This window comes from Cygnus atratus, chromosome 2 (assembly GCF_013377495.2).
Source record: "Cygnus atratus isolate AKBS03 ecotype Queensland, Australia chromosome 2, CAtr_DNAZoo_HiC_assembly, whole genome shotgun sequence".
Taxonomy (NCBI): domain Eukaryota; kingdom Metazoa; phylum Chordata; class Aves; order Anseriformes; family Anatidae; genus Cygnus; species Cygnus atratus.
Genome location: NC_066363.1, coordinates 35300078 through 35444256, shown reverse-complemented (window position 1 = coordinate 35444256; position 144179 = coordinate 35300078). Strand labels below are relative to the sequence as shown.

General features: G+C 41.6%; 3 protein-coding genes and 2 long non-coding RNA genes across 19 annotated transcripts; 2 read left to right on the top strand and 3 right to left on the bottom strand.

Annotated features, from left to right (window-relative positions):
• Positions 1-31071: 31071 nt before the first annotated feature.
• LOC126913207 (uncharacterized) lies at positions 31072-36018 on the bottom strand. Its single transcript, XR_007707912.1, has 3 exons — positions 35879-36018; positions 32741-32892; positions 31072-31122 (listed from the first exon to the last, which is right to left on the bottom strand). It is a non-coding gene; the product is annotated as an uncharacterized LOC126913207 (long non-coding RNA).
• Positions 36019-50204: 14186 nt separating this feature from the next.
• On the bottom strand, positions 50205-86559 carry SNX10 (sorting nexin 10). The gene is given in 8 exon segments (XM_035556495.2): positions 50205-50645; positions 51092-51117; positions 51120-51306; positions 59118-59216; positions 59893-59993; positions 62002-62088; positions 70378-70433; positions 86430-86559. Coding segments are annotated over 7 exon segments (603 nt in total). The 5' UTR covers positions 70402-70433; positions 86430-86559; the 3' UTR covers positions 50205-50566.
• A 37-nt stretch (positions 86560-86596) lies between these two features.
• On the top strand, positions 86597-100050 carry LOC118252820 (uncharacterized). The gene is made up of 5 exons (XR_004780275.2): positions 86597-86732; positions 87339-90847; positions 93198-93274; positions 96621-96924; positions 97194-100050. It is a non-coding gene; the product is annotated as an uncharacterized LOC118252820 (long non-coding RNA).
• A 2881-nt stretch (positions 100051-102931) lies between these two features.
• Positions 102932-114564, bottom strand: CBX3 (chromobox 3). Of its 3 annotated transcripts, none has more exons than XM_050709246.1 (6): positions 113765-113876; positions 112344-112394; positions 108331-108473; positions 106742-106835; positions 105253-105347; positions 102932-103575 (listed from the first exon to the last, which is right to left on the bottom strand). In XM_050709246.1, the coding sequence occupies exons 2-6, from the start codon at positions 112365-112367 to the stop codon at positions 103449-103451; spliced, it is 483 nt and encodes a 160-aa protein (XP_050565203.1). In that variant the 5' UTR covers positions 112368-112394; positions 113765-113876; the 3' UTR covers positions 102932-103448. The 3 variants fall into 3 exon arrangements, with proteins under 3 accessions (XP_050565203.1, XP_050565202.1, XP_050565201.1); XM_050709245.1 differs by lacking the exons at positions 102932-103575; positions 113765-113876 and adding exons at positions 111771-111839; positions 114385-114564 and having other exon boundaries at positions 105249-105347; positions 106742-106908; XM_050709244.1 differs by lacking the exon at positions 102932-103575 and adding an exon at positions 111771-111839 and having other exon boundaries at positions 105249-105347; positions 106742-106908.
• On the top strand, positions 113930-128375 carry HNRNPA2B1 (heterogeneous nuclear ribonucleoprotein A2/B1). 13 transcript variants are annotated; one of them, XR_004780269.2, is made up of 12 exons: positions 113964-114205; positions 118691-118801; positions 119621-119767; positions 121268-121478; positions 121788-121889; positions 121980-122060; positions 122629-122691; positions 123170-123289; positions 123567-123689; positions 124415-124497; positions 125818-125948; positions 126796-127136. XR_004780269.2 is itself a non-coding variant. In XM_035556500.2 (11 exons), exons 1-10 carry the CDS (start codon positions 114176-114178, stop codon positions 124474-124476), a joined length of 1050 nt encoding a protein of 349 aa, XP_035412393.1. In that variant the 5' UTR covers positions 113930-114175; the 3' UTR covers positions 124477-124497; positions 124650-125134. The 13 variants fall into 13 exon arrangements, 8 of the variants coding, with proteins under 8 accessions (XP_035412393.1, XP_035412389.1, XP_035412394.1 ...); XR_004780265.2 differs by having other exon boundaries at positions 113984-114205; positions 121980-122069; positions 126796-127139; XR_004780274.2 differs by lacking the exon at positions 113964-114205 and adding an exon at positions 114835-115159.
• Positions 128376-144179: the final 15804 nt, after the last annotated feature.

Here is a 144179-nt window from a genome sequence, read left to right as displayed (position 1 = left end):
ATCACTCCATGAAGCAGCATGATGTGGTGGAAGTTCAGGTAGTTCACCTTCTAAATTCATCCACAGGAGATGAGAGTGAAATGAATGCAAAGACAGCAGGTCCACTTACACCGTCATCTTTTGGGGTATCCCAGCACAACCCAAATGGACAAGCAGTCCCTGTGCCTGGCTGTCACCTCTCAGCACTGCTCCTTCTGCTGCAGCCTTGGCTTTTGGTATGGTTGTCACCTTCTTCCTGCCAGCCTGGGGAGGCCTCTCTCAGCATCCAAGTCTTTCAGCATCCAGCTTCTCCAAACGGAGGACCTCCAGAAGGTGGTTGTTCTCTCCGGAGTCCATAGTTCACTCCCTGATACTTGCCTTTCAGATCTTTGTGGGAGGAGATAGAAAAATTCCTACAGGCTGCAGGGGCCCTTGGATAAAATTAGTGCTCCCAGGAGTGAGAAAGGTGAGGTTCCTGGTCCCATCTTTAAACGTGGGAGCAGAGGAAAACAGTTTTAAAGTCTCATCTCTCATTTTTCTTCTAGTCTTTGCCTTCTAGGTCCAGGTCTCGAACATCATATCCCTCTGATGTGGTGTCCTCCCTCACTGCCCTCCTCACTTCTACCTCTGGCAAGGTCACCATCATCTCTGTCGACTACCCTATCACTTGCTGCCAACATCCCTAACCTTCACCATCACATCTCTTGTGATCCCACCTCTTGGTGTATCAAGATATGCCCAGAAATGTCCTACTGCCAGGGCTGTTTGGGCTCGCCTCGGCACACTTATTTCTCCTTAGCAAAAATACGTGTCCTCTGATTTTTTGGCTTCAAGCAGAAACACTCTCCTGCCCTGTATAGACCTGGTCAGTCGCCTAATATGTTCAACTTTGTGCTAGGCTGCCTCTGTGAAAATGAGATCGGATGATATACCACGGGCAGAGAGAGGGTGATTGAGTACCAGCACCCTTCTTCCTCCTCCTCTTTTTTTTTTTCAGTACATATTAAAAGAAAAAAAGAAAAAAGAAAAAAAAAAAAGTGTTTGTGCCAGTGTTTGAACAAAAACAAAATTCCAGGGAAAAAAAAATATTTTTATCTTCTATAAAATCAACAGCACAGGTCCTGCTGATCGGCCTTCCCATTTCTCCCTCCCCAAGGGCCTTCCAGGCCACCTTCCAGTGTTTACAGACTTGTGGCTGTTAAATCTTACAACAGAGGGCTCTTGGGATTCAATGGCACTATTACTGCTGTCCCTTATTTCTACAAGCTTAGACCGAAGCCTTCACACTACTATGAGCAAAGGGTAAGAGCCAGCCTGTAACTCTGGGAGCCATGCATTGATCCCTGTTTTAACAGGTGTTTCGAAGAAGATATAGTGTGCCCCTGGTCTTTCCTGGCACAAATCACTCCTTAGCCTTCCCCTTCCCCTTCTCCTCCCTGGCAGAGCAGTGGCAGTGCAGGAGGGAGGGCAATACAGAGGGTGGTACTCCGTTCCCTTTCCAGTCCTCTGTGGGGAAAGGGGGGAAGCTGGTGACCCTCACGGTGACACTAGGGCAGCCTGGGCATCCCATGTAGAAGGGGGTACCTAATTTCCTGCAAAAACACACAGTAGAGCCACGGCTCTGTGCCAGGAGACCTAAAGCTTGAGCTTAGAAATTCCTGTCCCATGTCTGCGCTGCATGTCTGTCTCTCTGCACCCTGCCCCTTGTCACCCAGCTGAAGTGCCACCACCAAAGAGATGTCTCCCTGAGGAGACAGAGTGCTGAGAGCACCTTCTGCTGGCCCTTCTCTCTTTTCCCCTCTTTCACTAGGCAGCTTTTGTCCATTAAACTTCCAGCTGTTGAAGATCGTCTCCGCTGCAGGGATGTGAAGCTCAATCCTACAAAAAATTTCACTCCCTATTCAGTCCCCAGTAAGTTCAACAAGTCTCCCATTTTACTTGGGTATACATCCATGTTACCCCTTTATGATGTTACTTTCTCAGCTCCTGCCTATATCTTGTTTTACTTTTTTTGTTTTGTTTTATTTTTTCCTCTAGCTCGGCTAGAAGATGATGCAAGAGGATGACGGACTAGCCATCAGTCATTTTGGAGTGGGAGCTGAATGGCACAAGGTCACTCAGACATCCTCCTGGCCCTCCAAGGGATCTGTTGTGGCTCAGGGCCAGGCAAAATGGAGACACCAGCCCTTGTGGGTCTTGGCCAGGAGGCAGCACTGGGAATCAAAGCTCAGTTCTTCAAGGGCTGGCAGGTTTAAAAGGTAGTCCCCTGGAGTGCTGAGCCATGGTGCTGGCTAGCATCAAATCTTTCTTAAAGTTGGAAATATGATCCAGTTGGGAATGATTGTGATTTAATGTCATCCAAGTACTACAGGGCACACTTCTTAAAGAAACTGCTGTAAATTATTTGTGGTTAATTCTGCTGTGGATGGAGGGCATGATATGTGCACAAGTACAAGAGCCCTGCTTGTATCTAATAATTGTTATATCTTCTCTGAAATTTACTGCCGATGTCTCAATTTTAACAATTTAAATAACAAGCTTAACCAAGCGGAACTAGGCAAAGGCAGGCTGGCTCCCTTGATGAAAGCAGGACAACTCTTATGTCTGAGTACATTTATACTTTGACATGAGCAGTGACACACAAAGATGAAATCTGGTTAAAGCTGCAGCTTCCTCAGCGCTGTGACAGCTTCTTAGTCTAAGTAAAACTGTTTCTGAAGTGGGCATACCTGGTAACTTTACTCAGAAGAAAGATGAGAAAAAAATAAAGAGACGAGATGAAGGAAGGTGCACTGCTGAACACGGGGCAGCCATGGGATCTGCAATGCAGCGGGATGGCCGTGTGTTTTGGTGGCACCGATGCGGCCGCATGGCCCTGGCTGAGCTCCATGCATCACCACAGGGCTCGGGAATGATTTAAGCCCCAGTGCAAATCAGGGGGGCTTGACAAAAGCATATGTTGCAGATGTCGGAGGCCGACATTGTGCGTGTTTCAACACTAGGAAACATAACTGTTGATTGTGGGGGCTGGACTGGGGAAGATGACAGTCATTTAACAGGGCCTTATTGGGACTGCAGTGAGGGAGACTTGGAGAACAAGTTCTTCATTTTTCCTGAAAAGAAATAACCCATAAAGGGAGGAAAATATCCTAAACCTATCATCAGCTTTTACTTGCAGAGTTTCCAATTAATTCTGATCAAAAGGGGAAAAGAGAAAGAATCTCATTCTTCCTCGGTACAAGACAGCAACTCTCTTTTAATTCAAAAATCATACATGAATCAATAAAAGGTTCCTCTACACCCCTATTGCAATCCCACGGATAGCTAAATAATACAAATAAATATAGCTGGACTAGAGATAACTTGAGCCTGATCACCCCTAATATTTAGTAGGAGAAATTTCCTTCTTCATGTGAACAGCAGGGCCTGAACCTGAGAGGAGCCTTGCTTTCCATGCATGCTAGATCTCCTCTACTTTATAACTAAGCGTGGGGGGAGGCACTGTGTGATCTAAAACCATTGCCTGGGGCTAGGAATAATTATTTATTGTTATTTATTGATCACGTACTACATATCTTCCCAGAGATATATCAGGGTTTCTTTAAATTAACTATCCCCCTACATACTCAGGGTTTCTTGGCTGGGAGACACTTTGTCCTTGTCTACATATTCAGTGAAATTATGTTAATACAGGGCCAGCAACATTTGTTGTTATCAGTGGGTGATTCTTATAGCAAAACCAAGGGAAAAGAAAAGCACAGTCTGAGCTGAAGGAGAATAAGGGTTTTTCTCCCATAAATGGTTTGATGTTAAAGCCATCTTTAAATACCTCCAGAAAACAGCAAAAATACCTCCTACCAGTAAAGCTGACAGGGGTCCTGTTGTCACTATAGCTTATGTGAAGTTCTACCAGCTCCCAGCATAAAATAAGTCACTGAAGCAAAATGATCTTGTTGCCAGTAAAATTATGTCCGTACCAGAAGTTTTACTGGCACAGGTTTGTGAGTTGCCTGGGTAGTTTTTTTCCATGGCTCTTACCAAGAGCAGCTAAGCTTTATAGTGCAGTCCAAGCCAAAAACATCAACGATGAGAAGGAATATACAGGAGAATAATGAAAGGGTTAGTGAAAGGGGAAAGGAATAAGTCTGTAATGGAAACAGAAGGTACCAAATGAAGTAGAATGGCAGCTATTGTATTATTTATATGATTTATTGGCATAATTATTCATTATTTATTCTAGGCTTGAAGAGTCACAGGTATCAGTCAATCTCAAATCCTTCATGATGCCAATCCTATCATGGGAAGGTAGGATTTCCTTCAGGTCAGCAGGTTTCAGCAGTGAAACTAGCAGAAGTGAAAGACAGTCCATCAGGTTTGCAAGCTGTCTGGGGATCTCCCCTAGCCTCCTAACACATCCCTGAAGGCATGTTTACTAAGCCTCAGGTATCTAATGGAATTATAACAAGCCAAACAATTACATGTGGCTGATTACAATCTTTGAGTGCATCCCTCCTGTTCTCCGGGAACCTTCCCTTCACATACTTCATGTTTTAGAAAGGGAACAACAGGAAGCAAATCCTTCCCTTCCCTTCCCTTCCCTTCCCTTCCCTTCCCTTCCCTTCCCTTCCCTTCCCTTCCCTTCCCTTCCCTTCCCTTCCCTTCCCTTCCCTTCCCTTCCCTTCCCTTCCCTTCCCTTCCCTTCGAGAAGGGAAAAAAACTGAAGAAAACAGACTGGATTTCCTGGAAGAACACCAGACACCTTTTGTGCCTGGCTAGCACCCTATTTCTTTAGGTGAGCTGCCTCACCAAGGGGTTGGACAGTCACCAAAGCCCACTCAGAATTGGGGAGGGCACAACACAGCATGGCACGGCCAGGAGCAGCGTTGGCAGGATCAGGACCACTCATTTCTGCAGCAAAAACACATTTGATTGCTGTATATTTGCTGACTGATACAGCTAACAAGTTCAAAACAATTCGAGCAGGACCCGATGCCTGTACAGGGGGTGTAGAAACACAGTTAAAAGCATGCACATCTGAACTTAGGAACACTCCAACACCATAGATATGAGCATCTTCATATGCATACTTTCAGCTACGACATTGCTCTGCAGGTTAACTTCCACATAAGTCTGTAAGAGTTATAAAGTCTTTGGTTTGTTTTCCTTTTTTTTTTTTTTTTTTTTTAAGCTTCACTGAAGTATAACACCAAAATATTTGTTGTGGTAAATTTAAATGATAGTCTCTGCGTAAGCAGGCAACATTGGTGAATGCGTATGGTGTTTTTTTATTTACTTGTTTCTGACACTAACATTTTTATTTGGGGTAATTTTCTTTTAAGATCTTTCATTTTTATTCTCCTTTTTGATCTGCGTTTATGAGATCCCATCAGTCACAGTAAATTTCAATCTGCTAGCAGACAGCACTCAACTCAGACAACTGTGACAAACAATCAATAAGATTATTTTGCTTTTAATGATCCACCTGCACAAAAAATAAAATAAAATAAAAAGGCAAAACTTGCTCTCTTCATTACACCTTTCTATAAGCATGTTCTTCTCTCCTCTCTTGGTATTTTCACAGCGGACAAGATATGTGCCAGGGTCTTGAATGACCATATAACGGAGCGAGCCAGACTGCTGTGCAAGCAGCGGGATAGACATGAAGGTGTGGAGGTGTGGGAGAAGTCAGCCTTTCCCTGGAGCCCCCCACACAATCAGGGAGCCCAGGGTGAGAAGGACAGCAATAATAGGTGGGCTGCAAATCACCGCTGTAGGCTGAGCTCCTGGGAGCAAGGAGGCAGCCCTTGTGCCACATGGACACGTGTGGACACCAACAGGAGAGACTCCTGGAGAGAGCTAACCCACGGGACACGGACACAAGTGGGAAGGGGCTCCATGGTGCATCTCTCCCCCTGCAGGGTTGCTGACAGGCTGTCCTGTAGGAAGCATGGAAAATGCATCTGCTTATCAGCACGGCATGCCCATTAAGGCCTTCTCCATCCTTTAAATTCCCCTGAAGTACGTTATTGTCCAAGGTGCTTACAGATGCATGGAAGGAGAAACAGCACTTTGTACTTAGGCTGGCTTTCCATTTTGTTTTCAAATTAGTGTACAAATCTCCTGAGTTTTCATCTCACTTAGCTGGACCAGGCTGCAGCCCTCAAATTCCTCATGAATGTGAGCAGAAGGCCTGGCCTCAGATGGAGCCACTTAGAGAGCTTTACTGATCAGCTGCTGGGAAGATGTTAGCTGTTGCTCCTCATTATATTGTGTTACTTAATGCAAATCTTTAAATAAGAGTGGTGATAATTTAGGTAGGCACTTTCCAAAATGTTCTGGAAGGTTAATAATGGCAAAAGGCCAACATTTCTTCTCCACCATGTAGTCCTCAGCTCAGAATAATGTTGTGCCAATAACTGCAGTAGTGGAATAACTTCAAAGAAGAACCTGGCACAAGGCATAGATGAAATCCTGGTGGTCCCAAAAGTTGGCAGCAAAGCACTTGCTTTCTTTATGGGAACAGACTTTCAGACAAAAAGCCATTTCTGTTACAAGCTAAGGAATAGTTGACCTTGAATCAGAGATGAACTCCAGCCAGAAATCAGAGGTAAAAGGTTTTCTTCAGAAGTTTACTGCAAGTTTGGTTAACAGAGATGATAATTCAGAGCATAAACATTTCCCAGACATCAAACAAAATGAAAAAAAAAAAAAGAAAAAAAACAAGACATGCAAAACCAAAACAGAACACAACCAGAAGATAACTATCTTCTAAATCAGGCATGCCTGCTGCAGTCACTGCTTGAATGAGACTGGGGTCTAAATGGCTGCAGCAGAGGTGGGCGATGTAAGCCAGGTCTGAGCTTGCTTTTGAAGGGTGACAGTCAGGTTCAGAACTGCAAAACGATAACTAAAAGAGTAGCTGCTAACCATTTCTAATTTAGTCAACTTTCTTTTCCCCCCTCACTGTTCTGGCACTCAATGACATTCAAGTTTGGTATGTCATCTTTGTCAGTCCACAAAAATAAGTCTTTATAAACACACTAAATAGTAATCGCCAGTGTTGTAACTTTCCTGACTACTGTGTGTGGCTGTTTGCATGAGGGGTAATTTGACCTACTTAGCCCCACTCTGAATTATTGGAAACAAATTAAATTTATAGTTCTTTTATAGTGTAAATACACACATAAAATTCTGAGATGTTTACAAAAACTTAATAGCGGAGCTTTATGTAGCAACTTGCCTAGACAGCACAAAAAGAAACCACTTCTCATGTTCCTTCAGAGTTTACACAGAATACAAAGATGCCTTTGTCTCTTCATGCCTTTGTCTCTGCATCTGATAGCAAAGTTTGTTGGTACAATCTTAAAAAGAAATAAAAAGGGTTCCTTTTCGAGCCTCTGTCAGAATTGCTGCACGAACACATTTTGCACTGCAACCTTAAAAGTAGTTGTGCTTCTCGCTTTTGTTCTTTCATTATGGGAGACTCACAGTTATTCAGTATTTTATTCTCATTAGAACACTGCTTGTCACATGTTTTCACCAGAAACATTCATCACCAAGGTCAAAGGGTGAATATTGTGATCTATTATGCTTAGAGGAATCTAATGAAAAGCCACATAATTATCCAATTTTAAGAGAAGCATGTAAAAAAAGAAGGGGGGGCACTTGCTATAATTTAAATTGTTTTGTTTCCCTGAAGCAAAATCCAGCACCTGATTGACAGGACATAATGATAATTCTTATTGATATGGTGATGTTAATTGTGTAGAGATATTTAATAAGTCTCATATTCCTGAGGTAAATGCATGCTCTTAACCTGCACCTGAACCTGATTTTTGATGCACTCTGAGGATGAGGCAAAGATACAGATAACTGAGCACAAGTGGATTTTCAGTCTTGTGTGGCAGAATGGAAATTGGAATCTTCAGAATCTATTAGGAGAACAATTCTGCAGTTGCTCACACTTTTATAAATTATGCTGTATATGATGCTAAGACACAAAGTCAGGGAGTTTCAATTGGGGAAAATTACCATGACTTCACTGCATCTGCAAAAGTAGGCTTTTTTTTTTTCTTTTTTCCCTAAAAGAGGATAGAAAGCAGTTTACATGTTAATAGAGACATACTTAAAAAAGATGAAAAACACTCTGTCACTTAACCCACTGACTAGCTTGTCCTCTAAAATGTGGGACAAATTGCAGAAACGACAGACATAACAAAAATATGTAAGGCAGAAAGCTGCAAACAGCAAAGTCATTTAAATGTGTTTTGCTTTCAGATTCCAGCTTGGAGATAGTCACCAGCCGTAACGAGAACAGTGAGAAAAAAAACAGTGAAGGGCTATAGAAGTGGCTGGAAACATGAGTGGGTTTCAGAAACAAGCAGGTTATATTTCTGGATTTCCCCCAAAGACATGTGCCTTGACATTGACTAAGTTCTTCAGCCTTTCTGTTTACCTTAATTCTTCTGTCTTTGCAATAGAGATAATGATTCTTTTTTCTTTTTCTTTTTCTTTTTCTTTTTCTTTTTCTTTTTCTTTTTCTTTTTCTTTTTCTTTTTCTTTTTCTTTTTCTTTTTCTTTTTCTTTTCCTTTTCCTTTTCCTTTTCCTTTTCCTTTTCCTTTTCCTTTTCCTTTTCCTTTTTCTTTTTTCTTAGCACATGGTATTGGAAACCCACAATTGGAATAATGTCTTGGGATTGATCCATGTGTGGAGCTTGATAGCCCCAAGACACCAAGCATTTCAAACCCTCATCCATATTTCAGCACATGCCTGAAGCTGACTGGGACCATCCACGCATTAAGAACTAAGCACATGCTTACATGCTCTGCTGGAAAATGCCCTGAATGTGCTGCAAGGCTTGAGTTTGCCTGGAGGAATATGTCAGAGGGCTGCCTGTGTCAAGCACACTGAAATTACAGAAAGTGCAGTCCTTTGCTGCTGAGGCTCTTCTTTCAGCTCCAGGAGCCCTACCATGATGCCTCGGGTAGCCCTTGCTTCACACTGCCCACCCGGGCGCACCCGTAGATGGTTCAACAGCATGCTGATGCATAAAGCAAGACATAAAGCAAGCAACCTTCCTGTTTCCTGGATCTGAGAAACTCAGCCTTGCATACGCAGACTGTATTGGACTGCCTGCAAAGCTGGTCATGCTGTCCAAGCAAGGAGCCAGGTCCCACGGACCCGCTCGGATTCGTGCCCCAGCAGCTGCAGGACACAGCCCTGTAGCAGATGCCAGTCCAACTCGCTGAACAGGGCTGTGCTTTGTGCTCGCACCCATCAAAGGCAAAGAGGAGGGCATAGATAACACAGAGACCCAGAAGAGCTGAAGGGTGTAAGGAGACCTCCCAGCACAGCTCTCCACCAGCTGCCGCTACTATAAACTAGCGTGTGTGCTGCCCTCTGTGTGTTTATTTCTCTCCGGAGGAGGAGGTGGGTCAAGAAGCCTGGAGCTCGCTCCAGGCCACCCACAGAACAAAGGAGGGGTTGTCCTTCCCCTGAAACCCAGGACAGAAGCAAAATTGCTTCCTCCAGAGCAAGGTGGGAACAGGGGAGGGCCTGTGGCTTGGAGGGGTGCCGTGGGGTTAGAATGGCTCCCTGGGGTGCTCTGGGTTTTGGTGCAGTGTGTGTCCCATCCTGTGCTGGGGCACTGCCCGAGCACATGCTTTTTGCAGCTTCTTTATTCTGGAGATTGATCCTGTCGATGTCTTTAACTCCCAAAGACTTACACTTTAGGACATAGACTGTTCCACTAGGATAGCAGACGTGACTTAAGGAGCAAGCAAGATTAATGGGGAAAAAAAACACAACACCACAAAACAAAACAGCAACCAAACAACAACTAGGGACAAACCCCAAATGAGGCAAGCAACTCCCAAAGTTATATACATGCAGACTGAATATTGGGAGGGAGGATAAGAGATAAAGAGAGAGGGTTTAAAACAAGTCAAACACCCATAAAGTAAACCCCGAATCACATTTCTAAACATTAATAACACTTCAAATAAGCTGTTATAAAAATGTCAAAAATGATATATTAACTTTGAAAATAGCATTTACAGCACTTACACATAAAACTGAAATCCACTTCTGGTCCACAGTGTAGTTTGCTCATTAGATGAACAGCCAAGGATCAATAACTCTGTAGGACAACTGCTAGGCATGGCTTAGATAAGATAATTTCAGCTTCTATTTTATGAACATGAGCAACGGCTTTCTTAAGTAATTCAAAGATACCACACCTAACAGCCTCCCAGCTTTGGTCTGGTTTTCTTCTTTTGTTATGACATGCTGGCAAGAAATTATGATGTTTTAAATGTGAATCTTGCAGTAAAATATTTCCATGTTAAGTGAAGCTATCATCAAAAGATACTGGCCGTCTAGCTTAAAAGGCAGTCTCTGGATAACAGGACAAGGAGTGGGCATTTTGTAGTGAAAAAAAGGAATTAGCTAAGTGCCACAGAGGTCAGTGGATATATGCAGAGTAATTGCACCAGCCCGCACCACTTTACTGACAAATGAAAGCAGAGTATGGAGTATATTATTCTCATGATCAGCCGGCCTCTAACATACTCTCCCTCCAGGAAAGTGTAGGGGGAAAAAATGTTATTTTGGTCACAGAGTCATCAAGGCATGGACCTTGGATAGTGCTTCTGAGACTGTGTTATAAATAATGTTCATATACGCTCCAATGGGGAAAACAAAATAATAAAAAGCTTTTTTTCGCCTTCATTTTCTTTCACTGATTTCTTAGCAGACCTGTGCTTCTTTCCATCAGAACTTCCATATCCATCTAAACAGCCCTTCAGGTCAAATCTGTGTAACATCTTAGTACCTGCTGAGCATATCCAGAAATGTAACGAAAATATCTAAGGGACAAGAGGGATTGATGTGTAAGGAAAAGTAATCAAATAAATAGGGCTTGATCTTGAGCTGATGAACTGGAAGTAACATATTGAAGCCAGTAGGATTTTACTATTTTAGATCTATTGTAAGTGGATAAAGGCCCTCTATTATCTGACTTGAACGTAAATGGGAGGAAGTTACTATCATGAGAGATGGCCTATTACGTCAGATTGGCAAAGAGACCAGCTAGAGACTAGAATATAAGAGTTTGCAGGGTGGTAAATCTATAAATGATATACTTCTTGGTATGACACCAGAGGTCCTATGAAAGGGTCTGTCTGAAATCCAGCTATTCAGGCAATACCTAGATTTAGCAGATAGGGGTAAGGATAAACCCATCTTTTTGTCGCCCACATACTAAACTTTTCTTTCCATGAAAACCAGTGTGGAAGCAGAAGAGAAACCAACATGCAGCCCATTTTCACGTATATGTGAAACACATATCCAGACTCATGAACTTCAATATGTTCCTGGATGCAGTAATATAGACCTAGTCCTAATCACCACCTAAAAAGAGTCTGGGTACTGAAGAGGCAAGAGGATCATGGAGCAGGCATTAGGGATTTGCCCAGTAACAAAACCTGACAACCTTTGGAAGGGCAACTATCCACTGTGGGAAGAGTGTGAAAAACAGAAACAGTCAAGGAAATGTATATGGAGAGCCATATGCTCCTTGACAGGGCAAGCAAGATCATTTTTCTACGCATGGTTTGTTGAACAGAAGCTGAATACAAACAGATGGAGAGACTTCATGCCAGTGTCTATCTCTGGTCAAGGTCTCCAAGAACTGGAGTGGCTGACTTAACCTAGCTCCACAAATATGACCACATCTGCATCATTGTTTGCTTACCACCAAACAAGACAGTCAAAATTCAGAGTACAAATCCTCATACATGCTATCTTGTGTAAGTCGTGTGAAATGGCCCTAACGTTCATGGATAAAGTCAGTGAAGAAATTGCACTCTGCAGGGACAGTGTCACACAGGTAGCAGAGATGGTATGACAACTTCCTGCACAAGTTTTGCTTGTGTTTGTTGTCCCATGGCTAATGGGAAGGGACAGGTCATTTGAGTGTTTTTTTTTCTCCTGGCAGAAAGAACATGACCTAGGAGCAACCTGTCTCAACAGGCCGTTACAAGCAGATTGAAAATGGAGCTTGTGTACCTTGTAGACCATCCTTCTGTGTCAAGAGAATGGATTAGATAATAGATAAAAAGAAAGAGAATAGATTAGATAACAGATTAGAAGCAAATCCTGAGAGGTGCTGGACATGCCTAAAAAATAAAAAATAAAAAAAGGGCAAAACCTGCTCAGAAATGCTCCTGGGCTGAGAAAACCACACAACTCAAAGACAAGTACAAGAGTACAAGGAAAGGCTGATAACACTGGAGCTGACTACTCTAAAGAATCAAGTACCTAACTCCAAACCCCAGCCAATGCCCTCTGAATCATATTTTATTTTAGGAATCCCTTTGCTCTGGGGATTAGTCCAGTCACCTCACACGTCACAGCCCAAATCCATAGGGAACAACTATCAAAATAATTGTTTTGACCAGGTGTCATAGACTGTAAGCTTTTATCACAGTAGCCTGTGTATTTGTGGCATAATAGGAGATTAGGACTCACTTGAGAAAGAAATAGCTTGTCATTCCATCTATCAGAAGGTCGTACAAGAGACCAGCATTGCCATCATCATGGAATAGGAGAGAGTTTGAGAAGGGACAAGGAAATTACTGGAGCTATTGAAGAGACATAGATCACTCCCCTACTCACACCTGGCCAGCTACTTTGACCATCAAGTTAAGGCAGAAAACAGCATGACAGATTGAGGATATGTCTATGTCAAACTGTGAACTCCATTTGGTTCTATGAAACGTGTTTTGTGTCAGTGCCTCTATACAACGCTGTGACCTTCACTGAAGAATGTCACCCCATGTTGGACTGCAAACTCATTTGTAGATTACAGCATACATTTTACTGCAGACACAAACAAGCTGTCAGCCACGAAAAAAAATCTTTCCTGTGGGAACAAAAGTATTTTACTGGATTTTGTCTTTGAATTTTGTCTTTGAATACCTCTCCCAACAACACCTTAGGAGGAGTTTGATGGGAAAGCCTCAAAGAAGGAGCATATGGACAGAATAAAACAGAGCTCAAATGTAGAAAGGCTGGAAGAAAACTCGCTGAATCTTGGGTTTGTGCTCGCCTCAGGATCAGACTGCAGGAGAGCCATGTTCAGGATTTTTACTGTTTCTGGAGTGATTTGTTAACACTGAAGTGTTTCAGATTAAGGACTTCATTCCCTCCTGATGCACAGCTCCTGGAAAGCTGCTAGAGTTTCACTGCACATAGAGTCTAGGAAAAAGGATCCAAACATCTGGGGAATCAGGAAAGCAGAGTAGTTAGTTTAGAGGTGAAAAGATCATGATGGTGAATGTGCTGCACTTAGAGGATCATACCCACAAGACACAATACTAGGAAAAGATCCCAGTTTCTAGACATGTATCTTAGATCACAAGATATATCCCAAAAGTGTAAGTAGCCCTTCAGCCACTGTAGATGACTCTGACCATTGCCCCTCTACCTGTCTGCTGCTCATTTCTCAGGCAGTGCATCCAAAGGTGAAAGCTATGGCTTGAAAGTTGAACCAAGAACCTCACCTTGTCTTCACCTGAGGAGGGAAAGGGCATTTACATACTGTTCAAATAAATAAGATGGATGTATGTCTAATTCATGGGGACTATTTGTAGAGTGCTCTGCTGGCCATAACAAGTCATGACTATCAGGAGACCTTTCCATGAAATGCTGTAGCACAATCAGTAAGCACTGCTCCTCAGGATTTTCTTCTGCTGCTTGTTCTGCCCAAGAACCAGTGAGGTTTGTGAGCAAAATGTATGAGGAACAACTGAAGAACTGTTGCATTACATTAAAATGAAGTGAAACAGTCCCTTCTGCAGTAGGTTTCCTCTCCCTGGTGTCCCTGCTGGGGCTCCAAGCCATTACCTGCAAGTTTGAGTTCAGATTAGAGAGTCAGCATTTCCCTGTTTTAAAAGTCCATTTTTGTCCTTTATTTCTCCTTTATGGAGGAAGATGACAGAAAACTGCCTCCAAGCCAGAAGTGTACAGTACTGAGGCAGCTTACCCAGCACAGACAGCACACCAGGAATCCTTCTGTTCTTGTATCGTGTCTGATTTTGGTCTGAAGGATTTGCAGAAAAAAATCCTGGGAAGAAATAGCATAGTCATGGCAATTTATTTCCCCAATTTTAAAGACCCACTTCGTAAACATAGAGATGGTAAAATCTAGCCCTTTATTTAGTCTCTCCCTGGACAGACATGTCTGTATGATGAAGGGAGGCATTCAGTGTCCACATCAGAAAGCTGCATGCGTCTTCTTCTCAGATGCCATGAGAGAGAAATGCCTTTCATTACCAGTCTAGTGCAAGGAGCAAGAGGAATAAGATAGGGAGAGAAATATAAACAGATAAACTCACTGTGAGTCTGGATGTGTATTTTTTTTGAAAAAATTCTTGGGTGGACTAGAGTATCCAGCAATGGGATGAAACAGACAGATTTATTTATTTTATTTTTTTGAAATCCACAACCACATTTCCAAACCAACACTGCCTTACCAGTAAGAAGGATGTGAGCTAGGACAAGTATTTACTGTCAGATGTAATACAGTGAAACACATCACATTTTATCCTCCTTCACCTGATTATTTCCCCATTGTGTTGTTTATCCTTGTGCAATGCAGAGTTTAGGACTCTGAGCTGGTATTCTTTAGAATAGGAGAAATTTATTTGAGTCTATCTAGGTAATTTGAGGGTTTTGCTTCTTCCACTTGCACCCAAGGGCATGTTGCTGCTGAATGCATCCCGGGTAAGAGACAGTGAAGCATGACTTATGATGCCTGTTGTCAGGACAATCAGGTTTAGCCTAAAGGAATGGAAGGGCATAGGTTGAATAAAGGTAAAAGACGCTTATGGAAGTTCACTGGAGCAGAGTAGTTGTAACTGAGCAAAACTTCTCAGTGGAGCATAACAGCAGCCACCAGATTGCAGTTACTTTTAGGTCGAAATAGTGTGTAACAAACAGCACACATTTTTCAGTGCAGAAGAAATGATGGCATCAGTATGAACGCTGTGTGAACAGCACGTGTTTTACAAAATGGATATATGGAAAGGTACTTGAACTTACATATGACTTGTCACAGAAGGATGTGTTTGACAATTAATACGCACTTGTGACAACACTGACATGCTCCTGGTGTTGCATGTATGTTCTTCCCAAACAGGTTAAATCAACATTTATCAGAGGCATGTTCCAAACTTAATCAGGCACCTGAAAATATGGTGAGCCTAAATTATCTTTAAAACAAACAAACAAACAAAACACTAAACATACTTAAACATACGAGATGTGGGATTTATTACAAATAACAATGGTTATAGGCAATGTATATTAAAGCTTTTTAACTTTTTTTATGCTGAGCATATATTATTTATGTATGTGCTGCTGCTGCCTCTTTAATACTAAGGTATACTGGGAGCCGCATAATGCCAAACTGTGAATGGACAGGACTAAAATGAAAACCGTCCTTCTCCCTCTTAGCATATTTGCTGAACAGCTGAACCTCACTGGACTGAATCCAGCCCTCACTGAAGGGAATGGAAAAGAACAGCGCAGCCAGCTGGACCGCTTATCCCAAACCAGGCAGGGTTCGGCAGCCTGTGGATGGCCCCACAGGGCAGGACTCTGCAGCTGGGGAGCTGTGATCGGAGGACATACAGTGGTCTTTGTAGTACATGCATGTAATGCTGCTTCTGAATTTATTCCTCATGTCTCTGGAAGAACCAGCCTTTTATGTCTTTAAAATGCTACACTCCCACTTCTCCTCCCTTGCCACTGGGCCACAGGTTTTAACAGTATAATTTGTCTGATAATACAGTAGCATTTGGTCCTCTTTTTCTTTAAGTGAAAAGTTTCTTTACAAAAGGGAAGAGAAAAGCACAGACTTATCCTTAAAGAATCCCAAGAACTTGTCAAAAACAACTACAAAGTTAGGGCATGGATTTAAACTTTACTTGTTTTTCTACAGCTTTTTGCAGAAAAGGTGAAGTGTCAACATTTGCTTTGAATATCCAGACTGTGAGTATTAAATGCTAACAATAAAACAGTCAGATGCTTCATGCTATTCAAACTAGGCTTGATTCTTCAGAGCTTTATTTTATGGAAGGTTTTATGTGGATATATAGAGAGATGTATACATGCATGCGGATGCTAAAAGACAGACACACATTCACACAGGCAGCATTCATCCTGCAAAGACTGCACCTCATCAGGGCTATACGGACGTCAGTGGGCTGCCGACCACCCCTGGGCACGCAGCCAGTGCTGTCCCTCAGCAAGACCTCCAGGCTCACAAGCATCTTGTCAGCCAAGTTTCTCCCCAGAAAGATGGGTGATTGGCACAAGGTGTTGGATGCAGGTTTGGGATCCTGGACCCCAGCCCAGGAAAGCCATCAAGCTGGGAGTGTGGATGTGCCAGTTATGGGGGCTCATTTTTGGCGATGCAAGTGGTGAATGCGAACGACCCAAGGAGGCCAGGCTGCACACAGGCGGTGCTAGGGCACCGCTTCCTTTGAGCACTGCCGTAGCAGTGGTCTGACACAATACATCTTAAGGAACATTTATGCTGTGTTCACTGCGCATTCAACTGTGGCCACTTCAAAGGTTTAGCCAAGTATTTTATGGCCATGGTAAAGGCTTCTTATTGATTTAAATTGCAAGCCTGGCTCCCGTCAGCTTCACTTGAGGGCAAAAATGCAATAAAATATCCCACAGCAGAGAGACAGACGTATTGCATTGAAAATCTTGAGAGATCCTTTTTACTATAATCACCTTCAGCGGCATGCTGCTTTCCTTTTTTTTTTTTTCCTTTCTCCTATAAGGACAAGGTTATCTTAGAGATGTGTCCATCTCTATAGATTTGGGAGGGGCCACACTTACAATCTGCCGGCAGGTCTGTCCAGTGGCAGGCATGAACCAAATCCCGTGGGGTTTAGGTTTTTCCCTATTTGTCAGACACAGGCATGACATTGCCGGGATGACATTGATAGATTGGCAAATGCTACCGCGGAGTTACACAGTTTGGTCGTACGGACGTTTGCATATGCAGCGATCAAACCCCAAACAACTAGGAGATGTGCGAGGCAGGGGGGACCCTGAGTGTGGGGGACCCATGCCCCCCATTTGGGGACCCACTGTTGGGACTGGGGGACTCCATCCCTGCTGCAGTGCCTGGGGAAGGAGAGATGTCCATATGAAGCATTGCTTGTCATGTTCTTGCCGTGGTGACGCTCTGGTGCAGCTGTAAAGGAGGTCTCCTTGTCGGGGGGCCGTGAGGAGACAGGCAATACTTTCTGTGTACTTCACAGGCAGTTTCTTTATAATAATTTACCTGAAATGCACCCGAGGTGAAGATAACCTCCGGACACATCCGGAAAATAGCAAATGACTGCTACGTATCTGACATTTGAAATAACATGTTTCTGGAGGGTTGACATTACAAGAGTCATTTCACTTCAAAATGTTATTCCTAATGTAATTTTTTCAAATTCATACAAGGCACTCACTAGGATTCTAGCGCAGCGCCAGAGTCGCTCGAAAGACAGAGGTCAAATTCATTTCATTTCTTTTATGTTTTCCTCTCCCCGCTAGATGAAACAAATGATTGAGCCGGGGACGCTTGGCAGGTCGGCGGCCGCGCTCGGCGGCGCCGTCGCGAGATCGATTTTTCCCCGTCCGGGGGGCGAGCTGCTTGGCTGACATCTGTCGCCGTTGTCATGGCAGCCCACGGCGCGGCCGGGGTCAGGCCTGACAGGGAGGCCTCCCCGCCTCCGCCCGCCGCGCTTCAAGGTTAACAGCCAATGGACCAAAGAAATAGGCAATTATAGCGCAGTCAATTCTGGTTAGGGAAATACCCGAGAAGTAAATATATCTGATAAGCGGATGGAAATGAAGCGGCCCGGCGTGGGTTATGGGGGCTGGCGGGGGCCTCACTGCCTCGTCCTGCCTCTGGCCCAGTGGCCTCCTTCGCCTGCTTCCAGCTCTGCCCCTCACAAAGGGTGGCTTTCCTTGCTTGCCCAAGGACAAGGACGGGCTCCATTTGCCGAGGGAGACAGGCAAAGGGGCGTCTCTCCCACCGCCCAGTCCTGGGGAGAGAAGCCAGCTGAGGGGCCGCTACCATTTTGCACCGTGCACTGAGGGCAAGGAGAGAGCTTTCATGCTGAGCACAGGGCATCCTAAAAACCTCCTGCGGCCAGCCCGCAACCTCACACTGGCTTTGATGAAACACCATTGCTGCTTATGATGGAGAGTGCTGTATAATTTTTAATTGATTTTCTTGAAGCAAGACCGGAAAGGTGAAATGCACTGGAATAGGTTGCACAGAGAGGTTGTGGAATCTCCCTCTTTCGAGATCTTCAAAAGCCATCTGGACGTGGTCCTGGGCAACCTGCTGTAGGTGTCCCTGCTTGAGCAGGATGACCTCCAGACGTCCCTTCCAACCTCAGCCATTCTGTGATTCTGTGTGGAAATAAAGCATGGAAATTTCCAATTACAACAAGCATATCTCAGGAGTGCAGCTCCTGGCAATGTCTCCTCACAACACATTGAAGTTCATTATAGCAGTTATATTTCTGTCACCTGCCCTTGATGGCATCCTCTCGCTGCTAACCCCTTCCCAGCAAGCTGCAGCCAGGTTGTCTCACCCTTGGGCACTTTTAGTCACGAGGCAACCCACTCAGGTAGCCCCAGTGCAGGAAGGGATGGCACTGGATGGACTGGGGATTTAGACTGGCATGACAGTCCCCAAATGTGGGATTGCATAAAGACTGCAATCCCACAAAGAGGGAGAGCCATGATTCATATCTACATGGTGCAATTATACCTAAATACCATTAAATTATAGCTCCACGTGACTATATAAATGTATAGCTGTACATATGTGTATGTCATAATGTGGGTGTCTGTTCTGTTGATGGCCTAGCTGTCACAGATAGGCTGGAAACACTTCCCTCCACCTCTCCATGCCTGGGGAAAGCACCAACCCCCCCATCCCCAAGAGCTGCGGGGGCTGCACTGTCAGAAATGCTTGCATTGGTTCTCGTACTGTGGGTGTAAGCCTGCCCAAGCCAGAGCCCCCTGTCAATCACCCCCAGCTCCCAGGGGGACCGGCGCAGCAGAATGGGGGCTTGTTTGTCTCGGCAGCTGCAGCTACTCCAGGAAGACCGTCTCCGAATCAATGAAAACATTCAGTTTTAATGACCGCAGAAAATAAATCCCGCAAGATCATGAGTTTGTTTCAAATGGTGCATCAAAAGCAACGCTGGCATTTCCTTCTGAAGAATTTTTCCCAGCATCTTGGTGTGGTAACCATCTTTCTCCCTAACCTTCTGACTTTAATCCAGAGCTGTAACTGGAACAAGATGAAACTTTCCATTTCTGACAAGAGTACAGCAAACAAGAGCTAATGTGAAATTTTCAGAATCAGACCCAGTTCTGAATGGCTTCCCTTTCTGTATGCATAGGCCAGGATCCCTTGTGTCTGCAGCTCAGGTTGATTCATCATTTCTTCTGCGCATGTATGTTTCTTGCTCTGTCACCTACAGGGCTCCTGTGTCGCCCCTCCTGTGCTCAGCCATGTGTGAACACAGGGGTCAGGGCAGGGAGCTGAGGTACAGATCACTCCTCTGGCCTCAGTGCAAAGGTCCAGCTGCCAGTGCTCTGCAGAAATGGTGTACTCAGGGCCAGAAAGCTTCTTGCTGGCATTTATGAAACTAAATTCCTAATCTCTTTCCTATCACTTTTTGGATTTGCCTTGCACACAAAATAAATTACTTTTGTGTATGTTGTGTTTCTAAAGACATTAAAGTTTGGGGAGCCAAGCATTGCTCCTTTTTTCTTTTTTTTTTTTTTTTTTCCTTTCCTGAGACTTTCTTCAGATTTGCCCTAAGCAGTCTTTTCCACCGAAAAATAGCTTACGGAGAACAAAATGCTGTTCACCAGACTTGTTATTGATGACAAAGGGAAGTACCAAATCCTGAAGATTTTTTATTTTAGTTATTAGTGTCTCAGCTGTCATCCTGGTCTGAGATTCTGCTGATCTTCTGTTGCCTTACTAGCTTTCTGTCAGTCTCCTCAGCATACTGCCTGGGTACCCAATTATTTGACATTGCCCCTCAGATGCCCTCTGGACTCATTACATGGCCATTAATGTCTCTATGTTACTGTCTCCATCTGCTAAGGAATTACTTTCAAAGTATACTGTGTTTTCCCTAAGATCTCCCTGTGGTACACTAAAAAAGAAATATTTATACCTAAGAAGGTCACCACCTCTATTTAGTCACCTGTTGAATGGATTCAAGATGCTTTGATTGCAAGCTTTCTGGGGCAGGGCTTGCCTTTGTGTCACTTGTAGATATTCAGTGCCTAGTGAAATGATCCTGTGCTTCAGAGGGAGTCTTCATCTACTGCTGCAGCAGAAATAATAAACACACAAAAAAAAAATGCTTCCCAGATCTGGGGTCAGAGTGATACCATTTTTCCCCATTTTGGTCACATTTGTTGTCCCACAAAAAATGATTCATGAAGTCATTTAATTTCTCAATCCTTTATGTGATCAACACAGCGAAATTTATAATGCCCATATACTCCGTGGAAGGCACCAGCATGTTGCAGCATTTTAACCTTTTAAATATTCTGTATTTCAGCTGGCTAGCCATCCTACCTCTTCTGCACAGTTCACTGCAGCTGTAAATAGTGGAGGAAAAAGAACAGACACCCAATCAAATTACAGAAAGCTGAAAAGGTCAAAACTGTACAATTTACTACTACCTTTTCCAAAATACATGAGGCTTTAAGATCCCATTATTTTCTCTTCAAATGCTTAATTAAAAGAACCAAAAATTGTTTAACAGAAGTACATTTGTGGAAAAATTAGTAAGGCAGTCCTCGTATGAGAAGTGTCACCAGCGTAACTGTTTCTTTACAGTCTTAATGTCAACTACTCCTGGTCTTCCTCTGTTATTAAGAGACGGCTTGATGCGTGCCAGGTCCTGCAGCTGCCTTCCCTGATTTTCGGTAGAGCATCACAGCAAGTGGCCAGACCTCAGCCCCCTACCCTTCCTCTGCCTATCTTTTCTTACATGTGATTTGGTGATAAACTGGCACCTTTCTTCAGGAAGAGAAATTTTGCAAACATGCAAAGTTTGCTGCACAGCTTGCATCATACTGGAGGAAAGTAATAAGTAGGAAATGAAGAAAACAAGAAACTGCCTTGAGCTTTTGGGACACCTAGACAACACTACCAGCTGCATTCACTTGAGTAATATGCGTGGAGCCTTCTTTTAGCCTCTGTAAGTGACATTGGAAAATAGCCTTCCATCCACGACTGCAACACGGCCATTTGTTTTGCAAGTCTGTTTGCTCTTTTTCCTGTCAGGATCAATGTCTATAGAATTGCAAGAGCCTCCTCATCCTCTCCCCCTAGCTGTCCTTCCATCCATTGTAAATAATTCAAATGATTCCTGTCGCAGACAGAAGGCAGCATCGCTGCTCTTCTCCTCCGTGCATAAGGAAATAGCTCAAAGATGACAAGCTGCCACAGCTCTGTCGCCCCCAGGTGTGGGCTGCTGTCCTGGGACTCCGTGAATTGCAGGCAGAAAAGTCATTTTTGCTCTGTGTAGCTTATTCAGCCATTTCAGCATGTGGAAAAGAGACTTCTGCTACTTTGCCATTTTAGCTGACTGTTCTTTTCTGTGAAAACATTGGCAAATAATCGTTAGGATGTATTTGCTCTGAGACCTCGCACTTTTTTCTTTCTGTTGAAATCACATTTATGTCATGTTATGAATTTTCACATGGATAAATTGACAGTAAGTTAAAGCAAAAATAGCAGAAAATGAACAGAAGATAGACACTGTATTTTTTACACCACATGTGAAATAGGGAAAGAGGACAAAAATAAATGTAAAAGGCGTAATGGAAATAACTTCTCTCCTATTTTTCCACACACCTATCTAATGGAAAAGTAAGTTTAAAGAGTACAAGAATAGTATTCTTTCTGTCAGGCTCTAGGTATATTTTCCTACTAAGAAAAAAGAAGTAAAAGCATGTGGAAGTTTCCTCATTTGTTTTTTGGATTTTTTTTTCTTTTCCTTTTCCTTTTCCTTTTCCTTTTCCTTTTTTTTCTTTTTCTTTTTTTTTCTTTTTCTTTTTCTTTTTCTTTTTCTTTTTCTTTTTCTTTTTCTTTTTCTTTTTCTTTTTCTTTTTCTTTTTCTTTTTCTTTTTCTTTTTCTTTTTCTTTTTTTTTTCTTTTTCTTTTTCTTTTTCTTTTTCTTTTTCTTTTTCTTTTTCTTTTTCTTTTTCTTTTTCTTTTTCTTTTTCTTTTTTTTTCCTTTTCCTTTTCTTTTTCTTTTTCTTTTTTTTCTTTCTTTTTTTTCTTTTTCTTTTTCTTTTTTCTTTCTTTTTCTTTTTCTTTTTCCTTTTCTTTTTCTTTTTCCTTTTCTTTTTCTTTTTCTTTTTCTTTTTCTTTTTCTTTTTCTTTTTCTTTTTCTTTTTCTTTTTCTTTTTCTTTTTCTTTTTTCTTTTTCTTTTTCTTTTTTCTTTTCCTTTTCCTTTTCCTTTTCCTTTTCTTTTTCCTTTTCCTTTTCCTTTTTCTTTTTCTTTTCCTTTTTCTTTCTTTTTTTTTTCTATTTGGCCCCAGACACATACATGGGGAGGATATAACCGTAATGGGGCTTGGATGGAGGGGGTCCTGCTTACATCAAGTTGACTGAAGCATTGTGGGGCTCTGTTTAGCCAAGAGGGGCTGAACCCAGCACTGGTATGCATTTGTGCTGTCACAAGACAGACATTGGTCATACATGCCAGGGAGCAGACAGCAATGTGTGCAGTAGGCCAGTGGGCAGGGATTTTCCTGAGGTTACCTTCAGGCTGTGCACTGTGTGAGGATTCACAAATATGACACGTAGAATAATAGCATTAATATAACGATACCGCTGCCAGATTTCTTGACATGAAAGCATACCAGCTTTCTATTCACTGAGCTCAAATCATTGCAGACACAATTCTCAGGTATGCTATTTTGTTTGAAAAACATCTAAACCTGGATTTAACATGCCTGGTAATGGAGAAGCATCCCCAGCTTCCATTAAACCATTCTCATGGTCAATTACTGTCTGTGCAAACACTGAAGTATTTACTTGATAAAAAAAAGGTTTTGTCCTCAACTTTAACTTGTACCCATTTCTTCCTACTTCCTACTTCACTTCTTTGTGTCTCTTTTTGCTTCCTCATCTCCTTTTACTCTCAGCTATTGTTTTTCTTCTTCATCTCTGTCAGCTTCACTTCCTACCCAAATTTGATCGTGTCTGTCTTCTCAGCCTTTTTCTCCTTCCCCATTTCCTCTCACAACATCCCCACTTCTGAATTGATCTGCTTTGCAGAATTTCGTTGTGTCTGAGTACAACTGTGGCACACAGCCAGCTGTGATTTAGTCACCAGCAATTTGTTGCTTTACCATGATGAAATCCTGCCACAAACAGAATTCCATCATATGAGAAGAATTTCCTGTATGGAAATTATAGATTTGGATGGGAAGGATATTTCCACTGTGGTAACCCCTCCATCTCCACCCCATTCTTTGCAGAGACAAAAATTGCATTTACTTCAGTGTACGAGAATGCCAAACTGGTCCTTTTGGAGAGGGGAAGAAGTAGTGCAAATTACTGGTAATCAAGATAAATCAAGCCGTGACGTAGAACATAAGCACTATGCTCCATCCAATTCAGCTAGGGAGCTCAACTTCTTCAGCACTGTAGGTTATTTTCCATTTGTAATTAGAGCAACAAAGAAACAGCCTTTCCCTGTTCTGCTCCATCAGCACAGCCCCAGCAAACATCCTCATTTTCAATAACTCTTCCCCTTTATCTCACTCTGCCTGATGCCTAATAAGCTGATTGCTATTTACTTTGGACCAACAGCTAATCTGTTAATGATTGATTTTAAATTTTTACAGCCATTTGTCTTTGGCAGGACTCGAGAGTGTGAGCAGCAGTCTTTCCTACCTGATGAATTGGCTTTTCTTTAAAAAAAAAGAAAAATAAGATTTAAGTCAAAAGTCTTCACTGTTACGTTTTGCTGACAAACAGCTGATATGCACTGAGCAAAGCTTAGAAAAAACAGCAAATCTTCATACAAAATTCATCAGCCTTTGAAACCATCAGCAAATAATATAAGTGGACATTTTGTTAATAGTTGTAGAGGGGTAAAGACCTACTTATGAAGTAAAACATAATTGTACTATAAATTCACAGGGTTTAAAATTCTTAATTAACAAAATTGATGCTCATAACCAGGACTAGGTAGGGGAATATGAACTAATACAGCTACTGTCCTCCAAAATGATCTAAATTGTATACCATATGATATATGTATTACCATGATATATGCCTAAAAGTGAATTTCATTTCCCATTAAAGGACTGCCAAATAGACAGTAGTTATTTTAATTGGTACAACACAGCAGTGCTGTGCAATTTAATCGTTGATTCTAAAAATGGAAAAGTGAATAATAACGGCTTAGCCTGTATATTCTGAAAAGAATAGGAAAAATTCTATACCAGGAAGCTATGCATATTTATAAATGTTGTTCCTTCAATGAGCCACTTAGGGATAGGCCCTGCAAGGAAATAAATCATGTTTAGAATGACTATAGCACATCTCACCCGTAGATCTCAAAGCACTTTACAAAGCCAGGCAAGTTGCATGATTATAGTTTTGCAAAGGGGAGAAGCCAAATATCAAACGGGCGATTTCCCTAACATCCAGAAAGACCCAGATCCTGATTTTGGTTCAAGACCCACACTGGAACATAAACCTAATCCAGAACACCTGTGAAGCCACTTTATGCTAAACTATCAGTAAGTTTTAACAGTAAATGCCTATTAATCAGTGAATGACCATTCTCTGTGTGTGTGCGCATATATATATATATATATATATGCCTATTTTTAAAGCTTTACATGTGTGTATGTATACGTGCCCAGGATACAAGTACCTAATCAAGGATAATCTGCCAGAAACAAGAAGGCGAGGATCCAAGTACATAATGAAGGATAACCTGACAGAAACAAGGAGGCAAACTAACAGGTTGTGCAGCAGGTCTGATTCCTCACTGACGATGAGATAGCAAAGGAAAAGAAGGTAGTTCGATTTTCTTCAGTCCCACAACGCAGCTGTGGTACCACAGGTAGCCCCAGACAGGCCAGAGTTAGGGAAGTCTAAGGACTACTCCCAGCTATCCCCAAAAACAGGCCAGTGCAGATGGAAGTTGTGAGCCACTATTTCCATATATACATTTTGCATAATTTGGCTGGAATAGATGAGCTGTATCCAAACACAAACATCCCAAACCTCTCAGCTCCCGGGCTCAAAGCTTAATATCTAACACAGAAACTTTGAATCTATGGCTGGCTTAAAATGAAAAGTAGCATTTTCTTGAAGAAAATAAACACCATTGTAATTAATACAACATTTTGGTAACACCAGCACAGGGCACTGACCATCAGTATGAAGGTTTTGTGTTCCAGTGACTGGCTGCATAATTGCAAAGCACCAAAAAGGACACACTGAACTGCTTGAAGGATGGAAGTTCTAATCTTATTAGTATTTTAGATGCCACAAGACGTGGAAGCTCCATCTGCCTCCAGCAATGTCATGGAGAGAATCAGGACGGCTTGGGAACAGGACTCATGGGCTTCCACAATGGTCTATTGACCTTCTGGTGAAGCAGATACCATGTGACAGAGATTGCCTATCTCAGCAGACAGGATGGAAACAGGAGAAAGTGTTAAATATAACCAGGTAGACAGTGATGAATTGACATGCTGAAAAATCGAACGCTTCAGTAATCAGCCTAAGGATCTGATATCAACAACATTTTTCAGTTTTGTCCGAATTCATTGAAAGGTGTAGTTTAGCAAGCTCAGTTCTTGTTGGTAAGACCTTTCATCTTTATGCAGGTTTTCTGATTGGATTCTGAGACGTCACCACTGGGCTCCATGTCATTGCTGTTCTCTGCATAGAAAACAGACAAAACATTTGCATGGGAGTACAATGGCCTACACAAATCCAGAAATGGCTTGACTTACAACATCCATTAAAAATTTATGACCTTTCCCTAGTTCCAGTGAGAAGTTAGGGCCAAATTTCATCCCAACATTTACAAATATGGTTGTGCAAAGCTTCCAAGTGATTTCCAAAACACATCTGTGGTCCTGATCTGACATCAAGTACACATCTCACCAAGAAAGAAGGAATCTGTCTTCAGGCTTTGCTGCAAGTTGCAGACGACATTTATTGAAGCAGGCTGCATGGCAGTTCCCCAAGAGAGGATTTCAGCAAACTGCAGGTGGCCTGGGGGAGCAATTTATCCATAAATGTACTTTCACAGGTTTTTTGCCCAGTTTGAGGTGAGGTGATGTTGGGTACCCTCTTGCCAAGTTGGAGATGAGTTTCATCCTCACAGCTCTGAGTTCTTCCCTGGATGAAAGCTGTTTACTGAAAACTTGAAACAATGAAATATTGCAGGTATATTTAGCACACTGAAGGTTTTGTAACTATAACTCTAATTACAGAAGTCTAATGAATGTCTTTATGGCTTCATTAAATCTCTGGGATATTTATATTATCCAAAGAAATAATCTCCGTCCATTAAGAGTGCATAAATCCTGAAGCAGAACTTTAAAAATTGCTATGGATATGCTTATTTCATTGCAAAACACGTATAGAGAATTTAAAGAAATCCATTAATAGGATTATATACCTTTCTTCTAAAATATATTTTGAGCATAATATTTTACTACAGAGGTCTGACTGCTAGCAAAGAAATGCAGGAAAAGACATTCTAAAGTAATTACTCAGATGGTCAAATGGACAAAAATTGTTCAAATAATGTTTGAAAGATCTTTCATAAGGGAGAATTTTAGTGTACTTTCTGTCTGTGTAAAGAAGCCAGGTTCCCTTCACCTCAAAATTAAATGCTAGGAGTGCAAATGTCAGAAATCTGGAAGTGTAAAAAAAGGAAAAGAAGGATTTTTTTTTTTCTCAGAGTATATTTATCTCAAGCATGTGCACAGGCATTAAAGGTTCTTAGAACAGCTATAAATTGCATATGCAAAGCACCAGGTTTGCAGCAAGATGTGCAGTTTTTATGGAATTGATTCTGTCACCCAGACAAAGGGGCTGATGCCACCTGAGATGCCCTTGGGCAGCTATGCTAGCCTTCATCTACCACTCCAGAAAGGCCTGGGTCCCCCAGGCAGCCAGAACAGCCCCCTCGAGTGGCCAAGGACATCTCCAATGGTACTAGACACCCCTGTGTGGATAACTGAACTTCACCCCACCTATCTTCAGACACATCTCGTGCAGTGTTAGCCTGGAAGACATCACATAACTCAGTCCATTGGAGCTCTTCAGGGCTCCGCTCTTCTTCAGATACCCACCAAAAAGTGGGTCTCACCAGCTGAAAAAAGCACTTCTGAGGTAGCTATAGATTTCATGCTTTCCTTTCCTTCCCCACTTCTGAGGAAAAGTAAGCCTCAGATCCTTTCCTGCCCTGATTCTCTCTCAGATACAGTTAGATCCTGACTGCCAAAATGAAATGATACTTTTCCTTTTCTCTTCATTTCTCAGGAAGGGGAGATCATATATATGTATCCTGCTTCTCAAATCCTATATGGGCCACATCAGATCCATGTTAGGTTTTATACTATTGCATCATTTCCTACTAACATGGCAAAAAAAACCCACAGTATTCTCCCCAAACTGACTGGTGTAGCTAGGAACCTCCTCAGGAATTCATTGTAAAATTATATTTATATGCTAATCTCAAGTACAACCCAAAAGTGCATGAAGAGTACATGTCAGGTCCTCAGCACTGACTATTTTACTCTGCACATCTGCTTCTATTGGGCAGCACTGTGTGCTTATGTAGGCATAGCGCAGATAACTCTGCACAGCTCAACAAATAAACAAACAAACAAATAAATAAATAAACATTTAAAAAACCTCAGATGTCTGGGGAGAAGGTAGAAATTTAGAGCTGTGTCTTCATGCTAACCATTCTCTTCATCTTCCTTAACAGAAAAAAAAAAAAAAAAAAAGATTTTTTTTGTGCCTCACCGCAGCCTTACTGAACTTAATAATAGTGACTCCTTGGATTTCAGGCAGCTTGGGTCAGATCTTTAGTACATTTCTATATACACTAGGGACTGGCAAAAATGCCTTAGAGCAAGACATGTAAGTGGCTTGATCTGGTTAGCTTATCAAAATGATTGCATAATTACTTTTTAAGATGTAAACACTGTGGGCAGTGGAGGAGTTCTTGCCTATTTTTGTCTTCAAAATGAGCCTAGATACCTTCCTGGAGCATCCATTTTAACTAACTGTGGCTTAACACTTGGGGATACTTCCCTTCCTCTTAGCAGTGGTGAAAGGCCGCAAAGCTTTTCAGTGTTTGGTGTATATGTGCTTTTTCTTTCATATTTCAATTTCATGATGCACATGCTTATGAGTGAAGGAGTGAAAAGGGCTGTGGGCTAAAAATGGTGCTAAGATTTGTGGGAGGGAAGTTCTTGAGCAGTAACAGTCTTCAAAATTATCAAGATAGGGTGAACTCATAGTATATATGCGTACGGAATGTGCTGGGGATGTTTGCAGTAGTAATAAAGATTGTCTCATACGGAGTTGGGTTGAGTAATTTCTACCTAAATGCAACAAGGACATCAGTTCTGATATTTGGGATCCCTGAACACCAGCATCATCTTTAATAGTCAGCTGAGATGGTCTGACCTAAACATTTGTTTGGAGGCATATTGTGAAGCAGCCAAAGACAGATTTTGTGAAGAGCTTTTCCAATGATTTTTTCCCATTTTGGAACACTTCCCACTTCATAGAGTCATAGAATGGCTAGGGTTGGAAGGGACCTTAAAGACCATCTAACTCCAACCCCCTGCCATGGTCAGGGATGCCACCCACTAGATCAGGTTGCCCAGGGCCCCATCCAACCTGGCCTTGAACACCTCCAGGGATGGGGCATCCACAGCTTCTCTGGGCAACCTGTTCCAGAGCCTTACCACCCTCTGAGTGAAGAATTTCCTCCTAAAGTCTAATCTAAATCTATCCTCTTTTAGTTTAAGACCATTCCCCCTTGTCCTATCACTATCTACCCTAGTAAAGAGTCCCTCTCTATCCTTTTTATAAGACCCTTCTAAGTATTGAAAGGCCACAATGAGGTCTTCCCGGAGCCTTCTGTTCTCCAGGCTGAACATCCCCAGCTCTCTTCTAGGAATGGGCAGGCTGGATCAGATCACTCTTGAAAATCAATTAGTGAAATCCTGGGAAGGGAATACTCTTACCTCATGCATTAAGAAATATGGCAATTGATTAGACATTACTGATCCTTTTGAACGTGATTAAAGTAGTGTTATGTGCACTATAAATAAGGTGATATCCTCCAATAAAATTGCAAACTTTATGAATTTTGTCATTCCAGGAATATAAGTAGAAATGGCTATTTTGGATTTAAGTTCCTGAATATTGTTGATGATCTCTGGATCTTCCTTAGTTTTCTTTGGATCTCAGTAGCACGCATTTTACCTCCAAAGATAAAATGAGGTCAGACTTTTCTGCCTATGAAGGTAAAACTACGCAGAAAATGAAAATGCTCCTAATATTCTTAATACGCATCTTTTCTCTTGACTGTCAGAAGTCAAGGAGTTTAAACTTTTTAGAAAATAGTATATTCTAATGGAATTTTTATAATGAACTTCAGTGGACCTGAGAAGCCAATATATTGCAACTTTAAACAGCCTTTCACCATAGGGTCCAATTGTCAATGTGTAATGTATTAATATAAGTTGTAATTGCAGTCAAAGACTTTCTCTCCTTTTCAATTAAACATACTCAGAGTATTATGAGTGTCTTCTGAGACAGCTCTGAGGAGGCTGATGGGCCTCCAATTTTAAATCTCTATTTAAAATTTTATGTTTTCTTTTCCACTCATCTCTTGGAACCTTCGGTATCATCTTTATTTATTAAAAAAAATCAAGCTCCCAACATATTTTCCCACTCTAAAGACAAATCTACCTGCAATGATAAAAATGATCTGGCCCACTCTAAATGCATTAACATTTACTAGTGCTCTGCACTTAGCAGTTGTTGTTACACTATTACTTTCCATAGGTCCTCCTCTTACAGGAAAAGTGAGAAGTGAATGACCACAGCTGGAAAAAAAGATGGTGTTGCACACATATGGGTAATTTTCTTTGGCAGTTGTTAGCTGAGGCTCAATTTTAGAAATTTATGTTGAACCTGGTATGTTCTAGTGACTTCAGACACAGCTTCAGGCCACTTCAGTGGCCAGGCCAACTGAAACATTAAAAAGCTTGATCCACAAGTTGTGTTTCTAGATGTGCAGACATCTCATGAGTGTTTGTTTGAAGATCATTCAAATTTTATTACTCAGAGCAAACATCAGTAGCGCTTATTTCTCCTTCGTCCACAAAACACCCTTACTTTATTCTCTGTAAACAGCTCATCAACCTGCTCACTCTAATCCTAGATGCATTCGCTGATGTTTATAATCCTGTCCTGTGCCCACTTCAACCCATTTAATTTTGTACTATACCCCCTCTAATTTCATCCTAATATAGAAATCAGCTTAACTCTTGCAGAAACTCAGGAAAATTAAGAGAAATTATATAACACAGAAGTAATGTTCCACTAGGACATAAAGGTTGTCTTTCTTGCAGTTCACTAAAGCTACTCCTCTACAGTGAAATTGGACCCCTATTTCTTTCTACAGAAACAACATTCACTGTAACTGCAGCAGCTGCCATCTTCCAGACTTGCTCCTTTTTCATTTTCTGCTCCTGCTTCCATCTTGTGCACTGTGTTTCTCCTGGCCTTTTTCTGTCAGTCTTCTGCATCATTCCTTCTTTCAGAAAAGAAACAAGTCCATGATTTAAGATGCAACGCCAACTCAGAAATCTTCTCTGAAACATCTGCTTTAGCAGTCAGAAGGGAAATTTCTAACGAAGTGTGGTTTAAGCATCAGACTCCTTTTACCTGTCTGTGCAGGGGTTCTGCTGTCTGGATGGGATCAGGTAGAACCTGCCAAGCAGAGTAAATAGATAGCATGGCCCTGAAAGGACCTTTTTCTACCTTCAGACTATTGATTTTTTCTTTGACTGTGCCTCTCCTGGAGTTGCATTTACAACATGTTTTTTTTGTCATCTTTTCTCCAGTCCTTGCAATTCTAAAGCCTGTGTAAGGACCAAGGCTGCTGCAAGCAAGAGACCCTTTCTGGAGGATAAACACCAACACTGACTTCTTACCTGTTTCTGAAGGCATTCCAGTCTTCTTCTGCATGGTCTTCATGGCTGTGGCACAGGAACTACTTATCCTAAACCTGTTAAACCATTGCTGTAAGGGTTGAGACATATTAGAAAAGTATGTGTTCTGTCCTAGCTGCACATTGGTCATGGGTTTACCAAATCATTTCAGCTCTTTTTGTCCCAGTTTCCTCACCTGTTCAAGAGGAGGTTTACAAATATTGGAGAGGTATTTTTGGAGATGGAAGTCACAGAATAAATAGGCATTATTATGGCTTGGGTCTGCATCCCTTCTCATCCCGCTCTTCATCCCTTCCTATCCTGCTCTGTACGACAGAGAGTTTTTCTCTCTTGCATAAGAAGTTGATCTCTATCTGGAATGACTTTTCCTCACTTTGACTCTTGGCACCCTAGATGACAGTGGCAAAACTTTGGTGTGACATCCTGCTGTTTTGTGAACATTGTATGGAGAAATATAAATGTGTATTTATCCAGTTTCTTTATACAGATCTGTATATGCATGTGCATACACAAATATAAGCTGTCCATTCTACAGAAGGGCACTGTTGAAGACATTCCTCAATTGGTAGAAAGGATGAGAAGAGTGTCCATGTTCCTGCAGCACCCAGAAAGGTAAATATGCCTGAAGTGGACCAATTTGGGTTCTTCCACTAGGAACCACAACAACTCCGGTCTCAGTGGATCTGCACAAGACACCGTCATTATCCCCGGATCATTGACACAATAGACCAAAACAGCTCCAGTCTATCGTGTCAATGTGCACTTAGGGAGTCCTTAATCCATGGATCATTGGCATACAGTGCAGTAAAATCTCTGTAGGAGATGTTATGGTGTAGCGAGTCAATGCACACTTAGGGACTCCTCCATTTGTGAATCATTTACAGTGCATCGTGCCAATTTATACTCGGGAAGCCTTTAATCTGCAGGTTGGTGCATTTAGAGTGGCCCTGTATACTAAAAATAGTTGTAGACTTGTTGTAGTGTAGACACAAATTTCACTTTCTTAAATAAATTTCAGTTTGCTCAAAAAGGACCTCCTGAAGGCATATAGATTCCAGTGGCACAATGATGCATCATGTCATAAAAATCCATAGCTTGCTGGGTTCTAGGGGATCTTTCAAAATCTCATTGTAAGAACAAAGGCCAAAAAAAGCTGCGGCTGTAACCTGTGTGTTTCTGACCCTCCTGCAAGTTTTTAAAAAATGCTTGAGCCAGTCTTTTTAACATGCTGCTTACAAAATAAATTAATCCCGCGGGCCTTCTGTGCTAAAGGATCATTGATCATTTTCATAAAAGCACAGAAGGTATCCTTTTCTGCAAATAATGAATGAGTCGGTGATCCAAAAATGTGAAAATTGTGGCGGCTAAATACTTACCCAGGTGATGATTTTTATTTTTAAGTGGCCATCAGTTTCACTGCACACATTGGAGAACTTGCAGACGCCCAGCTACCTAATGACATCTGCTCTTCCAGTCGAAAAGCCATCATTTGCTCCTATGGTGTTGCAACCACAAGTGGATCCAGTTACTGAAAGCAGAAAAAAGACAGCTCTCCTTTTAAATATCCACCCTCCAGTCTTCAGCCTGGTATAAATCACTGTCATTCCATTGACTTCAGTGGGTTTATGCCAATTAACACCAGCTGACAGCCTAGCCCCATATTTAGTAAAAACTAGTTTCCAAGGCTAATGGGGTTGAATCAGATCTTTTGCTTACCAGGCAGCTTTGCCACAGGGAATTTTTCTTTTTTTCTTTTTTCTTTTTTTCTTTTCAAAAATTGACTTAAAAATTACTGAAGGCCAGTCTGACCTGCCTTGTTATTTATGATCCTGCGGTTTCTTTTATGAGGATGGAGTATGTCAGTGATGCCCCTTGCCACCGGTGAGCACCACTCAGCTGCTGCCTCCCTCCCAGCCGTGCGCTCAGCAGCAGGGCACAGCACATGCAAAACACGAACCTTCCTCACCTAGTAAATCTACCTAAAGCCAAAGCCCTCCTCTTCCTTAAGACTATGACAAAATGCTGTGGGCTCTCAGCCTGGGCTGAGAATGATGTTTTGGGGGGCTTTCCTTGCAAATCCAGTGTGGGCAAAGCATGGCCACCCGGGTTGCTCACTGCTCACGACTCCTGTGATACCTGTGTATATGTGGGCACGGGTGGGCGTGCAGCAGCCTCAGCTGCATGCTCCCCGGCTTGGAAACAAAAGCACTTGACAGGGGCAAGAGTGCAAGCGCAGCAGGAGCTGGGGAGCCAGCCAAGCAGTAATCCAGGGAGTCAGTAGATCAGCTGCGGGGCTGGGGGAGCGAGGGGGGCGGCGGGGAGGGAGGGGGAGAGCTGGCAGGTCTATTTGAATATCAGGCTCTGCCACACTCGGGGCTCCGCTGACAACTTCATTACCTCCGCGTATAAAAATGACTGCAGGGTAATGCAAATGGCTCGTGCAGCGTGCGCTCGCCCGCATCCTGCGTGCCGGCTGCAGGCCGAGGAGAGCTGGCAATGACGGGGCCTGGAGGCAGACGAGCTTTTGTCCAATTTAATAGGATATCTCTTGGAGGCATGATCCTCCCCTCCCGCTCCCCATGCATTATGGAGTCCGGTGACCCGGCTTTTCAGGCTCAGGGAGGGAGGGGGCTGTCTCCAGCTTGACCTCCTCTGTCAATCAGGGGAGAAAGAAAGCGGGGGGAGAGGGAGGGAGGGATGCCCATCTATCTATAAGAAATTTCTAATGAATGTTAAGCAAATTTCCTACAGCCTGACATGGTGATCTAATTAATATTATAGAAATGTCGACGGAATATCATTCCGCAGATAGGATTTATCACCTTGAACTGCTGCATAACTGATGGTGAAGGAATGGGCACCCCCGTCCCCCCTGATGCTGATTAAATTAGACATAAGCATCAATATGTTACTTATTGGAGACTAGAATTTCATGCTATTACTCTTCAGTTAATCAGAGAGCTGTATCTTTTTTTAAAAGATATCAGACTCCCAGTTCTGCTTGTCTGATAAAACAGATGAAGGGTTTGGCTATATGACACTCACTGTGGGGGGGGAAAAAATCCGAAAGAAATGTGACCTCAAGCAGGCTGAGAGGTCCTGCGATGACCTTGAGGAAGCTCATCCTGAACACATGGGACCCAAAATGCAGGGTGGCATTGATTCAGATGAAAGGAGCAGCAGCATCACCTTGCTGCCCTTTTGCTGAGCGTGAAAAGACTGGTGAGGAGGAGACCTGCCGTTCCTCTGCCCAAGATGTTTGGAGACAAGTACCCTCCTGCTGCACAGCATGTGGCCAGGTCCAATTCCCTTGCGCAAGGGTACCTAAGAGCTGCCTCTTGCTGCCTCTTGCCCCTGCCAGACACAGCCCTCCAGGCTCCATCATTTACCTGCCTGCCAAAGCCTACAGACCAAGCCGTAAGCTTTTCCCATGAGCAGTTTCATCCTAATTATTCATTATTAGTGAATGTGAGTAGCAGATTCCTCTTTCCATGGTGGTATGTAACACCTTGGGTTGATTGTTTTCTTTCTCAACCTCCCTTTGTTTAGCCTCTGTCATCCTTCCTCAAAGGATGTGCGCAGGCAGCAGTTCCTCTCCCAGAAGCTTTGTTTGGTGCTGGGTGATCAGGGCACCTCAGTGCTGGAACAGCATCAACGCTGATACCAGCAGTGGAGATGACTGACTTTTCCTGTGTCTAATGCCTAACAGAATGATTATGCAAAAAAATAGAATAAAATAAAATAGAATGCGTTAGCTGTCATTATATTTTGCAGCACCGTGGCCATCAAAGAAGTCAGAGCTGCTCAAGAATGTGTAACTAGACAAAATGGGATGAGGCTGAGCATAGGAAAATTGTGACAGAATATCAGGAAACATTTCCTCACCGTGAGGCCTTCAATTGTGTAATGGTCACCCCAGGGAAGCGATAGAAGTCTTGGCACTTGAGTAATTTAAAATTAGACTGGGGAAAGCACAGGGGAATATCCTGTTGGGAGCAATCCTGTATTGATAGTTGAATAGGCAGAGTCACCTAATTGGTCTTTTCAGGCAGAAGTGGGAGGCTGTGATGACTGATCTGTCCCCTAGGCATTAGGTTGCAGAATGACCATTTTGCATCGCTAAATGCCTGTTCCCGATTTTCTGGTTGGGCAGTTTAATGCATTTCTAAGCTTGACTAGCAGAGATGAATATTGTTGCGTCTTACATGGGGCATAAAAATGTTCAGCTCAAAAGAAGCTCTTACGGCAGATAAGAGGATTTGTGATTCTGATCCCAAACGTTGTGATTAAAATCTAACAGTGTGATGCAAACTGTAATGAAGGGCTGTCAGTATCCTCTCGTTCATGGCTCGATTTCACAACCCACTTAATTTTGCAGGGCTACCAACAGCAGCGACCCTCCCAGCCCGCGACGCTGGCAAGCCCTACCTTCCCTTACCACCTTCTCCCTTGGGCCAGCACTAAGTGGTGGCGGGGCTGCATGGTCAGCTAGAGCTCTAAAAATGCGAACTTACCCTGTGACACCCCCTGAAGACGTGCGCTCAGCCAAATCAGCTCTCAGAGCAGCTGCCTGCAGAGCTGCATGGATGCTGAGGCCAGCAGAAGAAGGGAGGGATATAGGAGAGCAGCTTCGGGTTGGGGGCTTTCGTTGACAGTCCAGACTGAGGCCAGCTTCTGCTGATCAGCAAGCCTTGTCCTCCTTATTTTAATGCTTTGGGAAAAAAAATAAATAAAATGAGGCACAGCAAGCATAAGCACTTTGCTGTGGCTGTGTGGTCGGTCCCCAAGAGCTCCGGCTAACTCAGGGCCACAGTATGACGCCCTCCCCTCTCATCTCCCCATGGAATTTGGGTCCAGCACAGATTTGCAGCGTGGCATTCAGCTCCTCTCCTGGAGCAGCCCAAGAGCTGGGCTTCCGGCCTGAGCTTTCTGCAGCCCAAGGAGATCCTGGGTGTCTCTGGAGGGTGATTCACCTCCCGTGTCTTAGGCTTAGCCTCAAGCACAAGCTTTAGCACAGCATGGGTCTCAATGGCTGTGCAGGGAGCCCAGATGACTAATTCAGATGAGATACCTAATTTTCAACAGCTAAAGCAAGATGGGGTGAATGCCTGTCTTTGGATGTAGGGAATTAGCCTGTGAAGAGCTCGTGCTAATGATAAGCTTCAAAATGATCTTGAAATATTGTTTTAAATATGCATTTAGCAATCGAATCTTCTTTTGGAGTGGGAGCTCTCAAAAATACCTTTTGGGACTGAGGAATGTTCTTCATGGTCCCACAATGGCAGTTCTCTCTCTCAAACAGGTGTTTCATCTATCTCACGCATCCCCCCGAGGTCCCAGAGGCACAAACTCACAGATTAATTTTGCTTTGTTTTTTATTAACAAGGACTTTTTTTTTTTTTTTCCTCCTTAATCTGCAGAAACCAGGAACAACTTGATGGCAAGCGAGGAGCGGGGAGGGCAACGTGGGCCACTGCCCGGTTGCCAAATCCAGCGGTTTGGCTTGTGCAGTCCTGACTCCAGGCAGCTCCTGGCTGTGGCCACCCACCTTGGGCAGCTCAGGAGGGTTCATGATCACACCAAAAGAGCTCCCGTGTCCCAAGGGAAGCGAGAGCTGGGCCATGCATTGGCTTGAAATGACATGCAGCTGCTGAAGAGCTCCATGCTGAGAGCCGTCTGTTTGCAGCCTGACACCCAGCACACCTTCCCAGAGCAACTTAAAGACTCCTCTTATTACAGATAAAGTGGTGACGAGGAGAACGGGTAGCGATTTACTAACACCCTTAAGTGATGAAATGCAGAGAGGGAGCAATGGTAACTTTCCTTCTCGGCGACTGCTCTAACCTACACTAATGAGTAGACTGTTAGGGATTTTCTTCACTTAGCATTTCTCATTATTAATAAATTTTGCACTGACAACTATAAAGTGAACACTTTGGATTTATGCACCTAACCTAATTACATATGCTGCATGTACGCATTTCATTATTTACTTGACAGATTCATTCCTTGATATCATAAATAATTAAAGAAGGATCAAATATTAACAATCAGATACACGTTAATTCTACTCAAATCTGGGGAAACAAACACATTTTATTTTCTGTTCAATAAAAACAAAATAAAATGCTTTCATTAGAAGGATTTAAAAAATAGGTAAAGTTCTCTACTGTCAGTTTTATTTTGCATAGAGTGAAAATTAAAATGTCCAGCTGCTATCCAGTCCCTTTCCAGGAAAGCACACAGCAATTTTAATAAGCATAAAAGGTTAGTAATTCCTTTTTGACGGTTCCTAAATGAAACATTTTGCATTAGTGTTTGTCAGGAAACCTCAGAGGGATGTGACTTCAAATGTAAAGTCTGATCCCGTCCCCAGGAATGTCAACAGCAAATTCATACCGACTTCAGGCAGGACAGCATCCAGCCCATTATTTCCCACACGTTAGCAGTTCATTTTTCCAGCCTAAAACCCCAAATTCTCCCCCACCCACAGGGCTGCATCAGTTGCACGAGGGCCTGATCCTGCCCTGCACTGAGTGCCTGGGGGTGGAGAGGAGCCCTGTGTGCACAGCACCCCTGGGGTTCAGCCCCGCTGCAAACGCCAGGCGAAATTCAGCTCCTGCCCCTTCTGGTGCATCCCCCGTGCAGGAGCAGATGCCCAGGGCCTCCAGAGTCAGGTCCCTTCTCGGGATTGCTCCCAATTCAGCCCCAAATTCTTCAGGCGAATTATTTGTGACGGAAAGCTGCTCCCAGCCACAAACCCATATGAACCGTCTTGCTTGCTGCGCAATTTAAATTGGTGCTTAAATATTTTTATACACGTTATTCAATATCTCCATTTGATCAAGAATATTCTCCAATTTGAACAAATTTACTTTTGGATATCACATCCCACGATTCCATCATTTTAAAGGTGTTAAAAATTCATAGATTGCCACATTATTCATCATGCAAGATTAATGCCAGCCTGACAGGTTTTGCAAAGATCCGTGTTTTTTCTGTTTTTTTTTTTTTTCTTCTTTTTTTTTTCCTAAGTGCATATAGCATATCTGCATGAGATGTACCTCAGTTGCTGAATATTGATTATTCACATCTCCTTTCTTATTTCTGATGCTAAAGAGAGAATATTAGGGTGTGATTGTCAGGGTTAGTGTCGCTCTGACCTACACGTGTAGTATTAATAATTTATGAGTTGATTTGAAATAGATCTTGGTGAAATGAGCTGGCAATAAGCAGGGCTGTCTAAGATGACAAAGATTCAGAACAGGCCAACTCATGTACACCAGCGTCTCAGTTTCAATCCGAAAACAAAATGAAACAAAAACTCCCTGTGCCTTATGTGGTTGTCGGGGATTTATTGCTCGAAAACACAAAAACAAAGCACTCTTCCATATTAAAAGTTACGTCTGGATGATGCAATAGACACATTAGTCAAACTTCTTAAAGTGCTGAGCTTATTCAGCTACATAAATGCGTACAGGATGGATGGACGGGCAATAAAAGGCATGGCAAGCTGCTGGCCACCCCCACGTTGCCCAGCGAGCACCTGCTGACAGAGCCAGCTCGCAGCCTCCTGCCTCTGATCAAGGGTTGTCTCCCTGAACATGGAGATAAGAGCAGCAAAGGCCAGGTTCTGCACAGGCAGCTGCTGGGCTGGGACGAGGATCCCTGGCAGCTCACGGGATCAGCCCCACAAGCAGCATGGCGCCAGCTCGCCTGGGAGCAATGAGCCCCATCGGCTGCATTGGGTTTTTCTGTCTCTGCCTTCTCCTCTTCTCAGCTGCAGGGCTCAAAGTGTCCATGACTCAATGAGGTGCATTTCTGGGTTCCTTGTCACAGCCACATCCCCTTAGCTGGGGTGGAAATATGCCACAGAAGATTTTATTTTTTTATTTTTTTACATGTTGTGATACAAAAACAAACACGGAAAGCAAGCATATAACTGACCTTAACATTAAGGAGACTGCCACCTAAACCACAATCAGGGAACTGTTAGGCACAGGCAAACTAGTCACTACCTCATTCCAAACCTGAAATAAAGATGTTCAGCCACGGAAATTACATCCAGCAGCACAAGCTGCAGCGGCAGAGAGCGGCGCATCAGCCCCACGCGGTGACACGTGGACAATGCGATGGGATGACACCGCTCCTCTCGGTGGGAGTGCTTTCTCTGCCAGTCTCCTGGGAGTTTTGTAGGAAACCTTCCCTCTGAAGGCAGCAGTGAGCCCTTTGGAGGCCTGATTAATATTCCCCCTCGGTGCTGCAGCCCGCAGGTGGCTGTTGTCTCGCAGCCAGCGCTGCGCGCAGTAGCAGGAGGAGCAGGGGCTCAAGGAAAGAAAAATCCTTTATCTGCCTGTGGGGTTTCTGCACGTGCACTGTGTCAATACCTGCCTCTGCAAGAGGGGAGCTTGAACTCCCCAGGGAACTCGCCCAGGAAAACTGCAAAGCACCACACGATCCAGCAGTGGAAACAGGCAAGTGGCTCCCAGGATGGTGCCGCCTCTCAGCACTGCTCCCCGAGGAACTGCTGCTCGAAAAAAACCATCAAAGCAGTGCAAGGAGGGGACAAGCAGGAGCAGGTGACCCAGCCACAGGTCACATCCCCAACACAACCCACAACTGTGGAGGTGTCCAGGGATGTGGAGGACAGCGACACCCTGGGCTCCTCCTTGCTGTCTGGGAAGGACACAGAAGCGGAAAGCTGTGGAGGATATCCTCTAGGATCTACATTTCACTTTGGGAATCCATATCTTTGGGGCCTCCTTCTCACATTATCACCCCACACTGCAGCTGGGAAGTAGGGCAATGCCTCCAAAGAGATTCCAGGTGCTGTGAAGGGTGATGGCCACAAGTGCAAGCACATCACCACCGATGCCATGCACTGACTGCCCAAACCATTTTTCACTAAGTTTAGCAGCCAGGCCTACACTTTCTTGGGTTTCACCCAGGGAAATCCCAAGTACTCGGTTCACAGCCCAGCAAAACGCTTTGTAGGCTCATAAGCGCAGAAATCTCATCTGCTAGCAGGATGCAGCACATCAGCGCACATCCAACTCATCAATCCCACATGTCAATGAATTTGCCATCCTCAGAAGGAAATGCAAGCCTCGCCTTTTCACAATGGCTCCAACATCATCCAGGAACAAGGAGGGACAAACTAAACCAAGGCATTTCCTAACGTGTCTCTTCTGTGGGAAAGAGGAAAGATAACATTGTACTTGGGGCTTTTGGAAAGGACGAGAGCTTGCTTATTTACAGGCAGTGGCCCGGGCTGATAAATGCATTGTAGGAAGCCGTGGTGATTAGCAAGAAGCGGGGCAGGAGGGAAGAGCCCCTAAAGCTCCAGGCACAGCACAATGCTCTGGCCTTGGCACGGTCTTCGCCTCCTGCTCAGAAGTCACCGTCACTTGGTACAAACAACACAGAACTGGGCGCAAGCTCGCAGGGCCTTCTGGTGAAGCATCTCTGTCACCACCCAGAGAAAATAAAAAGAAAAATATGAAAGCAAAATATGAACCTTATAAGATTCATCTTGGTTTTAATTAAATGGGTTGTTGCAATCTAGAAAAAAAATATATGTATTTCTAAATGTTTGGAGTCAATTTCTGAGACTTGCTTTTACAGTGGGATGGGAGGCCATGTTGTGCTTCCCATCGGCAAAACAAATCCCCCAGGTGTGAGATCTGCACCAGCAGAACAGGGAACACAGCTTTTATATGGTGAGGTTAAAGCCCAGGTTTGCAGCTTTAGTTCACACAAACAGTCTTACCCCTGCCAGCAGTCCCAAATTATTTTAATAAGTTCTCATGGATGGATGAGTAAAGACTGAAAGAGCAGGCCAAAATCAATCTGTCCTGTAGTTTTACTGAAAAGTTTTACTGTAGTTTTACAGACAGTGTCAGCCCTTCTTCCTTCAGTCCAGTTCCAACGATAACACCAACATTAACAGGACTGCGGCACTGCTGTATGGGTCCCTCTGAGAAAATTCTGTCAGTGCAGCTTATTTAACCACCATAAACAAGGTGCCCTAATTGCCTCTTTCTTCTCACCTCTGTTTTTTATTTTATTTTTTTAATTGCGAGCAGTACAAGTAACCCCCTTTTTTTCCAAACTGGGCATAAATCTCTGTCCCGAATGCTGCAACCTGAGGGATAATTAGGCCCAAGTTTCCAGATGCAACAGATGTCTGGGGGAGTTTGGTTTCCCAGCGCCGGAGTTCAGAGTGAAGCAAATTCCTTTCAGGTGTTTCAAGTCAAACATCAAAAACCAGGGCCCCGCCACTACCTCCTCCAAATGCTTCGTGCTGGTGGTGAGGGCGAGATTTTTTGGGAGGAGCTCAGCACTTGGTCCCTGCCGTCAGGGGAGAGGAAGGGTCCCGGCTCCTCCCTTGTCTGCAGCAGATCCCCCGGACATCCCCACACGTCACCTCACCATTCCTCAGTTTCCCCAGCTGTAAAATAGCAGATCCTGTTTATGGCACGCAAGGCTGAATTAATCCCTCATTGCAAGGGACTTTGAGAATTCAGGCAGGAAAGCTTTATCATAAACACAGAAGAATTAGTGACTTCCTATATCCAGCCATTGATATGCAGGCTGTGATGCCAAGGGGTTGCTTTGACTTCCTAACAAAATTCAAACCATCCAAAAGTCAAACTTGCTTCAGAAGTCCCTTTTCTTGTGTGATTGTGTTTGCAGCATTTTGATGGATGGACAGACAGCCACACCCCACCTCCCCTCCCAGTGCCCTCGGCCTGTACAAACAGCAAGAGCTGTGGATCTTCTACAGAGGGGAAAAAAATAAAGGAGAAGATTCATATAAACAGCACATATAAGGATTTTTTTTTTGCCTTATAATAGGAAGCCATCCTATTGCTATGTACAGTTTACTCTTCCACCAAAGAACTCTCTTGGGGCTAAGTACTGCTGTCCAAGGTGGACATGCATAGATTTGTTTTCCTGTTGGGGCACCCAAGGGGAGACATGTCAAGGGAGTGATGGTCTCCTTCAGAGGATGAGCCGAAGCAACAATATCTGGATAGACAGCCTCCCTATGCGAAATTCAGCCTTGGAGAATAGCTCTCCCGACACCTTGGGTACCTCAGTCTCATAATATGAAATAATGGAGCCTTTAAATGAACATAGGCAGCAAATACAGACACAAATGGGAACACTGGATTTTGTGGGTGAAATCCTGTCCCATGCTAAGACCTCAAAATTCCCACCAGCTGAATTAAAGCCCAGTTTCATGGTGAGAGTGGTGGGTGAAGACCAAGTTGTATGTTACCACCTGATGGCCTTCACCTCAAAGAACCGGCCGAAGCAATATCCATGGTCCACAAAACCACTGAATCTGCTCTTGGACGGGAGACACCAGCAAGTACCAAGAGAAGACCTCAGGCACAGAGTGATGCTTCCTTCCCTGGGCACCTGCCCGGCTCTCAGCCTCACACTGCCTTCATGGGGGCAAAAGCAAAAGGCCAGAATTCGGCAGTCAAAAGCAAGAAATAGTCATGTATCCATGAAAACCCAGTGCAGGGAATGAGGTGCTAAAATATCTCAGGGGGTCCAGACCCAAGTGAGAGGTGTTGTGAGGAACTCAGGGCCTCACGGTCAAGTGTTTGACATCCTCACCTGACCCAGGCTTTTAAGAGACCTTACCTACCTATGGCTGCTGGCAGAAAACCTTTTTTAGTGTGTATTGCTCACATAGAGCAATTGATCTTAGAGGTCTTTTCCAACCTAAATGGTTCTATAATTATTAACCATTATCATGCATTGAGGACTCAGGACTTAAAGTACACATAGGTACACCGAAAACATGAATTTTTAGAATAGTAGGAAACAAATCTAGAACTTCACGCACTACTGATTGTCTTTCAGAAACAGACATGCATTTTAATTGCAGTTGGAAATTACTGTTTGAAAATGTTCTTTAATTCAAAGCAGGTATTTTTCTGCTTTCAGGAAAAAAAACTAACCATAACACATTCACAAAGGCCACCTATTGGTTCAAACAAGAATATCATTTTTAATCTGAATGGCATTCAGAAGACAAGATTTTTTCAACTTCAGTGTGAGAAGCACAATGCTTTTTTTCCATTGACTTCAGCTGAACCAGCCATTGATATTTCTTAACCATTTCTACTCTGAAATTTCCATTTTGCATTTACACATAAACTGAACCAGGCCTTCTGTACTGGGATAACGTACAAAATATCCAAAGCAAAGATGGTTTTGTTCAGAAGGTGTAACTGTGGTGGGTTATTTGGTTGATAGTTTTCTGTACTCTGTTTCTGTACTCTGTTTTTACTCTGCGACTAACCATAAAAGAATAAACTTAGTGTAAGGGTCAGACTAACCACCAATCTCAGCTGATGACTGTTCTCTTACCTACAAGCAATAGAGGAGGGGAAGACGCTGCTAGTAATGAATATTAACTATTTATTTTGCAAGCACCAAAATCATGGGTGACACTGACAAGTTATACCGCCGTGGCATATTTAAAATATACCCATGGAAAGAATCAGCCAAAGCACAAACACTTATAATCACAATACCCAGATGAGTTTTAAAATGCTTTGTTTGGTTCTTTTAAACAATGCTAAGCTCGGACATACGCCAGCACGCCAGCACGTTTAATTTAGCATGGAAATTAGTTCTGCCTGATCAACATTTTAACAGGAGGATTAGAGCAAAAAGTCTGTAGCTGCTGTAGAAGCCACGTGCTTGGCCACTCCTGGTCGTGAACAAACACGCAGAGACTGGGCTGACCAAGGCCCAGCCCGGCCATCGTCTGGTGGCTGCACGCAATGAATGAGTGAGCTCGCCCTCCCGTTGGGGGACAGCGTGGCATGAGCAGGTCCCCAGCACCAAGCACTCGACCCCAAACTGTGGCTGAGTCCGATCATCCCAGCACGATGGCAGGAGACAGCACCAAGGGGCCCAGGTGAGGCTGTCCAGGGGATTTGGGCCTCACAGCCCTGCTTGCTGCTTTCTGTCCTCAGCTGGCACCTGGCACCACTGCTTTGAATGGCTGTGGTTCTCCTGCCGGTCCCCCCCCTTCCTTGTTCGTGCTTTTCCCCCCGCTGTTATCCAGAAATGACCCACAGGCGGACCTGAGTGACCACAGTGGGGTCACCGAAAAACATCGAGTCAAGAAATGACCAGAAAAGGGAAAACGCCGCGCCACCATCAAGTGGCGTCGGCCTGGGAGCAGGTACCCGTCTGCAGCAAAAACACAACGGTGCCTCCTGGAAGCCTGGGGACCGCATGCCCAGGATCAGGCTGCCAGCAGAGACCACAGCACAGAGCCCAGGCCTCACGCCAGGCCTCCCATGGGAGGATGAGAGCCCCAAATGGAGCACAGCCCCCTGCCATCGCCTCCGGCCAGCACAGGACTGCCAGCGCTCGCCCTCCTCTCCCTCCCATGCTCCGCTCCATACACAAGCACATTTCTCTTTTTCACTTTTTTTATTTATTTTCCTCCTCTTTCCCATTCCCCCTGTAATGCCGAGCAGGGCTGCTGATTACAAAAGAGGCAGCTTGACTCCAGCAATAGGTCTTCTTCACTAATCCTCACTGTCACGGAAACTCCAGCTGCTGCAGGAATAAGAGGCTCAATCCATATTTGCCAGCTCTAATATGAAATCTGTCAGGGCCCAAATTAATGAGTTCCAAATTCCTTACATCACGATAACAGGTTAAGACTGGTCAATTAATTACACAAATCCTCCCCGACTCATTGTGCGTTTTCGGGCGGGATTGTGCCTTACATAACGCGGCGACACCAGGCCCCCGACCCCCCCTGGTGCCATGGGGAGGCTCTGTCCTCCGGGAGGCCATGGGGGTGCCCAGTGCCATGTCAGCCTCCCCAGAACCGCTCCTGTCGGAATGGGACCCGACATGATGCCGTACTGTGTGTAAATAGATACGTGCATGAGTAATGAAATAGGGTATGGTGAAACACATAGGAAAAATGACATAACATTTCACAGAAATTTCACAGAATGTTAGGGAGTGGAAGGGGCCTTGAAAGATCATCTAGTCCAAGCCCCCTGCCGGAGCGGGAACAGCTAGATCGCGTCACAGAAATAATAATAAAAGTATGAAAAATAAAGCAAAATAAAATAATATAAAGTAAAATAAAATAATGTAAAATAAAGTAAAATAAGATTAAAATAAAATAAAATATAATGAAATAAAATAATAAAAAAAAATAAAATAAAATAAACCAAAATAAAATAAAATGTAAAACAAAATAATAAAAAATAATAACAAAGAGAAAGGAAAAAGGAAAGGAAAGGAAAGGAAAGGAAAGGAAAGGAAAGGAAAGGAAAGGAAAGGAAAGGAAAGGAAAGGAAAGGAAAGGAAAGGAAAGGAAAGGAAAGGAAAGGAAAGGAAAGGAAAGGAAAGGAAAAAGAAAAGAAAAGAAAAGAAAAGAAAAGGAAAAAGGAGGCAATATAAGAAAAAAGGGAAAAAGAAAAAAAGAAAAAAGAAAAAAGGGAAAAAATGAGAAAAAAGGGGAAAAAAAGGGAAAAAAAAAGAAAAAAGGGAAAAAAATAAGAAAATCCGATCAGATCGCGGCGGGGCTCAGCAGCACAGCAGCCCATGGCCCCGCGCAGCGCCGCGTTCAGGGAGCGCGCTTTGAGCGCGCGGCCCCGCCCCGCCCTTGCCGCTCCCGCTGCCCCACAGCGCCCCCTGGCGGCGCGGCGGCGCGGGGCGGGGCCCGGCGTCTCCGCCCCCTCCGTGCCCGCGCGGAGGCGCGCGCCCCCCCCCGCGGTTGCCACGGGCAGCGGTTGCCACGGGTTACGGGAGCGGGGCCGCGCTCCCTGCCTGCCCCCCCCCCCGGGGGGCCGCGGGCACACGCGTGGGGGGGGGGGGCACACGGGGACACGGGGGGGGGCGGGGCGGGGCGGAGCGCGGCGGGACCAGGTAAGGCCGGGCCGCGGGCACCGGGAAGGGGCTGGGGGGGGGCGGGGGGGGGCACGACCCGGGGTGCTGCCTGCCGGTGCCGTCCTCGTCCCCTTTTTTGGTGCGTCCCCCTTGTGTTTTTTTTTCCCTTTTTTCCATTTTTTTCCTTTTTCCTCTTTTCCTTTTTCTCCTCATTTTCCCCTTTCTCCCTTTTTTCCCCTTTTCCCATTTTTTTTTCCATTTTTTTCTTTCCCCTTTTTCCCCTTTTCTCCTCTCCCCTTTTTTCCCCTTTTATCCTTCTTTTCTCCCTTCTCCCCCTTTCTCCCTTTCCCCCCATTTTTTTCCTTTCCCCTCCCTTTCTCCCTTTTTTCCCTATTTTCTCCCTTTCCCCTTTTTTTCCTCTTTTCTCACTTTTCCCTTTTTCCTCCCTTTTATTCCCTCTTCCCCCCCCTTTTCCCATTTCCCCTCTTGTCCCTCTTCCCCTTTTTATTCCTTGCCCCCTTTTTTTACTTTTCCCTTTCTTTTTTTTTTTTTTTTTTTACTTCTCCTCTCTTTTTCCCTTTTTTCCCTTTTCCGCCTTTTTCTTCCTCCTTTTTTTCTTTTTTTTGTTCTTCCCCCCCTCCCCTTTTACGAAGCCCAGCCTGCGGTGGGCACATCTCCAAGCAGCGATGCCGGGGTCCCAGCAGGGAGGTGTTATCCTGGCCGGGAAGGTTTTATCCCTTTTATCCCAGGTGTTGAGGTTTTATCCCAGGGCAGCACCGAGCAGCCGGAGCAGCAGAGAGGAGCTCAAGGAGCCGAGAGGTCTGTCTGGCCCGAGCCGTGCCCCGGCTCTGCCCTCCTCTCTTCCCTCGAGCACTGGGGCCTTCCTCAGAGAGAACCAGCTTGGGACTGGAAATCCTCATTTACGTTTGGGGCAGCACTGTAAAATCCAACGGGGAAAAACCCTCTGCAGTGACACCTCCACTGATCCTGATCCTTCAGCTACAAGGAAACACGCACGGCTTTATTCCAGTCACCGCCGAACACAGTGGCTGTATCTATATCCTATATTTTGACACGTCACAAATGCTGTGTACCTCTATCATTTAAATATCATACCGAAAATAACTGCAACATATCACATGTCAAAAAAAAAAAAAAAACGAACCTCAGGCACAAAGCATTGCAGTGTTACAAAGTAGGATTTAAGAGTATAAACTTTCTTAATGCTTACAAAACTGCACCCTTCTTTAAATTAGGATTTTCTTTCCCTAGGACAGTTTCACATCTTCCTAGAGAGCATATTTCATGACCCCATATAAGTAACAGGTTGCTTAATACTAGCTCATAATATCCTGAAGTTACACGTTACACAATTTGATAGTATAGATGACTGGAGTTATTTTTATTTTACCAAAAAAAAAAAAAAGGGGCAACCAAAAGCAACTTACTACGTATGTGCACATCACAAAAACAGTTGACGAGTAATTATACAGGGTAAGTTATAAAGTGAATAGGATATTTGATAGAGGGAAAAAAATAAGGAAACCTTAGTGGCAGGTTTAAACACAGGATAAAAATGGTTACATGATTTAATTAATTAAAAACTTTCAAGAAATCATCCCATAAAATGAGAATATAACATCTACACAGAGATAAAGCGCAGCGTTTGAGTGCAATTACTTGAGTACAGAATTATTGCCATTAGGTGAAATTGGCAACAGCAATGAGATGAAACTAGCAAACCAGAGCTTAGCCTGTTTGAAAAACTAGCAGGAAATAGTATTATTCACAACTAAGGAGTAAGAATCAAAATACCACTGCCGTTTTTCTAAAATCAAAGCACATGATGGTGTTGAAAAATCACCACATCACTCAAGTCACAAAAGACACTGAATGTTTTATATTTAAATATAAATTTATAATGCATTTAAATGTTCCCAATTAAGATGTCCTAAAGAATTTACATGTCCTTACATGTAGTTAATGCAAAAAGAAATACTAGAACATAGAATGCTTTTCCTTCCCCTTTAAAAGGAAAAATTCCAGTACTACTAGCTATACAAACAACATTCAAAAGATAAATGTTTAAACAAATTTATGTCAAAGGCAGGAAGAAAGTTCTGCTACAGTACTCTCGTTTTTGAACGGTGACAAAGGAAATAACAGAATAACAACAGAGCTATTAGAAAACAAATATTTATTTCAGAAACATCTCCATTTGGAAAACACGTGCCAGCATACAAACACAGATCAGCTCCTAGAATGGCAAAAAAAATAGCCACAAAGGCTGGCCAGTCCTTGCGTTTCTGCAACGTGTGTCAGATACTGAGGACATGGTAGCAGGGCAGAATTGTAAAGTGCATTGTTTAATTCAATCTTTTAAAACAAAATAATTAAAAATTAAAAATAATAATAATAATAATAATAAACCACTACCCTACCCAAGTCCTGTGTTAAATAAAAGCATTAATATATTTCTCAGATACGATTCCAGGTTTTGGTTTTTATATTTTCCCCATCTTTTAAATAAATTTTCTAAACGATTTTTTCTAGTAATTTACCACCTTAAAAAAAATAATTGAGCAATCAAACCATCTCCATGTGGCAGTAATAGCAATTTTTAAGCTACTTTTAGTGATAACTTGTTGCTTTAATTAAATGTTATCACTTTTGCATTAAAATAGCTTTGCTGCTAACTTGCACACAAGCTGAGATGGTGAATAGATACATTTGTGCAATTCAATAAGACTAAGCAAAAGGAAACGGGTATTTATCTTATGAAAGTGCTACCATCAACAGAAAACAGTGGCTTAAAGCAGTTACCTAAGAGTTGTTATCCTCAGGCTATTAAAACATGTTTCTAAAATTACACAAATTCCCAGCTGGATGCTTTAAAAAACCATGCTCACACATGCCTATGCTACCCTTTATTAGGTGGCCATTTATTAATCTATTGTTGTTGTAATTCACGGGCTTAAAACGCTCCTTCTTTGAAAGTATCCACAGATTTCTTAAAAATGTACGTATTTCCATTTTTAGGCCGGGTGCTGAAGTATATGGGAGCTGCGCTGGGGCAATTGGACCCCCTAGCTCTTTTTAATAGCAGTTAAATGTCAAATATAAATACAACACCACGGCGAAACATACTCCTTTGACAGAGCCTGGGACAAGACACTGCGCAGCTGCTGTTAACAATAAAGAACAAAACTGACGTTTAATCAAAATAAGCGTTGGTGGTTACGACGTTGTGCTCAAGTCTGCCTTTTGTTTGTGGGGGGGAAAAAAAAAGTCAGTATCGCAATGCGCTAACTACAGCGACAATGAAAGCAGCAGCTCCAGTTATTCCCAAGGACTGGAGGCCCACGTTTGTGCAGCACGTTACAGCTGCGTGATGATCATCATCTCGGGGTGGCAGATATCCTCCATTTAAGCTGCCGAACTAAAACATCCCTCCTGACATCTTCATGGAGGTGCCTGAAGTTAAAACACGTTGGGCGGAATCCTGGCCCTCGTGCAGCCAGTGGAAAATTCAGCCGCTGGTCTTAATTAATGGACTTCATCCAAGATTTTTCACTGGGAATGAGTATCCATAATTTCCCTGGGAATTGAGAATCTTCAGCAACCCCCGAAATGATGTCATTTTTATTAACATTTCCAACTTCTAAGCAACCGTACTCAAGAATTTTGGCCTTCAGTTCTCATACGCAATAAAACTAGGCTTTCCATAAACATTACAGAAAGACCAGAGGAAGATATATTTATATCTTGAATTGTCAGCAGCATATAGTTTGTACAAATGTTGTTTTGCTGATGTTGCTGAGCTACTTGAAAAAGTTAATACCTTGTGGGGTATGTAATTTCATCACCAATGTCAAATGACTTCTAAAGATGAAACTTCTCTGTTGCAAATTACAAAAAGATGCTTTGAATATATTTGATATGACCAACTTTCAAGCTGAGGAATTAAGTTATCTTTATTTTTCCAGATCTAAGACATGCACTCACTACGAGAAATATTTTCACAGCCATGCCAGTCAATGGAACATGACTGACCCAATATTGAGATTTTAACAGTTACAGAAAACTAAATGTAATAGGTAACATGTAGACCTGAATCGACGCATATAATAAATCAAAGGAATAACATCAAGGTCTGTTTGGAAAATTCTGTAAGGACATGTGGTTGTATTGGCAACGAGTCCTTTAGGTACGTGTTACTAGCAAGTTGCATTTACGTGGTATACTTAACTAGGAAATACATCAGAAACTACTCTGTGCTGTCCTTGGGATAGGAATACAGAAATGATTTTTCATGATTCTTCAGAAGCTGGGCTTGCTTTACATCCACAAGAAATGCTGTCATCACTAGGTCCAAGCCTGGAGGATGAACTGCAGAAAAGGGGAGAGGGGAAAAAAAAAAAAAAAAAAAAGAAAAAAAAAGGAGGAAATTGGTTTTCACAACACACTCAAAGCCTGAGTAACAGAGGAGAACTTTAATTATCTCCAGTCACAAAGAGAGACAGGAAATTTGGACTTTTAATTAGCCATTTGGAGTGCAGTTGGATATTTTTTTTAGCAAGATAATTTAAACGCGAATAATTCAAGTCTGACTAAATGAAATTCACATAATCAGAATGCAGATAATTGAATTTCTACTGCATTCATTAATTCAGTGTGGAGGTGTGTGTGAAGACTTCTATGATGAGCTGTCACAGCTCAATAAAATCTCAGTCAATTAATTTTTTCATTATCTTAGTATTACATCAACAAAAAAGTGAAGCATGCGCATGTGTATGTATATATAATCTCAGAAAGTAAGGAAATACAGAAATCACCTCTCCGAATCAGAGTCTGCATTGTTTTTTCCTTTTTTCTCTCTTCATCTTCTATAGGAAAACGTCTGTTCAAAGAGGCAAACTTATGAATCGCATCAGCGACAGAATATTTGGTTTGTCCAGATACACAAGCTTCCATATCTTCTGGACTTAGCTGAGTCTGTAGGAAGAGGTGAAGCCTACTGTCTGAAAGCAATAATGCATTTTGTACAATCCTGGAAAAAAGAAAAAGAAAAGCGAAATGTTTTTATAGAGATACACACACGCATTCTGAAACGTTTTACCAGAACAAATTCTAAATGATGTCCTGCTTTTAAGTTTTTATATGAACCCTAAATCAGTTACAGAAGGTAATGAACATATTAAAATGATTAGGTGTGTGTTACTTACTTACTACATTATTTGGAGTTTTAGGTGAGTAAAAACACGAGGCTAATAGTTAAGCACATCTGCTACAAGAATAACTTCAAGGACATTTCTCCCATTTAACCATCTGTTATTACCACATGGATCAATTAATGATTTTTAGGCAGTTGGAGGTATATACTCTTATGAAAATTTGCTCTCTGATTGATAACTGTCTATATACATTTTTAAATGGCTAAGCTTTTCTTTTTTCTTTGGAGGGGGAAAGAAATGTGTACAGAGACAGAGGACTTAAGACACACTCAATGCCAGGACTTTGAAATGCCTGTAAGCAATAGGGCTGACACTCGCCAAAATCTGTTTACACTTTTACAGATACGTATGTTTAAGCTAGAGTGAAAATGCTGGTACTGAACAATATTTTAAATGCATCTATAAACTGTTTTCAGGGAACCTTAAATACTATTTCATTCTAGCTATGCTTTTCAAAAGCCCGTTTTTATATTTGGCATATATATATTCCAAGTCAAGACTTCAAATACATTTAGCACAGAGCATTTACTTACATACAGTATGAGTAAAGGAAGTACAACACATTCCAGTAACACAGAAAGTTGTAGAGGTACTTTTACAAGGAGTGAGAACTGCAGATTATTATCACTATTTTGAAAAAAAAAAATGCAACCTTCCTGCAGCATTTATCTACAGAAGGAATTCTTCAACACATATATCCTAGAATATATAACAAGAGACTTTTTGTTTACGTGTACATGTAATTTTTTTTTATTCATATGACTGAAGTCATCGGAGCCTATGACCATGCCAAATAATGCTCCATGAAAATTACTTAAATATCTTTAAGCAAACCATAACTATTAAAGTCATTATGTACCTATTTCTACCCACTTAGGTTACAAGTAGTTACCCAAGAAGTCATCACACCATGCAACAGGAAACAAGAAATGACATTAATGCAAGAAGTAGTAAAAGCAGTAAGAAATTGTGCATTTGATAGGTACTCCAACTAAAACGAAATGTATAAGTGATTAGTTCCTTCTATCAAACAAAATTAATGATGTGCTTGGACTGTAACATTTTAAAATACAAATACATTCTGAAATCCATGCTCTAAAGTAGCCAACATTACAACAACATTTAATTAATATACTAAAAAATGTCTGGCTTTATCTAAGCCTATAAAATTCTGTCAAATCAAAATAAATAATAAGAGATATCTAACTGAAAACGTAGGATATTTCTGTACTTGCATATTTCATTTGCCTAAGAAAACACACACACACTCCCAACCACATAATTCAAACTTTGTTATCTTCCAATGAGGAAATATCTCCAATGAGTCTAATGATCTACCAGGTGTGTATAAAATTCAGTCTCAGAAGGACCAGATTTTGCTAAAACTCAAACACATTTTCATACCTCCATAGTCTTTTTAATCCTATATAAAGTCTTGCAATTTTACTTAAAAATAAATATAGCAAATAGAGTATACCTCTGTGAAATCAATGCATGCAGTGTTTAAATACACTGAAAAACTTAGCAGTCAAAGAAGCAACCAAACGCTGAGTAAAAATGATCCAAAGCACAGAATTTACAAGTCTACACACCTTGACAGCAACAGCCTCATGAACAGTTTGAAAAGTCATCATTCACTGGCCACTAAAAGAGGATCTCAGCCTTGACTCTTGATAAACACAAATTCCGAAAGACGACAAACATTGCGACAAAAAGTAAAAGACAAAATATCATCCCACACAATAAATCCATGCTTATAGTTTATACACTTGGAGGAGTAAGTTTTCTCCTCCCTCTCTTCCTCCTCTTAAAAACAAAAAAAAGTATAAAAAAAATAACATCTTGGAGCTTACTCTGGAGTAACTATGAGTTACTAGTTTTCCCAGGCTTGGGAGCACAATGAGGGGATGCACATTGCTGCAATTCTAACATTTGCGTGTCTAATACAAAGTAGCACGGCAAAAGCCAAGATATTAAATTCTGCCCATGGCATTCAGTTTCACAGATTTTCCTCTTCCTCTACCTTCAAAAGTTTCCTGCCAACCAGCAAAAACACGAGTAACTAACTGCTCATGAGATTACACTACACTTACAGCTTTGTTGCTGCTTGAAATGTATTTTATTTTCTTTATAAAATAATGGGTAATCTTTAAAATTGATTTTAGATGGTTTGAGGCATTACACCAGAGAAGTAATGAGCGCTAATGTCAATGATATTGGACACAAATTCATTTTAGCTTTATTTCATGTCCAGTACAATTCTGCTAAGCCTTGAACTGCTAAAGCCCTGTTATTAACTCAGCGGTAACCTAACACAGGGAACAGCAAACAAAAGTGATAAGAGTACAGACTGATCAGGACCTCAAGGCTACCGTCCTTTTTCTGCAGCTATAATTCAATTTCCAATTTTACTTTACATTGGACTCATTATTTCACAGTCATTTTCTTTTCTGCTTCACAGTGCCATCTGGAGGTGGAATGAGTGAAGGGAAACCAAGGGGAAGAAATAGAAATGTGGGTAAAGCTAATCCCACATCTACATTTGGGGGCGGACTGTAGGACACCAAAACAAGCAATTCGTTTAAAACCCTCCTGCAAGCAAATATACCAACACCTTTCACCCAGTCATATACCCTTGAAACATTTCTTCCTTCTTTTAATTAAAAAATAACTTCTGCTTTCCCCCCTCACCTGAACCAACAGGTTAGATCGCTTTTTAATTGCATCCTACAAGCAATCAAAATGAAAAATAAATGCTGTGCTATCCCTAAGCATTACATTTTCCTGTTGGAAATGCTCCCATTGCAAGGAAACAACCACACGTTTGTCACCAGATGTTGTAGTAGCATTAAGTGCTGGTACAGCAGTTGCCCTTAAGGGCCTTCACTGTCCTGGGGACACGTTGTGTGAGCTGTTGGGAAAAACAGATTTGGCTCCAAGGCCTTCAAAATCAAAATTTCAGAATGCAACATACAAATGAGAAAGGCAGGAGAAAAGGTCGAACACCCTGATGTTCATACTCAGATGCGCGTGTGTGTGGTTTGAATGCAACCAGTAGCACTCGCAGTGTTTCTCGAGCAGTTTTATTGCAGCGAGTGTCAATGCCGAGCTGCAGTTACAGTGATGTGAGTCAGTTCTCTCCGCAGTCGTGCTAATGCAAGAGTCATGGCTCACTGTGCTAATTCCTATAAACTGACTGGACGCGTTCAAGAGAACAACAGACTTTCTATGCATGCCTAGAATAAGAATGCAAGGCTAAATCCTGCAAGTCTTTATCACATCAGTAGTCATTACTTGTCAGAGATCTCACTCCTCTCTGCCAGATTGCTCACATGCATAATGACTGCTTATGTGATTAAGGGGGCTGCAGGATAAGGCTCTACATTTGAATTAGAGATAATAAAATCATTTTTTATTCGTGGCCATGCGAATCTTTGTTTGTAAGCTTTCAGTAAATGCCCGTGATCTCTAGACCTTTAAAGAAGAAGGGCAGAAAATGCAACTTTCCAACCCGAAGAAATAAGGTCATTTTTGAGGAAACACCGGGTAGTATATGAGGAGCATTTCTCTCTCCCCATGTTACAGCAGAGCATTTACGAAAGACAAAACATGTGCTTTGTCTTATTTGGACAGGGTCCAAAATCTGGTTTTCTTCAACATGATTTTATTAGGTATATTATACACTGTTCTGCTGGAGGAGAGCAACATATGGCCGAACAGTACAACTTAATCCTAACTAAAGATTTCCTGTATCTACTGTAACCTAATACAATGACAGATGCACACTTGTATGTGTGTGGAAGGTTAACACTCCGATTTTGTTTTCAACAAATTTACTCTGCCCATTTACATCATATCATGAGGGAAAGGGGAAAGTAAAACTTGAGAGACAACAGATCACAGCCTGGGCTGTGGTGCCCTCTATCGAACATCCGCTCAGCCTCTCGCAGCGAGCACAGGGCTCCACAGCCCACAGCAAACAAAGCTTCATTTCCTCCTTTTAAAAAGCCTACTGCGTCTCATTCATTTTTTATAACAGAGGAAATGTTACTGATAGCAAGCAACTGTGAAGCAACTGTTTAGGATCTGATAATGAATACATTTAGGAATTAACCGACACATGCCTGCAAAGCACTATTCACTGCAGTGGATTTGCTTCCCTCGCCAGAGAGGAAATAGTTTCAAGGTTTTGCTCAGAACAGCTCCACTGGAAAAAGGCAGCCACCATCCACTGGAGGAAATCCTACCTGCCCCATGGCCACCAGTGCTGCTGCCTGTTCTGCGCTGAGAAAGGAGCCTCTGAGGCCCTGGCAGGCTGGGATCCACCCTCTTTGGACCCTGTCTCCCACTTTCCATATCTGCCTGTCCCCGTGGGGACTTCTCAACCCCTACACCAGCTTGTGCTTGCAGGACCACAGGAAATCTAAATCCCAAAGTTACACCTGTGCAGCTAAACAGGGATGAATGCAGAAGGGATCTTACAGAACCCAGTATTATAAGGTAGTGTTTTAATTTGACCTCCAATTTAAGAATAAGCTTTTCCAGTGAATCTACAGACATCCTCAAATCCCTGAGGATACCTACCAGAAAAAAAAAAAACATACATCATTTTCCTTATTCTTACAAAGTAATTCATAATTGAAAATGGGCTGGCTGGCTTCCGTTAATGCAAATGGGCTTTTGAAATATTAAATTATGCCCAGACTAGAAGTAAGCCTTACAGCTCTTCATCATTCAGAGATAATAACCTATGAGACAAGCAGGTCCTACCCTGTATTTGTGTGGTAAAGCCAAATCAAAACGCGAAACCCACTTCCAGACTTCACCAAACTCTAAGGCTTCAGTTTAGTTTCCAGCTTTTGGCATGCTCAGCATGAAGAAGCTACAAAAAGGCCCTTTCTAAGTGCCTCACCATGCTGCCTAGTTCCATAGTGGCATGTGAAGGAGGACAGGAGAACTCTATAGCTGCCTACATACAGGTGATGCGAAGGTGCTCCCAGGGTCACAGACAGGAATTGACTCCTCTGGCACGTGGCTACCGTCCTGGCAGAGGCTGCAGCAACCTTCTCACACTCAGCAATGGGCAGAAACAGAAATGGTTTAAAATCTGAACTCCACTGTCGGGTATGGCTCGGATCCTGATGCTCTCAGAATGTACTGAATATAGCTTGGGTTCCTGTATCACCTTGACAGATACACATAGGTTAGGATCCAATTTCTTCCCTCTGTCACAAAGAAATATCAGCAAGGGCTGAGAGCTTGTGCACGATGACTGCTGCCATTGCTGGGGGGAATGAGGCACTCAGCTTTGTGGTTCTGAGTGACACCACGCAACACAACTGTGTCCTGGCTCCTTTCCCACTCCCTTCCCAACATACCAGGGATGTCCTCCCTTCCCTTGTCGCTGCCACACTAGAGAACTTGTAGCATCCTGACCCTGGCCTTATGTAAAATCAACTCTGTCAATATATATATATATATATATATATATATATATATATATATTACTCTGCCTTTGCATAAACTATATATATACACAACTCTATACATAAACTGCCAATATGTAAAGGCAGAAGAACTGGAATGGTGTCAGCAGTACTAGCTGGAGCAAGTCCAAAATCAGCAGTGATCACATGCAAGATTTAAAGATATTGCAATCGTCAACGAGTTCCACAAGAGAAAGAAATCATAACCTTTGGTTGAGACTTATTAAAAAAAAAAAAAAAAGAATAAAAAAAGAAAAAAGCATCATGGCAGTCTAGTTCAGCCAATAAAAACATGCCTTCTATAAATAGCAGTACATCTGACATGCCAGCCAGCAGAGGGCAATGGTACGGCACGTAATTTGCCAAGCCAATTCATCACAACACAACTGTATCTCTGCAAATTCCTTCCAACTATTCCCCCGGGCTGAGAGAAAAGCCAACACCTTTCTAAATGGCATCCAAGTTCAAACATTTAAATCATCTCCTTACAACAGAGATGCCTCTTTTCTCACTCCTGCACTAACGGCAGCAAGGTAAAACGCTCAACACGCTGTCATTTTCTTCTGTCAATACCCATTTAAGACACAGACATCCACAAAATTGGACAGTGATCATCTGTTTTTAGAGAATCTACCTCTGCGCTTTGCCTTCTGAAGCACTGACAGCAGCTGTAAATATTTCTGATGCTGCAATATTGTACCGTGTTAACAGATGAGCCTCTTCGCTATTTTAAAATGTGAGTGATTTTGAAAACGCACTGCTCCGTGGGGCAGCACACCTAAGGCTGTGTAAGCACAGTTTAGAATTGCTTAGACACAGGGACCTGAACTACCATACTCTAGCTGACCATTAGTACAAACACCCCTAGAAGCACAGTCACTATTTCTCTGTTTTTCTCTCGTGAGGTGAAGAAAAATAACTCTAATCCTTTTCTCCTTTCCTTTCCTCATCTTACATGCCCTCAACCAGTATGTAGTGACCACCCTTTTGGCACAGATCCTGTATATAACTGTACACAGAAACATTCCTGCAGCTCCTGCAATGGCTAGCTCCTCCTGCCTTCAGTTATTTAGCCTAACATACATACCTTAGGACCAATCATTTCTTGTCTGTTATGGAAACCTGTAATTATAACATACTGAGTGGAAAAACAGTGGGTCCAGTATTCTTCTGCCCCCCTGACCACAAGGCCTAAAACCTACTAAAATGATTATTTTTTCCTTTGCTTACGCAGTTTTGATTCATGGAAACACTGATAATAAAAGAAGATGAATGTCTCTGTTCTGTTTTACCATGCCCTTAACCCAAACAGTGGCTAAAGACAACCTCCAAACTCGCTCACAGTTCCTGCCATAGCAACCCTGAACAGATCTGCACTCATAGCAGCAGTGGCAGGATATTAAGAGAATGGCAGAGAAAGCAGAAGATTACACTGACAGGGTCCCTGCCACTGCAGATGGTAAGGAGGTTACAGCATTGCAGTACTGAAACTAACACAGTGCCTCCTTGTAACTCAAGTCAGAGGCTAGCTAAGATTGCACTGCTCCTTTACACTACCCCTTTACATAACCGCACAGATGAATGATCTTATACAGACTGCAGCTGTAGAGAAAATTATCACAGCTGCTAGAGCTTGTTTATGTCAGTGGGGCTGGTAAACACAGTAACTGGCATTATAGGAAATATATGTGTTAGGAGATCTCACTGTAGAATTTTCCCAAGCCCCCAGTGTTTTAGCACACAGAGACGTTCACTTTCCATGAATATAAAGATGGAAAGAAGTCTATTTATTTTATAAGAACATCTAGCTCTTTCTTGGAAGCTATAAATAGACATCGCTATGAAAGACCTTTCAACCTTAGTACTGAATCACAATGCAACATAAATCCAAAGCAATTAATTTTAATCAGTCAATGAAACACAATGGAAAAGCCCAAGTTGAGGTTTCCTTGCAACCAGCAGAGCTGAAGGCACGTATGTGAAATATGACTTTGTGCAAATAAAGCAAAAAATAAAACCAAATGAGTTGCATATCTAGATGACCACAAGGTGGCTCTCACGCACCGGAGATGAGTTATGTTCAATCAGAAAATTGATGACATCATAAAAATGCCAACATCTCTATGATAAGCTGTACTTACTTTTCCAGGAATTCTTGCAGACCCTGCCGACGATGGTCCACGTGATGCGGATTGTTCATATTGAAAAACGGAGATTTAGATGGCAGTTCGGGCAACTGTCTTTATAAACAACAAGCAAACACACAGTTAAAACCAAACCTGAAACAGTGGAGAAAAATGCTGCAAGAAAATGCCAACCCCAAGCATTTGAAATTCATGAGCCAGGTTCTAGAAGCTCATGAAACTGAACTGGAGAATGCACGGCTGAGAAACTGGAGGGCTTCTGACACACCTCGAGAGGAAAAATAACTTTTTCTGGTCCAGCTGTTAGGCCTGCAGGTGTGGCTGGCTAGGTCACTTACGGCCTTTGGAGAACCTAAGCACATCCTAAAGCACACAGAGGAGGTACACCTGTGCTGTTGTTACCAGTCAGTTTAAGCAGAAAAACCTCAGCTCAACACGGCCTAGTAGCCTGCCTTGGCCAGATTGTCCCTTCTGCTACCTGTATGTAGCAAAAGGAAACACAGCTCAGATCTGTTAGAAATTAGACTGGGGCTCACCAAATAAAGGCCATCAGTACAAATCACTTTTTCTGGATTTAAAGCACAGAAAATGCCTTGTAAGGAATAAACTTGTATGAGTGCAAGGGTGCACTTCTAGAAAGCATCCTGCATTCGTACTTCTCATTTTTACAGTTCTCAGAAGTAAGATAAAACAACGCTCCTCTTCCACATCTTACTGACAGATTATTTTGTAGATATCTAATGAAACAAACCAATCATAAAAAGTTGCTCACATGAGCACAGCATTGCTCTGAAGCCTCTGCCGAAGCCAAACAAATTCTCGAAAGCGTCGCCTGACACAGGATGTTTTCCTTGTAAAGCACATACTGTTTGTCTGTTGAGAAATTAAAAAAGAAAAAATTACTTGTAAAGCAGATTAACCCGACATGCAGGCATGATATCAAAAATAATCTGAGATTCTAAGCCTCGACACACCAATGGAAAGCCTGATAATTAATTCAGTTTAGGTTAAGGACTATGGTTTATCTCGGACAGTACTGATGACAGTTTCTATAGTTTCTCAGTGAAATATATTCATCTTTTTTTTTTTTCCTTTTTAAAGGAAGAGATCAGGATAATGGCACAACTTGCAGTAACGAGAAAAAAAATCTCAGAAAGAAAAATTTTAGCAGACAATGCCAAACTTTGCTAGGAAAAAAAAAATATATATTTAGTTTTCTAGTTAAAATCCTGCGAACAGCTGTTCTGACAGTGTGCAATCCACCTTAAATCAAAGGAACTGACATAACTCCTTTCTGCAAGCAGCAGCATTTGGAAACTTTCCCACAGAACACTACTACTCCACTAGAAAACGCCAATTCATCAAAAGAGAAACAATTCATGGAAATGAGATGCTTTTTCCAACTTTTCTGAAGGAGCATACATTTAAGTGAAACCCAGCCTCCCAGACAGGACTCCATTATAAAATTGCCTGCAGTCCAGCCAGCCCTCAATAGCCTGCCAGGAGCCACGGCTCTTACACAGGCACATAATGCAGATTGTGCAGGGCCCAAAGGTGCCAGCTTTCTAGAATAGATCCTGGCTACCTCACAGCTTAAGAAACCAAATACTCCAGGGGCTGGGCAGAAGGGGTATCCAGCTGTTCTAAGAATCTGGCAGATGCAAGACTTCAAATACAGCTAGTAACCTGGGAGTTAGGACTGACATAGACTTGGTCTCTGAAAGTCCCAACGATGTTCTGGTAGACGTTGCCTGTCAGCTTCTGAGATGCCCAGCACTGAGTCACATAACAGTATGTCTAAGTGACTTCACCCCGACTTAGCAGTTGCTGAGAAAGATGGTAATACACTTCTATTGAGAAACACCAATGTCCACCCCACCCATCACCAAATCTACAGAATGTCTCTTTAGCAGAAGTCAAAAATATAATTGCTTTTATATCAGTACTTATACCACACTGCAGAAGTTTAACAGCTGATTGCCGCACAGGGTGAAAGTACTTGTCTTGATAGATATTGAACAAGCAATCGTTTAACTGTTTGCTCACATTACACTAAGTGTTTAGCTTTCCCACACAGAAGGGAAATGCTCTCTGCCCTGTGCCAAACCATCAACTATGCAACTTGGTGCTCTCAAACACCTCGCTGGATAGCTGATGCACTTCAGAAAATTTATTTACATTGTAGTTAAAAACCCTGGATCTAGATTTAGGAAATTAGGATAATTCCTTCCATATATCATCCACCAAATAAGAACAATCAGCAAAATAAAATGATGTACAGGACAGATTTAAGACACAAAAAAAAACCATGACTCTAAGTGCACTCCCATTAACTAGACTACGATTATGAACCTGAATGTACTTACTTGACATATACCATCACCACTAAGGTGGTATAATATGAATATCAAGGTATGATGAAAACAAACAGATTGGAGCACCAAGTAACTTGGCAAATAGAAGAGTTGAGGAGAATTTAAAGTAACAATAACCAGATACTTACCTGAAAACAAAGTTGTTTTCAATGTGAACACCTGAACATCAAAATTCTTTTATAACAGTAAGATATCACTGACCGTGACAGTCTTCTAGTTGATAAGTAAAGCTAAGAATAGCGTCTGTTGCAATACACAGTGGAATGCAAGTGTGAATGCAACACCAGGTCCTACTCCCAGCTCTTTTATAGACTTTTCTGCATGGTCTTTCTGGCCACTCTACCCTTACCTGTTCCACTGCATCTCAGCTGTTAAAAGGAGAATAATAACCTGCAGTCTCCCATAAGCGTTGTAAAGAAATTCCATTAATACCCGAAGCGAGCCCCAGCTCAGACAGAAACAGCAGTATGAGTCCAAATAATCTCTAGCGATGTTTTTATACTCACGTGAATAAATATCTCGTAGTCTATGTAAGAATGCCATGAGTCTTCTTTCTGTGTCCTGGGGTCTCGCACCAAGACAGTAACAAATTCCTGCAAGCGCATAATAAAAATCAAGCAATTAATTTCAGAAGACAAAGGGAGCCTGAAAGACTCTCTTGATTGCTCTGCTGTTCCACAAACTACTGTGCTCAGATTAAAAGCTGAACTGCTGTTCTATTGAATTTTGCAAGCCTATAAAAGGAGAAGCAAAAAGCAATGAATCATCTGAGCTATACCACATGCCCAGGAAATTCCTTGCCAAACTGCTAGCTGAAAAGGAATATTTCAGATTAAGTAATACTGTGAAGTTATATACATGCTTCATGTGTGGGAGAGTTGGTTATCTTGGTAACTACAAACAAAAAAACCCACCCTTGTATTCAGCATTCACATAGCCTTTTATTTGACCCTAAATTTCTTCTGTCATTTTATCTACCTTCTTTTAAAATCAAGTATTTATACCCATCGATTTCAGGGATCTGAGGTAAGTGCTCAGTACCTCCACAAGGGGCTGAAGCCCTGCTTTTGTCCTGAACTTAAAATTTCTTACTCCAGCCCACTAGAAAAGTATGGTATTCTCCATTTTCAGGGGGACAATATAGAATATTTATCCTAGATGTTGTCATATCTAGCCTATTTCCTTATAAATCATATGTTTACACAACAACCTAGAGCATTCCCAAACAACTTAAGAGTGATCCCAAAGGAGTGAGAGAGGCCTGTGGGTATTACTGGAACATAATTAGGCATCATTAATAGTAATTGGGAGCAGCTGAAGAATCACACGCCTCTGCGTATCATCAGCTAATAACAACGTGATACCCTGTATCAAAAACAAAGACGGTAAACCTGTGTGTTCATACTAAGATGGAAAAGGTTTCTTTAAAATACGAAGGTTGGAAGTGTCTCTAACTACCTGTTATTTCCACAGGAAAAGAAGAGGCTGCCCAAATTCAATTGTCTAAATAAGTGATTACCCCAAAGAGCTAAGCCAACCACTTAAATAATGACTTAAAGAAAAGCATATCATTTTAAGCTGTAGATATATTTTTCCTAAGAGGAAGGCACTGTGCTCCAAATCCAAGTACAGGAGTCGACTACAGGACAAAGGACAACGTTTCTGACAAATAACGTGCTTTTTTAGCAGCTCTCTTTTCATGAATGAAGAAATCTTAAATTTGAAAGCTCTCAAAATGTGTCTCCTTGCCCAAACCACGGATGTCAGAAATAAAACCTTTACCCTTCAGCTAGGTCCCCTCCACCCTCTCTCCCCACCATGCACAGCACCAGCAGCAAACATGGAACAGAACAGCAGGAGCACAAGGACATCCTCAACAGGAAAAGATGCATTTTTCCTGACCGGTCATTGCCCTCTGTACGTGGCAGGGAGGTGTTTGTGGTCTCAATTCAATCATTTATCATGCAGGAGCAGCTGATTTCATGGCAGAACTGTTTCAGAGATGAGGAACCTGCGGCCTGATGGAGCCCCAAGTTTTATCTCATGTAGCCCGGCTCTTAGTCACAAGGGTGCTTTCTGCACTATTGCTGGGTACCATTTTGGGGTCTGTCAGGAGTTCCTTGCCAAATAAAGCCTGCTTAAAAGTCTCCCATCACCTCTACTGCTTCTTTCCCCACTGAAGAGCCTGGAGGCCTGATCCTCCTCCGCTCTGCACTCTCTGTTGATTTTTAACTCCGTGCCAACCTGGTACAGAAGGAATCAAAGAACAGAGTCGTGACCATTTCTACCAGCTGAGGGTCATGCCTTTGCTAACAGGATGACACCAGTGGGTTATTCCCCCTCCTGAGCAGATCCTGAGCAATGTGCTAAACAAAGGATATAAAATCATTTTCAGTCCAGTTTTTCTTTTCCTCCTGCCTCAGTTTCCATCGTAGCATACCTTCAGTCCCATTGCAACAACTTTTCATATCCATAGTCTTATTTTCTCCTATTTTTTTTTTGTTTTTCCCCAGCCTTCTCTTTCCCCGTGTCCCACTCTTCCCAGAGCTGCAAACACTTATAAACATTTTTTTTTTTCTGAGCCCCAAGTGCATCAGTCCTGCAAGCCTGAAGAAGACAACTATGCCAGGAAGCTTCAAGCAGGGCAATGCTCTCCTCTTCCCCTCAGCTACTGCAGCCCAGGAGTCAGAACTGTAAATAGGCTGTTGCAGCCGAGCCTCAGGTTCCCTTCCTGCCATCCATTGCCATATCATCTTCCCGTTATGCTTGCTGTTGCCTAAATTCCTCAAATTATTTCATTTCCAAGCAACCTTCTCCTTTTCAAGGAGTCAAAATAAGTGAACTACTCCTTTAAAACCTCTATTATACCAAAATATTATGACAGAAAGCTACTATTGGATATGCCGTTGGATAGCTATGGGATACCTTGCAAATGATTCCAGGCCACATGATTTCCACACGAAATCCTGTGCACTTTTAATTTCCAGTTAGATGGCCCCCAAGTATCAATACTACAGAAGTCAAACACCTTTCAGGCTCCACCTATACAAGAAACAAGACCCACTGTGCTTGTTGTGGCAGTCAGGTGTCTGGGTAGCAAATCACTGCCCCAGGAGTACAAGTGTTTTACGGTTACAGCAGAGCACCTCAGTAAGCTGCCACGTTCAAATAAAGTCAGTGTGAGCTCCAATTTAAACGCCTTAATTTCAGCAGAATACTGGATGTCCCCTTCATTTACTGAAGCCAAGCCAAGGCTGAGGTCAGAATGAAGCAAGACAGACATTAAGCAATTAGAAAAGAAAGCTAAAATGTCCAGCCTTTCTCAAGACCTCCAGTACTTCCCTTCCAGCCACCGTGAATCCAACAAGTTCTCCTTCCAGTTCTTGCTACACTTGCTGCTGCTCTGGAAAAGCCATATTACACACGTGAACCACCCCTTTTCCTTTGAGCCTTCTCCTATATACAAAATCCCACTTGAATAACAACATTGGTTGAATTCAACCAGCCCGAACTGTTGACTGTGGACACCACAGAAGGCATTTACATGGCCACCAGCTTGTACAAGGCCAATATTCACGCACAGGCTATGTTAGGGCTTAAGCAGAGTTAGGTTATGGCATATTCCCCTGGGAGATGGCTTTTGTAAGCTCAGTCCGCTGGTCACAAACGTTACACAGATAAAGCAGCTTGAAGTAATAACTACCTTCCTCTTCTGTATGTACTCTGCTCCCTCCCAATCTTGCTACAAAAATTAGGATACCCTTAGTAGGCATCTGTCTTCAAATAATCTGCTGTTCACCTGGGATGGGTGAGGCTGAACTCTTCACCCACAGACCACATGAAGACCAGCTTCGTCTTCTGTCACAGGACTGCGTTGCAGGCCAGCCTTACGAATGGGGAAGCAGAACCCACAGAGAACCAAAGATTCAGGGAGGTTTTACTACAATCAGCTGCAATCCTTTTCAAGGTGCCTTCTTCTCCTTCCCAGTTCAGTTTGTTTTTTCCAGAATTGCAGATCTAACTATGACACCACATTATATATGCTTTGCCTGTTTATTTATTTATTTATTTATTTTTCTGAGGGACACAATATATGGATATGTCTATTATACATGCAAGAACAGTATGTTTTCTGCAATGCCTAATGCAGACCAGAATTTACTGCTGACAGCCCAAAGTGCCTAAACTTGGCAGTGGAAGCCTCCTGCATTGGGAACAGACTCAACAGAAAGTTACTAGTGAGTGGCATCTCTGTTTATTCCTTCTCCCTGGAAATTGTGAAATTCGTAAGCAGAACATTTCCTATCCAAACTGCTAGTACTATAACTTTCAGCTGGGTTCCAGCCATCACACTGGCCCAAATATCCTCATGAACAACTTCACATCTGCCCCAAAACTGAATTCACAAGGAATTTTGTTGAGGATGACTGATGAAAAACAGAAAGCCATGTCTGTCTCTTGTGTAAAACAACTCTGCAGAGTTACTGTACGTGCAAGCAAACCAAACACATGAGTACAAAAAGTAGTCATCACTACTTAGCAAACAGGAATAAGCAGAGCAGCTTCTCTGGCGGGATGTGCCTCTTAATTCTAAAAGGGCTGTGATTTCTGTGCCTGCCAGCCTAGGCTTGGCACCATGGGCACTTCACTACTCTGTCGTTAAGAAGTGGAGCAGTCCAAGTTGTTAGGGTCAAATATAAATGACGAAATGGCCAAAGCGAGCCCGAGGTCTGGTGGGTACCTACCTCTCATAGTTACAGTCCCGTACAAAGAACAGGAGTGCTGGCAACAGAGGAAAAGGGCAGTACTAAGGTCATGTAGACACAAGCACTGAAGACTCAACTGTTTCTCTCACAAAAGAGGAGTTTGCCATAAAAGCTGCTGAAGCAAACAGAAGACTTTTTCTTAAAAAATAAAAATCTCCTGTTGGAGATATTTTTCAACAATGCAAGGGATTGCTCAGAAATAAGGCATAAGCTAGAGGCTCCAATATGTAGAATTTGACCACAAGAACTATGTTTCTGAGAAGTCTATTTTTATTTTCCCATTAGGAAAATAGGAAATCTGACATGGAAACATCTATTTTTAATATGGGAACAATCTGCCACAACAGGGAGGAATAAAAATAATCTTGCATTGGATGATTATGTGCTTCATTCATTCCAGCTGCGTTTAATTCAAATCTGTGTGCTCAGGACAGCATCAGGTGATAACCTCATGCTCCATGGTGCCACTGTTACGTGTCAGATTAGTCAATAACCTCCAAAGAGTCATTTTCCATAAAGCCTCCTAGAAAAAGAGTTTCCCAACAGGTTGTCTATTAGTAAAAGGATCAATCACAAATGAAATGGGGCTTTTCATACTGGGAATATTGGGATCTTCACGCATGCTGAATAGTAAGGCTGGTAAGAAACGAACAGCTGAGATAAAATGATTTGTTTAAACTTTGAGTTCACTGGCACTGAGCAAAAGAGAATGTGCAACTATGATACTTGTGGTCCATATTCATCTGGAAATCAGAGCTCAAGCCTCACTCAGATCATTATGTCTTAAAAAATACCTGATGACTGACGGAGAGAAGACTGAAATCCAAGTCCTTCTCTCCCACATGCGTGTCTGAATCACTTATGCAGAGTCATTTACTTTCTTCCTCTCTGATCCACTGAATATTGAAAGAACTGGCAGTGCATCACTCCAGAATATTCTGGAGTTTGACAATTTAACCATAAAGATGAAAACAAACATTTCCTGGCCTGTGTGAATGCCCTAAGCCACTCTTTTGGTGGATAAAGAGAAAGAGAAGGTAAGAAAAGATATACCCCCCGGCATATTACACCAGGTGCAACAGGAGGTTTATTATATTTGTCCAGTATTGGCATGCAGGTGAGAGAGGCAGAAAGCATCTCCTTAATCAGCCCTGAAAGCTTCTCCTTTATCAGCCCTGAAAAAGCTCACAAGTCAAGCAATAAGTTACTCAGCAGTGTCCAGACCAGCCCATGCAGATTTGCTGGTGCTCATTAAATCTTTATCCTGAAGAAGGCTTAGACACTTCTGGAAGGGAGCTATTGCCACATGTATATGAAGCAACTGCCTGAGGGGTGCTGAGAGCTAAGTTTTGGATTTAACAGCACACAGCTAAACTAAAAGACATGTATACGCTAGTTTTCTGTGAATATTGACATTATTTCTGCTATTTAGAACATAAATATCCAACACAACCATATGACAGCCAAAATATCAAAGGTGCAAATTGTCAGTTCTCCTGATTTCACTGATGGTAGCAATGGTAAAAGACTGACTCTCCAGAAGGTGCTGCTCCTGTAAAGCTCCAGTGGTCAGCTGCTTTTAACTCTTCTTGCAATGTGCTAACAACCTCGGGGCATGTCAGTTCAAGCACTATAATATCTGGTTCAAGTACATGGGTTTCCTATGTGGCAATAATTAGATCATACAGAGATTCTCTGCTAAATCAGTAATCAGGAGTTAGACTGCTGTAACCATTGTATAACTAACTGAGTTGGGTTTGGGCTAAAACAAACCACAAAGAACAAGGGATCCCTGCGGGGTCAGCTGCAGCAGAAGCAGAGCCAGGGCTCCAGCTTGTTTCCTAAAATCCAACTCCATTATAAAAAAGAGCAGTACCTCCATGGAATATATATACACTGTCTTCTCTCTGTGTGCCAGGTGAATCCAGCTTCTCACACTCCTATGCATCCCCACATTGAATTCCAGGCCGGGATGCGCACTAGCAATTAGCTGCAGCAGACAATTCTTAGTGTTCATTGGTTAAAAAGAAGCATTTTATTAGTGCCTTGCTAAAAACAAACCAGTCATGGAGCCTACTCAACAGCACTTGAAAAAGGAGGAAACAAAGCGTCACTGTGGTTCTTGAGGACATGAACCACAGCAGTGGAACAAGTAGCAGATGTGCATTTCAAAGGAATCCTTCCTCAAAACTGCCTGCAGGGTTTGTTCTTCAGTCCTATTAACCTGTTTTCCCTGTGGGCTGTGGATAAGGTCTGGCTCCAAACATTACTACAGAATACTAATGTTGATTCAATTTTGTCAGTAAATTCATTGCATTCAAAGACTCATCCATATATATATTTTAATTGCAAAACAATTTGTATCCTTGAATGCTTCTGTAAACTCATTTTAATGTATTATTTCAATGAAATGGTTTCTGACTTTAAATGGTTTGAACAGCAAAATATTACTATTTTCAATAAGAATTACTGTTTTCAGAAAACTTTTACCTATAGCTGTCCATTAGTATTGCCCCACCAGTGACAGCAGACATGGGTACTGCCACAAATGAAAAGCTTTTGTCTCTCATGGACATGAGTGGTCTTTGAGGTCTCTTTTTCCTGTGTTTCTCCAGCACACTTAAGTCAATGGGACCTTATTCACATCTTTGTTCTGCAGCACAAATTTTAAATAAATGCAAATATCAAAAGAAATGGTGGTAAAATAGGTGAGTATTTGATAGACCCTTATTAGTTGTATCTGACTAAACCCACTTCATTTACTGGCATTGCTCAAACACGTTGACCTGAGCCTGCAAAACAGGAATCACCATTTGCCATATATTACCTAGATCCATTTCATTTCATCCAATTTCATTTAATTCAGGTCCTAAAATGCGATAACCACACTGGAAGTTACAAAACACCAATTATGTGTTTTCTCTTTCTACCCAGGCAGCACTGTCCGACAAAAAATTCTGCAGTGCTGCCTTTAGTGCAATTTCAGAATAGGATCAGGTGGGGTTTAAATATCCTATCCGATTGCCTTCCTTTGGCTAACATCAGCCCTCATGTACACAAATTAAGAGGACTGGGGGGCAGGAAACTGCATTTCTCAGTTTAGGCAGAAAGTCAGTTTCACTTCTCACTCCTCTTGTTTTAATATGATACAAAGTTTAGGTTGCAAATTTTACCGAAAATAGTTTAAAATATTAACAGTAATGATATTGCATCATCAGTCCTTAAGATAACTGTCTTGCTTGATTTTTTTTTTAATAATTCTAAGAAATCTTGCATGTCTCTTCAATGAAGAAAGCAATATGGCAAATTTCATAAAACTGTCATTTGGTGTCAAAGGGTTCTCCTGAATAGGCTGGAACACCCTGACCTAGAAATGCCAAACGGTAAGAATTACAGGATTTTCAGGATCTTCCTTAGGATGTTCATGGTAACTACTAAAGTCTGCACTGTGTCATTCAGGCAGCTAACTATTCCTAATCACATCAAAATGAAAGCAGCCAATGTTACGATGGATTTGTGTAAGTAAAAGCAATCAGACAGTCTCAAAGCCAATGGTGGAACTGAGGGCATATGAAAGTGTCGATTTAAAACTGCTTCAAGAAAGTCAGTTTCGAAGCAGCATGTAAGACAAACCAAATTCAGTCTGTTTAGCCCCAGAAACTTCTTTTCCTTTCCTTTCTATCTTGCAGTGCCCACAGACTACTCTGGGGACTGGGACACTGTCAGAAGTATAGCATGGCATAACTCTGAAATTCTTGGTGTTTACCCCAAGGTGGAGCATCATGCCATGGTTTGTTCCCAGCATTGCACCTCTTTTATATAGCACATCCTAATTACCAACATCCGAGCACTCCGGAGACTTCACTGCATTTTTAAGTGGAGATTCTCCAAAGAAAAGTCGTTCTGACTTCAGGTTTGGTCTGCTATATTGAAGAAATAGATGGCTTTCCTTGGAATTATGCAGTACACAGCTAGTGGTAAATGTTAAAAGAAAAAAAAATTGCCACGACCAATTATTTTACTTAATCTGACAGATGACAAACGGTAAATCTCAATGAAATACCCTCCACAACCATCAAAATAAAATCCTTTTTTATTAAAGGTTATGTCACTTACTTGTTTTTCATGTTTTGGTGTCATCTTCAATGTCTTGTATTACAGTAAAAATTGATCTGAAAAACAAAACAGACATCAGCATGCCATTTAAGAGTTACTTAAAAGGTCATTATCACTTTTGCTAGATGTCAGTAAACTGTCAGAAGAGCCACACTCAGGTCCATATGTGGCAAAAAAACACATTTGCACCAGAACTAAGAAATGTGTTCATTAAAATATCCCATTTCCATGCCCTTTGGATTCGTGGTGGGCAGGTTCTCTGCTTAGCAGTGGCAGAAGCACTGCCTTAGTCCCTTTCTGGGGCTGCTTGTAATATACCCGGCCATAACCCAGTGCTCATCGTGGCACTGATGCTCTGCACCAAGCTCCCAACAGCTCCACGCATCCAGCATCCACAGCGGACACCCCTTGGCTTATCCTTTGTGAAAATACAGTGGAGGCAGCACTGCCCATGCCTTGCTGGGTCTGCATGACTACAGCCGAGGTCTGGGATACGCTACAAGGCGGTGCCATCCATGTTAGCTGGGCTGTGGATGCTCCCTCAGGGAATACACGAAGTTGGCAGAATCAAAAAGCCTCTCTAAATCACTTCTCTGAAACAGAGAAAAGCAGAGAGACGAACCCTTCAGACTCTGCATGCATGCTAAAACTCTGGCTAAATTTCACAGCATTTGTGGTTTTAAAACCTCCATGTGGGGAAAGTACATAATTAGACCAAATCCAAAAATCCTGTCATTAACTTGCATTTTAAATCCACTCTTTTACTGGAAATCCTGATAAGATCTTAACTACTTCTGCCATTGCACAAAGCAGCCAGTTTGCTCAGGATAGATACCACAGGGAAGATCAAGGCAGATTTATTTAGTGCTGGTTTGCATACACACTGCCTGTGTGTACATACAATGGCCACGGGGAAAAGGATTTGCATTTTGCCATTCCCCTTTACCTCTCCCGCATCCCACCCAGTCACCCTCAGGTAACACATCCACTGACCCCCCCCAGCTACAGAATTGTGCAATTTCCTCATCAGCTTTTAAATGCCAGCTTCCCCTTTCCAAACCAAATACAGCCAAAAGCTTCCCTCCTCCTCCTCCTGCATCACCAGAGCACAGCTCCCTGCTGGGAACGCACGGGGCAGGTAAACCTCAACCCAGGGAAGCTGACCAAAACCCTCATATTGTAAAAAGTGAACTTGCAGCTTTCTTACACAAATGTCTACATGTGAAAAGGGGAGATACAGAAGGTTTAGGTTTAGCTGTACTGAACTTGGAGACGCACAAGTTATTGCATAATTACGTATTTAGGTGAAGCCCAACTCAATACTTGCTCAATGCCTCTTACAAACACACCTAGCTGTCAAAATACAACTCTACCTATGTTAATAAAATACAAAGATATGCACACTCAATTTCCTGGTCTTACAATTTATTTATTTTTTGAAACAAACACATCTTTGTCAGATTCCTGTAGGCTCAGTTATAACAAAAAAAAAAAAAAAGGATATTGTCGCTCCAAATGTCCACACGCCAGGCTTCAGAGATGGTGCCACCAGCACAGCTCCCATCTCCATGAAGATGATGCCACCATTTTATTTCTGCTCTTTGAATTCTGTAGCTGGAACTTAACGGATAAAAACACAGGACCATACAAAACACTTCCACTAATTTTTTTTTCTCCATGGCTTTACCCTTAACTCATCCGCAGGGTGCTGGCAACAGGTTGCTGTCAGTGCCAAACAATGCAATTAAGGGGCCTTCAGGAAGGTAAGCAAGTCAGTTATTCAGCTATTTGGTGTGGCTGAAGTGGCACAAAATAGCCAAACCAGGCCGCAAGAATTTGGCTCATCATTTATTATTGTTACAAACACAGAGGTATGGCAGGTTTGGAGCTTTCCTTCAGCCCACAGCGCAGAAAGCACTGTGCAGGCCTCAGGCTGTCACCAGAGGAAGGACTGCTTCTGCCTGTTACCTAAACCAAATGAAAAAAAAAAAAAAAGAACTTTTTTTGGTTCTAAACCCCCCAAAAATGTATTTTTTTAAAACGGAAACTCATGTTTTTCCAGTTATATATTTTTATTCTGTCAGATTCTGCAGCCTCTTTCTCTTCAGTCTCTTAACTGATTTAAGCAAGTAATTATGCAAGCCCAAAATAGCTCATTCCTGACACTGTTTGTAAATGACTGGGCTGAAATAACACATTGGGTTTTGTCTTCTCCTTTCTAATGACCAAGTTACGGGCTGGTGCAGGTTAGAAAGAAGAGTTTAAACTCCAAACAGCCACTGCAATTCTAAATATTTAATGACTAAAGTTAGCATTTCACCACCAAAAAGCTTCCTAAAATATTCAGAACACATCATTTTTTCATCAAGCAATCCGAAAAACGGAATTACAGAAGCAGAAGAATACCCTGGTACTTGGCTGTACACACGGATACATTGTCTGAGCAGACAAGCACCTACGACAAACCAAGAAACTGGATGCAAAAGGGGATAAACTTTCTAAGCTGCTGCACTGCAAATATTATCCTTAGCTAATTTAATAGCAAAGGTTCTCTTGCTTTAGGAAAGAGATACAAAACCTCATTCACAGCTTTAAAAATTCACATATTGGAACAGCAAAATGCATCTTCCATCGCACATGCTACAGGCAGGCAGGCTGTCAGCACAGCAACTTCCACTGGGATTAACCTCAACGCAAGCCCACCAAAGCTACATTTTTTTAAATTACGCTGACTTCAGCAAGTCCAAAATCACCCCAATCACCCTGCAGGTAGTTTAAAACGTACTGAATTAAGTATTTGGTTGTGTGGCAAGACCAGGACTTCTTTAGCATAAGTAGAAGTTGGTGAAGCAGAACAGTTCAACTGCCCGCTTAAGATGTGTCTGCCTACAGAAAAACCCTACCCAAAATACCAGTGATGGAGAGTAGTTTTCAAAAGACGAGCAGAAGGTTGCTGGTCTTTTTACTCAAAAAAAATCCACTGGCAGAGGAATGAACCAGTGCTGCAAAAAAAAAGAATCAAAAAAGTCAACGGTAGGTATGGTTTTGATAAACTGTTTTCTACTGTGACTGGAAAAAAACACATCACTGAGTAAGTTTTTCTTCTCTTTCTGATCTGTTTTTATTATTATTACTATTACTTAGTTTCACAGACTTAATGCAACACCTGTTCCTTTCAGTGCATGTTTTTGACAGCTCTTAATTGCATAACCAAAGAAACCCCCAGGGAACGGCTTCACAACTGCCAGCCCAAAAGCAAGAAGGTTAGGTAGGATGGCTTGCCCGTAGGAGAAAGGAAAAAGAGAAGAAACACTACACAAACACCAGGACCAAAACCAAACAAATACCTCAGTGTTTTTCTTAGGGATAATACATAAGTGCTATTAAGTATTATACTTTATGTCATATATTAAAGTTGCTTTTATATTTTAAAATCTAAATTAAAAGAAGCTATATTACTGGGGAATACCCTTTCGTCTTCCTCCTCTCAAAGGAGGAAGTAACTTCTCACCTACATTCCCAGAATGAAAGATTACAACTAAAGCAAGAGGCAAAGTACATGACAGCGAGCTATGAGACCTGCACAAACAAAGCCGAGCAAGGGGCACCTGCTGCTCTCGGCCTCGGGAGCTGATTCAGCCTGGGGACCGGTGTCTCCAAGCCGGTACCAGAGCGCAGCCCTCCCGGCTGCCTTGCTAGCAGCTGTGCTTCGTTGCACTGAGGTTCCACCACCAGCCCATTGCTAGGTAGTGGCACAGGCAGTACGTTTGTCTGCTCTGGGCTTGCTCGGCAATGGCACGTAGCCAGTGTTGATCTTCAGCTCAAGAACTACCCATCCATCCATCCACTCACCCACCCACCTTTGGTTATCTCTGAAAATACAGCTAAATATCCACCGTCAAGCTTTAGGAGGGAAGAGTGGTTTATTTTTAGGCTTTGGTCATGACTGAAAGTCCTATCCAATTGCAGGCAAAGTCCTCAGCTGCACTTTCAAGGTTGTTCTGTCATCAGTATCAAATGAAACTTGCTTTCAAGGCTTCAGGTGACCAAGAGAGAGATCACAATTAAATCTTTAAATGCATAAAGATCTTTTTCCCACATTTTAGGTCTTGTTCCCAAAAGGTATGTCATCCATATGGATTTGTAAGGAAAATAAACATGCAGGGGGTGGGAAGAGGAAAGGGAAAGACATGAAGAATGGAGCTGTAATTAAAAAAAGATGCTAGCTCTGGAGAGTTTATCAGTAACTGTACTAAACTGAAATACTTCCATGCTAAAATGTAAGTAGCACTTAGGCTCAGAAGAGGATAATGCAGATTTCTCCTGGGGAGCATGTGCTGGATTTGCAGAAGACTCAGTCATATAGAAGTGACCATATAGAAGAAGGTCGCTATAGCTGTTTCAGATGAAAGGATAACAAGCAGCAGAAAGCAATGTTGACTTGTTTATGGAACAAACTAACAGCAGCCATACTGTATTTATTGACTGAAATGTCCTTCTAGTCCAGCAGCAACTTGGTGACTTGTAGTAGAGCCTCAGAGGATAAGAAAAAAGAAACTTTTGACTGCTTATTCCCTAGTTTTGGAGAAAATATTCTGAAAACGACGTAAAGGTAGCATATATTAACACATAAAAAATATACCGTTTTGTGATGACCGCATCATAACATAGCCTGGCATTTACAGGATTTCAGTACGCAGTCACCATCATCACAGAACTACTGCTCTCGTTGATGGGAGTCAGCAACCGACCTCAGAAGTACAAACATTTCTGCAAGAGCAGTGGGCTCCATTTTCAGAGTACGGGTGTGCATCAGTAAAGGACCACACGTCATATCAGCTGAAAACCCCAGCCCAGGACTAGTCCATTGCTCCAGACCGAACCGGATGGTTCACAGCCAAAAAAATGCTGCGGAAGCCCAGGGATACAAGCTGTGGACAGGCAGCAGTGGCTCTGGTCACGGGCTGAAGTTAGCAATCTCAGCACGCCTAGCGAGGCAGCCCTGCTGACATATGCAAAAACATCATGCCACAAAACAGCAACCTTCAGTTTTCAGCACCATCACGTTGGCGTATTTTAGCTTTTAAGTGTATTACAAGAGGCAGTCGTGCCCACCACCAGCACCCCGTGTTGCAGCCAGTTTTACCTCCTCTGCATCTTACTCAAAAGCTGTTCTCCAGGTATTTGGGGTAACCCTGAGTAAGCAGACGCCTTCTAGTTCACCTGGTCCAGCTTAATACCCAGGGTCAATCTGACTGCATTCAGGAGAGGAGTCGTGAGCTCTCCTCTGCACAAAGTACATAAACAGGAGGGTGAGGACTGTAACCTTGGGTTGTCCAGGTCATGGCACATCCTTCCTCCCTTCATACATCCTGCTGGTTATCTGCTTCACCTTCCCCCTGCAAATCACTGTAAGGGTCGACTTGTTAGAAGTAAAAAACATATGAAAACCATAAGCATTTTTACGTTAACTCTGCACAGCGCTCAGATGTCTGCAGACTGCTTAGTGATGTCCACAAAAACAAAGCACCCCTCCAGCAAATCCAGCTCACTTCCCAGGCTAAAAGTACCCTCTTCACTAGTGAAGTACCACAGAAGCAGCGGAGTCACTTCATTGCTGAGCAGGACGCAAGGACATCGTCTAAAGAGCTTTTAAAAGAACAAGAGCTTTCTGAATCACCAACAGAAGTCAGAGGCCTTCCCTCCAACCACAACACTATACAGATACACACTTCCAAAAATCATGCCTTTGTGGCTGTGCTTAAAATTCTGACCTCCAGCTGCCACTGTCAAGGTGCTTAGTTAACTGCTCTTCCCCTACAGGATTTCACTCCATTTGGTTGCGAAATGCTTGTTTACAGCCACCAGGTAGAAGACAACTCCTCTTTAAATACTATGCTGCCATTTTCTTTTTTTGTGATGCAATCTTCCCAGCTCTTAAGACCTGTTCTATCCAGAGAATGAATTTGATCCATTAAAAAAACAAATTATGAAAGAAATTTTCATTCATTTCGAAGAAACTTGAGAGTCAAGTAATCAGCCAAACGTACCAATTTCCCCTTCACCCTCCACAATAAATACACTACATGGATTACAGTGTCAGGTGTGGGTCACAGATATCCAGTTTCAGTAACATTAGAGCACACTTTGAATTGCATGAACTTAACAACATATTGCTGGACAGCGGAGTGACTCACATGTCAAGCCTCTTTGAAGCTTCTAAGAGCTTAAAGATAAACAAGGAAGAAGTACCAAGAAAAACGTTCACAGTACAAGGAGGCACTGGGTTTCTTCACTCTCCTGTTCCTATTAGAGTCTCTAATTGCAGACTTAGCTCACCCAAAGGACTTCACATATATTCTGCAGCCTCAGTGGGTTGCTGATCCCAAGACAACTATTACATTGTTTTTCTCCCATTAGAAAATACTGATAAGGCTAACTCTGGCAGATTCGGATTTAGGCAATGACTAGAGAGGGGAAATTGTGGGGAAAGACCCTGACAGGACAGTATGTGCCAGTCTTCATCTTGCTAACTAGTTATTACTCAGGGCTGACGTTTGTCATGACTTCCACAAACTATGTGGGGACTGCACAAAATTCTCCTTCAGCTCAGGCTCCTGTGCTCTGCAGGCAGTGTATAAACCTGGTCTGCCATGTCAGCCTACCTCTGCAACTCTTTCCAAATATATGGGAAGTGTGTAATAAGTAGTGTGTAATAAAAAGCTTAAACTACACTACATGATTCTGCAGCGTGACAAATTGTAGGGTTTGTTGCTGGGGCGTTTTCAGACTGCCAGTAATAGATGAGGCAGTCTGAATGGAAGTGTTGGTGACCTTCAGGATAAATTCTTAATAAGCATCCTTGCTTTAGGGAATTTTGGAGATCCCTTTTCTACAAACTAAGAAAAACTGATAGATGCTGAAGTATCAGGACTCCAGAACACTGATTAAAATCCTGTCTCGTAAGATCTTAAATGCTGCTTATGGAAAAGGGTCTCTGTTCAGAGAATGTATGTTTTGCTTCCTTCCAGAACTTCATGTTTCTTACAGGAATTAAATATTTTATTTCATCAAAGCAAATGAAACTACCCTAAAAATATCATCTTCCCCAAGGTATCTCTCTTTAATAAGTAAGTTTTACTTACCACAGGAAAGATGGGTTGATAGAAGCTTTACTGCTGAATAAGCACAGCAGAAGTCAGCAAACGCAGCGAAGGCTTATTGCAACATTTCGTTTTGTCTCATAACTGCAAATGCTGACATCACCTGACCCCTTCTTTCCTGACTCACTCCCTGTAACATTTTGAATCTCACGTGTCAGAAATTTCTCATTATTGCGTATTTCAAATGCTTTTAATTTATCATATGATTTTTCTCTTCTGTCAAGCTCTCTGCTGCTTAAATTGCTGATAGGTATCACAACATGTCTTATGTTGGCTTTCTTCCTGCTGGGGATTTCCTTATTCTAACAAAACCGTTATTTTTGTGAAGCACAACCTGGTCACATACAGGAAGTGGTGGTACTTGCTCTTGTCCCTAAAGAAGAAAGTGAAGCACAAGTGACAGTCTTGGTTGCAACCACAGAATTAAAACTACCAGTCTAATCACATGTATCTGGAGAGATGGACGTGTGACAGAGCACAGATACAGACAAAAATAAAATTATCAGTTAAGTAATTATGCCCCGAGACAAACCAATCCTGAACAGTCTCAATAACCACAGCTCAAAGCAGCGGGGAAGATACATACTCAGCCCATACAGCAAGTTCACCAAGCATTTTGATCAGGTCTGTTCAAAGTGCTGTCTTTCTTAGGTCTTTAAGTTGACCAAGCCCTTAAGAGATCATTACATTGATCCAGCTGGATGTCCTACCTGTGACCAGTCCCTAACACAGGGGCAACTCACTCACGCTCTCTTCCACTGAAGAGCTCATCTCTAGATTAGATAGATAGAGCTCATCTCTAGATTAGATTAGATAGAGGCCTATCACTACTGCAAAAACTTAGTTGTGTTGCATTCGTGTTGCTGCACTCATACATTGCACTAGTTTGTCAGCTAGATTTACTAACAGTTAACCATTTAATAACGTATTGACAGTGAATTCAGCTGGGCAGCTTGCTCGTTGATCAGGCTTTGTTCTCTTTCTCTAACTCTGCTAGCCTTTTGCAGCATGAAAACAATATTTTGGAAGCAAATAGCTTTTACATAATTTTACTCATTACTAAAGCAGACAGTTCTGAAGAACAAACAGCATTTGGCAGGAGGAGCTATTCATGAGAATGTCCAAGAAAGAAATTCAAACTGAAAATCGGAGATTCATCCATTACCACTGGATTTTCTGCTTTTCATTTCTTCTGTGCCTAGTAAATGTTAAGATGTCATTTGGGGTACATTCACCTAGGTTACAGTTCTTACCACTGTTGCACCACGACCTCGCAAGGCTGGCATCAGACCCTGGCCAACTATCAGCATAGGAAGAAGTCTTCTAGTATGGAAAACTCCTTTCAGAAGCTAAGAGAGAACAGCAGGAGACATGACAAACACAAACACAAATAACACGGTTATTACACCCATGCAGCTCTGCGATCAGTCCTGTTTGCATATATGGCCATATTTCCCTCTGTGGATGGAAGAGGGTCTCTTAAGCTGGAACGACAGCATCAATTTATATAATCACACCATTAGTTAAACAAGCTGTAGCCCGGTTTGTCGTTTGGACATATCTGAAGTTCTAGTTTGTGGTCCTGGGGGCAAATCCTCAGTAAGTGTCTGTCTGGTGGCTGCTGGGAGCTGCCAACACCTACAAGCTCCTCCCCAGCTCTGCTGCCCTGAAGAAAGGTGAGGATGCTGCAGGGACAGTGGCTTTCAGCTTGGAGTTAAACACACATCTCGAACTCAAACAGCAACTGAAGCAACTCAGCTACAGGAAAGGTCCAAAACGGGCAGCAGCAGCCACACATCTGCTGTAGATGGAAAACAGTAGAGGAATCCTCTTTGGATGAGGGGGTATCCATCCTAACCCATCACCACCAGCAACTTTCCTGAAAAACTGATGCAATGAGGCTGCTATGGCCAACAGCCACAGAAATAACAGCGCTCCTCAGAATTAAACTTTGCTAAAAATCCAGCATCAGATCAGGTATCAGATACACTGAAACCAGTTATCATTTTGCACATTGCCTGCAGACTCACATCTCAGATGGTTAGGGCAAGCCGGTCAGCACCCAGGGTTAGAACTACGGAAGCTCTAGTGATCCTCGGTTGGTCAAAATAATTCTGCCACGTTCAGAAACATGCTAGTGATTGTCACTGTCATCATCTAAAAATATTGGCAACACAGTGCTGTAAGAAGAGGCAGGGTCTTTTATGAGAGGTCAGCAGTATACTTGGAGGAAAAGAACAAATAAATAAACTCTCAGTTTCATAGTCAGTTAAATTGCTGGGATTGTAAATGCCAAAGCTGCATTTTTTCCAAGCAGACTTTTTAGTCTAATAAAAAATATTTAACCCAAAAAGCTTGCCTTGGATAAGGAGTTCCCTGGCTCTGAAGAGCCTGGAGAACATGGAAGAATCATTTTTGAAATAAAACCATTGCTTTTACCCATATACTATAGTATAATATAGTAACATAGTTTTTCAAATCTTGTATTTAAACTCAAATATGTAATGGCAAAAAGGTAGAAGATATCTGTCTGCTGACTGAAATCTGAAGACTTTAGACCTTCTTAAAGATAGTCTACAGTACTGCAAATACTCCTTTCAGTTGCATTGCACTACTTACACAGTTTGGTGTACTCACTGAAGGGTAGAGTTTTACTGAAAAAGTCAAAATGCTTCCTTTGAAAGCTGACCTGAACTATTAGCACCTACTTGCCAGGGTATGCATTAAATCCCCATGATTTAGCTATGAAAAACTCACTGAAAAGACCTTCTCTGGGAGACAATCTTGCATCCCTACCTCAAGACGTTAGCTCAGACTACACACTAGGGCTAGGTGCCCTCTTCCTGGCCAGCAGGCCAAAGAGATCTTCCTTCCAAATCCACCTGTGATTATTAGTTTATTATACCTGTGATTATTAGATTAGAAACGGCAGTCAGAAGGTTAGTCAGAAGGCTTAGTTTCTGTGCAACCATTTGTGTGTCAAGCAGTTCTCCATTAAATCCCCCAAGGGGGCATTTTGGCTATAAAACCCCTGATTCTTGGATCTTACTGCCCCGAACCAGAGTCACAGTCTGGGAGGAGGAGGGACCGTGTAAGCCAGCCACCTGGTTGCCTTCCCCATCATCTTCATGGCAGCCCCCACAAGGGCCTTTGATCTTACCATGAATTTCCCTTCCTGGCTGCCCAGCAGCCCTGCAGATTCAGCCCCTCATAGTTACACAGCGACCAGTCCTCGCAGTGACCCACCAAACGTAAGGAAGCCGTAAATTCTCAGGCAGCAGACCGACTCGTGTCACAGTCATCAAATGCAGGCCTCATTATTTCACGCCTGAAGACACGTGAGGGCACTTTGGGCTGTGCTCCTCCACACCACCAGAGACAAGGCTATTACATTTGGCTGTTCTCAGCACGAGTATGATCGCAATGACACCGCGCACTGATGCAACTATTTATATGTGTGAATGCCCAGTATGTCACGGGTTCTGGTATTATCAAAATGCTCCACAGCACACAAGGCTCACAGCTATGTATTTCTTAGCTATTTTCCTTCTCCCTGTAAACAAACCCTAGCACACAACTTCTAACCTTGCTTTTGAATGCCTCATGAGTAGAATTTAACTTCTTCTGGGAAGAAGCACACCGCTCCTGGGAAAACAAAGCCTTCCCCTCTAGGAAGACAGCTGGAGATCTCATCAAACAGGTACCAAAGTCATGACTAACCAAAACCCACACGATCCCATTATGCAATTAAAATGGCAAGGCTATTAGAGTGCCCCAAGTTATAACCCTGTGACTGACGCAGCAAGGTAGGCCAGCAGGTAGGCCCCGGGGGAAAAGAGGGGCAGGAACGTGAACTCCAAGAGCCTGCTGACAGGAAGGTCAGGGTGTGCTCCTCTTCCCCAGCTTACGGGAGGGAGAAAAGCACCTGTTCTTCTGCTCTGAAGTACAAAATACCTCCATGTGAGCGTGCCCTCCGAGACAACTCTCCGGCAGAGAAGAAAGGGAGAGCGAGGAGTAATTTTCTTAAGCCACAAAACTTTTAAATACCAGGGAACAGGAATTTCTTCATACCACTCGGCACAAAAAGCCAACACTGAAAGTAAACTGCATTCTCTTTCTAAATACAACAGTTACCGTAACAAAATCATTCTTGGTTTATTTGTTCTTAAACAAATGAAACTCGTCAACTTGCACCCTGCCGAAGCACTCTGTGGCAATCCATCGTGTCAGTCACAAATATCGCTCTCACAAAGATGCTGGAGCAAAAAGAAATTCTTTTCTTTCCTTTCAAAAAAAAAAAGCCTTTCAAAATGATCAAGCCCTTCCTCTTGGGCCAGACCCACAGGGTCATGCTGAGTAAAGGTGTGTGCAAGGTTCAGGCCTACCAATGAATGTACCTCTCCTCTGGGGCACGTTCTGAGGGACACATCTGAAATAACCTGTGCTGAAGTGCCAGCAAGAAAGCAAACCCTGCCAGCCTACAGACACCTACTTGCGCAACACCAATCCCAAGACAAAACCTGTTCAAAGACAGGCTTCTGGTAGAAGAGAACAAGCAAGAGCATAGGATCTACATTATTTACACAACCATCCCCCAAGCAGTGAAGAAGCACATAGAGCTGGAAGTGAGCACAGAGCCAGCAGAGAGGTTGGCAGACAGAGCACGGGCTACTGGCTTCTTTAGCACACACTCTGTGGAGAACATGACCAGCAAAGGCCAAGAGGAAATTGCTTTCTGAGACCAGAAATCCTTCTCTGGGACCAGAAACCCTTCAGGCACGTAAGGTTTCTGTGAAGACTTACCACTAATTAGACCTCAAGAAGAGAAATATCATTTTGAATTTCTCTAAGTTGAACGAGAATCACCCAAGTAACATGGTGGGAAGTGCAGGACCATTTGCAATGTTTTTCTTGCATTATGTTCTCTTAAGTCTCCCAACAATCCCCCTGTCCTGCAGAAACCCAGATAAGTAGAATTCAGATACCTAACCATAAGCGTTCTGTGTCTTTGTGGATGCTCGCTAGGTACTGTACTTACTCTTCAGGTGCTGCCCAAGAAAAAGGTGGACCAGCTGCTGGTCAAGTGTCATGACACCAGCCTCATACGGACATCTGGGTCCCCCTGGACAGCCCTCGAATGGCCCCAGTCACCTGTGTCAAGGCAATGTAGTGCCATCCCTACACACTGCAGCCTCTCCCACCACGAGGCTCGCTCTCTATGCTTGGACTGTCGCAGGGGGTTTTGGCTCTGAGGTCTCTCTGCAGTCCCTCCTCTTGTTCCTCCCCTCCGACTGGGGCTTGACTTCAAGAGCCCAAAGAGCTGCTGACCACGGCTGTGAATATGTTGGAGCTTCTGCTGAGGAGCAGAGCGTGGTGACAGCCTTCTTGCTCAAGTGCTGTGACCACTCTTGCAGCCACTACTGAGACGACAAGCTTTTTATTTTTGCTTCCCTGTTTCCCAATGTCTCTCTGTATGCAAATCGTGAATGTTTCATAACCATATAAATTAATCAAGGGGGTGGTGTTTTTAGATTTTTTTTTCCAGGCTAAGGAAAGCTCATTAAAAGCATTTCTATTCTTAAACACTGTGCAGATTTAGCAAGTAATATTACAAATACACAGGCCTGGTGCCAAATAGCATGCATCATACTTGTACATGTAGTTCTCTTTAACTAAGGTTTTGTTTGTTTGTTTTTAAGAACAAGCAAATATAGCATGATTTGCTGCTCCACCCCAAGAGTTATTCTGCCAACAAGTCAGAAAATTCCTAGAGGACACAAAGCTGTGCTTTCCTCTTAGTATTTTTAGTAACAGAAAAACAAAACAAGTTGCTGAGTTAGTTTCTTCAGATAATAAAAAGGTACAAAATGTCTAACAAGTAGAAAAAATAATCACAATATCCTAAATTAACCAGATCCTGCATTTATCTGTTTACAAAAAACAAAAGCCTATGCCTACTACACACCACATGCATGGAAATAAGATCCATGTGATACATTGCAGAGACATGACGCACTGCATTTGTCACCTTTCCTATCCTACCTATCAACTCCCAGGAGGCAAGGAAAGCTTCCTCCAGCAGCCTGTGCTGCTGAGCAGATGCTCACTGCCTTCTTTGGGATTAACTTTAAAAACAAACAAACAAACAAAAAATATCACCACCAAAACACACACACACACAAAAAAAAAAAAGAAACGCCAGAGAAGTGTTTCCTTCTTTCATACGAATAAATTATAAAACCAAATGATAAAAGCAAAGGTTTCAGTTGCTTGAAATTATGGTAATGGGGAAAAGTACTGAGCAAAAATTGACTGAAATGGGGCTGCAATTATGATTCAGCTCTTTACTGTCAGAAGTGCCCAACTTTTATACCAATGCTCTTGACAGGAATGTTTTATTACCCAGGATCAGAGGAATAGCAGAATAACAGGTGAAGCAAGCATATTTGGCATGGGCAGGTGCAGCCCTTGGGTGAGAGGGAATGCTGCTCTGTGCAGGGGGAATAAGCAACAGGGGAAAGGAGGGAAGCAGCAAGAAGTCCTGCAGGGTTGCTCAGCTAGGAACAGGATGCAGGAAACCTCAAAGCAGCACCTGCCACGACCCTCTCTGGGTAGGAAAAGCTATTTTGTACGAGCGTCACGTGAAGCAGCAGCAGCATGAGCTCTGTAAAAATGTCTAAGAACCTCACCTTTGACCTTACTATGATCTGGTCCTCACCCACACAGTGCTACTACCTTACACCATGTCACTGGTCCCCACTGGATGGTGACAGTTCTCCAAGAGCATTCACATCACGTTTTTATCAGCTGATGATTCAATGCGCCATCCCTTCCCGTGCCTGAGAATCACTCCGTTTGACCCAACCGCCAAGAGGCTGTTGCTCTATACTGCACATTGCTTCGGAAGGGAGACCCCAGAGCACTCGGAGCCTGCAGCTGAGCACCGCTCTGCTGGTTTCAGACCCCAGCGCTGCCTGTGTGCTGCAAGTGGATGTACAGAGCTATGTACAGGTGCTGCCTTGAGAAGAGCTGCTCTTCATTAGCTAACGTGGAAACGCACAACTGAAAACAACTTCTAAGTGTATGAAAGGTCAAAGGGAGAGGCCTTGAAGAGTAAGGGCAATGTTTACCCAGCTCTGCCTGCGAGGCAGGGAATGAGGGAAAAACAGAAACCTGAAGGGCTGCTGAGATGGGATCCAGGCAACGTTTCGTCAAACACTGTAGTGGTTCTGCTGCAGCTTTCTACTGGGCTGTCCCTGACTGACTGAAGCATGAGCACATCTTTAAAGAGAAAAATAAGAAAAAGAAAAATGCAGCATGCAAATCAATTACCGTCTTATGGAACTGTAAGAATTACTGCGGCAGGTTCTGTCGCAAAACAGCTGATTTTAGGAAGGAGTATCTGCTAGCTGTCAAGTACTGTTTTCCAGTGGTGTAGGGGCATTAATCATTAACTCCAGTAGCCCAGCAGATAACCGCAGTTAAGCCATATATACAGATATAAACAAAATAGGAACTATGACACCCATGTAATTTATAATGGATTTTGACTTGTATGAACATTTGGAGGTATTTCATTAAACAAATAATTTTTTGTCTATGTTTAAAGTCTGTTGTTTTCTTTTTATTTCATAAATTCTTTGGGACCAATGACTGCCTGTTTGCCTGTGTTTGTACAGCTTCTACCACAGGGCACAAGTAAATGAATAAGGCTTCTAGGTGCTACTCTCTTCTAATGACACTACAGCATTGGAGAGATTATGTTGTTAGTGCTTTAGTAATAATATTTGCAGAACATATTTCTCCTTTTAAAAAACGGAAGCATTTTATTTCTGCAAATAAAATTTAGAATCATAATAGTCTATAATAAAGCTCACGTATACTACAAGCCCTTAGAAGTATGTTCATACAAGTATGGTACACCGATATAAGATCTTCAAATTGAAATTCATTAAAGATAAATCCTGCTTAGACTCAGAATAAAATATCCATGATAAACAACACACTTAAGGATTTGAAACCCTAAGTATTACTCCCATCTTCTACACCTAGAAGACATCAGTATTTCAGTTTTTTTATGGGACGGCGTGTTCAGCTTGAGTCACTCAGGCTTTTCCTGCATTACTTTTGGTTTCAGTTTCCCCCCGCAGGTATAGGAAGAACGTCCTCTCTACTCCATCGAGTTCCTCTCAATCTGACACACAACTGGAAGACGCAAACCCAGGCCGCTACTCCCCTTGTGCGATGCCCAAGCAAGCCCACACGAGCAACGCAGCGTTACGCCATGTGGGACGAGACATGGGGTGATCGGCGATATGGCCGTGGGCCAGGCAGGGATCCCGAGCACGGGCCAGACCCTAACCCTCCATGGTGCCACTCTGCGCTCCGTGTGCCATCAGAATTTGGCAACATGGCCCCAGAACTGTCACACACCAGACGTGGCACACACCCGAGGGGGCCGTGAGGATGCTGGGCCAGGTTGGCGGGTGCAGGACAAGAAATCCCTCCATCCCTCCATCCCTCCATCCACAGGTCACCATGCCCAGCTCCAGCACCCGGCTGAGCAAGAAGCCAGCAGCACGAAGCCTGCTGTTGGCACCTCCTTCCTTTTACAGGTTTTATGTTGTTTTAAACATATCGCCACCAGCTCGCTTCCGACATTCCCCCAAATCCTCAGCACTTTAGGCAGCACACGATTAGGCGCAAAATAAGGCCGTCTCCAGATTAACAAAAAGATAAATACGATGCATTAAAAACACATTATTATGCATTAATACATATAAATACATCATAAATTTATATATAACACACGTAATTATGTGCATAGAGTATATATATTACACAGCGCCGAGCTGCCCGGCGCTGCCCGCTGCCGGCACCGACACCCACCTCACCTCGGGGCGCAGCGAGCCCCCCGCCAGCCAGCCTCGGTAACGCACCCTGGGTCGGTCTGTCTGTCGGTCTGTCGGTTTGTCCGCCCGTCTGTCTGTCTGCCCGTGTGTCCGTCTGCTCAGCAACCGCAGCCGGAGCCGCCCCTAAGCCGGGCGGTGCCTCGCACGTCAGCGGCACCGGCAGGGCCCCCCCGGCCCCTGTCCCTGTCCCTGTCCCTGTCCCCGTCGTTGTCCCCGCCCGGCCGCCGCCGTCACCTGGGGCCCGTCCCCTCGGCAGGAGGCGAAAATGAGCGAAAAAAAGGTAAAATTGGGACTGCCGGGGAGCTCCCTGCGCAGGCGTGGAGAGGGGGTCTGCGGGAGCTGCGGCGTGGGGCTGCTGAGGGGCTCGTAAAAAAGGTGGTTTGGGGGCCTTTTAGCTAAGGGATTAAAAGAAATAGTAATTAGGACCGATAAACCCAATAAATTTTATATATATATGTATATATATATATATCTTTTAGAGGAGGAATGAAATCTCTCCTGAATGTTTATTCCCTCAGGAAATCAAAATACCAGTAATTTTGGTTGGTTTTCACTTGTTTTTTGTTTTTTTTTTTTTACCCCAATCACATCTTTGAGAGCTAGATGTTATCCTGTCAAGAGTTCCTTTTTTTTTTTTTTTTTTAAATAAATGACTGATACTGTGTGAAATATTGGAGATGGGCCTGGAAACAGCACTGTGACTTCGTGCCCCATCTCTGCAATAGCCCATCCTTGGGTAGTGCAATCAGGCTTCTAAAAAGTAACTAAAGGTAGTGCAGTCTGGCTTCTAAAATCTGCCTTAATGAGCTTAAGGAAATCGTTTCCCTGTGAGAATGTTGGTCTCTTGCTGCTAACGATAAACATGTCTTTTCTTTTTTTCCCCCAGTTCCTCCACCCGCTAAGGCAGGGAAGGCTGGAGCGCCTCGTGCCCTTGGAGCTCCCAGACGTGTTTCCCGACATGCGCAGGGAAAGCAGATTTGCAGGCAGCATCTTCCTTGTGAATCGGCAGTCCTGGAAAATGCTTCTGGGTGCTGGAGCAGCGCTGCGCACCTCTGGCCTATGCCAATTTCCAGGGACGTCTAGGGACTTAGCATGGCTCAGGAGCCAGTCCCAACGTACAACTTCTTTGGACCACTGCTGTGGAGCAGAACCAAGATTACTGAAATGGACAGGGGCTGTGTCAGAGCAGCTGCCCTCTGTTACCAGAGAATAGTTCTGCTCACGTACAGTTTACTGCTATAGAGGGAAGGATAAACAAAGTACAAACAGGGCCTTTGAGCCCCTGTTATATGCAGACTTAACTTGTAGTCAGGCTTCACGTGTGAGGACCCAGCTAACTGTATTATCTCTAGGAGTTCCCTTCATTTTTTGCTGACATTTATTCAGAGTAGAGGTGTATCTATTACAGTGATTTTAATTTTGCTTTAAGTGAATGGAATTACTTGAAGCAGCAGAAGCTTGTCAGGAGGAATTCTCTGAATGAATAGGCTAGGAAGGTAAAGCTAAGGTTCTTCCTGTGTGCTGAAATTATTTTAAGAGTAATAAATAAAAGCACCTTAGGGAATATACACTAATTAGAGTGGAAGGTATTACTTTCCTGTTACAACAAGTAGTAAGGGTTTCTACTTCCGAAGTGCTGAAATACTCTTTTCTTATCTATGTGGTGTTAAAGAATCACCAAAGAATCTGAGCAACTTCTCTGATTCTTAAAAAGGAGAAGTGATTTGAATATATGTTTACTTCATTCCTAAATATTGAAAAACGTACGATATTGTCTTAGTCTTTTCATGTAATCTGTGCGTTGATTTTTCCCATAAGATACGAAAATATGAAGCAAGTTCTGGAATTAAAAAAAAGAAAAATTATTAATTTGTTTTGCAGCAGAAAAGCCCAAAATTTTCATCGGATAGGAGCCATTATGCAAAACAGTACAGAAGCGTGTAGAGATCAATATGAACAACAACTTATTCATAATGATGAAGTACAGAGAATTCCAGGAGTGTTAGATAAAGGTGTCTGCATCGACCTTTTTGTTCTGAAACATTTGTCACTTTTGGTTCAACAACGATGGCATTGGAAACCTCCTGTAGTCTATACAGGGCTACAAGTGGCTGCTGGCATCTGTCTGTCCTGTAAGGGTATTTACAGCCAATTTTTGTGAGAGGATGGTGAGAGTTCCAAGGTTGGCCATCAGATTTTGTGGCTGTTACTTACTGCCAGACAGTGTTCTGAGCAACTGTTTTGGTTCTGAGAAATGATTGACAAAGAAAGGCCAGATAGAAAAGACAGAAGTGAAAAAGGAAGACCAAGGCTAGCTGGCAATTAAATAGCTTTCTGCAGGATTGCTAGTGTAAGCTAGTTTTCAGAAGGCAAGTTCTTTTTATACTTTAACATAATGAAGATGATTATCAATGAGATTTATAAATCTCTCCGTTATTTCAGCATATGTGTGAAATAATGCTGCCTCTAAACCACACAATTTTGCCAGCAAAAAATCCCAATTAGATACAGTCACATTTAGCAAACAAAAGATGCACAAGCAAGTGTTCTTAATGAAAAAGGGAAAAAATCATTATGATAGGGAACACATGTCTCTTTCAGAGTTCTGTTCAAGCTTCCAAACTGTTTGTTTATACCATTTCAGTGCTCAATTCCTTTTTAAGGCTTTTTTTGTTGTTGTGTCCCATTTCAGTGTCATATTGCATTACCTCTTTCTATAAGGGTATGGTGTGCAGATATTTTCCAGGAAAGAAATGAGATAGGAAAACATCAGAACTTACCAAGATGACTGTTTGCACTGAGCAGCAGAGCATGCATATAAAAGGACCGGCTGCTGATCATCATAGCATCCACATTTTGTGGTTCTGAAGTGGAAGATCTGTCTGAGACCTCCTTGATGAGTTTCTTCAGAGAAGTGTGTTCTTTTGTGGGGGATCTATTTGTTTATTTATTTTATAGCTTAATTCACCCACTTGTCGCGCACAGAAAATTTTAGTAATCTCAGTCATCTGCACTGAAATTTCCTATTTTATGTTCTGTTCTCTACTTATTCATGGATGACTGGGGCCATATGCTCCAACTCCTTTCCATTCTTCCTTTTGCCAGCAAAACAGGCTCTCGATTTGCATTGAGCTATGTAATGCTGTCTGGTGAGAGATCCAGAGGGACCTGTTGGATATTGCTAGGAGCATCTATGCCTGTGCTACTGCAGGGGAAACAGCTATCAATTCAACAAGCAAAATTTGGGATAATTGCATCTGCTAAATAAAATATTTACAGGAAAGAATCTATTAGTATAAAACATAGCATCCTAGGAAAACATCAGGAAAGACTGAGAAAACAGGAGGAAAAATAGGGGAAAAAAAGACCAAAAGGTCAGGGAAAATAAAATAAATATACTGAGGAAAGGGATAGAAATGAGAGGTAAGTGGAGTCTTATAAAACTGGTGTAAACAAGGGAAAGCTATGACTTAGGCTAGTTCTGTTGCCCTAACTACGTTTTCTGTGAAGTTCTCATACTATTTTTGCCCAACTGTTTTCACACCAGTGGCGTTGTGCCATGACATGATGCTCAAGAATGCATTTCCACCAAGGTTTCTCCGACAGCTTCCCAGGGATGCAGCTCTGGTGCTGGTGTGAACGGTGGAGGCTTGCTGCTGACATTATCTAACCCGCTGATCTGAGGGGATTTCTCTGTCTACACCTACAGCTTCTTAATGCTGTAATAAACCAATTCCAGTTACTGAAGCGTAAGATGTTTTCTCCCTGCTTCAGACAAACAAGGGGGACTTGATTCTACAATAGCTCTTAAAATGTGCACTGAAATAAAGTACTACCCTGCTATCGTGCCATCAGTTCAACTTATTTCAGATTAAAACTGCTACAGCTATGGCAATCCATTGCCTCGGAAGAGCAAACCTAAGTGTGCATCTATGTTAGCGTTTTATTTCAGTTCTGTTACATAGTTTTGAAGCAAATTGGGTTGACATCCTCTCCTCCTCTTTGTCCCGTTTGGTGGAGCATCCCCACGACACGCAGAGGAAATGTTTCACCTGAAATGTAGCAGGAAGCTGTGCTCCAGCCACAAATGGAGTGCCCTGGAAATACAAACCCGACGAAGCAAGCACAGTGTGGAGGCTGGTCTTCCGCTCAAACTAGGGTGCAGTGCAGAGCTCTTCCTGTTGTGTCATCCTGCGTGCTAACACAGGCATCGCCTAAGTCACGCCGTGATTAAAACACCAGTGCTGCTAGCCCCATGTTTATGGCCTCAGCTATTTCACTAGGCTGGGATAAAGCTCAACATAGAAGATGCTGCAGGACTGCTTGGATCCGGACTGCCTGATCACATTATGAAAAAATAATTTCAGATACAAAAGAAAATTACTGAGTTCACAAGTAAGTAGTTCACTTCCTTGAACTAGAGTTAGAAAACAAGCACACAGGGAGCATTGTGGACATAAAAATAAACATGTTTTTAAAACTCCTGTAATCTCCTCTTCGTAGCCAAAGAGGGGAGGTGATCATGCAGCATTAGTCTATGGTGGGATTCTTAAACATTATACTTAGGAAGCCCAAACAAACAATGACAGTAGCTGTGTTAGTGCTTGCAGTTTTAAAAGATGCTTGGTGCTTCGGTGTTGTGGGAGGTGTAAGGGTTAAGAAAAGAGTGAGAAGAAAGAAAGGAGCTCTTCCAATATTTCCTGTTATTTGTTTGTGTTCTGTGGTGGAAAACAATTTTCCCCTCAACAATGTTGTCATTTTGTATTTGGCAAGTATTGATTTATTTATTTATTTATTTATTTTGTAGCTTGTTTGCAGTAAAGCATGAAATGAACACATTTGCTGGTACTAGTAGTTTTTAGCCCTTTTCTAGGTGCATGTATAACAGTAAGCAGTTGAATAGATGTAAATACTCATATCCACGAGCACAGCATTCCTTCGAGCAGGTTGGACAGATGTTCTGATACTTAAAGTTGCTGGAGGAATGAAACCCTTAGCCTTGGGTTCTCCTTTTATCTGAGCGTAGCTAAGGGAGGAGTTTTGATGAAAACAGAACAAGCAAGTCAGTAGTACACTGGAAATTTTAATGTCATTAGCGTAGTAGCTTTAAACTTGATTTTGCAAATGCAGTGCTCTCAGCAGCATCTGCTAAGTTTGCAGTCTCAAAGGTGCCTGCCATAGAAAAACAAAGTCTGCTCAAGCAAAATTGGGTCAGACGGAGGGAGTGAGGAAGGGAAAGAGGGAGGGAGGGAGGGAGGGAGAGAGAGAATTATTAGCATTCACATGGAACATGAAGGACTGTTTATTTTGTTTCAATTTTTCCCCCTTAAATAATTCCGATTTTCTGTATTATATCTCATGTGAAGACAAGCTAAAATGGAAGGCCTCTGTGTTTCTAGAGTGAGGAGGAAGAAAGGTATCAAATGAGAAGAACAATTAGTGAAAACGGCACGCTATCTTTTCAACTCCAGCAGAAACCGAATGCTTTATTAAAAACTGGAAACCATCAAAAAGAGCTACAATCCATTGCCATCCTTGCTGTTGCAGAGAGTTAGCTGGCCAAACTGCAAGTCTCGCATGATTTTCTGAAGAACAAATAAGCCAGCATGAAATAAACAAGAATATTTTTAAAGGGATTTCTCCTTTACACATTTGATAGCAGCAAAGGAATACAGACTTCCTTTTCCCTTCTCCTTTCTAACTTTGTTTCCTATAAGGTGTTTGTTGATTCCTCACTTTATTTCTGGCCAATTTTGGTTCTGTTTACTTTTGTTTTTCTAGGTCAGGTTTAACAGGTTAACAGAGAATCACTGTATTTATTTGCACAGACCCACCAGGCTGACAAAATCAGCACCCAGAGCAAATGCCTGAGCAACAAAATATACAGCCTTCAAGTCCTGCTTGATACTTAGGACTATTTCAGAGCAGATGATAACGGTGTAAAACAGTGGTTTGCTGGAAGAGTCTCAGGTGCTGTTTTTCCATCGGTAGTTTCTTTCTGGTTCTTTGCTGGCTTCTTCTGAAATAGACGTGTATGGTGGTTGTTCTTGAATAGAAGGATTCTAGATAAGTGTTGTATTTTCTTATTTCCCAGTTTTCCCTCCTACTTCTGGCTCTGTGTACTAGGATGCAAGGCACCAAGGCCGAGTCACTGACTGCCCTATTTTCCCTGCCTACACCAGGGACTCAGTAGTCCCTCAGCCTCCGTGGTCAGGGCAGATACAAACATCTCCTTCAGACATCTCAGGTTGACTACAATTTAATTTGTCCTCTGAAAACACCTGGGCTCCAGTGTCTGTAAAGGCAGACAAGGACAATTTTATACCTCAAGAGGGAGGCATCTGGGTCAGACTGTCTGTAAATGATAGTTTTTTCTTTTGGCTTAGCCATGAGCCATTGGCCATTTGGTTACCACAGAAACTGCGTGGCACGTGAAAGGTATACGGACTAGGGATGTGGGCTACTCTTCACTCCCCACCATTGTTCTGATACATTCATAAAAAGAGGTAGAATAAGAACAAACTTGCAATTTTGCCAATCCAAGGATTCTTGGTTAACATTTGCTGTATTTATATCCTTTTTCTTTTTCTTTTGATGGAAAGAAAATTCCCATGCGCCATTTATTTATTTATTCCACATCTGAAAAACCATGACATTATCCATCCTTTGTCAGCCTTAGAGGGAGACCTGTTTTGAGCAGATTGTATATGTGTACTTCTAAATGAGCATCTGTTTCATTTGGCAGGTTAATTTTCACCACGCTACGGAAGCCTGTGGAACATGTCTCTCCTACCAACCTCACCCAGAGCCAGAGGAACAGAGGTGGGGCTGACCCGCTGCCATGACTTCTGCAGTGGACTTCCAGGCAGTGTCCATGCAATGACTTGCTAAGACAACTTTTTGTTGCCCACAGGCAAAAGGAGTTGAGAGTAACTAGCAAGGGGAGCCAGGGGAAGCCTGAAGGGAAGCCAATAAAAAGGCCAGGAGGAATGAGTGGTTTCGAGAGGCATTTGGGTTGATGGTTTTTATCCGAGATGAGCACAGACAGTGGGGACCAAGTTGGCAGAGAATATTTTAAGAGAAACTGTAGCAAGGTGGCTACAAATGAAGTTGGAAGTTTAAGAACAGCAAGGTGGGTAATTAGGAGAAGCAGGTTTGGAAACACAAAGACCTGCTGGGCCTGGCATTACTGACAGAACAGTGGTGTTACTGGGGAAGTGACCACTTTTCATAACAGCTAAAGCATGTACACTTGTTCTAATCACACACAGAGAAGAAAGAACGTTTCCCGCTGGTACTTTGACAGCAAAGGGTCAGGACTTAAATCTGTGTCAAAGACCCAGCAGCTGAACAAGTTACCACACATCAGCTGAGTTACAATAACTGGTGTTGGTTCATTGAAATGCCATATCGTACTATCTCATTTAGCAGGAAACAAGAAAGATTTAAGTGAATGCTATCATCTTGCATTCCCTTCTTTGAGATCATGGTCTGTGGGCAGCTTCCACAGCTCAAAGAGCATATTCCTGCTACTTTGCAGGAATTCTTGTGCCATTATCTTCCCTTAGCCCCATTGCACGGTCTACATGGATTTATGCTATTGTACCTGTCATTTGGGGGGCTAACCTTTTACCAGAATAAATACACCAGTACAATTCCTAGTACTAATGCATTATGCTGTTTTGCAGCTATTGCAAATAAGTATAACTTACCCTTTTCCTTAGCACAGACATAAGCTTATCTAGTGCCAATTTAATGAAGTCTTTGACAAGGTGGTATTATTTTAGACATACCTGCATAGTTAGAATTGTACAACTCTCATACAGGGGTACTACTCTCATCTGTAGACAAAATCCAGCCCAGCATTTAACATGTCAATGGCTGTCACTTTCAATTATATCAATACCTCGTTGCTGCAAAAAAAAATCTCAAGTACATGTGGGTGATGCCTACTGAGCCAGCTGATGTTAACCAGAGGAGATGGCAAGCAAAAACGTCTGGTGCTTAGAATCCCCTCTTAACTCTATTTTAGGTTCGTCTCAAGGGGTCTTGTTTAGCCTCTCAGCAGTTAGTCAAGTGTATCAGATACCTGCTGCTGCTCAGCACAGCTACATCAGGCAGGTTTCGCCCTCCTTCTTGACCATGTACTCTGCACATTTCGGAGGAGTGCATCCATTGCCTTAAAGGCACTGCACCAAATAAATGCATTTTTTTTCAAGTCTGTATGGAATAAGCAGTTATACTCATGTAATATTTAAATTTGTGATAAAATTTACATCATATGCACTAGTATATTTGAAATGGCGTTTTGATTGTCCCATAAACAGACAGAAAACACATTCTAGGGTGCAAGTGGTGCCGAACTGCTGTTGCTTCTTGGCAATCAGCAGACTTAACTTTGTGAGCTGCATGGTTGACTTGCAGCAATATCTCAGCACCCCAAGCAGCTTCTGGCTAGCTATTACCTCATCATGAAGCCATGCATTCAATGGGTCGATTTCCTTCGCTTTGTAAATTTACGATGAAGGAGCAGTGCACTTTGTGCTACTTTGCATTGATCTGTATAAGGTGGTTACTGTGAAATGATCTAAAGTGGGGAATTCAAAGCCCAGCAGGCACTGTGCAGCAGTTCCTCATGTAGATACACTTGTTTTACATGACGAACGCTTTTGTTTGCTTTTAACATATTTCACTTCTCATGTGTATTAAGTTAAACCACACAAATGCATACTTATTGCAAAAAAAGTGCTCCCCAAGGGAGGTGTTGCAGAATAGATCCTCTGCTGTAGCTGGTCTGAGCTATTTCCTGTGCAGACAAGTCCTAGGGTGTACATCATTACTTTGTCTGCCTTAATGACTTTAATGGGAAGTTTATTCATTATACCGTGTGGCCAAACAAGCTAAGGCCAAAGACTCTGTGACAGATGTGTTGCTTAATTAGATATGCTTTCAAGTAATTGAGGGACTCCTCAGTTTCTGCTTATGCCTAAATTACTTCTTTCTGATTCCAAATTCCAAAATATATATTTTTTATTTTTTTAATTACCTTGTAATCACCAGTGTATCCACTGTATCAGGGGAACTTCTGTGGTGGAAAGAGTGGTAAGAATTTCCTAGTCAAATAGCTACAAAACCCTTTGGTCTGGCCTTAGGATTAGTTGGTGCAGTAATGTTAGTAAGGAGGATTGCAATGCGTCCTGTCTTCAATCAGCTTGCGACAGGGGATTCCCTCGTGCACTTGCTACAATTTCAAATAAATATTTCCATGCTGCTCTGTGCCGTTCTCACTTCATTAGCACAATTAAGCAAGGAAGTAAGTCTTGTTGCATAGATTTTTTCCCCATAAAGTTGCTGCATTCAAAATAGACACAGGCAGTGAGCAGTCTGTACTGCTGTAATTCAGCACTTTCAGATAGCAAGTAATACAGAGGATGATAAGGAAGAGCAGGAAGCCTTCAATTGTTTGAATTCCATTTCTCCAGTACTACAAAGTATCTTTTAAGTTCGTAATTGTGTCTTTGAAATGTTCTCCAGTACTGCTGGATTTATGTACATACGTTGTCCTCCACAAATTCAAGTTTTAGTACCGCCTTTAACTTCAGTTTTGCCTTTGCAATGCACTGCCTAACAAATCAAATTGCCTCTTAAAAAAAAAAAAAAGCATCTCTTATTTTAAGAGAAGTTAATATCTATCATTTGAAAGAGTGGGGGACTAGGAATTGAGCCTGCAATGGTCTCAGCATTGTAGGGTTTTTGCAATAACCATAAGACATGAGAAATACCCCATATGTCTTTTTTCCACGTAACATCCCCAGTATATGCTACAGTCACTCCATCCAAATGGGTAAAGCTCCCTCAGCTATTTGCATCATGTTTCTTCAGCCACCTTACTGCATCCTCAGCCTTGCATCAGCAGGTCAGCTCTGTGAGTCCAGTCCAGTATTTACCAGTGGTATTGCAAAAGGATGGGGAGTGTTTCAGTCAGAACTGTTTCAAGTGCTATTTTAGCACAAGAACTTTCTTGGAAAGAGAGCCATTTATCAACGTGTAATCTTTCAGCCAGTTCGGAATATCTGCATTTTACGGAAGCAACATTTCCAACTGCTAAGACACTTTCCCAAATCTGCTTACCAGCATTTACTGTGGCTGTTTTGTTGTTCTCGCACAGGAAGCAAATGGATTCTCCTAGTGCTCAGCATTGCTACAGAACAGCTACCCTGCAGTCCCCATGTTTGCTGTCTGCTGCTACTCCACAGCTGTCCCAGATGAAATTAAACAGCTCCGGTCTCCTGTCCAAAAGTTCAGTAAAGCCAGTTAGTTGCCAAGGGAGCAAATAGTAAGTTGGATCTCCTAGGACATCACACCACCACCAATGTGAATACCAGCCATGAAGCTGGCAGCAAGAATGTAGCCATGGCTGTCACAAAAACCATCTCGAGAAGCTGTTATTTCTCACAAGAATTATTGGTGGGGTAAGCTATTCCATTACAATATCTTCTCTCTGCTAAGGGTTTGTAATATTAATTAACGTTACCTTACGTATTTATTCAAGATTCAAAATGCTGCCATAACTTAAATGTTATCATTTAGTCATTTTTTATCCTAACAATACATTTGGAAGCTTCAGCATGGATGTTGCATGTCTGCCATGGGATAAAGAAAACCAGTATCTCTTTATTCCAACCTTGAACCATAATTAAGCAGTTAATATTGAACACGTAATACTACCTTTATTCCCCAGGCCCAGTTACTTCCCTCTGAATGAACACAACATCCTCTTAATGGAGGCACAAATCTTCACGACAGGAGCTCCGACTGCTGATCTACTGGCAGCGAATTGACTAGTCACTAGAAAGCAGCGAGCAGGATTAGATTCCTGAAGGATGGCCTGGAACCATCTTGAGGGAAGTCACTGTTCGCCTCTGAAATCCCCAGGGCACTGCTTCCCATTCCGTTCTTGGTACTCTCTTGTCCCAAGAGGAGCATCACAAGGAGAAGGCCGTACAGAAATATCCACTTTCACGATCCCTCTTCTCCAATGGCTGTCCCCGTTACACCACAGTGGACAGGGTACTGGCATCTTCCACCTCTTCAAGGTCGTCCACCAAAACAAGGCCATACACCTGAAGAACTTTTTGGTATTAACGGCTTTCAGAAAGATGGTGCGCAGCGCTTCGGAAACGGCACCGAGACTCTCAGCAGCAAATTCACTGTGGAGCACTGAAACTGGAGAAAGGCTACTTGGTTCATTTGCCCCCAGTCCGGAATATTCCAGTAGGTTGGAAACTGCATCCTGTGGTGCTGTCAAAGGTACGACACTGCAACGCAGCACACGGGCTATGAGTTCTTCGCAGTGGGAAGAACAGACAACTTCACCTCCCAGGCATCATTGCCCTTCTGAGAGGGGAGGGACAGAGTGGGGCAATCTGCTGGTAGAACGCACCAGCCGCGGGTCCCTTTGGCCGTGACACTTTGGGGGAGTCAGCAGTGGGATGGCCGCAGGGTGGCTGACTCCCTGCAAGGCTCCAGACACCTTACAGGTCATACACAAGCAGGTGTGCTTGGAGAGCTCCTGTGGTTCCCCATCACGGGCTCCTCAGGGTCTCCCCAGGCAGCACGGGTGCAGGCGCCCCACCTGCTGGAGAGGACAGGGTGCAGGCAGATGCACGACTCATCCTGGAGTGCCATCTATTGAATCACCAGACACGCTTGCATGCTGAAACCCAGAAGCCGCATCTTGAATCACCCCGCAAGCCAGTATCTCATTCAAAAAAGATATGCTTAACTATTTTTTTTCCCTAATCTGAGGGGAAAGCATACGTTTTCTAAGCAGTGACCTGCAGAATACTGACATCCTAGGGTCTGTGACAAAACAACAGAATTTCAAAGGGAAGCCCACGAATTCTGCAGATATGCAATCTCCCAAATATATATATTATATATATATTTAAATCTAAGATCTACAGTGTATTATTTTATTAAAGCAATAGCTTTAAACACCTCCACCTGGCTTATTAATACTATAATTATTAACAGTGGAGTGGCACTCAGGTGAATGGAAGGGTTTCATCTGGCTTTTGTTCAGAAATGTCGCATCTTGCCTACGCTACCTGGGCTCAGTGATGGAAGAGGCAAATGGTTTCAGTTCTTTAGCTTCTCAATATATTTAGCGTAAGCAACATTTTGCGGTTCTAAGAAAACCAACATCACAATTAATTCCCTGTCTTTTGATTGTTATTTTAAAAGGTGGGGAAGTAGTTCAAGCACTCTTTGTATTTCAGATATTACAGAAAAAAAAATTAGCAGTCTCATTCTGTCCGAGTTTCAGTAATATGCCTTTTCTACATGAAGACAAAACTTTCTGATTGTTGACCAAGGCTCAGAGCTTTTTGAGGAAGATTTTGAAGCAAAAATACATACACATCTCAACTCTGTGCATAACAATGCACCTGAAGGAAACCATTCTGGGGAAGGAGGAATTCGATCCAGAAGCTAACGATGCCTCCCCTGCTTCAGAAAATTGGAGTGATTGGTACATTCAATAAAGAAAAGAAAAGTAACCCTGCCTTCTAGTACAATACCCAGAAGGGCTATCCTTTCACCAGGTAAAAATTCTTTTTGCAGACAGTGCAATGAACGTAAGTACTTGACCACTTACTAAACCATCATCTAATAAAAAATTTCATCGCAATAGGTTATTGCATTCTCCAACACCACACCATCAACACCAGTGTCTTTAGACTTCAGAATATGAGCTCCCAAATGGATGGTGCCATCTGGAGCACTGGGAATCATATCCAATTCTCTCACCATGTAAATATTAATAAATCCCACAGCACCTTTCAAGGAAGAAAAGCACTCTTCCTTCTTGTATGGGAGTAGATAAATTTCAGGCTCTTTCTCTGGGAGAAATGCTTCAGTTTTGCTTTGCATGCACTGCTTTTAGCTTCAACCATTTACCATTTGAAATAAGAGCTCAGAATGTTTCGATAGAAGTCCCTGACATGGATTTTGGGATATGTTTTCCATTTGAACTTCAAAAAGCTCTGATGTTACCCAAGTTGACAGCTGGAATTGTCTTAACAGCAGCATGAGCACCGTAAAGCTCAAAGCTTCTGCAACCTCCTCCCAGGTCCTGCTGAGACGCAGGTACCACCAAACACTCGTACCTCATGTGCTGTCGCAACTGAAGTCTGGGAAAACAGCAAAACGCTATTAAACTGAAATCGCTTGTAAACAGCATACATTTGAGAAAGATAAAAACAAGTAGTCAGCATATTCGCTCTGCAAAACGAAGCGCTGTGGCACAGCTCCTCGAGCTACCAGAGATGCATCTTCATAAACCAACAGAAACGCGGCTCTGCTTGGCCCTACAAAGTTTTGGTGCACTTTGGCTTGTGAGGTGCAGTCAGTCTGTGCAGCAGGGTGTTTCACGTGGGGGGAGGCACCTCACAAACTCGGGGACATCTGGCTCGGCTGTTAGTCTGGGTTGAGAGGCCTCCCTCAGCAGAGCAGACATGTCTTAACGGAATCAGTTCAATGCAAAAGCTGAGTAAAAGGAGGTGGTGTTTGGTGAAGAAATTCCCAACTGAAAATATCAAAGGTAAGGAAAACGCTAGGGATGTTGCAGACAGCTTTTAGAACAGGGAAGGGGGACAATCTTTTAGAGTGCCAGAACCTAATTTAGGTGAGTAAATAATATGATAAATAATAACTTGCAGTTAAACAAAAAATGTTCTGTTTGCACTTGAAATTACAGCAACTTACATTGAGTCCTAAATGTATATAATCTGTTAAGAAGACTTCAAGCAGTTTTAAAGAGAACTGGATCATGAATCCAGAATTATCATGAAGCATAAAAAATTGGTTTCTGCTGAACTGATAGAATTAACTTGCAATGCTGGTTAACTTATTTTGCATATACTAAGAACATTCATTTTGTTCCATTTAACAGCAGTTCTGCGATTAGTTCATTAAGGAACAAACCAGTCAGAACTAAAAGATGATATTCTTTCCCAGTGAAGAAGTAAGAACTGGGTCATGAGAGGTTGATGCCACAATTAAGTACAATTTAAATTTGGGAAAACCTAGCACTACCTATAAAGAACACATGCTGGTAAAACTCTTCAACTGGAAAACTGATTGAAGTTAAAATTTCTCAACAAGAAAAAATGTGGTTGTGTTTAAATTGAAAGTATTTTCTTCAGTCAGGGAGAGGAGTAGTATAGGAGCAGAGACAACTAAATACAACTTCTTGGGGGGTGTGGGGGATGCTTTGGGGGTGGGTTGTGGGTTTTTGTTTTGTATTGGACAGTAGCATCAACACAGAAGGATCGTGAAAAGACAGCCTGCAATCTTTGTTTCAGTATGAGGAAGGACAATGAGCAGAAACCTCCGCACAACTCACTAACTACAGAAGATATTTCATTTATTTAATCAGTTAATTTTAAATTAATAACATTTGATAATGTCTTTTTGCATATGTACCCAGCACATTCAGCATAATTTTACATAACTTGTAACTTTAAAGTGTTGCATTTCATTACCGTCAAAATGCAGTTTGACACAAATTGAGGGGAAATAAAAAGGAAACATACCAGTCAGCATTTCTACCATCATAATGTAAAAAATTAGATTTCTAAGTGTATAACAAGCCGTATAGTATTTCAACGTGAATACAGTGCATTTTTACGGATAGTCAGAAGGAAGAACCAAATATAATGTAAAAGCTGTATCTAGATGCAAAACCACATTTTAAAGGTTACAAATCATTGAGCATCAACCTTTCAACAAAAACCTTTACGTCTACCACTTACAATAACCAATAAATTGACTTTTTAACCTATATTGATTCAAATCAGCAACTTCTTATAAACTTGATATCCACACTTGAAACAATGTAACGAAACTGCAAAGTTCAGACAATCAAACACAAACTTGAAAATAACTACCTTAAGACTCTGAACTGAAAACCACTTCATACTGAAGAAACAGGCAGGAAAATGCATGCTGCTTTAGGATTCTTGTTTAGTCTGTCTATTTCTCAGACAACTGGGTAAAAAAGCAATGATTTAAGAATCCTATACATGAGGTGTATTAATATTCCTAATAGACGCCCCAAAGAATTAAGCCATGAACTCTGTAGAAGACTTGCACATATGACAAATGCAGGGTAATTTGTCAAAGAGGCAAGAGAAGCTAGCCAAGCAGTGAAATTTATCATTAACTGGAGTAAGGGAACCCCTGCACTAACACAGACAGCAATTTTTTTTCCCACAGCCACAAATAGTGACTGAACTGTGCCCAAATCCAGTAAGAAAAAAATCTTGACAAGGCAGTTACATATTAAAAAGGTAATTTAGCATCAGTTCAACCACCCGTGTTTAACTGCAATTAAGTGTTTTACAAGTTTTAATTCACTACGTAAATGGCTTTTGAAACTACATGAGAACAAGTATTTTTAGTCATGATTTATGAAACTGTATCAAAAGAACATCAAGCATAGATTAAATTCCTTCATTTGCTCTTCAAAATACCATGTGAGGTTTCCAGGAATATTTTTATACATTTTTTAAAAAAAACTTTCTAAGAAAGCATACTGAGAGAATCTTTACCATCTCTCCTAGGACTCTGCCAGCAGCACATTACACGATCATTTTAGTCAGAACTCTAAACTAAGAGGAATTCTGAAACAAGGATGGCCATCGAGATACAAAGAGGCAAAGCTCAAGGCAAACTCTGCCATAGTAATCAGAACACAAATAAAAGAACAAGCACAGATGAAAGCTAGTGAAGTGGGAATGACAACTGGAAAAAGAGTGGAAAAAGGCAACTTTCCTCCTCCTGAGTTCCCCACCCCTTAACTTGGCCCTTCTGAGGGCATTCCACAAGAAGCAGATAATAAACTCGTTTTAAAATTCAATCAGAAAGAGAAACAAAATCTTGTTTAAAGTATATGACTTAGAATCTTGATTAAAATATTAGACTTTAAAGGCAGAGGGCTATGTAGGTATTTTCAGGCCACTGCTTGAAGCATAATTCTACCTGAACCGTTGCTAGTATAGCCCTGTATTAAGACCTGAAATTAGAGCAAAGGCTGATGCTGTCAACAGATCATTTTTTTGTTCCCCCAATACAACCACAGAGGCCACTTGGCCTTGTGACCGACAGCCATACCCAGGCCGCATGGCTGCTATCTGTGACTTAAACAAGTACCAAAGCACATTCATTTCACAGCACAAAAAAGTTGGCCCTTCCTGACTGAAAAAAAAATTATACCTCAGGCACTGTTCACCAAAAATATAGAGAACCAAAGCCTGGTACTGGTCTGATATTGTCCTTACAGAGTAGCAGTGGAGTAATATTAATCAATCTACCCCCAAAAACAACTTACAGTTAAATACATTACGAATTGAGAGCTTAACATATCAAAAGTTCAGAAATATCATACCGCTTCAAAAGAGTCACAGCCTATCAGTATAAAGGAAGAATATAAAACTATTTTATTGACCACTGTTCACCAGTATTTACAATAAAGTAAACAATATACAGTCTGATAACATTCAAATTACTACAAAGTTAGTTTTCACCTGGTCTTCTTGGGACCAAGTGATCCCAAATACTAAAAAGAATGATTCTACAGGTTTTAAGGGCTAGGTTTGGGTAAAGAAGATACATGCACATCAATAGTATAGAAGACTACAAAACATCTGTGAGCTTGTTTAGACATTCATTATGATTCGGTAATAACTATGGAAGTTTATGAATGTTTTATAAAAGCTTTTACCTAATATGGAGGAAGTAGTAGTATCAAATGCTCTCTCATGATAAATGAAACAAGTTGCAGAAAGCTTTTATTTACTTGCTGTTGATGCAAAACACACTACTACAAAAAAATATCAAATTTGAATCCTGTTAGAATGTATGTTTCTCACATTGCTAATAAATCAAATTTCAGGTTTTAATATTCATATATATAAAAAAGCAATGCAAACAATTATTGTGCTTCATCTTCTGGGCATGAATGCCAAGTTAGTCGCTCTTCATAAAAAGCGATTACGATCTGAGGACACTTCACGTTAGCTTCTTTGGCCAGCACCAGATCTGCCTCATCAGAGTCTTTCCTGATGTAGGAGAGGGGGATTTAAGAAAATGCGTAATTATTAATTCAGTAACTTATTTTCATACCAGGGTACTTTAAATTATTTTAACAACAACGGGTTTCAGGAAGCATACATATTCACAGAAACTTAGCAGCTCTTTATGCATCATAAAATTCTGAAGAGTATTGGCAAGAAATCAGTTTTCAGTATTTCTTTCACAACAGCTATCAATAATTTCCATGCTAATGGCAAGATTTCATAGCCATATCTTCTTCCCCTTCTCATGGTTTTCCTATTTTAAGGAAAATGCTGTTCAAAGGCAACCATTCATACTGTTACCAATTGCAGTACGTAATGAAGTAAGTAAAACTTTGCTAATTTTACTTTTAAAGCATAATCAAAACTTCAAATTCAAAGTGAAACTTTTAACACACAGTAGCATCAGTCTTAAGAGGTGCTATTTACATCCAAATTGTATTAAATGTTTATGCAAGTAACTTGCTGCATTTTATACTGCTATTCCTGGTGCTGTCTTGGGGTAACAGAAAAAACATTCCAATCTGACATGCTTCAGGCTCCTTTTTAAAGTGTATGCTGACTTTACAAATCAGCCTTGTGCTTACGTACTTACATCTACGCTTGTTGCTTACAATCAGTTATGGAAAAACTAACCAATTGCAACTGGACTAGACAAAAATATGCTCCTTTTTAATGTTTTCTTTTGCGTTTTATTCTGCCAACTATCCCGACAGAAATTTGAAGTCATGATCCACATTTTCCAACTCTTCTGAGTTCCACATACTAAAGAGAATTTGAAGAATCAGAAGGGAAGCAGAATCTTCCAATGCACTGATCTTCAACAGTCCAGGTACGCTGTATGACAAACCGATTCTCTGGAAACCACTCAGTTTGACACCATTCAAAAAACCATGTCTTTCTCAAAGGCTGTTGAAAACCACCATTCTTATCATCCCCACCACCTTAAGAAATCTGCCCCCCAGCAAATGCTAATTCAATCTCTTATATTCTCAACGCTGGAAAAAAAACTACCCTACTTATTCACTGCAGAAAGACAAGTCTTCTGCCAACACATTAGCTAACGGCACTGTTTTCCCCCTACCCTCCCAACACCATGAACTCCCCCCATCACTTTTTCCCTGTTATAGGCCCATAATGGCAAACTCCTCCTTCACATTGTTTCTTCATCACAATTTCAGCTTCCTCCACTAGTTGCTTCCAACTTTCTATCCACATGATTGCGTGCAAAACAGTAGGCACTATGTTTGATTCAAAGGTTGGCTATCCAGCAGCTAGATTCTGCTTATGTAAAAGCGGAGTTCGGCCTGCCATTCCCTCAGCAAGAACACTACCGAGATCCATCTTTTCCATACAAATACCATTTTCTCCATATTTTATCTGAATTTCCCGTTCAAATTTCTATTTCTGTAAAACTGAACCAAAAGAACCTAAAGTCATTTTGGTTCTGGACGAAAGGAGGAGTAAGTACTGAGTGATTGCACAAGTTTTGTTTTTTCTAAGAACGCAAGGTTAATAAGCAGACCACCAGCATCTGCCTGCTGAAATGAAGTTGGTTTTTTTTGTTTTTTTTTTTTTTGTTTTTTTGTTTTTTTTGTTTTTTTTTTTACCAACTGCCTGCCCTCCTGTAATACAGACCCGAACTATGGATGGACGACTCACCATTTCATGAGGAACATAAGCTCTCCGCTGCTATCCGTAGCCCCAATTATCCGCTCAGGATCAAGACCCCTCGCAAACCCTCTTGGCTTATCAACCTATTGAGCAAGTTGGAAGATCATTATCTACTTCAAGATAAAATTGTATTTTGGCTTTAGAGCTAGATACATGCATTTGTCTGCATGCGTAACAGAACAAAACAAAATACAGCCTTACATAATTACAAAAGCTATGATTACATATAATAATTGCCTGAAGATGACATTTTTTTTTTCTCATGACTGGTCTTCAGACCAAATCGTTCAGATGCAGAGCAAGAATAAAGGAATTCTACATCAATGTTTCTAGCAGTTATTTCTGAACGCTCAATAGATGAAACAAGCAATCTAAAATCCTTATAGTAGACAAAAAGACAAGGATGGCTATGAAAAGCAACAAAACGGGCAAAGCCAAAACGCAGTCCTGGCAGTGGGAAGAACCTATCCTTTTCAGCAGAACAGACTTGGGTACTTCACTTGGCTTAAGCCAACTGTGCAACTGCACCCACAGGGAATACCTCAACTCCTCTTGGCTCACTGAGATCACACCCGTGGTACAGAATATTACGACTGTTTCCTTTATTATTTCCTCTAGTTTCACAACATCCTTTTCAGACAGTGACCACTACTGCACCAGGTCAAGCCACACAACTGACTTTAAATACTCCAAATAATATTTTGTTTTCTGTACGTCAGTATTCCTTCTGATGCCTTTGAACACCACCCATTTTTGACAGCGCACATCCAACAGCTGTCTTCAGTAAACCACTGCCATTGCCAACCAGCTTCAATTCAAATTTCTACAGTTTGAAAGCTTAGAGAGGAAAATGGGAACTACTGAACACACTTTAATACGTGCGTTATTTCGCACTTACTAGCACTAAACTTACCATGTTCATTCATTTAAACTGTAGGCAAAACCCAAACCTTTATGTGTAAAGGTAGGTTTTCTTCAGTCACCCTTTCTACACTTTCTCCACCATCAAGTCCAGCATAATCTAAATAATTGCCTGGTCTTCACATTTTGCCATCTTCCCACTTACCTATTTAATCATGTGCTTAATCATACAAAAGCCAGAACAGAACTTCACCTTGTTCCATTCATGAGCACTTTGCTCCAATACAAACTGACCCACTTCCCACTGTTTGTCAGTAACTCTCAACCAGTCTTACTTTTAATTATTCAACAAGCATCAGGGGACAACGTCAGAACTTCTGGTCATATAGAGGAACGTCAAGCACTCATCTTTTACCCACTATTTTGACAGTGTCATTGACCACTATGTATCATTACAATTTCCAACAACTGTTCCAGATACTGTGCAATTTTTACAGTTTTAAACCCACGTTTGTTTCCAATTCTCCAAGTCACAATAGAATTTTGGGGGCAAGGGATTCGATAGATAGGAAGAGACACAGGAGAAACAAAGCTTAGCGCACAAACATATACTTACAGAATCACGTTTTTTTCTTTGATTTACTATCATCAGATTCGCTATCTGACAAAGATTTCCTTTTGGCACCATCTGTTTTTTCTTTACCAGCTTTCTGAGAGTTCAGAAAAGCTTCAATTAGCTCTGGACAATCTAAGTTTTCTTCAGGTTCCCACGTGTTGTCAGCACTGAAACATACACACATTTATATAAAACTAGGAAAAGAAGAGAAACATAAAGCTAGCCACATGGCTCACCTTAAGTAAGTCATTTTTTTCTCATTACGTAAGTCATCTTTCTTAAACCTAAGGATGCCTCTCTCATTATCTTTCACAACCTTCACATATTGAACATTTGACGACTGAAAGAAGTAAGCTCTGCTAGTGTGAAGAATATTATTCATCTCTTCTTAAACTCAAGGTACAGAATAAGCAGCTCTGTTAAGTCCTTTGATCTTGGCGGGAGCTCAGACATTCAACTCTCAACCTACCAAAACCTACCCATTGAATTAAACCGACTCCCCTCCTGGTTCCCCTAAAGACTGTCCCTTCTATGTACCAGAAATGCTCTCAAAAGCAGTCTCTGAGCACTGAGCTTAACTGTATCTCCCTTCTTTCATTGACTACAGATAGCAAAGCTCCAGGTCTAGGGCTGGCTACTGCAAATGCTCCAGTGAGCACGTACTCCATTAAATAATTGTTTAAGTTGCCCATGAACATTTCCTACAACAATTAAGCACTTCACCAGAAATCCTCATGTATAAATACTGACACAGTACTACAGCACAAACAAGGTATCAACACATTTTTTTTCAGTTACTAAAACATATTTTTACAACTTTAAACCAGACCCCTGCATACTAAACACACCGCTGTTTATGCGCTCATCTTTGCGCAGATTTCAGGTGACAGAATTGCAGAAAGTTGCAATGCAACTGCTTTGCGAGACACACAACAATAAGGTAGCTGTACATGTAACTACTTATGTTCAAACGCTAGGTTATATAAACATGCGATGCATCCCCTTTTTTCAGCTGGTAAAGCACAGTTGTGCTTATACAAGGTCTGGGAAAGAGACTGACAGGTACCTTTCGGGTATGTCTAATTAAGGCAACCATGCCAGAGAATTCCTTTTGTAAATTCATCTAATTCGAGAGAAGTTCAAAAAAGTAAACAATAAGCAAAGTATCTGCCTTGAATGCACTACTTCAGAGCTGCCTACAGTTTGAATCCCTGCAAAATTTATTTCTCAGAAATAACATTCGTTCCATCCCATGTATAAGTATACCTATATTATGACAACTGTCAGTCTAGCTTAGCTTGATAGATATTGACACAAGCTAAATCAAAGAACAATGGCAAAAGAATGATCACCGAAGACTTAGTAGGAACCTTGGAGCATTTTTACGAAGCATGAACACTAGGCTAGATATGGTCTATTTTATTTTCATACTTGACTGCCCCACTTGAATACATGTTTATGGATGCTCTCCCCTCTCCACTCTTTAAAACGCAACCCCCATCATCCAACGCCCCCATCCACGCAGTTATTTCAAACAGATGGTTAGTATTTAGCATTGTATCAGAAAAAAATACCGGGGAATGCCTTACTCTGTAAAGCCTTTCCATTTCAAGTAGTATTCCACCTTTCCATTCACAACACGTCTGTCCAGGACTTTCTCCACAACAAATTCTTCAGGCTCTGCCTCTTCAACTTTTTTACCTTTGCCATTTTGTTTCTTTCCCATTTTGTGCTACAAAAGAAATTCACATTGTCATTATTCATTCTCCTGCTTTACACAGTTACTTCACTGGCCAAATCCAACTTTGGTCAACAAACAGCAAGGAATGGTGTACTTATTCACACTATAGCCAGAAGCTCAGACTCCTTTCACGTTAGTGCATGAGGTCGGGTAACCTGAGCAAGACATGTTAATATTTTGGGTTTTCTTCAGTCACTTAACAAGATACCCAACACTTAACAACAGTTTTTATAAAGGTGAAATATTTTGTCCATACAATCAGTGCCTCCACTCCCCTTATAAAATTCATTCCCAGTGCTACATGCTTGAAATTTTATAAAGCTTCTGTAAGTTAACTCTACGCCTGTGAAAGGGCAGAGGGCAAGAAACAGCGTAAGGCAGAGTAAAGAAAAGTTATAAGGGAATTGTGAAAATGCATAAAACGGAAAGGGGATGCTACTCAAAATAAAAAGTGGTTACTACGTTTTCCAAAAAAAGGAGAAGCTGATGGGAGCAAAGTTTATGATGTAGTGCTACTATAAACAAAGTATTCAATAATGAGTGATAATTATTGAACAGGGTGCATGCTCCAGGATGCATGCTAGGAGCATTCAACTACTGCAGTCCTTTCTCATTCTTAGCCACGCACCGATGTAACTTACATTCAGGTGTCACAAAGGTGCAAAACTTTAAGACAGCTACACTTAAAGTACAGCACTTAACATGTAAATGAAGTTTTGCTAACTTAAAAAACTTTTAAGTGTTTTAAGTTTACATTTGATACTTAAAATAATATTCTTCAAGTTCTTAAAATAAATATTACATCCACATCATCCTCAAGGCATTCCCAGTTTAATAAGGCACAATTTAATAGTTATAGAAGGACACATTTCAGAATTTCCTTGTTTGCAGTCTTGAAAAGGTTGGAACAGGTCTGTAACCTTGTCATATTACATTTCTGGAGCATTAACAGACCAAGAACAGTTTGGTTGCCATTTTGGATTGCTCCTTATAGGGAAATTGTTAAAATGGCAGCCATAAATTAACGGGAGCATTATTAAGCTCCAAAAAAACTATACAGTCATGCAGCACCCTAAATGAGAACTACCTCCTCACTAATGCACTTCCATGATTTTTGCTTGTTTGTTTCTGATGTGTAGGATCACTGATGTTTATGGCATTTTTCTAGCCTTCTCTAGAATTAACGTGGGTTAGTTTGCGAATACTGTGAAGCAATTTTGAAACTAATTTTTAGACTTTGCAGAATTCTGTCTTGATGTGGTGAAAGGCAGAAAAAAATATCGGTTAGACGCAAAGAAAACTGTCTTCTTTTTGTAAACTGAAGAAGCTGATTCTGTCTTTCCAAAGCCTACTCTTTGTGCTCTTCCTTTTTTTGTAATCAATTTTTCCTCTCCCTCCCCAAAATACCTTTACCTTTATGGTTAGCAACCCATAAACTGAAGGTGCAAACAACAAAGTAAGGCAAGGAAAAGGTTCAAGTTTCCCTTTCAAACAGCAATTTTCTATATACAACGTGTGTGACACTTGTTTTGATTTGGGAGTATAGAAGGGATTATTTAAAACAGAGCATGTATTTCCAATTAGATTTTAACTGCCTGCATACTCCAGGTGTATTTTGGAACACAGTATTCATGTCTGAGAAGCGTCAACTCAACCACACTGGCTTTTTTTTTTTTTGCCTGCACATGAAAAAAGAACGCAAGACCAAAATTAAATAAAAACATGAATATGCCCAACTCATCTAAGAAGGCAGCTTATTTCAAGAAATTAAAGTATTAAAAAGAGAAATGGGTAGAGATGAAGAAAACAGCAACAAAAAAAAGGCAGGAAAAAAAGTGACACAGACTCACTATAGCATGGTATTATCATACTAATTATTGGCAATGAAGCAAGCAGGCTACAGGTAGAACATCTCAATCTGTGTTGCCTGTTGGACTGAAATTCTCTAATTCAATGGAAGACCGTTTTCTAATATTGTTTTCAGCTTCACTCATTCTTGTCACTTAAATGGTTTGGACCTCTGTATGAAAGTAACCTCTTCATTTCTGAAAACTTTTAAAGACTTTAAGTATCTGTATAATCTTCCATAGAAGAAAATGAACATTACGGATCTGTTTTTTTTTTTTTTCCTTGAAGTTCAGTAAGCAAAAGCAACGTCAAGGGTACGTTGCTTTTCGTTTTATATATTAGGGGTTTAATTACATCTTCTGAACAGCACTACTTTCCGAACTCTTCTTGAGCCTTTCCAACATAGTAAATAATATCTAACTGCAGTGCCTGGAGAAATATTGAACGTTCATTAAAGAACTCTAAGTTCTGAGATTATACAAGCCCATGTAAATCTCAGCTAACAGGTGAGTGCACTAGCTGACTCAAAAGGTACAAATGTCCAATAGAGCCCTGAAGAGTCCCTTCTTTAGGGTGACCTGTTTTGAGACTTAACTTGGGCATTTAACCGCTGGATACTCATCTGTGGCGCATTTCCCACTCTGCATTCAGAAGCTACGTGTGCCAGATACAGATGTTCCTCAGTGGATAATCGCTCTTTCTTTGAGGGGCAATATTAGAACGCTGACATGACATTGTGGTGAAGTGTTTCAAGATACAAGAGGTAACAAAATCAGAATTAGGGTTCCAGAGCTGAGCTATCCCCTAATATATGTAAGTTTTGCATGAACTACAAAATGAAGCAGAATTAGTTACGGTTCCCATGGGAACCATAACTGATTTTCCTGACCTGTGCAGCAAAACCCTGAACAACATCAAAATATTAAAAATACTGCATTCACAGACTCTTCCCCATCCCTGAGGCACCTCCTCCCTGGGCTGGCTAACCACTACACTTCCTCAAATTAGGGAAAAGCGGGCAATCAATTACTGACATAAAGTTCAGACATTCATCTTGATGAAATCCTTACAGCTGTTTTTTATCATATCATGTAAAGCAAGCACCGCGCTGCACTGTGAAGCCATGAGTTGATGCAAGTTTTTAACGTGCCTCAATCTGGGTCAATTAGCAACCATTTTAGGAAATTTAAGAACAGGCCTTTTGAGCGCATTGCAAGTCAGTTGTTCTGCTACCCAAATGGTGATTTGTGTATATGCATTCTTCCTTAGCTCCCTGCCTCAAGCAACCTTGGACGCATCTCATGCTCTATTTTTTCAGTTCTTTCACGTGCATGTATCTATGCACATATATATAAAATAATTAATTAAATGGCAATTAAATCAACTTTTGCAACCAACTGCCCTTAAAAGTTCGTATTTTAACATCAAGCAAAGCTTTACAGGACTTGAGATCCATGAATGCATCATTAAAAAGGTCCAGGAGGGGTTGGCATCTGATAATCTCTGCTCCTATGAAATTCAAAGAAACTGTTATTTGTTAACAATCATTTAAGAGGGCATCTTAACTACACCACATCATTTCCCAATAGTTATTTTTCTTCTGTAAGGACTACCTTTTCTCAGACAATTAGTTTTTCCTGAATAAACTAGAAGAAATTAAACAAATACATTGCTTTCATTTCATTTTTACATATACGATAAATTACATGGTATCCTGAAAGGAGGCTAAAAAAATCCTTAGTGTTTTCTACTGTAGGACACATGAAATTGTGCAGAGCCTTTTTTTTTTTTTTTGTCTTTTTCCCAATGCATCTCTGCAGAAATGGCAGATTTGTTAAAGCCAAAGATAATGTCCTTTCTAGTAGCCTTACTTTCTGGATCTGAATTTTTGGTCAGAACAATGCTGGGGAGGGGAGATGTGGATGTATCTTTTAAATGGAGATGCCAAGTTATAAGTTTGAAGAAAAATATGTTGATTAAATCCTTACATACTTCAGGTGTGCATGAACTTACCAATGTAGTTTTATTGGAGGCCATTTTTATTGCAGACTTGCAGAGCTTTTACTAGAAAAATGCATGACAATTAAAAGGAAGTTTACATTACTCAAAGAAAGGCATCCCAATACAAGCATGGTCCTTGTTCCAACCCCCATGTATTCATTGCATATAACATTTCTAACACGGATTAAATCCAGAACAAAAAGTAGATTACTACTTTGTCCGGCATAACCCAGCAACACACTTTTACCTAGCCAGGATAATTGACACTGACAAAGTGGTACATATGGTTGAAAAAAGGCTTTTCCCAAGGCCTACTAAGGCACAGAGATGTTTCTAGGGAAAAGGGGGAGGACCATCAGGGATGCTTATTTCCTTAAGCCCAATGGAACTAGAGTTCAGATTCTAGCAGTTAATTAAAACACACACTTGGATGTGTTAACTGTGAATCTGGTGGGGAGCAGCTACACATCTGCAGTGTAACGGAGTCACCCATCACTCTTACGTGGTAGTGAGTCCTGATGAGCAAGTATTTTTCTTAATGCAACTGTAACGTTGCCTTCTGATTCTCAGGATTACAAGAATTCAGGTCCTACGCCAAAATTAGCTCAGCTAAGGTGTACAGATTTAACCTGGGCAGATTTAACCTGTGTCGACCACAATCCATCCCCTTTTCCACGGCATTTCTCATTACCGGCCACCTCTTTCAGCGTGCATTGTCCCTGCCCCACTGCCAACTATTAAACTTAAGAATTCCACATAAGCCAGGGCAAGGCAAAAGAGAGAAGTCCTCCGAGGCCAGCCAAGCCCCCCGGGCTCCCCACTCCCGCCCCGTTCTCCTCCGGCAGGCCCGGGGGCGGTGGGAGCAGGGCCCCTCCGGGGGCCCCGGCGCAGCGGGGCTCGCCTCGTCCCCGTTTGAAAGGAAGGAGAAAAGGCGGGGGGGGGGGGGGGGGGGGGGGAAGGGGAAGAGCCAACAGCGCTAACGGAGAGGAAAATAAATAAATAATAACAATTAAAAAAAAAAAAAAAAAGGGAAATAGTGTGTGTGGAGGGTGCTGCACCCCGGGGGCCCCCCCACCCCACCCCGCCACGTTTCCCCCGGCCGGAGGCTGTTGGCGGAGGCCGGGCTGCGGAGGCCGCCCCTCGGCGCTGGCGGGCTCCGGCTTTGTCTGCCCGGCGCCCCCCTTCTTCCTCCTCCTCCTCCTCGTCCCCCCCCCCCCGCTCCTTCCTGCCTCCCCCGCGGCACAGCCCGCGGGGCCGCCCCCCTGCCTCCCCCTCCCCAAGGCCTGCCGCGGATCCCGCCGAAAGGGAAAAAATATATATATATATATAAATAAATATAAAATAAAAAAGGGGGGGGGGGAAAGCGGGGTGCCGGCCCCGAGGCGGGGGGCCGCGGAGGGGAGGGGAAGGGGGGGGAGCTGAAGGATACAGACTTCAATGGTGCTCGGCCGCGCCGCTCCCCCGTCTCCTCGCGGCTCTCGCCCTGCGCGCACTGAGCGGCGGCGGCGGCAGCGACATCCGAGGGGGCTGGGGCGGGGGGCGGGGGGAAGGCGGGGGGGGGGGGGGGGGGAAGGGAGGGCGGCAGCGGCAACAGCAGCAGGAGGAGGAGGAGGAGGAGGAGGAGGAGGAGGAGAAGAGCGGCGGCGCAGGGCGGGCGCGGCGGCGGTCGGGGCTGGGCTGGGCGAGCAGTGCGCGCCGGCGGCTGACGGGGCAGAGCGCACGCCGCCGCCTCCGCGCCAGCTGCGAGCTCCTACCGTCGTCGCCGCCGGCACAGGAGGGGGGCCAAGACGTCTCTCCAACGGGGGGCGAGCGCAGGACCGCGCCAGGCGTCCAAAAGAAGGAAGATGCCTCGCGGCGACAGGGAGAGCGACTGGGTGAGCGGCGCGGGGCGGCCGCCGCCATTTTGGCCGGCGCCGTGAGGGAGGCGAGGAGGGCGGCGGGGCCCTGAGGAGCGGCTCGGGGGGCACCGGCGGCGGCTCCCGGGGGTCTGTTGGCTGAGGGGGGAGGAGGAGGAGGAAGCGGGGGGCGGCCGCAGCGCCATACCGGCACTCACCCTTTGTCGCGGGGCGTGTGGGGAGGCAGGGAGGGGAGGGAGCGGCCCGGCGCGCCCCCCCGCTGCGCTCTCCCGGGCCGGTACCGCTTCTTCCCGCCCGGCCGTGAGGGGAAGGGGCCGCGCTACCGGCACTGTGGGGGGTAAAACAGCGTTATAGCCCCCTGCGGCTAATTATAGCCCCCCGCCCTGAGGTGTAGCGCTTCGGTAATTTCCGGAGGGGGGGGGGGGGGGGGCACGCGGTGCCGAGCCGGTTCGGAGCCGCTCGGGCGCGTCTCGCGGGTCTCTTCCGCCGTCGGAAATTGCCGAGCGGGCTGCGCGGTCTATGGGCGCTGCGGCGTTTTCTCTCCGGAAATTGCCGAGCGGCCGTCTGGCCCGCTTCGGAGAGTTCCGGAAATTGCCGAAGCGAGGCGAATGGTCTCCCGGCCGCGCTTCGGCTCTTTCCGGCGGGTGCCGAAGCGGATGAGCTCGGCGACGACGGCTCCTTCGGCTCATTCCGGAGACGGTCATTCCTAGCGGAGCCGATGACTTTTTATTACGTGATAAAAACACAGAGGGGCGTTACACAGAAACACTGCCCCTTCGGAGATATCTAAGCTCCAGATCCGAGCTTTTTTTATTTATTTTTTAAACCGAGCCATCGGAAGGCAGGAGGAGGAGGAGGAGGGCGCTAGCAGTGCGCGGAGCTCAATTTCAAATTACGTAACAGCTCAGGCGGCCATTTCTGACGGGTTGCGCGGTGCTCCCGGGCAGGAACGCCGACACCATGAAGAACATGGTACGTGGGCAGGGCGGCGAGCGGCTCCTCAGGAGGGCACCGAGCGAACCTCCCCGGGACGAGGGGGGGCTCGGAGCGGAGCGGAGCTCCCGCAGCGGGGGGAGCGTTAGCGGCGAGGAAGGTTCTGGAAGCGGCCGTTGGTGCTGCCACGCAGCCCTCAGAGGAGGAGGAGGCGGCAGTGGATCTGCGGGCGGGCGGCGGGCTCGGGAATTTGGCGGTGGCTCCCGGCCCGGCCGCGGGGGCTGGTCAGGGAGCGAGGCGCGGCCGGGCCGCGGTGGCGCCGCTAAGAAATGGCGGCGCGAGGGGGAGGGGGAAAATGGCGGCGGGAGGCCGGGGGGGGGGGCTGCGGTGCTCGGGTGTTTGCGGAGCGGGGAGCGGCTCCTGCGGGCTCTCCCCCCGCATAGATCCGCAGCGGTGGGTTTCTCCGCCGCCCCAGGGGTTCATCTGGGGTCGACGTTTCCGCAGTCCTTCCCTTTTTCCCTGCTCGCTTTCCCGCCGCACCGCCGTGGCTGCGGGCGGCGGCAGCTGCCGGGCGCCATTTTGCTCGCCCACTGCGGGGCCCTGCCGGCCCGGGCGCCGCCACATGGCGGAGCCGCCGCCGGGGCTGCGGGGGGAGCCGGCCTGCGGGACCGCGGGGATCTGCTCCCTTGAGGGGGGCAGCGGGGTTACTGCCTGGGCTGAAGAGACGGGAGAGCCTTCCTCCTTAGGGCCTGCCGGCCTTTTGGCGGGCTTGGCCATTAGCTGTTGTGAGATCCCACCCACCTCTCGCCGTTAACCATTTTGGTTACTCGAGCTCCCAGCTCCGCAGAGCTCTGCGGACAGCTCGGCGTGTTTATGCATGCCTTACTACTACGTGAAATGCATCTTATTGCTCTGATGGTCAATTTTCCAGTAAAGGCTTCACGTTTTTCCAGTTCTGTGAAGCGTCGATTTAAGGCTACGAAAGAAGGTTTAACACAAACTCTAATGAAGATGCCAAGGAGTTCATAACATTTTCTCTCTCGTTCTGTTCCTGCCACAGCATGTACTATGGAAACTTCTAAGGAGGTCTTTCTTCCAGCTTTTATACTGGGGGGTGTGGGAAACGGGTAATGGGTTGTGGTGTTTTTTGTTTTTTGTTTTAAAACAACTCAGTGCTTTCATCGAGATTCTGAGAGGGACTGGCTTAATTATACTTTATATCAGGGATGTTACCGGTTCAGCGTAAATTTAGGATTATCAAAGATTGCTGGACCCTAGTGGGAGTTTAATCCCAGATTGTAGTCAGAGCCTCCTAAAACTGATACGGTTAAGACAGTCCCTCTCCATTGAGCAGCTGTGCGTGTGTATGAGCGGAACAGCGTGTTTAGGATATTGTCGCACAGAGATTTCATTTAAGAAGCAGTGAATTTCCTTTTTGCCACGTTCAGATGTGTGTGTTTAGATGTTGCTTCGGGTACAGCATGTGCTCTATGACAGATGTATGAATTCTTAGAAACTTCCCAGTGTTTTGCTACTCTGTTTAATGTTTATGAGTAATGCATGGTATATGTTTGCCTTTTAAAAAGTGAGTGTAGTTGTTACAGTCATCTCAAAGATGGCGTTACTTTTTGAAGCTATTGAATTACTATTTTTAAAAGTAAGTAATATTTATTGGAAGAATCACTGTGCCTTCTAAATTTGCCTGATTTTCACGTTTTTGTATCCTAGTTTTGTTATTAGACATAAAGGAATTGATTTTATAGGGAAAAGTGTCTCTTGTGGGCCTAGGAAACTATAAAGTAGTCCCTAATCTTCAAGCAGTTGTACTGGAGCAATTTAAAGAGAGGTTTTCTGACAGTTAGTTGCGGGTTTTTTGGCATTTTAAGCAATCGTTGCTTAAAATTTCTCTGCTAGTCTGCTCAAACGAGAAATGATGGTGTGACTTAAGTCCAAGTGTGGTATGCAGCATGCTTTCCTTTATTCCATTTAGGAGATGATATGAAAGCATGGGTTTGTTGCTTTAAAACTCAATCCGATCTAATTTTAGTCATCTGCACAGTGAGGAGATACTACTAGCTTCGTGTGTGTTTCTTAGAAGAAAAAATACCTGGAATCTGCTGTTGGATGTCGTGCTTTTAAGTGATACTGAAATCAAATTTTCTCAAATGCAATAGTTAATTGGAGGGGGAAAAATGGATTTTATAACGGTTGAGTTCCGTGTCAGCTGGTAATAGGCCAATAACAAAAACTGATCGGATGTTGTCTCTAGTAATTGTGTTCTTCCATGTTACGTGTTTTTACATCATGCCTACCTTTAACAACCTCAGAAACCATGTTGGTCTTCCTGTGGGCTGGCTTAATGCTTTTGAAAGCATTTGTACACTGCACTTTTTTTTTGCATTGTAGATGTTACTTTTAAAAAAAAAAGGCAAATGTTCTTCATTTTTAAGAGTGACCAACCAGTATGAAGCTGACATAATCTTTGCATTTGAGTTCTCTTGGGATTAAACCTGGCAGGACAGTTGACTCTTATCAAACAAGACGATGAAATTATTATGTTCTGTGAAAGGGGGTTAATATTCGGTGTTTTTTGTTGTTTTTTTTTTTTTTAGTTTGGTATTTGATGTGTGGACTAGTGAAATCTATGATACAGTAGTATTCTTGCTTACAGTGATGTGCTATCTCCTTAGTATAATTTTTTAGAGGGTTGGAAGGTTGACATTTTGTGTTACAATATTGCATACAAAATAGTAAACGTAATAGCTTGTGATTGGTCTTGGGCTTTTTTAAATGACACAATTGTCATTGTAGGTAGTTCTGCTGAATAAGTTCAATGAAAATTGCTCTGAAAAGTAATAGTCTTTTATTGAAAACATACTTTGTACCCAAAAGGGAAATGTAATGTTTCCACTTAGTTCTGATAGCCCCGATGTTGAGAGGGAATGCAGTTAGCACTAACTCTGGTTCAGAATGCAAAATACATTTTACAGGTGGTCTAGCTTCCTTCATTTTAATAATTAATGAGGGGATATGAATCAGTGACCCAGTTGAGAACATATTTAGCCATATTTATTCATATTTGTTAATGGTTTGGTTAAATAGTATCCATGTGCAATAATTTGAGCCATAATGATTTTTAAAAATGAATGCTATCTGGAATAAAAAGAGGCAGTTCAAATGGATTTATGTTATTTCTAATGAGGACGCTTTGGTACTTCGGAGCGTTTTTTTCTCCAATGGGGTTTTAAAAGGTGTCTGATACCGGTCTTTGAGAGGACTTTTCTCCTGGAAATATTTAAATTTGGCCCTTCGTTTTTAATATTTGGAGGGAGAGATGGGAAGAGAAGCGCATTATTAAGATCTGTTTCATAAAGTTGGACCCAGAGAATTGTGTAAATTGCTTAATTTCTTGAATACTGGTAGAACGCTTTGAAGAGCCGAACCTAATTTTGAGAAATGTCTCTTAGTGAAAGTTTTTGACTTCTAAGAAAGTCTTACTTACTGTCTGATTATGCTGGTGCAGGGCAAGTATTGTAAATTATATTAATGTAATCATTTTTTCTGTGATAGAGGGAAAAGGAGCAGTTCCGCAAGCTGTTCATTGGCGGCTTAAGCTTTGAAACAACAGAGGAAAGCTTGAGGAATTACTACGAGCAATGGGGCAAGCTTACAGATTGCGTGGTAAGTTTGGCATATTAATGCACAACAGTGACATGGAATGTGTAGAAATTGTAAAAATGGGGAGTTGTTTTTTGAACAGCTTAACAAAGAAAGCGTGCAGTTTTCTTCAGTGTACATACAGTTGGTTCATACGTAACAACGTATCAAAGCTTTGTGCAGGTTTCCTCTGGCGAAGTGTGCTGGTAAAATTAGCAAGCATTCACAGTCTGTTTTTTGTAAAATCTCTCATTATCTTCAACCACTTGTTACAACTGTTCAAAATGCACTTCAAGCGATGACACTGCAGTTAATTAGGGAGTACACAGAGCGTGATTGCATCTGCAACAGTGTGATCTGTAACCTTTGGTAGAAAGCTGATACCATGGTAAGCAGCCCCATGAACCTGGGGGAGGATGGCTTTCTGCAGCCTGGGATCTTCTGTATGTTTATTTCTTCTATTGCAGAAGTCGTTCCACTGAATTTGTTCAGGAAGCTGTAAATCCATATTTCATGAGCCAATTTTTAAGCGTGCTCTTCAGGGAGGTTGGAAGAAATGCTTGATTTTTAGAGAAAGCAAATATAAATCTAAACACGCATCGCTGCTGTGGGGTTTTTGTTGGCAGTGTTTCTGAGTTACTGGTAGAGAATTAGCGATGTTCTGAATTTCTGTGATGCTAAGCAGTGCTGCTTGTGTCCTTGATAGCTTGCTGCTTCATATATAATTGTATTTTGAAACCAAGAAATACTCGAATTAGGTTTGTATGTTTTCTCCAAATATTGTTACTCTTAGGCTTCACATGAGACATGTAGATGTGGTTTAAACTTGTTCATTGTTTTTAGGTAATGAGGGATCCTGCAAGCAAAAGATCAAGGGGGTTTGGTTTTGTAACATTCTCCTCAATGGCTGAAGTTGATGCAGCCATGGCTGCAAGACCTCACACGATTGATGGAAGGGTGGTGGAGCCTAAGAGAGCTGTGGCTAGAGAGGTAAATACGGTTTTGAAAGCAGATATTTGTGCTTTGAGAAATGAACCTCTGTTTTGGTCAGATTAGGTACACTTCATTCTTACTTGAAATTGTCTGGGCTTATGTACTCTTGGTTAAAGGGTGTGGCTAGGGCACCGTTCCCATGCATTTGGTTTGTTAATTGACTATATTACATAAACCTCTATTATTATAGTAAATTCTTAGTTATTTTGGTTATGAATCATGTCTGCAAGGGATGCAGCTGGGGCCTGGAAAGTATTGTTAGCTGAAACGTGTTGAATGTAATTATGCAAATTCCAAACCAACTCTTCGCTGGAATGATTACTGTTCAAATTAATGAGCTCCTGTCAGTCTTCTGGGTATTTTTCAAAGGTGACTGAAGTGACCAAAAATAGAGAGCATAGTGCCGAAATTATTTAATTTTTTTTCCTTCCCCAGGGGTAGTGTTCAAAATCAATCTAGGGACTACTCACATTTTTGCTTCAGGCATATTTGGTTTTAAACTCCAGGCTATAAATTAGGTGGGTGCACAGGAAAGCAGCATAGCATACCTGTAGGCTTTTCAGCTGGGTTACTGGGGCACAGAAATACTTCAGGAGCAAGTACAGATTCTAGGTGACTTCTGTTCGCTGCCTTGTCAGAGCTCTGGGAGGATTTAACCAGTTCACGCATAATATTTGAACCATTTTTTTAATGTATTTCGATTGATGAACTGGAATTGAATGAAGTGCCCCATAGGTCAGGGAAAATGGAAACAACCACAACCATTACTATTATTAGCGATTCCAGTTTTCTTTACATTCCCTGAAGAATGCAGGGTTAATTAGTATTTGGGAAATCATAATTAAAGCAGTGTATGTACGCATAAAGTATTCGTAAAGTTCATACACACAAAGCTGTTAACAAGCTTTAGGGCTGTCATACTTACCTACTGCAGTGGCTTGAACATCATGCTCAAAACAAAACGCTTTTTTCCTTTTTAATTCTATTGTTTTTTAAAGGAATGTGAGGAGTTGTGTATTTGTATTTTGAAGAGACTAAAGAGCATGACTGTACTTGCTGTAGTTGAAGCTTTGTTGAAATGTGGAATGTGGGCTTCACTGCTGATGGAGAGGTGGACAGAGGAATCTGGTGCACTTCCATTTTAATTAAACCAGAGCACGATTTTTAATTTTCAGTTAGTGGATGCCTTCAGTTCTTTCAAGTAGTTGGTTGCACATTTTTCTCTCAATCTACTTAAAGGCTTTTTATTTACCTTTAGGCATTTAATAGCACTTGAATGTGTGTCTTCATCAGGGTGTTTAAAACTTCCATGCAGGTTGGGGGAGTAAAAGCATTGCCTTCCACCCTACAAAGAGGTTTTAGGGACATACACTGTAAGAGAGCAACCTCAGTGTCTGAAAGTTTTAGTTTATTAGTATTGCATGCCTGAAATCCTGGCAAAATAGCAATTGAAAAAATGGCCTTTCTTTGTGGTAATTTGGAGTATTTTTGTAACAGGAATCTGGAAAACCTGGTGCTCATGTCACTGTGAAAAAACTATTTGTTGGTGGTATTAAAGAGGACACCGAAGAGCACCACCTTCGTGACTACTTTGAGGAATATGGAAAAATTGACACTATTGAAATCATTACTGACAGACAGTCTGGTAAAAAGAGAGGGTTTGGATTTGTTACATTTGATGACCATGATCCTGTGGATAAAATCGTATGTGAGTAATCTTCACGTCACTGTTCCATCTGGTAACGTTTACAGTCACGGTAATTGTGTGAAGCTAAGTTTTTAAGTGCATGAATATTTGCCGTGCCATAGTTCTGCTGAGTTGGGTGGGAACACGTATTTTAAATAATTAGTGGATTCTTTGTTTAAATATATTTTTGGTATTCAGGGTTTTAAAACGATTAGATGAAAAGTGTATGGATTAATTTGGAAATTACTTCATTTTTGGTAGTTGGCAATTCTTGTTTGTTTCCAGATGAGTATTTCAGTGCTCATCATATTTTATTTCTTGTGGTTACAGTGCAGAAGTATCACACCATCAATGGCCATAATGCAGAAGTAAGGAAAGCTCTCTCTAGACAGGAAATGCAGGAAGTTCAGAACTCTAGGAGCGGGAGAGGAGGTATGTGCAAGTAACACTTAGCGCTTTATAGTTCATTTTTGTGTTCGCTTCCTGTGATTTCACTGCTTTAAAACTTTCAACTGTTAATAGGGAACTTTGGTTTTGGTGATGCACGTGGAGGTGGTGGCAACTTTGGTCCGGGGCCTGGCAGCAATTTCAGAGGGGGAGCTGGTAAGACAGGCATGTTTGTAGCACTTTTTTTCTCATTTACACCATCCTTCAGGTTTTGGGTAACTTTGTAAGCTACTTCTGTTTACTTTAAATGCAGCTATAACTGCTGAAGTGTTGTGTTTTTTTTAATTTTTATTTTTTTAAATAACTTTCAGACCTCTTGCATAGTATGCAAATTGACTGTGTGGCTATTGATGTAACTCAAGCGATCTAATTTTTAAAGCATTTTATTAAATGCCAAAATTAACGTAAACTCAATGATTCTGCTAAGGAATTTAGAGACTTCTTGTCTGTAATCATATGCAGCACTCATGAGCTTTATGGTGGAGGGGTTCTTTCTTGAACACGGAAATGATGTGAAAGCTAACTGGATGTATGCTATGTCCAAAGTGAACTCAGTACTTTATAAATGCAAGAGGTAAAGGAATGATTAGATGAGGTGTTTCACATACATTTTTCTAAACCAAGTGCTTGTGAGATTTGGTTCTTAAGGTCATAGGGGTTGGATAACAAAAGAATTCACTTAAATTCACCTGTACCAAATGATCTTTTTTTCTTCCTCCAATAGATGGATATGGGAGTGGCCGTGGATTTGGTGATGGGTATAATGGATATGGTGGGGGACCTGGAGGTTAGTTTACTTCTGTTGTGGGGTTTTGTTTTTGCTTTTTTTTTTTTTTTTTCAATTTTTTTCTTCATTCTGAAATGCTTATACATTCACTTACTATTCATATAAAACTTATTTCAATTGCCAAAGCTATTTTGTTGGCTTTAAGAAGCACACCTAGTTGTTGGCTCACACTATAACCATGTGGTTTTGCCATATAAAGATGCATCTTGATGACTAAGTATGCCCTTTTCTTTAGAATGGCAGCATTTCTTAAATTGTCTGGAAAAAAGAGATTCAAGTCTCTTCATTGATGCTTTTAGGCAGTCTGACTAGCGGGTTTTATTCACAATTCAGTTAGGGTGGGAGTTGGATATGTGCCTTCATAAAACTACCACCCTTTTCTTCCTCTGTAGACTTGTAAACAGAAACATATCCTCCATTTAGAATCGGGTTGCCTTCTACACTGAAAAGTTTATTTTAAAGGATTGTATTGTCATAGGTGGCAACTTCGGTGGCAGTCCTGGTTACGGAGGAGGAAGAGGAGGATACGGTGGAGGAGGACCTGGATATGGCAACCAGGGTGGGGGCTATGGAGGTGGTTATGACAACTATGGAGGAGGTAACCTACTGGCTTGAAAGGATAGAGTGTTTCAGTTGTAAATTAGTGCAAGTTGCTTGAGATTTGGGATTTGAGATTGAGAGTGGGTGGGGTTAGCAAGATCAACTTTCCAAACAGTTAAAAAAAAAAAAAAAAAAAAAAAAAAAGGCAGCTAATTTCATATGCTGCTGGAATCATTGTATGATCTTGTGTTTTCTTTAAATGTATAATAATGAGGTAATTCCGTGCGTGTTTTAGCTTATCTGGGCATTTCTACTCTCTTGTGTTGATAATGCAGGCAATTACGGAAGTGGAAACTACAATGATTTTGGAAACTACAACCAGCAGCCATCCAATTATGGTCCAATGAAGAGTGGAAATTTTGGTGGCAGCAGGAACATGGGGGGACCATATGGTGGAGGTATTGTTTGTGTCCTGATGTGCCTTCGAGCCAAACAGAGTGGGCAAGCTCTGGCTCTTTGGGGAGGTGGGAGGGAAGACTGATGGGTAAAAATAGCTAGATTCTTCAACAACAAACAGATGCACAATACCTGTGTTTGTTCTGTGTAGTATGTGAGTTGGCTACAATTTTTTATTGTTCTTGGGAGTGTAAAGCATGTACTGGGGAAAATGCATCCCTCTCCCTCCCCCCCAACTATTACAACATGTCTTACAGATACCGATCTGTAAAGATCTGTAGGAAAACTTTATCTTTGCTTTTATTGCATACTCTTCATGGTCTACTCTATACTCCAGTTAACGTCCACCAAACTTCCTGAGATTTTTCCCATTTCCCTTTTGTTTTAGTGCCACTTCTTTTCTGTCACTTCCTGCTTTCAGTTGTCTAAATGTTATTTAATATGGTGTATAAAGCCTGTGAAATGGAAACTGAAAGAAGAAACCCTTTCTTGGTCTCAAGACAGTATAGGGCATCAAATTACATGTGGCCCTGCTGAATCTTCTAAGATTACAACATGTGGCAGTTTTTTGGTGTTAGTAAGATGCAGACAGTGAAATGTTAAAATCTGTGTAGGATATCTCTGGAAGTAAATAGGATGCTAATCTTGATAGAGTGATCAGAAGCATTTTTGATTTGAGAAGTGTACAGATGTAACTCTTCTGTTGCTTGTTTTCCTGTAATTGCAGGAAACTATGGTCCAGGGGGCAGTGGAGGAAGTGGTGGATATGGAGGGAGGAGCCGTTATTGAGCTTCTGCAAGCTTGCCATGGGTAAGTATGTTTTTAAGTGCTAAAATTGCAGTGATTCGTGAGAGTAGCTGCAGGAGTTAAAAGCTTTTTAGGATATTATCTTTCCTTTAAAAAATGGTTAGATGAATAATTTCATAACCTATTTTTTTTACTCTTTACTTCTGTTGAAACAGGCTTCACTGTATAAATAGGAGAGGATGAGAGCCCAGAGGTAACAGAACAGCTTCAGGTTATCGAAATAACAATGTTAAGGAAACACTTATCTCAGTCATGCATAAATATGCAGTGATATGGCAGAAGACACCAGAGCAGATGCAGAGAGCCATTTTGTGAATGGATTTGGATTATTTAATAACATTACCTTACTGTGGAGGAAGGATTGTAAAAATGCCTTTGAGACAGTTTCTTAGCTTTTTAATTGTTGTTTCTTTCTAGTGGTCTTTGTAAGTGTAGAAGCATTCCTTTGATAATGTTAAATTTGTAAGTTTCAGGTGACATGTGAAACCTTTTTTAAGATTTTTCTCAAAGTTTTGAAAAGCTATTAGCCAGGATCATGGTGTAATAAGACATAACGTTTTCCTTTTAAAAATTTAAGTGCGTGTGTAGAGTTAAGAAGCTGTTGTACATTTATGATTTAATAAAATAATTCTAAAGGAAATATTGTGTAATTTTAGATTTTTTTTTAATATTGTAAAATAAGGCAAGGAGTGGGTAGTATAAGGTCCCACAAATAATATAAAGCTATTGTTGTACATGTAAAATTAAATGCTGGTCAGAAAAAAAGTATGTTGTCTGTAAATGATCAGATTTAAATATCTAGATAACTTAAGGGATATCTCTGCAAGGAGAAACACGTTTTTAGATCTTTTAGATGCTGCTTCTTCAATGGCAAGGAAAGGAAATATCCCCAGCGAGGTACTCTTCCAGGGACACAGGTCTAGTACAAGAGAACTCTTGAAAACGTCACTAAGTTCAGCCAGTCTTAAAAAGCTGCGCTGTATTTCTGCAAAGCTTTAACTACGGTAGTGTTATAAGGATGCCAACGAAGGCTGAGGGTGTAGAGCAAACTAGTTCTAAGCATCAGTTAAACTTCTTTAGGTAAGATCTTATTTACTTTTTCCTTTCTTAATGTTCCAAAAATGAGAAACTAATTTTATATGACAGTATTCTTTCAGTATAGTGATTATCATTATGTAGTTTAACATAGCAATAAATTGAGTTAACAATTACCAACTGAAGAGAAATTTGTGAATCCTGTTTTCTTGTATTATTAAATTTTTTACAAACAAATTTTTTGTTAATTTCAGCTACTTAACATATTTTTTTCCTACTGGAATCTAGCTATGATATGAACCCTGGACAAGCATAGACTGCTGCCACTGTACTCTGCTACAGTTGAACAAATGAGACCTGCAAGTGTCCATTAGTAAAGCTTTGCAAGGGTTCCATCCCTGGTGTTGGTAGTTAAAATGGTAGGTCACAAGTTAATTAAATCATACAACTTTATTTTTGCATCCTGCAACATTTTATTTTTCTTGGGAGTCTATGCATTATGGTGGTTGCAAGGTAATGCAATGAAGGTAGCTCTGTGCTGTTGAAAATGAACTATGTTGTTATGTGTCTTGTCTACTGTAATCTGTTTTATATAACACATTTCATCCTGAAGGTTCCCAAGTAACTTTAGACTGTTTACGTGTAAGGAAAAAAATTGCACCACAGAATACATCTGCCTCTGTGAAGGAATGTGTCGTCCATTCTTATAATAGCAACTGCATAAGCAGTTCTTTAGGAGGGGAAGTGAAAACTTCAAATGAAACTGCAGGTGGTATTTTATGAGTGTATAATGTAATTACTTAATCTGGAATTTGGCTAGAATGATGAGGTTTCCACCATTTTTTATAGTTCTTGCAGCTAATAAACCTTAGTGCCAAATTCAGTCAGCCTTACTCGCAATTGCATTCGATGTTTGCTCCTCAAATTAATGAAAACTCACCAACTAATGAGTTATTCAGAGTATGGGTGGCATACTCTATTAGATCTGTTTTTTAAATTAAAATCAACAAAACCCACCAAGAAAAAACAACAATAACAAAAAAAAATGCCCACACCCTAACTTCAAAGTTCCATTGCCTTTGACAGGCTACTACCTACTGAAGAACGTGGACTCAGCTAACAAAAGTCCTGTTCCTTTTGTGTTAGACACACCAGTGAACTGCTTATTACTTTTTTTTAAAAAAATGGCTGAAGTTCCCCTATTGGTAATTTGGTTTAGACATATGTGATAAACATCTTCAGATACACTTTTTTTTTCTTTGGCAGGAAGGTGCCATGCTGCAGGTAACTAATGAAGAAGTGGTCAACCACAGAAACGCTTCAAGAAATAAGAAATTCTGTATCATCAGAAAATAGTTGTTTTTGCTGCCTTCATTAAAAAAAACCTAGAGGTTAAATGAATACTGATAAAATATCACAATTAGTACAGCTCCCTGTAATGCTGGGTTTTTTAAATGATAGTAATAATTGTCTTGTAAACCTTTCGAATAAAATCCAGATTCGGTAGGAGAAACAAATTACTAATGTTAAAATAGCAAACATTCTGTGAGTTGAAGGTTTAACTACATATTTTTATAACTTTCATAGCTTTAAAATAAAGTATTTTTATACCAAAATAGTTCTAGTGTAATGCTTAATAAAACTTAGTGTGTGTCTAACATTAAATAACGTTGATGTGCAGCTTTTAGACCTTCCATGATTTGAAACACGCCATTTTGAGGTGGGTTTAAAAACCACGTTAACTTGGCAAGTGTATGCACAGAACTTGTACCTCTGAACACAGGCACCTGTTCTCTGTTGGGAGAAACAGTGCTACACATGAAACATGCTGATTATTTTTTGCTTTTGGACAAAATTGATTTAAAATAAGCTATGTTTTTTATCATTTTTTAAAAATATCTCCTCCTTCCTGTTAATGAAACTAACCACAAGACAGTTCATCAAAATGTGTTAGGACAATAACTTTATCCTTCTTACCTATAAAGAGCTTTTAGCATCAATAGTGAAAGACGGAATGGAAAAAAGAGTTCCTGCTGTACCAGAACTGTATTACTGATAGCTGCATCTTCTGAAAAAAACAAGCATGAGCTTGGGAGAGCTCCGGTTGGGAATGTATTGCTTACATAATTTATTCTAAACTTGAAATGTATATGCTTAATATTAGTAAAACTGTGACGTCTTTAACCTTCTTTATATAACTCAGAAGTACTACTTAATGATTCAAAAATATTTTTTGTATGTTTTTTAAGTTGAAATTTGAAATACTTGCATAGGTGACCAGTGGGCTGCAACGGAAGCAGAAAATGAAGACATTCAAAATCTGCTTTATTTTGCTCTTTCCAGCAGAATGAGTTGACCAGTTGATTAGGAATTTGCCTTCTTTCCTGGAACTTAGATTCTGGTTAATGGAAGTTTTCTTTACAGTTGACAAGTCCACATTCACATCACATAACTGAAAAAGTACTTCAAAGGGGAATATTCTTTCTGTTTGATGTGTATGCTTTTTCAATAGGTTTGCAACAAGGTTCCAAAGTTCCTTAATTATGTATGTTACATTTTCCACGTGAATGTTTTAATTTCCATCTACTGGGAATGGGCATTAACTCTAGGGGGTAGTAGCATGCAAAAACTAAGTTACTGGATGTCTGAAGTCTTGAAAGCTTGGAGCATTTGAGTAAGTTTCCTGTTGTCTTACTGTTAAACTTCTTTGATTTCTTTTTCTTGGTGCATAACAGTTAAAGCAAATGAAAATCGGTGTTTTGCTGATGAGTTCAGTGAGACGTGTCATCGAGTCGACCTAATACAGCTAGCATTTCTGAATAAAAACTGAATTGGTCAATTACTGCTCCTTAATTTTTAGATAGTGTGTTTTTTTCTTTTTAATTTACATCCCTCTGTGGACTCACCTTTACTTTGAAAATGGAAAGTAATGTTGCTGTTTGGTATGTTGAAATACTTTAAGAAAACTGAAAATCAGGTTGTCAGTTGTAGCCACAGCTTGCCAAAGCAAACCTTTGCCGCAAATAAGTTGAACATGCAAGACAATATAACTTGTTGGTAACCATTGTTGGGGTGGGGGGGTTGATAAAAATGCAACATTACATGATTGAAGCACGCTGGACTTGCATGTATAAAAAGTGATGGTGAAAAGAGGTTAATACTGGTTAATTCCACCCATGCAGACTTTGTGACCTCAGTTATTTACAATGAAAATTGAATTTCATTCACAGTCCCTGCTACTTGAATTTTAAGTGTTGTGTTGAAAATTGTTTAGAAAATGTGAGAAATTTTTCTTGATACTGTAAAATTAGTAGGGATGGAACTCCGTCGTGTAGGGAAGATCACATTCTTTTAGTCTTGATTAACATACATATTTTCTGGGGGATGAAATATTACTGGGGGCTGGGGGAGGGGTTGTGAAACCAAACCCCCAAAAACACACGTGAATTCTGAACAGTGCTGTCAGCTGAGTTCATTTTTACAACTTGACCACATATGGGAAAGAGGATGATTAGCAGGGAACATAATGAAGCAGTACATCCATTCTCTGTTACCTCAGGGTTTTGATTCGGTTTCAAAGCAGAATGCATGAGGCAAGTGAAATCCTTTAAGTGTTGTTACTTTCTTTTTTTCCTCCTTTCTCTTGAAGGAGATGTCAGGTTCTCTTCTTGTTCATACAGTGACACTGGTAGAAATGCAAGGAGCTTCCCTGGGACCCCCCTCTCATGTCCTGTTGACCTGTTTTGCCAGAAGCCACACTATCCCTTTCAACGGTTATCCTCTTGCTTTGTAGCTAGGAGTGCCCATTTGCATTGCAGCAGGAGTTTGTGTTCACAGAGGTTACTCAAATCTATGTAACCAAGAACTAGTTAATTTATCAGCAGCAAAAATGAACAGTTGAAAGTGACTTGTCTGACACTACTATGAACATACTGGGGACTGGGTAGTTCACAAACATACTGTGTGACCTCCCATGCTGCTACCTTGTGTGAATAGGGTGACTTGTGGATAAGTTCTTTTAAAATTGCTCTTCCACTGAAGTTTTCACCAATGTGTTTTTTTTCTTCTCCTTTGCTTGCTCACTCTTGGTCAGTATCTAGACATTCTTGTATGAAAATGAGTGGCCGATACATTTGATGGATTTCCCATAGCTATACTACATCACTGAAGTTGCAGTGGGTTTACAAGGTATACTACGGTAATCGAAAGCTTCACACGGTTGTGTGTCATCTTGGTCCTTGATTTATCTACAATAAATAGTTTTTCATTACAAAGCAGTGCTGTGTGTCGTGTTGCCTCATTTAGGGACCTCTACATACTCTGTCGTCAAGATTCTTGATACGGAAAACAAAGGAAGGCTCTGAGATAGGTCGTGTGTACTTTGGAACACGTATCAAACTTTTCAAACTGACGAGCTGGTATCGATGCATTGTCCTCTGTTTCCTCTCTGAAGTTTGTAACTCCTGTTTACCACACCTAAAACTAGATTGTAAGCTCTTCTGCAGAAACGGTCTTAATTTATAAGATTCATCTTCGGTTTTAAGAAAAAGGTTTATTGAATAAAACAAAGATGTGAAGCTAAAGCTGCACTTTGTTGCAGTAATGCTAGCAGTCTTTCAACGTGTGTGCAATGTTGGAGCAGTAGGCTGTGTCCTGTGAGGGACTGTTTGCAGCATTCCTCTGTGTAAGTGTTTGGCCTTAGGTTTCATAACGCTGAGGGCATTGCATTCTAATAAAAAGTACTAAGCTTGTGTTGTTTTTTCTCTGACAAATACTCCGTAGTGCCTGTAAGTGTTGCTACCAGCAGTAATGCAGAAAGTCATGTTTTTTCCCGCCATCTACTGTTTTTCTCTGTATTTTGATCTGACCTTTTCTAACTTTGTATATACTGTTTTTCATGATTAATTTAACAAAAAAATTTTAGCACTCAAGGATTATGGAGACTGCTTTACCATGGGAAGGGTTTTAAAGAAACTCCCATGCTAGTGACAGGTCAGTTGCAGAAAGGAAAGATACTCAGAGATGTATTGGCAGCTTTTAAGTGAAATTAATGGCAGCTTGCTACTTGGAAGGAAGAAAAAAAAAAAAGGAGCTTGTTCTGAATTCTGCCTATAATTTTGTCTTTTCTGGGGGGTAGGTACCTGAAGGTTTGGGAAAATTAAGTAGTACAGCCAGAGGTAATGTTGAAGGTATCAGCATTGTTACAACTTGCAGTCCACTCAGTAATTCACTTGAGAGCTTTTGTAGGAGTATGGTTGCTAGCTGAGTTCTCAGAAATTTATATTAGTAAACAACTTTATGAAGGTAATAGAGTTGTTGATCAATAATAGAAGTGGAATTAGCTAAGGTCAGTTCGTGCTAACTTCCAATTGCAAAATTGCAGGTATTTTTGGAACCAGTGCACTTGGAGCCTTATTTTATATTTATTTTTTACGTATGAGCTGTAGTACACTGCTTTTGATTAGTAGTATTGCTCTTTGTAAGAGTTCAATATGCTGCTTTATTTTCAGCATGTACCCAAATTTAACCATGTAACTTACCCAGCTGGATGCATGCTCCATTTCATTAGTGGCTGGCTTTGCTGAAGTTCTCAAGAGCCACTCTACTTCTGCTACTGAAGGAGTGGGCATCAGCATTTAGATCTTTTTCCTTCCTTTTTTTTTAATACTGGAAACTTGCTTTGTGAGGTCCTAAAAGAGAAATGCTAGGGCTTCTGGTTTAATTAGTTACGGGACTAACTTAGTACGCATCAGAATTTGTGCACGTGGGCCGTGAAGTCAACCTTAAGACCTATTAAGACCTGGTCCTGGAAAGGCTACATGCATAGAGTCTAAAATGCCTCTTATGTATGTCATTTAATTCAAAGATGACAACCATGATGACTTGCACATACAAAATAAAAAAAATCTGGCTCTAGAAGTGAGGCTTACAATTAATACTATGTATCTATTATCTGTTCTGGATTTTGGCAGAAGTTCATGAACTAGTGATCAAAGAAAGTCCTGGTAAGTACCAGCAAGCACAGATATGCTTCACGGTGATCATTAACATCAGGAAATTGCAGGGCCTTGCTGATGGAAAACTCCCCTATGAATTTCCCATATCAATTTGAAGGTGTGGTAAAATTGAGCAATAAAAGAACGGATACACACATACATTAATAAATCTTTTAATATAAAATGCAAATTGTTTAAAGTGACCACTTGATAATTTAGTGTATTTTGTACTCTGAGGCACTGCTTCCTTTTTAGAAAGTACCAGTTGACTGCTCTGCATCTGCTACTCAGTGTGAACAGCAGTGCAAACATTATTCAGATGCTAAAGGTGCTTTCATTTATTTGAAAAATATCCTGTGACATTTAATTCTATTACATATATGGTTAGTTCTTCTGATTTGTCGGTGCGAGTACTTTTTTAACATACCAGAGCATAAAGTTGCTATATTGCAGTCATACTATAACCAATGAGCTTTTCTTTTAATATCACTTTTATGGGCTTTGCTTATAAAAGGTATCAGAAGTATGCGTTGCTACCTAGTTCTTAATACTAACGATGACTTAAACATCTCAAAAACTAGTATCCCTCTAATTCCTTTCTCATTATTACGTGTCCAATTCTTTTTTAGGCCATCTTTTAGAAAAGGATAAGCTACTGTGAATAAGCACGTAAATGAATGTCTTTTTTGTAGCACAAATAAACATCAAAACCAAAAGGTAGTAAATCTCTTCATTCAAAGTCATTATGAGAAGTGGAAGCTCATTATTGTAAGTACAGATAAATGAATTAAATTCTAGTCAGTTGTTTAAAGATAGGTGTGGAAAAAGTGTTTCTCACCACCCATAAACTGAAAGGCACAAACTGGTGCTTACAAAATACCAATTTTAGAAAGCGAAAGCAAAAACCTGAAGTACTTCTGTTGGGAAAGGTATCCAAAGGGAAGGGAAAAATGGAAGGCACGTAAGTATATGTCACAGACTAGGAAACACTACAGGAACTTACCACCACCCCCATCCACAAAAATCTTGGGAATGATACAATTGCAGAGGTAAGACAGTATTGAATCAGGTACTAATTACTTTTCAGAATCTATTTGCAGAATGACCACACTAGTTGTAATTTTATTTGGTACATTACGTTTGCATGTAGCTGTAGCTAAGTATATGAGAAAAATGCAACAGTCTCCTGGGCTTCTCTCCTCAAAGGAAAAGCGGAACCTTTCTGAACAAAGGTAAAGCACAGCATCTCTCTTAGAAATGTACAATTTCACTAAAAATGAACTTAAGCTATGGTCTTTCCTTGCTAAACAACAATAATAGAAAAAAATTAAGGTGACGTTGGATGTTAAAAATCAAGTACTTGGGCCTAAAACACATTTTTCTTCTCTCTGTAATTTTGATCTGAAGCCTGGTGTCCTTGTTACCCCCCTCCCCCCAATATTCTTTTTACTTCAGTTTCTCAATCCACAGCGGTTGCTGATTCTCCAGTATCTTCCAGTAAACTGCCCTAAAAATGACAGGGGGGAAATGGGATCTTTTATACAATGAATGTACAAAACACAACTGGTGTTGGCATGTGGCAAGAGAGAGTAGGAAGGGTGCTGAAGAAAAGTGAAGGGAGTTTGATTCTATGATCTTCATGGGTCCCTTCCAACTTGGGATATTTGAAGGTTCTATGTGAGGAAGAGGAGCGGCAAGGACAGTGTGGGACTGATGAAAGGGGAGAGGTAGAGATGGAATTGTTGCAAAAGGCATATCAAACTGCAGCCTACGTATTACATCTAATCTGATCTATGAAAAGGTCACTCTAGGAGCGCTGCTGGTCTTGCCCCTTCCCTGGTAGTGGTATTGATGATCATCATTTCATTCCAGGGTGAGCTGGTTCAAGATGCCCAAGTGTTAGAAAGTTAATGTTGAAAAGAGGATAAATAGCTGCCCTGCAGAACTTAACCAGTGAGGATAGTGATGTAAGAGAGGGAAAGAGGGTAGGAACTTGATTTTAAGGTCGTGCTGACACGGTATCACTGCTTTTCTTCTCACAGGTTATAACAGCTTTTGGGGCTGCTAAATACCACATTTGGCTCAGCTACTTCTTAACTCAGGTCTATCATCTTCAGCTTTCAACTTAACTTCCTTACTAATCCGTTTGAAGGAAATATCCCCCCAAATCCATATTATTCATACCTTCTGCACATGTCTTCTGACTGGAAATTACTATTCAGTTTTTGTTTACAAAAATAAAGCTGCTACATGACTCCTCAGCTTTGAAATCCAAATGATAAACAAATGCTGCAGTAGAATTAAGGTCCCCCATTTGCAGACCTGTGTTACAGTTTCTGGCTCCTAGAAGTACACAACTACTGCACAAATTTACATCAGGGCACTTGCTGACAAGCAGTCATAAAATACATGAATTAAAAAAAAAGCTAAGACTGTAAATACATCACATAAAAAGCAGATGGTATGATTCCTCCATAACTAAGCACCCCCACTGTTGTGCAGGAGAATGCTTTTCTGCCTGCAATATGCTGAACATTCATCATAAATCGTACTTTCCACACGAAAGGAACAATGCACCACAAATACCAGAATGTCTTAAGTTCTCTACTAAGCTTACGGGAAGCTCAGGTAACAGAAGGAAGTCTTGCTGTATTTTTCCTAGGAATTTACTGTGTTCTAGGCCAGCTATAGTCTGAGAGACAGAGCTGATATTTTCATTTAAGCACTTGAAAAGAATTTATTTTATTTCTTTTAAAAGCAAGTTAATATACCTAAAAAAATCCCCCATGGTGTAAAAACTTGTTACCTGGTAAAAGCAAGCATTCAATTTTCAACAGATAAATTGTCACAAGATGGCAGTGCACTGATAGTCTTAAATAAAATATGTAATCATGTATTGTTATAACTGCATGAGGGCTACAGCCAAATTCCTTTTGAATTATGGAAAGAACAGGGAAAACTGTACCGACGAACTTTTGAACCCTGATAGCGTGGAATGCATTACCAAAGTTGAAAAGAGGAGGCAGCTAATTTATGGGGGAGGAAGCACTATCCAACCTAGAGATTCCCAAGACCAGGTGTTCCATCTGTAAGAAAGAAACTGTATGGAAAACACTAATGAGCCTATAGGGCTCTTAGAACGGGAAGCATATGTAAGATGCCATTGGAGTACTGCAAAAAAGCAATGTAGGGAGTAGCTTCGTGGCTAATGATTGCAGCTATGAGCTGTGGGAGAAGAGGGTACCTCCAATTAAGATAACTCTTTTTTTTGGTGAAGATGGGCATCCAGAAAGTAAACAATAGTATCAGAAGTCCAAAAGATAAACGAAGCAAACAAATTGGTTTTGCTGCTAATGTTGACCAACCTGACTTGCAATGAAAATAGGTTTGTTCTTGAACACACTTTCCTTGTCATAAATACTGGGTCAAGTACATACAATTGTAACCTTTGGCTGCAAATGCTTACTAACTACTAACATTGAATACCTTAGTATTGTTTTAGAGAAATACACTAAGAGCTGCTGTGTAAATATGAATTGGTATTAGGTTTCAGAAAGGAAATCATTAGCTGAATTAATTAAGTAAGCCATAGCAGTTCCATCCAACTTTGAACATTAGGTCACATGGAAGACAGGACTTTGTAGTTTTCAAATCCCAAACAAGTTGTTGAGGAAAATTTTCTAGTCAAGCCAATGACTGCTGCTATACAAGGTGGATACTAGCTTGTTTAAATTCTTCAGGATTTACTGTATTGATTTGCTCACATATTCCCTGTTTTTTAATTAGATAAAACAGAGTAAATCATTATCCAATAACCACTGAGCGTATTCCAATCCATTAGTTATACATGTGTTTACACATTTACCTCTAGCACGTTTTCTGTCTGCTACGACAGAAGCTGGAAATAATCCTCTACGGACAGAAGGGAATCTACATAGTTGCTGTTGCTCTGTGACAGAAAAAAATAAAAACACTTTGTAAAGCATAGTTATCTTACACAAAAGAAAGTAAAACAAAAGAAACAAATCAAAAAAAACAAACACACGAAGTCCAGGAAAGAGCACAGCTGTGTATCAGTGAACCACAGAATGGCTCAGGTTGAAAGAGACATTGAAGATCATCTAGTTGCAATGTATCTGCCCTGGGCAGGGATGCCACCCACTAGATCAGGTTGCCCAGAGCCTCATCTAATCTGGTCTTGAACACCTCCAGATCATCTAGTTCCAGCCTCAACCAGCTGGTGTTTGGGATTTCACCAGCTGAAACACAGCTGGTGACCCCACCATCAAGTCTTCATCCTGATGAGACACTGAGCAGAACAACTCCATGGCAATAGTGCCCTACTCCGCCCCAAAAAGCAGAACTGACCTTTCCTTCTTTGAGGCTGCACCACCCGCTACTGTGATGAAAAAAAGCCAAAGTGCCAGGGGAGCAGTGAACAGAGGGGCTGACAAGAAAACCAGATCTGATGTTCTCAACCCTTATAAGGACTCAATAAGAAAACACTTTGCATAGTAGCCTTCAGACAGAACAAAAGACAAAGGGCATCTGTTTTGGTTTAACACCATGAGATTCTTTTTCTAACTTCTGGTTACAATACATACCTTCAGATCCAAACAATCAAGTCTCCCAAATGTCATTCTGTAACCAAGCATAAAGCTTCACATAAATGGTGAAAGCAGTGTAATTTAGCATTCATGTCTCAAGCGTTTGCATATTAAAAAAAACAACCCTTACTCAAACACAGCACCTTCATGATGGAAAAAAATAATAATTGAGTAATTAGTTAGTTACAAGTAATTTCTGTAACCTTTAGAATATTTCATCTATATAAACTATACTGGGACAGGGGGATTTTCAGGATGGCGAACAAGGTCATCTTTTACAAAACATAGTCCTAGGTCAGTCTTCCCTTCCTGTCCTTGCAAAGGACACCTCCAAATCCTAAATGAGGAAATCAAATATTCCTTTCAAGCCATTTACTCAGTTTCTTGCACTACTTTTACTTCACTGATAAAATCTACATTCTCCCTCACTTCCACTTTAGAGTTTTCCCTTCTTTCATTTTTTTCATCATTTACTTGATTTATGTCTTCTTCCTCCTCCTCCTCTTCCAGTTTCAACTGATTATTTTCTTGGTGTGGACAAGAGTTATCCAAACCTTCCTGACATGCTTTCAAATCAACATCCTGAAGACAAAAATAAAAGTCCCATTAAAAAACACACTAACAAAACTAATCTTTAAGCACATACTTAATTTTTAAACAGCTACAGCATTTCAAGTAAAAAATACACTGAACAATTCATTCACAGAAATTAACTGAGTATACGCAGACTTTGGGGGCTGAACGAGGTCACAGTTCAGAACTGCAGACACCAGCTTTGCTTTAGGTACACAGGCACTGAACCCATCGATGGTAGAACTGGACATTCAAAACCACTGGCAACGAACTACTCTGAAACAGACACACCATGCTGTGATTTCATGGAGAGTCTGGGCTTTCAGTGTCATCTGGATGTCATTCCACAACAACATATCCAGACCAGTTACACACTAAGTGACGGAATTTTAAAATAGGCAATTAGAAACATGACCAGTTAACAAAATCCTCCTTTCAAAAAAAATATATATTTTTTTTCACCTCCAAGGATGAATTTGTTCTGATTTAGTGCTCTCAGAAGCATTTTTCAAGTTATATCTGCAGTTGTATTGGCAGAGATTTTTTATTATTATTATTTTAAGGCTGGGGTATTGCTGGAGTGAGAACGGATCACTGCTAAGCATTTTGCATATCTGAACTCAAAAAACAAGCAAAAACAAAACAAACAAACAAACAAAACTGTCATATTCCAGCTTTAAAGAGCAAGTCTGAGCTATTAAAATGTGAGACTCTGCGGAATGGCAGCCAGGAAACCAGGTGGCTACACTGCATTAGTTCCGTACATTCCTAGGAAAATGCTATGGCCGTAGCAGAAAAGCTCTCAACAGCAGCAAATGTAATGACTTAATGTCCTCTCTTCTCAAGATCAAAGCCTAAACTATACAAAAACTGCAGCTGTAACAGTCATCAAAATGTGTATGAGATTTTTTTCAATTATTTTCATACAAAACACATTCAAAAATGTAACACAAGAGTCTAAAAATTAGACTCAGAATAAAGTTAAATAACATTTGAGAATAAAGTAATATTTGTTTTAATTCTATTACAAATATTTATTTTTAAAAACATTAACATTATTTTTAAACTATTTCAGTTTTTCTTAATTTCTTCTCATGGATTAGAAGGGACATTTAGTTTTATAAGCAGTCATTTCTAACAACAAATAGGGCATTCATCTCTCTCTGATGTAAGAGATACTTGCCTTCAACAAAGCCCAACACAATTTCTACCTACTAAAAATGTTATTCCAATATATCACTTCTTTGTGTTTTATCACATATATATACACACGTATCAATATATCACATCTTTGCCATTTGAAATTAAAAATGACCAGATGAGTTGTTATCATCAAATCTCAAAAAACAAATGTACTTTTCTAACACAATTGCACAAAAATGCAGTACTCCTCTATCTGGTGAAAGAGCAGGAGAGGGAACTCGCTACAGAAGACGCTGCGGACACAGTAACCAGCTACTTGCAAACATTTAAATGAGTCCAGAGGAGCTACTCGTAGGCATGAAATTATTCCTTCAACTGCGTTTGCAAGATAACGGCTAGTCTTTAGTATTACAAAGCACCATCCTAATACTTGTTCAATTAATATACTCCATTATCATCCTAACTGATAAAATCCATCATCATCAAAAGCAAATAAGTCAAGGACAACAGCTATTAAAGACCTTAAACAGCTCCTCTTGAGCTGAGCAGTAAGGAAAGCTGCTGCTGTAAGGTCGGGTATTCACCTCTGAACACAGTAAATCCATCACCCTACTGGCTGATTAAGAGGTAAATGGAGGAAACAGAAACTTATTATCTATAACATGATGCCTAAAAACTAATTGTAAGCACAGGTTTTGAACAAAGGAAGTATATGGATAACAACTTGATGGATCCTATTAAAATGACAAGGGGTACAAATCTATTCTAACACCAGGGAAAACAAAGGCTTGCAGAAATTTGTAAAAAGCCCCCAGTGTGCTCCACAAATCATTTAAAACCCTCAGAAATCAATTTGCTGAAGTACACAATGGAGACAGTCCTTCCCAGCAACATCACAAGGAAACCTGGATTTCTGAGCTTCTGGGTCATTTCAGTGAAGTGCTCTACATGGAAATCATATAACACAACTGGAACCTTTTCCTCATTACTTAGTTTTGTTTTTTAAGAAAAATCTCCTGGGTTATGCTGCTAAAGACTTACTCTTTGATGTTAGTCTTTCCCAATGGAGGAAAAACAGATGGAAAAAAAATACTGCTCAGCAACTGAATGCTTTTTTCCAAGCCTGTGTATCACTTGGGATGATTGTTGGTCTGCTGCTACGAGGAGAACAGAAAGACCTCCTCCAGAAACAGCCACGGCATGTTTTTAAATACAGCATTTCTTAAAAGATAGCTTAATTTTGCAGTCTGAATATACATCTAATGACAAAAAGGGATTACATGTAAATACTACTTACTTGGTGCTGCACTGCCACACCTAGTGTTTCTGTCCTGTTTCTTATTTCATATTAATGGTAGCAGAAGAAATGGAAATAGACTCATAATAATACCACCAGGAGCTCAAAATCTAGATCAGGATCACATCAGTCAGTCTCTGCACAGAGAAGACAACCAATTCTCTTCTCTCTTGATTGTGGAAGGCTTAATATTACAGCCAAGTACATTTATTGCAACAGCAGGTGTGGAAGTTCACACCTCACAGCAGGCTGTTTACAAACTAAAACAGAACCTGAAGACAGCCTTCTACTTACATTTGGAAAGATTTCTGCACAAGCAGAAGGCAGGAGATTTACAGTACATAAAACAAAACAAAACAAAAAATCCAAGTATCTCAAACTCTAATCTTACTTCTGCCATTTACTAGTTTGGTTGGGCTACAGAACACAATCTGAGATTAAGTCCGATTTAGTGAGTTATCTATCAGCCTCATGTGACAGAGGGCTTGGCTCTAGCCGTGCCCTTTTCCTGAGATATGACTTGCCACAAATCAACTATCAGCTTCAGTTTGTCAGTCTTTGAAACATAAAAAATATTAATTTATATCAAAACTGCTACTTAAGGTGGCCCCAAAATCAATGCAGAGGTGAGAGAAACTGCAATTTTATGGGTAGCCCCACCTATGCTTTAATTGGAAGAACGTTGCCTGTTCCAGCAGTTTTCCAAAACATCTTACTATGTTAAACATAAAGCCTTCAGTTTCCAATTAAGTGCACTGGAGTACTGATCTCAGTATAAATTGGATGCACAGTACATCAGACTGCCTGCACATATCTCCTCCCCTTGCCACCCCATCCATTTATTATTTGCTGTCCATAACATAAGATGGAAGGAGCAGCACCTGTAAAGATAAAATACGAACAGGTCTATTGCAATGCATTGGATCAGATGAACAAGACCCCCCTCTAGATGCAACAGAAAACACAAGCAATCTATTGTCAGCTATTGGTAAGTGTGCAGTTTGCAAACAGGACTAAAACCACACAGCTCATGGCTACAAGCACATAGAAATATCTGAACTATCTTTCCCTAAAGTAACAGAAGCATCTCGCTGCAGCTGGACAGAGCACACAGGGTAATTTGCCTCAGTGTACAGGTGGCACCAGGAAGCAGGGTATACTAGCCCACAAAGAGTTTTCTGCAGTGAGATTTTGAGTTCTCTCTACAGATACCTGCTGCATTGGTGCAAAGGTATATGACCATCATTATTTACAAGAGGACATTACTTTTTCTTGCTGATTATCAATGTATTCTGCTCACATACCTCCTTCTAATTACCCATTTTCAAATTACATTTTCCTCATTTTACTTGTCCAGTTTCAAACAGAATTGCTCCAGTACTGTCACTGATCCCTGATGTACTTTTCTGTGAACTTGTATCCCTTCTCCTTTATAAACTGCACTTTTCTGTATAACTGGCACACACTCTCTTTGGTATTAGCTGAAAAGATGTCACAAGCCTTGTGATCTTTTCCACATTTTAAACAATTAAGTAACTTTTCTAGAAGATTGTCCCACACCAGTACAAGTTCAGCAGTTACAGCACCTAGTAACATAACCATCAGTTTTGCTTTACAACCTTGTAGACTTAAGTATGATTTTCATGTAGCTCTAGGGTTCCTGATGTTGCTCTTTGCTTGTGTACTTTAAATGTGATTATAATTAATCTCATAAATTGATATCTACTTAATTTGAGCTAGAATGTGAAATATACCCTGCTGTCCCTCTATATTCATAATGAGCTCTAAAGCACCCTGAATACCTGGGAACAGAAAAGTAAATTTCATTCTGTGAAATGTGGCCAGCTTTTAGGAAGCATGAAAGTTGGAATGGCAGTTGGAAACACCAAATATCCCCACATAATAAAATTTATTATGATATGTAATATTTATTATATTTTTATTGTATATGGATAGGCTTAAAAATGACACTAAAGCCATGCTAACTAAACAATGTAATTGTTTAAGTAAATCAAACTGCATAACTGTGAGTCCAAATGTGGCACCTGTCAAATCTCCATGATGTCTGTTCTAAACCCTAATATAACTATCTTAGCTGCAAACAAATGCACGCAATTAAAGACACTCCCACTTGTTTCAGGGAGTTAGAACCTGGCCACACACATTTTAGAAACTAAAGCACTAAGACTTTACATAGTGTGGCTCAGCTATGTTGGGCATTGTAAAACAGGCATAGTCTGTGCACTCTTCATGATCAACACATATACAGAATTAGCACCAACCTACTTCCAGAGTGGAGGCACAGAAGGGTATCAGATGAAGACACAGGCACAAATTGTATCACTAATTTAAATTAAGACATCAGTTTTCATAAAGCTGACTTGAAGATGGTTTGATATCCCCTAAAGATGAACCTTCTAAACCACTTCTAGAACATAAACCACATTCACACTCTATTTGATCCTGTGCTGGGCTTTTGCAACAGCAATTAAATCCATGCAACATTAATTAATCCAATGCAACATCTCTGACAGTAAACCTGATATAAAGGTTATTACATTTATGCAGTCACTCTTCCAGACTGAGTATAGTTTAAAAAAAAAAAAAAGAAAGCTCTTTTTATGCCTTCGCTCTCCAAAGATGCTTTCTATTGTGGTCAACACTGGCATTCTGTAAGAGACTTTGTTCCTTCCTTTCTTTTCTCTACCTTTATGCAGGCTGGATCGGTAGTATATCCTCATTAATATGACATAATCACTAAATAATGCATTGAATAAACACAAAAGCATTCAGGGAACACCCTTCCTGATAAAACTTTGTCCACAACTCAGTTCCATTTTTCAGATGTCTTTCTTTTGAGCCCCTAAATATACTTTTCCAGGTACCCAGCTCATAACTTTCTCGATATATCCGTCTCACTGTAGTTAACAAATGGCCTGCCAACTTGCCAACTCACAGGATACGAATAAGGAGAAAGAAAGGTTAAAAACCACAGTCTGGTATTCTAGCTCCTCTGAGATTTGAGTATCTTGACATCTCCTTTCTCACCATACATAACTCCTCTTCTATAATCCACGCTCACCACACTAACTCTTTCTTCTTTATGCAGGCTATTCCCCTCATCCCCTCTCACGTACGCTTCTCATGCACACTCTGCATGCAGAATACGTTCCCCTATCTCCAGGTAGCAAGAAAATGCTGGTGTAAGTGTGCGCCACAACACTCACTCGGCTATACTCCTCTTGACCACTTGTGGGACTTGACTTTTTAAAACCCTTGTACCTTCTGCAGCAAACCGTAACAAAAATTAAGATCACAATCTTCAAGGCACCAAATACACAAAGTTCTTCTTTTAGCCCACTTCTCTTTGAAGCCACTCATCCCTTCACAAACCCTCTTATTAAACTTAGTTAAGTTCTGGCTAATCCAGGAGCACAAACTAGTGCCGTTCAACTATTTGCAGGCATTCCTCCACTGAAATGTTGTTATATCCCAGTGCTTAAAGTGTTAAAAATAACTAAATAAAACTGGAAAATATTCTGAGTGAAGCACACAGCTACAGTGTGACTGCTCTCAACGGGAGAAAAGTTTTCAGAAAAAATCCTACCTGGTTTCTACTTACTTAAAAAAAAAAAAACAACTTTTGATACCTTCCAAGAAAACAAAACAGAACAACAATAATGTATCTCAAAGTATTCTCAGTCAGTGTAAATATTTGAAATGGTGCCCAAAATCCAGGACGAATTCACTGCATCCAATGCATTTTTAATACTGTGAAATTCTGCCTTTGCGCAGTGTTCAAAAAGCTGTGCTTGTAAGAGGTCTTAAATATCGTGCTCCAAAATGCCCTGCCAAAATACAAACATAATGATTACAGTGCAAACAATAAGAATTATCCACCATACATTTTCTTCCTTAACTTTTTCAGTTTATAAACAACAGCAATGTTATGCTGTTAAGTATTAAATACACCAGACAGTATTTAACCTAGCACCGGAGTTCAGCCCTTATAAAGGGCTTCAGGATCTGTTGTACAGAATGTAATGCATCCACACATGACAAACATTTTTGGTTTGGATGGGGGCAGAGACTTCCTTCTCTGTCTCACCCCAAGCTGGAGCCTGCCCTACGTACTGCTCGATGGCCCAGCACTGCAACTGCTGCCCTCATTCAGACACTGGCTCATCTGCTGATATGGACAGCATCAGTGTTTGGGGGGTTCCTGCAATTTGGAAAATAAAAATATTTTTCCTATGAGATTCAGGCCACAGATAAAGTGAAGAGCTCCACGGTCCATCCCTAGTAATCTAAATTATTCCCCGTGTGTATTCCTTGAGAGATAAAGAACTCATCCAAATTTTATCCTCCCTTTCTTCACGTCATGTCTGCATAAATATACAGACATATTAATATACACATGAAGTATCTATACACAGATTGATAGGGAAGAAAAAAGTATTGAATCAAGCACGGCAGCTCTTCACTCTTGCAAGGTCTTTGGCCAAGACGCTGTACTACAAGCTCCTTGAGACTTTCTATGGATTTGCTAATACTACTACCATTTACACTGGACCTATATCTATGCTACACACATCTTGTAGCACCATGGCTTACTACTTCCACACGCACAGTTTTTAAGGTGCTCTGGAAAACCCGTCTTGTTCATTTTGCATACAGGCCTGTGGCTCAACCTGACAGCTTCTAGAAGCGTTGTCAGGGCAGATTTACAGTGGGAAGCCTAAGGAAATCACAGCCTTCTTTTGGCACAGTGGGGTATGGACCGCATCCCAGGTTGCATGCCTGGGGGATGGCTTCTCTCTTTTTCCCATTGGTATCACACCTACATCCCGTGTCAGCTGCATGTCCTTTTTTTTTTTCCTGTTTTATTGTTTTTATTATTATTTTTATTTTATTATTGCTTTTATTGTTTTTTTTCCTGTTTTACTGCTTTTTCTACATTTAAAACTTTAAAATGTACATCCCCACATAGTGTCTCCTTTCAGTATTTTCATTAAAACTCATTCCTTGAGCAAT

What these genes read in the sequence shown, in the direction of transcription:
- CBX3 (XM_050709246.1), bottom strand. Translation starts at nt 112,367, where the DNA reads ATGGCCTCCAATAAAACTACATTG. An exon ending in AAATGGAAAGGCTTTACAGA is followed by an intron (nt 106,836 to 108,330) that starts GTAAGGCATTCC and finishes CTGAACTCTCAG; the next exon opens with AAAGCTGGTAAAGAAAAAAC. An exon ending in AAAGAAAAAAACGTGATTCT is followed by an intron (nt 105,348 to 106,741) that starts GTAAGTATATGT and finishes CTTGCTCAATAG; the next exon opens with GTTGATAAGCCAAGAGGGTT.
- HNRNPA2B1 (XM_035556499.2), top strand. Translation starts at nt 114,176, where the DNA reads ATGCCTCGCGGCGACAGGGAGAGCGACTGG. An exon ending in GCGACAGGGAGAGCGACTGG is followed by an intron (nt 114,206 to 118,690) that starts GTGAGCGGCGCG and finishes TTTCTGTGATAG; the next exon opens with AGGGAAAAGGAGCAGTTCCG. An exon ending in TTATGACAACTATGGAGGAG is followed by an intron (nt 123,290 to 123,566) that starts GTAACCTACTGG and finishes TTGATAATGCAG; the next exon opens with GCAATTACGGAAGTGGAAAC.